Source organism: Chiloscyllium punctatum, chromosome 20 (genome assembly GCF_047496795.1).
Source record: "Chiloscyllium punctatum isolate Juve2018m chromosome 20, sChiPun1.3, whole genome shotgun sequence".
Classification (NCBI taxonomy): domain Eukaryota; kingdom Metazoa; phylum Chordata; class Chondrichthyes; order Orectolobiformes; family Hemiscylliidae; genus Chiloscyllium; species Chiloscyllium punctatum.
In genome coordinates, this window is record NC_092758.1 from 85861074 (window position 1) to 86005252 (window position 144179).

The following is a 144179-nucleotide window of genomic DNA, read 5'->3' on the forward strand; positions in this document are numbered from 1 at the left end:
TCCACTACTATCCTTGATTGACCCTAATCTTTCTTGAGTCATTCTTTTATTCCTGATATATCTATAGAAAGCTTTAGGGTTTTCCTTGATCCTATCTTCCAACAACTTCTCATGTCCCCTCATGGCTCTTCTTAGCTCTCTCCTTAGGTCTTTCCTGACTAACTTTTAACTGTCAAGTGCCCTAACTGAGCCTTCACATCTCATCCTAACATAAGTCTTTCTCTTCCTCTTGACAAGAGATTCAACTTCTTTAGTAACCACGGCTCCCTCGCTCAACCACTTCCTCCCTGCCTGACAGGTACATACTTATCAAGAACATGCAGTAGCTGTTCCTCAAATAAGCTGCACATTTCAATTGTGCCCATCCTCTGCAGTTTCTTTCCCTTTCCTATGCACCATAAATCTTTCCTAATTGCACCATAATTGCTTTTCCCCCAGCAATAAACCTTGCCCTGTGTTATATACCTATCCCTTTCCATCGCTAAAGTAAACGTAACCAAATTGTACAAAGTTAAAAGTCAGACAACACCAGGCTATAGTCCAACAGGTTTATTTGGAAGCACTAGCTTTCGGAGCACTGCTCCTTGATCAAGTGGTTGTCGAGTATGAGATCGTAGGACACAGAGTTTATAGCAAAAGTTTGCATATGATGTAGCTGAAATTATATATTGAAAAAGATCTGGATTGTTTGTTAAGTCACTCATGTTTTAAAATGAGCATCTTGGTTTCAGTTCTTTCATATGTAAATCCCAGAACCTAAAGTTACATTCTCAAGTGAACTTTAACAATAGGTGCTATGTTGACCCAGATAATGCATTGAAGGTGTGAGGTCTGTGTCCTGTGATATTATACTCCACAGCCACCTGATGAAGGAGCAGCGCTATGAAAGCTAGTGCTTCCAAATAAAACTGTTGGACGATAACCTGGTGCTGTGTGAATTTTAACTTTGTACACCCCAGTCCAACACTGGCATCTCCAAATCATAGTGCACAGCTACCTCCAAATCTAACACTTGGCCAGGTTCATTACCCAGCACCAAATCCAATGTGGCCTCGCCCCTTGTTGGCTGGTCTATGTACTGTATCAGGAAACCATCTTACACACTTTGGACAAAAACTGGCCCATGTGAAGTACTCAAGGCATAGTTTCTCTAGTCAATAGTTGGAAAGTTAGAGTCTCCCATAGCAAGTACCCTGTTACTCTTGCTCCTATCCTGAATTGTCCTTGCTATCCTTTCCTCTACATCTCTGGAACTATTCAGAGGCCTAGAGAAAATTCCCAACAGGATGACATCTCCTTTCCTGTTTCTAGCCTCAGCCCATACTACCTCAGTAGATGAGTCCTCAAACGTCCCTACTGCCACTGTAATACTATCCTTGATTAACAATGCCACACTTCCCCCTCTTTTACCATCTTCTCTGTTCTTATCAAAACATCTAAATCCTGGAACCTGCAATAACCATTCGTGTCCCTGCTCGATCCTTGTCTTCAAAATGGCCACAACATCAAAGTCTCAGGTACCAATCAGTTCACCACCTTATTCCGGATGCTGCTGGCACTGAAGTAGACACACTTCAAACAAACTTCCTGCTTGCAATCATGTAGCCCTTCAGGTATTTTCCAACATTCTTGATTTTTCAACTCAACTTCACCTTCGTACACTGTACTCCATCTCCTTTAATTACTTTAATGCACAAGAATCGATCAACTTCTGTCTTAACAACAGTACATTCAACAATTCTGTGGGTCGGAGGATAAAAATGATTCCCAATCATTTGAGTGAAGAATTTTCTCTCCATCTCAGTTCTGAATTGTTGATCCCTTATCCAACAGTGTCCTCATGTTCTAGCTTCTCCAGCCAGGGCCATGCGTTGACTCTTTAAATTCTTTAAATTAAATTAGATCAACTGTCATTCTTGTAAACTCCAAGTCCGAGTCAACTCAACTGCTTCTCAAAGAATAAGCCCCTCATCCTCAGAACCAGCCTAGTATGAATCCATGTTACAACAACTCTATGAAAGTATACCCTTTCTTATGCAACGCTATTTATCAGCCTCACCAATGCTTTGTCTAAATGTAGGGTGAAGTTTTTACATTTGTACTCCAATCATTTTTTATAATAAAAGCTAACGTGCCATTTGTTATTCTATTTGCTGGCTGTAAGTGCATGTCAGCTTTTTTTTAATTCATGTATAAGGCTATCGAACCCTGGCTCAGAAAGTGCAAAGCTATTATCTCTCAAATATTTTCCAATCTTTTCAATTTTTTTTCTGCCAATGTGGATGACTTCAGCTTTTACCGCATTGTATCCCACCTGCCATCTACTTGTTCTATCTCCCAACCTGTCTATTTCTATCGATAGCTTCTTCTCATCCTCCTTGATGCTCACATTCCCAGCTAACTTTGTATTATCAGTAAGCTTGGAAGCATTAAACACAATGCCCTCATCTACGTCATCGTCAATATAGTAGATTGTAATTAACTGAGAGCCAAACACTAATTTTTGCCATACCCACTACAAATGCCAATCTGAAAATATCTGACTTTGTCCCTTTACTCTTTTCTGTCCATGAGCCAATCTTCAATCTATACTAAAATACTATCTCCAATTCTATCAATCCTAGCTTTGTAATATCCTCTTGTATGGCAACTTATAAAATACTTTCTAAACAAAATCCACATAAATCATTGGTTACTCCTTAGCCATCTTATTAGCTATAATCCCCAAAAATCTCACTGATTTTTCAAACACAATTGCACTTTCAAGCCCAAGCTGACTCTGCTGATCACATCCTGGATTTCTGCATGCTCCCTCACCATGTTCCTAATGATAGGTTCCAGCACTTCCCCTGTTATCAACATTATGCTATGGTAAATACTTCCCTCTCTTCTTCCTTCTTTTAATAGCCAGGTTATGTTTAAGAACCGTGCTGGACACTGGTGAATTCTGCATAACAAAGTGAATGTATCCACTGACTCTGCATCTATTTCTATTACAGCTTTAAACTTTTAGTAATTAGGTGCAAGGGATCTAGGTCCCATTCATTTCTGCAATACTATTTCTTTACTTGCAATAAATTCTTTACTTACAATAATTTCTTCAAATGCCACATTCTTGGTCCCCTATTACTCCCTCAATTTTCTTGTATCTTCCTGGAAAACAAACACAACTTATCTATTTTATATCTCTGCCATTTCCTTATTCTCCAATATAATTTCACTTGCCTCTGCCTCTGTGTTCACTTTCACGAAGCTTTTCCCATCCATATATCTATTGGAACATTTGTGATTTATTTTCATGTCTGCTAGTCTACTCTCTTATTCCCTTTTCTCTTTCTTTATCAACTTCCTGGTCCTCCTTTTATGGTGAATTCTAATAATCTCTCATCCCCCTCCCTGAACAGATTGCTTTTTTGGCAATGAATGTCTTCTTTTGATAAAAAATCCTTTTTACTTCTGCTTGCTATGCACATGTGGAGCATTTTATCTTGAGGTTTTTAAACCTTAAAGGAATCCTTATTTGTTGCAAATTATTGAATGACTCTTTAGGAATTAGCGACTGCTTATTTTCCCATCATATCTTTAAATGCATTTGCACAATGTACTTTTGCCAACTCATCCCACATGCCAATATAATTTGCTTTGTTTAAATTTAAAGCTCTTGTTTTTGACTGAACTAAATCAATTTTAAACTCAGTATAAAATTCTGTCACCCTGTGATCACTCTCCCCTGCAGGTTATATTACTGCAAGATCATAAATTGATCCTTTCTTGTTGGCAGTAATAGACATGGTCAGAAGTCATATGACACCAGGTAAATGTTCAACAGGCTTATTTGAAATCACAAGCTTTCGAAGCGCTACTCCTTCTTCAGGTGAAGTGGACAGAAGCACGCAGGCACAGAATTTATAACCAGAGAGATCATTGCAAGATAATTCTAGGTAATTAACAGTGTCAAAAGATAAGCACAAATGGTGTGTGACAGGCTGAACAATAAATCTCTGCAGGTGATCAGAAGTTTCAAGCTGTGTGAGTAAATTGTCAACAGCAAGTGAAATGATGACCTTTGTTCCGATTAATAATTACAAATAGTTAAAGTTAAAAATCACACAGTTTCAGGTCATAGTCCAACAGGTTTAATTGGAAGCACTAGCTTTCGGAGCACTGCTCCTTCATCAGGTGGTTGTGGAGTATACTTGATGTATCAACCACCTAATGAAGGAGCTGCACTTAGTGTCATAGAGTCATAGAGTCATAGAGATGTACAGCATGGAAACAGACCCTTCGGTCTAACCCGTCCATGCCGACCAGATATCCAACCCAATCTAGTCCCACCTGCCAGCACCCGGCCCATATCCCTCCAAACCCTTCCTATTCATATACTCATCCAAATGCCTCTTAAATGTTGCAATTGTACCAGCCTCCACCACATCCTCTGGCAGCTCATTCCATACACCTACCACCCTCTGTGTGAAAAAGTTTCCCCTTAGGTATCTTTTATATCTTTCCCCTTTCACCCTAAACCTATACCCTCTAGTTCTGGACTCCCGATCCCAGGGAAAAGACTTTGCCTATTTACATTATCCATGCCCCTCATAACTTTGTAAACCTCTATAAGGTCACCCCTCAGCCTCTGACGCTCCAGGGAAAACAGCCCCAGCCTGTTCAGCCTCTCCCTATAGCTCAAATCCTCCAACCCTGGCAATATCCTTGTAAATCTTTTCTGAACCCTTTCAAGTTTCACAACATCCTTCCGATCAGAAGGAGACCAGAATTGCACATATTATTCCAGCAGTGGCCTAACCAATGTCCTGTACAGCTGCAACATGACCTCCCAACTCCTGTACTCAATACTCTAACCAATAAAGGAAAGCATACCAAACGCCTTCTTCATTATCCTATCTCCCTGCACCTCCACTTTCAAGGAGCTATGAACCTGCACTCCAGGGTCTCTTTGTTCAGAAACACTCTCTAGGACCTTACCATTAAGTGTATAAATCCTGTTAATTAAACAGCTCCCTCTTTGCCTACACTTGGTCTGCAGCCCTGTAGAAATTTCCTTTCCAATAATATAATCCATATCCATCTGAATAAGCACGTACAATTACATCCCAACCAAAGTGTAAATCTACACTCTACTCTGACCTTTATTAGCTGCATTACAGTAACTCACATGGCTCTTTTACCACCATCTTCCAAAACCAGGAACATCTCCCACCTAGAAGAGCAAATAACACACAGAACATAACCACATGCAAGTTTGCCCTCCAACTTACTCACCATGCTGACCTGGATGGGTTTAAGCTTCTCTACACTACCAGTAGGTCAAAGCTATTCCTCCCTCACAGCACTGTGGGCATTTCACCACCACATATGCTATAATCCCTGCAGTATGGAAGCAGGCCATTCAACCCATCGAGTCCACACCGACCATCCAATGAGCATCCCACCCAGATCTGCTCACAGTCCTAGCTCCACAATCCCACACTTCCCATGGCTAAACCATTTCACCTGTACATCCCTGGGCTCTGGGAGGGAACTCACGCAGATACGGGGAGAATGTGCAAACTCACATAGACAGTCACCCGAGGCAGGTATCGAACCCAGGTCCCCGGTGCTGTGAGGTAGCAGTGCTAACCACTGAGCCATCAGGATGCCCATTGCCTGCAGGAGCTCAAAAAGGCAGCTGATCACCAGCTTCTCAAGGCTATTTTGGCATCAGCATGAAATGCTGACTCAGCCAGTGATACTTACACACCATGAATTAAATAAACCATGATAGAAATCCCCATTACTAAACTTCTGTTCTTCATTATTAGCATTGTGTCATTGTTATTTAGAAACTAAGGTTAAAATCCACTCTTTAAATCTTAAAACATCCCTATTTCTCCTTATTTTTGAATGCTCTTTAAAACGTGTGGTTTGTTCATAAGAACATAAGAACTAGGAGCAGGAGTAGGCCATCTGGACCTTGAGCCTGCTCCACCATTCAATAAGATCATGGCTGATCTTTTCATGGACTCAGTTCCACTTACCCACCCTCGCATCGTAACCCTTAATTCCTTTACTATTCAAAAATCTATCTATGTTAGCCCTAAAAACATTCATTGAGGAAGCCTCAGCTGCTTCACCGGGAAGGGAATTCTAGATTCACAGCCCTTTGAGAGAAGAAGTTCCTCCTCAACTCAATCCTAACTCTGCTCCCCTTTATTTTAAGTTTCTGACCCCTCATTCTTAGCTTCACCCAGTGTTTCTATCTTATCTATTCTCTGCATAATTTTAGATAGTGGGCAGCATAGTGGCTCAGTGGTTAGCACTATTGCCTCACAGCGCCAGAGACCTGGGTCCAATTCCCGCCTTGGGCAACTGTCTGTGCGGAGTTTGTATGTTCTCCGTGTCTGCCTGGGTTTCCTCCGGGTGCTCCGGTTTCCTCCCACTGTCCAAAGATGTGCAAGTTAGTTGAATTGGCAATGCTAAATTGCCGGTAGTGAAGGGATAAATGCAGGGGAATGGGTATGGGTGGACTGCTCTTCAGAGGGTCGGTGTGGACTTGTTGGGCCAAAGGGCCGGTTTCCACACTGTAGGGAATCTAATCTTATTTATATAAGAATCACTCTGCCCCCATTCTTCTAAATTCCAATGAGTACAGTCCCAGTCTACTCAATCCCCCCTCACAAGCCAACCCTCTCAACTCCAGAATCAACAGAGTGAACCTTCTCTGCATCCCCTCCTGTGCCAGTACATCCTTTCTCAAGAAAAGAGACCGAAATTGTACACAGTACTCCAGGTGTGACCTCACCAACACTCTGTACAGCTACAGCATAACCTGCCTGTTTTAAACTACAAGCCTCCAGCAATAAAGGACAATATTCCATTTGCCTTCTTATGTGGCTCAACATCAAATTACATTTGATTATCGGTTCTATCAAGTTGCTTGAGCTATCTTAATATGTTAAAGTAGTGATTTAAAGGCCGGTTATTATTGTATACTTTAAAATGCATTTCAGTTTGTCTTCCAACCTTCTTAGGAATATTCCTTTCAGGGTTGAATGATACCATTGAGTGCAACTATTGGTTCATATTCATTTCTTAGTAGAACTGTGACAGACAATATTAGTGTATCAGTCACAGAGTCATAAAGATGTATACCATTGAAAGAGACCTTCAGTCCAATTTGTCCATGCCAACCAGATATCCTAAATAAGTCTAGTCCCATTTTCCTGCATTTGGCCCATGTCCCTCTAAAGCCTATCTATTCATATCCCCATCCAGATGAATTTTACCAGCCTCCACCATTTCCTCTGGCAGCTCATTCAATACAGGCACCACCCTCTGCATAAAAAAGTTGCTGCTTAAGTTCCTTCTAAATCTTTCCCCTCTCACCTTAAACCAATGCCCTCTAGTTCTGGACTCCCCCACCCCAGGGAAATGACCTTGACTATGTACCCTATCCATGCCCCTTGTGATTTTATAAACCTCCATGAGGTCACCCCTCCAATGGTCTAGGGATAACAGCCCCAGCCTATTCAGCTTCTCCCTATAGCTTAAATTCTCCAACTCTCAAACTTGCTTGTAAATCTTTTCTGTTTCAATAGGAAGGAGATCAGAATTGCATGCAATATTCCAAAAGTGACCTAACTAATGTCCTGTACAGCCACTACATGACCTCCCAACCCCGATACTCAATGCTCTGACCAATAAAGAAAAGCATATGAAACGCCTTTTCACTAGTCATTTGTAACGTAAACTGCGTTTTCAGATCTTGTATATTTTATGGTAGGTCCTTATTGAAATGGCAAAATGTGAAAGGGAAATTGACCCTCCCAGCTTCTAAATGATGCAAGACTGAAATTTATTGCAAACCCAAACTGGTGGGGTGTCAAAAGACTACATAAGAACCATCCGAGCTGAGATGATGATTCCAATGGTGCACTATAGGCAGGACCAGATTTTCATAAACCCACACGGGAAAAGGTGGCTCCAAAGGCTAGAGTTACATTCTGTGGTGCTGGCTTCCCAGGGAGAGTGACCAGATGATCTTCAAGTGAGACCAGAGTGTACTGAAACTGCTTGTGTGCCTCAATGCATCCTCTGCAATGAAGCTTAATTAAAAACATAACAAAACATGAAGCATCACTCCAATCTTCACCACTTCACTTCATGACAGGGACATGCCTAGATACCTATCAACTTAGTGTTAACACGTGCATATTCATGAATGCCACCCCCACTCTGCCTCAGCAGATATGTCAAATTCAACTTACATACACCTTGCAAAGACCCCAGGTAAAAATGACATTGAATAAAGTTCCATGCAATAAAATTTTCCTGCCGACTGAATAAATGTCTGCTGAAGACTTCACTATATTTCATTCAATCCCTTGTAAAACCGAGCATTCAAATTTACTATGTCCTGCTTCAAAGCCCTGATGACTGTTTGCAGCTGTCAATGAAACTGTGAAATAGAAGGCACCCCACTTGAATAACGAGTGGTTTGAAAACAGCATTCATCCAGTAATGGAAACCCTCAAGCTTTATGTAGAGAATGAATTCGCAAGTGGCCATTTTGTTTTAAATCTAGATATTATTTTGCTAAAAATTTTTAAATATCTTGACAGATTCACAACTCCCATTGAGGTTCTGTTGTCAGGCCCCCTTGATGCTATTGACAAGTGCTCTTGACAGTTCCCTTTTTGATAGAACCCATCTGCAGGTTGTCTTGAAACTTTTGACAGATCTTCAAGGCAGCTTATTTAGAGAGGTTCTCTTGACACTTGTCAACCCACCTCAAAAGTCGTCTTGGTATTTTGTCTTGTCATCTTGACAAGTGCTTCAGATGGCTTCGACAGCTGGTTTTGAAAGGTCCATTGACAGAGTCAATGATTTTAACTGTACTGGATTTGTGCAATCTTTATGTGGATTTATGCCTGTGTTTCACAATTCCAAAGGACACTAGATCCAGCCCAAAGAGCATGTGATCTACCAAAGGGCATGTAACCTCCAACAAAGGGCATGTTTAGTTCCCCCAAAGGTGTCCCAGGACCAGATCCAAAGAGGTTCTCTTTCTTCTCCAAACGGGTACCCTACAGCGTGGAAACAGGCCATTCAGCCCATCACACCAACCCTGCAAAGAGCATCCCATCTACACCCACCCCCATACCCTAGCACCTTGCATTGTCCATGGCTAATCCACCTAGCCTGCACAGCCCTGGACAATATGGGCAATTTAGCGCGGCCATCTGCACATTGTTGGACTACGGGAGGAAACCAGGGCACTCGGAGAAAACCCTCGTAGACACGGGGATAATGTGCAAGAGAATAAGCATCCGTGGTACCGTGCAGCAGCAACACAAACCACTGAGCCATTAGGCCGCCCACTCTACTCAGTGTATTCTTCACATATAGTCTAGGAAGTACTTTAACATCATCAGCAGGATACATAGTGCTTAAAATCAACTGAGAACATCATTTATTTTTTATAATGTGAATGATGCTTCATTTCTCACAGTTTTTAGACATAGCTTTGATCCAGCTACTTTGATGCTTTTCCAATGATCGAACTTGGAGACACGAGACTACTTCTTCAATCTGTGTCCAGAGGTTACCAGCAGTCATCAACCAATCATTTGTAACAGCAATATTCAAAACAAAGATCACAAGTTGATAGATTCCAGTATGGGCAACTGACTCACCTGATTTATGTAACATGTGTAACTCGCTGCTTTTAACCCATGTATTGACGTGTGTTTTGATGCAGCAAGACTATGGCTGCATTTCAATTTGAAATGTCAGGATTTTGCTAAATGTTGCCAATTCTATCAGTGCCAAAGTCTAACCTATACCATATCCAATTATATCAATCTGACATTTGCTAAAATGGATCACATCACAGATTGAACTGGGCATTGGCTATGAAAATTCTCAATCAAACATTTGGAAACTAGTCAGACAGAACATCACCAATATCATAATATTTCAATTCCTCGGGTCTTTTTTAATTTTTAAATATGTCTCTCAAGCTAAAACAATCAAAATGGGAGATGGTGGTGTGTTGACAATTTGGCTATTAATCAAGACTAAAGCAAAAGCAGGAATTACTGGGACAGCTCGGCAGGTCTGGCAGTAACGGTGAAGAGAAATCAGCGTTAATATTTCGGGTTGAGTGACCCATCTTCAGAACCATATTAACATTTCAGGTGGATGCACCTGTCTTCTGAAGAGGTTTCTGAAGATGGGTCACTCGATCTGAAACATTTACTCTGATTTCTCTCCACAGATGCTGCCAGACCTGCCGAGCTGTTCCAGCAACTTATGCTTTTGTATCTGATTGACAGCATCTGCAGTTCTTTCGGTTTTTAATCAAGACTATGTCCCTGGGAATGTCAGTTCAAATCCCACCTCGGCAGTTGGAGGAATTTAAATCGAATATCTAAATCAGGAAAACAACGTTCGTCTAAATAAAAGTGACAACTAGCATTGATTGCTGCAAAAGCTGATCATTGATTCTGAACTTTCTGCTGAAATAGCTGAATAAGTCTGTTAATTCAAGAACAGTTAAGGAAGGGAAAAATGCTATCTCTTCAGTACTACCTACCTCTCATAAACAAAAAAAATTACTCCGTGCCATTCAGCTCCTGAATAAATGCCAGAAGTTACATTCCTTTTAAATTCACAAGTTTCACACATATATTACCAATACTGCTATAGAATCCCGACAATGTGGAAACAGGCTCACACCAACTCTCTAAAGAACATCCCACCCCATTCCTGTAATTTCAATGGCCAATCCACCCTAACCTGCACATCTTTGGACTGTGGGAGGAAACTGGAGTACCCAGAGGAAACTCACACAGGCACAGAAAGAACGTGTAAACTCCACACAACACAATCACCCAAGGCTGTAATCAAACCTGGCTCACTGGCATTGTAAGACAGCAGGGCTGACCACTGAGCCACCACACCAAGTAGATAGCATAGTGAAGAAGGCATTTGGTATGCTTTCCTTTATTGGTCATGGCATTGAGTGTAGGAATTGGGAGGTCATGTTGCAGCTGTACAGGACATTGGTTAGGCCACTTTTGGAAAATTGCGTGTAATTCTAGTCTGCCTCCTATCGGAAGGATGTTGTGAAACTTGAAAGGGTTCAGAAAAGATTTGCAACATGTTGCTATGGTTGGAGGGTTTGAGCTACAGGGAGATGCTGAGCAGTTTGGGGCTGTTTTCCCAACACTGTTGGAGCATTGTAGGCTGAGGAGTGACCTTATAGAGGTTTATAAAATCATAAGGGGCATGGATAGGGTAAGTAGACAAGGTCTTTTCTCCCTGTCAGAACTAGAGGGGTTGAGAGGGGAAAAACTTAAAAGGGAACTAAGAGGCAACTTTTTCATGCAGAGGGTGGTGCGTGTACAGAATGAGCTGCCAGAGGAAGTGGTGGAGGCTGATATAATGGCAACAGTTAAAAGGCATCTGGATGGGTATATGAATAGGAAGGATTTGGGCAAAGTGCTGGCAAATGAAACTAGATTAGGGTATTGGATTGGCATGAACTAGTTGGACCAAAAGGTCAGTTTCTGTGCTGTATATCACAATGACTCTATGCTTGGACTGTGGGAGGAAATTGGAGTATCCAGAGGCACAGGCAGAACATGTAAAATCCACAAAGACAGTCACCCAAAGCTGGAATCGGACTTGGTTCACTAGCATTGTATGGCTGCAGCGCTGACTGCTGAGCCACCATACCAGCCTCTGTGACACTGGTACTTTCTTCCCTTCAGTTTGATTTGCTGCTGTTTCATGAACCACATTTGTCCCAATCCAGAAACTGATTTTTCTTCCCCCTTCAACCCCTGACATCTGTTAGCTATTGTCCACCTCAACATCAACAGACAATAGGGCTGACAATAGCTAACCTGCACAGGCATGTGGAGGATCGCAGTGCTGGTTTAGCACACACACCACTTTAAGTTCGCGCTGTGTGATGTTTTGAATGATCTCTGTGCACAGCCAACATTTCTCATGCTGTTTTATTGAATGCAAACAACAGAAGGGGGCTCGATAGGGTAGCTGGCTCAAGGTATTTAAAGGCATTCTGCACCTAGCTCTTAACAATGTATTGTGGCTGAACAAAATAGGTGAATCTTTCTTTTTTTAAACAATGAATCTGGGTTTTCAAGGGTGGCTGAATATATGACAGAATAAGCACCAAGATTTTCTGACAACGTGCTAAAGGATGGTTGTATTCCCATCATAACGTGATGATCCCCAGGCTTTGCTCTTTTTATTTTATGAAGAGAGCTTGAAACAGAAGTGGAGTCTCCAAGCTGATAAAGTAAACTGTTTGTGAGGTCTAGAAGATTTTTTTTGGAAGTTGGAACAATAGAAGCAGCATGAATGGGTGGAGTCAGGCTCCCACAGAACCAGGGTTTTATAGACTCATACAGTCGCAATGTCAAACATCATGGAAGCAGACCCTCTGGCCCAACCAGTACGTGCTGAATATAATCCCAAGCTAAACTAGTCCCAACTGCCTGCTCCTGGACCATAGTCCTCCACACCTTTCTATTCATGTGCCTATTCAAGTGTCTTTTAAACGTTGCAACTGTGCCCATATCCACCACTTTCTTAGTCAGTTCATTCCACATGTGAACCATATATAGATTTGCCCCTCATGACTTTTTTTAAATCTCTCTCCTTCCACCTTAAAAATATGCACCTAGTCTTGAAATCCCTTATCCTGGGGGAAAAAAAAATCTACCATTAACCCTATCTATGCCCCTCATGATTTTATAAGCGTTTATAAGGTCACCTCTCAACCTCCTGCTCTCCAGTGAACATTAATTTAGCTTTCAGTATTTGTTGGGGATTTGAAGCCTCCATACATTTCTCCCTGCTACAGCAGAACACTTGAGTTATTTCTCTCTCTCTCTCTGCCAGAATTTCCTCTTGATGTTCTTTCCTCCTGGACTGCGTGTGAGACAATCTATTTTACAGACTTTGCCTGTGCCAAGTGTGTGTTTATGGGTTGTTACTATATTGGGACAGCCACTGCTTAGTAGTTAAATAAACTATTATTCTGTTGAGTTTTCTAACAGAGTTGAAGTTTGACCAATTCCTCTTTCTTTTGGTTGTATTTTAGCTGTAGAATAAGAATAACATGTTTTGCTAAAAGCCATGTAGTGTCACCAATCAAATTAAACCTGGAACACAACACCTTTAAATAAGAAATTTAGGGACAAGGCTATCCCCTTGATGTATTTGAAGATCGATAACAAGAGCCACTCAATAGTGCTCTGACTCCAGCTACTCCTACTACCAAGATGGTGACAGCAGAATAGGTAATGCCCATGCTCAGCCTACTCTGCATTTTCCATTCACTTCTTCCTTTTTTCCTTTTCTCATTTTCTTTTAACATTTAAATAAAAACCCGATCAGAGAGTGGTAGCATTGGCATCGGAGGGTTACAGCAGCTGAGAGTCCAGTGTGATGGTCAGTGGATCAGGAGTAAAATGCCCAGGGGTCAGGTGACTTGGAGTGGAGCAGGATGATCGCAAAATGAGGGCTGGTGTGGTCAGCCTGTCACAGACAGTGGTCAGCGAGCCCAGTTGGGGTGAGCCCAGTGTGGGCATCAATGTGGACTTCAACAGCTTCCTCATTTCCCCTTCCCCCACCTCATCCTAGTTTCAAACTTCCAGCTCAGCACTGTCTCCTTGACTTGTCCGAACTTGTCCGACCTGCCTATCTCCTTTTCCACCTATCCACTCCACCCTCTCCTCCTTGACCTATCACCTTCATCTCCTCCCCCACTCACCCATTTTACTCTATGCTACTCTCTCCCCACCTCCACCCTCCTCTAGCTTATCTCTCCACGTTTCAGGCTCACTGTCTTTATTCCTGCTGAAGGGTTTTTGCCCGAAACGTCGATTTCGCTGCTCGTTGGATGCTGCCTGAACTGCTGTGCTCTTCCAGCACCACTAATCCAGTATTTGGTTTCCAGCATCTGCAGTTATTGTTTTTACCAGTGTGGGAGAGAGCAAGTCCCAAGTTTGGACCAGTTACAGGCTACAGAAGGACTGTAATACTTATCTTTTAACTTTATTTCCTAATTTATTAAATGAAAACGTGTAATGTAGAACTCCTGGCTTTTTTCTTTATTTCTCTATTTTCATACCTAATCTATTTTAGCAGCAAAGATTTGTAGCTAGGTACATTGTACCCCAGATGGTGCAGTGTGGGGCAACATCATACACTTGTCACAGTGCTCCTGTGCTTTTGAACATGAGTACAGGTAATAATAAAACTTAATTCCAATTCAAATTCTATTCGCTGGCTTAGTTAGATATATGCCTTCTATCATGAGATGGTTTGGAAATGCCAGAGATGGACAAGGTCAAAAATCAAACAACACCAGGTTATAGTCCAACAGGTTGATTTGAAGTTATGATTTGAAGATGCCAGAGTTGGACTGAGGTGGACAAAGTTAAAAATCACACAACACCAGGTTATAGTCCAACAGGTTTATTTGGAAGCACTAGCTTACGGAGCGCTGCTCCTTCATCAAGTGATTGTGGAGCATAACATCACAGGACACAGAATTTATAGCAAACGTTTACAGTGTGATGTAACTGAAATTATATATTGATAAAGACTTGGATTGTTTGTTCAGTCTCTCATCTTTTAGAATGGGCATGTTGGTTTCAGTTCTTTTGTGTGTAAATCCCAGAACATTTTTAAAGTTACATTCTGAAGTGAATTTTAACAATAGGTGCCATGTTGGCCCAGATAATGCCTTGAAGATGTGAGATGCCCTGTGTGAGGATGTCTGTGCCCCAATGTTCAGACTGATTCTAATCAAAAAAAAAGGGATTTACAGAATCTTACATGGATTCATGCAGTTTTCCAGCAAAATAAAATTTAATTCTGCAAGTAAATATTCACCCACAAACTTATGTATGTGTGTAAATGTAAATGTAAAGAGGTATAAGTCTGTGAGAGGGTGCGTGTGAGTGTGGGAGTGTATGTATGAGCATATGACAAGGAGCTTGTGTATGAGAGAGGGTCTGCATGAGTGTATGGGTCTGTAGGAATCTGTGTGTAGGAGTGTCTGTGTGTCTGTGTCTGTCTGTGTGTGTATGTCTGTCTGTGTGTGTGCATCGGTCTGTGTGAGTGTATAGTGCAATCGGGTCACCTGTATTTTGACATGACCCCAAGGTCCCAGTTGAGGCCATCCCTATGGATACTGAACTTGGCTCTCAGCCTCTGCTTGGTCTCTTTGTGTTGTTGCCTGTCCCTAAGTCCATGTTGGAGGATGGTCGCCCGAAGGTCCGAGGTCGAATGTCCTGGACCGCTGAAGTGTTCTCTTGCTGGGAGGGAACACTCCTGTCTGTTGATTGTTATGTGGTGTCCATTCATCTGTTGCCGTACCTCTGTTTGGTCTCGCCAATGTACCATGCCTCAGGGCATCCTTGCCTGCAGCATATGAGATAGACAACATTGGCCGAGTCACATGAGTACCTGCCATGTACATGTTGGGAGGCGTCCTCAGGTGTAATGGTGGTATCTGTGTTGACAACCTGTTCAAATAAACCTGTTGGACTATAACCTGGTGTTGTTTGATTTTCAACCTTATCCCGAGGTGCTGGTGAAACCAGGCTTGAAGTTGCCCTGAAGGTAATTTTCAGTATCCTCTACTGAATAACAACAAGCCATGGTCCACACATTGAAAAAGTGCCAGGTCGGACATTGGCAAAAGCACAAGGAATGTAAACACTGAAAGAATGCAGAATGGTTACATTGGTTTTTAAATGTGCACTTTCTGGTGTTTTATTTTTATTTTTGTGATGCTGGTTGGAGGAAGCCAGTGGTGAAGGAGGTGACAAAAAGTGACCTGGTATCACAGGGTTCCTGAGTCAATAAGGTTATCATTGTGAAGATAAGGGGAAGTGAGTTTGTGGAGTATTTAGAAATGTAAAAGATAAAACTTTGGTGAACTTGCTAAGGAATGAGAAGACAGTGGGGCCAAAGAAAAGATTGCAGTAAGTAGAAAACCAGGCACATTGGTTGGGATATTACCTGCACTGCTCTGGCTTAAGGTCTTTATCTTCACTGTAAAAGAAATTGCATTAATTCCTTATTTTCTCTTTACAGTCATTTTACTGCCCACTTGACAAAACAAGGGAAAATGTAATTTTCAAAGATTTTAATGTGCTTTGCTGCTCTGTGTTCATGAGACTATTATGTTCATCCATGTTGATGTTATGGTCAAAAAAGCACAACCACACCTCTACTTCCTCAGGAGGCTAAGGAAATTTGGCATGTCCACAAGGACTCTTACTAATTTTTATAGGTGCACCTCAGAAAGCATTCTATCCAGATGCATGAAGGCTTGATACGGCAACTGCTCTGCTCAGAACTGTAACTACAGAGAGTTGTGAACTCAGCCCAGAGCATTACACAAACCAACCTTCCACCCGTTGAGTCCATCCACACTTCCCAATGCCTCGGGAAGGCAACCAACATCATCAAAGACCCCTCCCACCCCAGTTATAATCTCTCCCACCCTCTTCCATCAGGCAGAAGTTACAAAAGCTTATCACAAGCACCAACAGATTCAACAATAGCTTCTTCGCCACTGTTATTAGACTTCTGAATAGACCTCTCAAATTTCAAATTTAATGTTGATCTTGATCTCTGTGCACCTTCTCTGCAGCCGTAACATTGTATTCCTCGCTCTGTTCTATTATCCTAAGGCACTTTGTATGGTATGATCTGCCTGTACTGCACACAAAACAAAACTTTTCACTGCACTTAGGTATATGTGACAATAATAAATCAAACATAAAAAATGATGAGCAGAATGGCAGCTATGCCAGCCTTGCCAGGAACATTTGATGTGTTCTCATGGATATTGTAAACCCTGAATTTCTGCGCCATTATAAGTCAGATTTCAACTTGATTTTATCATCATGATTCGGCTAGGTATAGCATTTCTGGCCATTTCCAAAATGCCTTGTGACAACTGCAGCTTTTCTATTTGATGGGCAGTGTGATAAATGGAAATAAAGCCCACAGCTAGACCTGGGTATGTGGTGTCACCTATACAAATGTTCCCGCAATGATGCCAGAAGATGCAAATTAAACTATGGATATGATGACAGATGTGTCAAATACAATTATTCTGTCTCAGAATTCCCTCGCTCCCCCAAGGATACTTTTCCCAAAGTTTTACATGTGACCCAGAGCTACATTTTCTGGCCTCCTTAAACCTTTCTCTCCCCCTTTGTTTAGCCACAGTCCCAGTTTATAGTGCGTATTGTTGTTACTAATAACACCAAGTATGTTAGAGAATCAGTGTTCTTCATTTAGGTACATTTACTTTTTAATCCACCCATTTGGGTGTGTTGTGATGCATCTTCTGGGCAGGTGGTGCTTGAATCTGGACCTTCTGGCCTAGAGGTGAAGACTCTACCGCTGTGCTGTAAGTCTCTCATTTAACTGTGGGAATTGCTGCTACTTTGTGAATGGACAGTTCAATTTATAGCTCATGAACAGACCCATCAGTTTGGAAAATACTTCTCCACTGGCCACATAAACTGTTTAATGTTTCGGTGAGGCAATGACCTCACGGTACTATCACTGGACTGTTATTACAGAGAGCCCCCTTGAACACGCCCCACTCATTCCTGATGAAGAGTTCACGCTCGAAACGTCAGGTCTCCTGCTCCTCGAATGCTACCTGACCGGATGTGTGTTTCCAGCGCCACACCCTTTGACTGTTATTACACAGCCCCCGGCAATATTCTGGGAACCTGGGTTCAAATCTTGCCATGGCAGATAGTGGAGTTTGAATTCAATTGGAAAAAAAATCTAGAATTAAGAGATTAAAGTTGACCATGAATCCAAATGTTGATTGTTGGGTAAAACCCTTTTGGTTTAAGGAAGGAAACTGCCATCCTTACCTGGTCTGGCCTACATGTGACTCGACCCACAACAATAGGGTTGACTCTTAATTGCCCTCTGGGTAATTAAGGATGGGTAACAAATGCTGCTTAGCCAGTGACACCCTCATCCTATGAATGAATAAATAAAGGAATCTTCAGTTCATAGTCAAAAGTGCCTTTAGGAGCAGAACTCTGAATATAGAGCCCATTCAGTCTATGCAATTGTGTTGTCTATGTAAGAGACAGGAAAACCAGAATATTTTTATCCTATTACCTGTGTGTCCAATTTGGATACTTATGAAATACAGTTCTTGAGTTAGTTCTCCATGAGACACTTGGATATACAGTGAGGGCGAACACTGCTACACTTCTCACCTCTCGGCAAGACAGTGCAATATTGTTATTTCCATATGGATTCCATCTGAAGTTTGGAATCCAATATTACCCTCCCACTCCCCCACCCCCAGTGTTCCGGCCATCTTGGAGAAACAGAGTTTCTCAGAAGTCTGTTCTTGCCACATCCTGCGATCTACAGGAGTTTGCACATTGTCCCTGTGTCTGCGTGGTTTTTCTTTGGGTGCTCCGGTTTCCTCACATAATCCAAATATCTGCAGGTTAGGTGAATTGGCCGTACTTAATCGCCCCATAGTGTCCAGTGCTGTGTAGATTAGGTGCACTAGTCCAGGGTAAATGTAGAGTAATAGGGTAGGGGAATGTGTCTGGGTGGGTTACTCGTCAGAGGGTCAGTGTGGACTTGTTGGGCTGAAGGGCCTGTTTCCACACTGTAGGGATTCTATGATTCTCTGATTCTACATTCAGTGCCATGTTCCGCCCAATGCCCACAGACAAACCCACTGTCCCCACAACAGCACTGACTTGCCCTAGCACAGAGCTGTTCCTGTACACCCATTTCATTCCATTCTTCAGTCTCCACTGCTGCCTTATAAAGTCATATTTTTTTCTCTTCCTTTCAGCTTTTCATTCTGATAATACAATGCCAGTATTATTCTCAATCACATCATGTTCGAACATTTCCAGCAATTGCTCGTGGATTTATCACAAAGCAGCTATCGCCTCCTATATTGTTTTCCAATAGCTTTTCTGAATCCTTCAGTCCAATTTTAAAATGTTGCTCATTGGAATTATATCAGCATTTTAAAAGCACTTCAGTTCCAGTCTGTCTTGGATATGGTGTCCCAGTCCAATTAATAACAAGTAGGTGCAGAGAAATTGAGATTAAGGGCAGACGCACATTGGAACAGTTTGAAGAAAATCAACACTTTGAAACACAAGATTACTGAAGCGGACTGAGAGAAAGATTCGTCTCTATTGTGTAATGACACTGTATGTTGGGGCTCACAAATGAATTTCTCATGACTTCAGGTTGCCAATTGAGGAGAGCAGGAAATCGGCCAACTTTTCCAATCATTAAATCTCAGGAGTGAATCGAAAGGAATCGCGACAAGTTATACTTGGACATGGTCAATGGGACTTGTGATATAGATACACCTAAATCTGTATAAATACAAGGCACAGCTCAAGAGTGTTTTGGAATGCTCCCAGCATCCCTGCCTTGATGTGCTTTCTGCGCCTTGCCTTTCAGCTAAAGATACTAAGTTCACAGCATTATTAAATGAAAACCAAAAGAAATACTGATGCTGGATATCAGAAACAAAAATAGAGAACTGCTGGAAAAGCAAATCCTCTTAGGGGTGAGTCTGAGCTGGAGGCAGTTACTGAGGAGAGTGACGTGGCTGTGGAAACGGGTTTTAGCAAATATCTTGTCAACCACCAGGATACCACCACCAGACACATATACCCCTCCCCTCCCCTGTCAGCCTTCTGCAGGGATTGTTCCCAGGTCCACTCCTCCATCACTGGCAGCGGTCCACCACATCCACCCCCTGCCCCCACAGAGCATCTTCTATGGTAATGTTTCACCCTCACTTCCCACAAATTAGTCTGCTGCATTCACTGCTCACCATGTGGGTCTCCTCTACGTTGGGGAAAACAAAGCACAAACTGGGTGACCCCTTCGTAGAAGATCTACGTTCTTCCCACAAGATAGATCCTGAGCTGCCTGCCACTTCAACACCCCACCCTGTCTCCAGGTTAAGTGGATTGATCATGGGAAATGCAGGGTTACAGGGATAGGATAGGGGGGTGGGGGTACTCTGACCGGGATACTGTTCAGAGAGGCAGTGTGGACTCGATGGGGTGAATGACCTGCTTCAGCATTGTAGGGTTTCTATGACCAGCCAGCACATTAGGTGCTAACATTGAAGCTGCAGTTATAATACTCTTGTCTCACTGAGAGGGACATGGTGATATCAGGATAGTAAGAGACACAGTCGACAAAATGTGGCGCTGGAAAAGGCACAACAGGTCAGGCAGAATCTGAGGAGCAGGAGAGTCGATGTTTCGTGCAAGACCCTTCCAGCTCTCTCCTCGGATGCTGCCTGACCTGCTGGGCTGGTTCCAAGAGACACAAGCAAGTAATACTTCATACGTCCTGTGTGCAGCTCACAATGTTTTGAGTTTGGTGTGTCACTCGCAGGCATGCGTACAGGGCTTTGGTACGATATGGATTAAACGGTTGTGTACTTCCAGTAAATGTGAGCCAGCTTTAGAAAATCCATGAGTGTCAATATCACTCTGACAAGCAATGGGAAAGCTTTCAAGAAGAGCAAATGTTTTGAAATAAAAAATAGATCAAGAAAATCTGAGCTCTTCTTTCCCAGGAAGAGGTCACTGTTGGAATATTGTGTGCAATTCTGGTCTCTTTCCTATCGGAAGGATGTTGTAAAACTTGAAAGGGTTCAGAAAAGATTTACAAGGATGTTGCCAGAGTTGAAGGATTTGAGCTAGAGGGAGAGGTTGAATAGGCTGGGGCTGTTTTCCCTGGAGCGTCGGAGGCTGAGGGGTGACTTTATAGAGGTTTATAAAATCATGAGGGACATAGATAACGTAAATGGACAAAGTCTTTTTCCTGGAGTGGAGGAGTCCAGAACCAGAGGGACAGGTTTAGGTTGAGAGGGGAAAGATATAAATGAGACCTAAGGGGCAACATTTTCACATTCAGGGTGGTGCATGTGTGGAATGGGCTGTTAGAGGAAGTAGTGGAGGCTGGTACAATTGCAGCATTTAAAAGGCATTTGGATGGATATATGAATAGGAAGGGATATGGGCTGGGTGCTCGCAGGTGGGACTAGATTGGTTTGGGCTATCTGGTCAGCATGGACAAGTTGGACTGAAGGGACTGTTTCTGTGCTGTACATCTCTATGACTCTATAGGGTGATTAAGGTCTGAGCCTGTAGAACTATGATAAATATTACACGGCAAAAATATTACTTTGTGGTCATTCAGACCCAATTTTAAAAAGGACATAAATTGAAATTGGTGGCAAGAAAATTTAAAGTTAAGTCAAAGCTGCTTCCTGTTCACATTAAATATATCTGTCCAATCCAGACAAACCAATGAGAAACAAATGCTTTAGCTGTATATAAAGAAACCCCAAATCACTGACATTTGTCTTTTCTTTAATAGTCCAAGGTTTAATTTGGTCGTGTTCACATTCCCACCCATCCTACTGCTCAAATTAATTGTTAAATTTGCAGATTTTGTTGGTTGGGTTAATTCACATTTAATTCAGTTAAGAGACCAACAAGACCATGGTAATGAAACTAATAAATGCTTCAGCAAATTTTTTGAAAATCATTATCAGTGACCTTACGTCGGGTCATTTATCGATGGAAAGTTGGACAGAATTAACACAAATGCCCATTGTTTCTGATAAATCTATTTTCAACTATGTTTTTTTAAATTCCTTTGAAGTTTTATTTGGTGGACTAGCAATTCCATATTATTGAACCTAGTCAATGCTTCAGAGGACTTTTTGAACATCATTATCCGTGACCTTACATCAGGTTGTTCACAGTTGGAAGATTATACAGATTCAATAAAAGTGCCCGCTGTTTGTGACAAATCCATTTTCAACGATGCTTTTATTCCTTCACCGTTTTATATGGGGGTTTCTAGAAAAAGCAACAATTGCCCATCCTTCAATGCCCTTGAGAGCAGTGACAGGTGAACGACATTAACATAGTTCCGAAGTCACATGTGGGCCAGACTCGGTAAAGGAAGCAGCCATCTTTCCCTGAGGACATTCATGAACCGGATAGGCTTTCAAGGCCAGATCGATTATCCATAATGTCAAGATGGTCCCTACACATGTATAGGCGTGGCCCATGATGTCATAGAATCCCTACAGTGTGGACACAGGCCATTTGGCCCAACAAGTCCACACCAACCCTCTGAAGAGTATCCCACTCAAAACTATCCCCCTATTGCTGAACTCTCCCCTGACTAATACACCTACCCTACACATCCCCAAACACTATGGGTAATTTAGCATGACCAATTTACCTAATCTGCACATCGTTGGATTGTGGGAGGAAACTGGAGCACCCAGAGGAAAGCCATGAATACATGGTGAGAATGTGCAACCTCCACACAGGCTGTCACCCGAGGCCAGAATCGAGCCTGGGACCCTGACACTGTGAGACAGCAGTGCAAACCACTGAGCTACTGTGCTGCCCCAGTTAGCTGCAGCAAGCTGCAGAAAGTGTTTATAGACACATATAAGGCTGACCTTGTGTACCAGGCGGAGATTAACGGATGCTAAGGATGAGGAGGCCGAGGAGGCTGGAAAGTTCAGGGAAATGGTATCTACAGACAGGTAGAAGTAGAGGCTTGGAGCAAGGGGGCCATGTAGGCTGGGCTTGAGGGAAGTAGAGATTTGGAAGCTTGCACTGATGAGCTTGAACTTCCCATCGCTGGAGCTGTCTGTGACTTCAGTCTCCTGCTGTTCTTTCACCACATTCATTGCAATGCTCCCTCACAGTGGTAAATCATAACCTCATAGAGCATAAGAACAAGTAGGCCATTCAGCCCCTCGAACTTGTTCCACCTTTCAATGAGGTCATGGCTGATCTGGAAGGGAAGACCCTTCAGAACGGAGGTGAGAAGAAAGTTCTTCAGCCAGAGATTGTCGACTCTATGGAATTCACGGCCACAGAAGGCTGTGGAGGACAGGTCATTGAGTTTATTTAAGACTGAGATAGATAGGTTCTTGATTGTTAAGGAGATCAAAGGTTATGAGGAGAAAGCTGGAGAATGGGGTTGAAAAACTTATCAGCCATGATTGAATGGCAGAACAGACTCGATGGGCTGAATGGACTGAATTCCTGCCCTTATCTCTTATGGTCTGATGGAATCACAAAAACTTAGCATGCAGTTACAGTGTGTAATCATGTAGGCTAACTGAATGCCTTTATTATGAGTGGAATTTAACATTAACATTAGAATGTTACGCTTTACTTAGACAGGTCATTAGTGAGGTCACACCTTGAATACTATATGCAGTTTTGGTCTCCTTATTTAAGGAAGGATATACTTCAGCATTGGAGACAATTCAGGAGGGATTCACAAAATTGTTGCTGGTGTGAGTGGATTGTTTTGTGAGGAAATGTTGAACCGGCTGGGTTTGTTTCCATTGGAGTTCAGAACAGTGAAGGGTGATTTGTTTAAGGTAAATAAATGTGAATATTTTTGACAAGGTGGATGTGGCAAAGATGTTTCCTATTGTGGGTGTGGCCAGAGCTCGGGGCTGTATTTAATTGAAAGTCCTGACTATCAAAATCAGATGGTAGAAGTCCTGAAGAAGGGTTACATCCGAAATATTGACTTCTCCACCTCCTGATGCTGCCTGTCTTGCTGTGTTCTTCTAGCCTCCTACGTGTCTACCTTGTGTGCACCATCCAAAGGATGCACTGCAACACTTCACCCAGGCCCTTTGGACTGCACATACTAACCATGACTACTTCTAGCTAAAAACACAAGGACAGCAGATACATGGGAACACGACCACATACAAGTTCACTTCCAAGCCAGACACCTTGCTGACTTGGAGAGTTTGATTTGGACAAATGTGAAGTATTGTATTTTGATAATACAAACAAAGGCAGGACTTATACAATTAACAGTGGGAAGCAGGGCCATGTTATGGAACAGAGAGACCTAGGAGTTCAGATACATAACCCTTTAAAATTTGCATCAGAGGTAAGACAGGATGGTTAAGAAGGTGTTAAGCGCACTTGCCTTCATTGTTCAGAACTTTGAGTACATGAGTTGGGGCGCCATGTTGAGGTTGTACATGACATTGGTGAGGCCTCTTCTGGAGTACTGTGTCCAGTTCTGGTTGCCCTGTTATAGGAAAGATGTTAGTAAACTGGAGAGGTTTCAGAAAAGATTTACCAAGATGCTGCCTGGAGTGGAAGGTTTGAGATATAACAATGAACTAGAAAGGCAGGGATTTTTTTTACTGAAGCATAGGAGGTGGAGGGATGACCATATAGAGAATTGTAAAATCACGAGGGGCGTAGACAAGGTCTTTTCTCTAGGTTGGGGGATTACAAGATTAGGGAGCATATTTTTAAGGTGAGAAGAGAAAATTTTTAAATGGAAATGAGGGGCAACATTTTATACACTGAGAGTGGTTTGTGTGTGGAATGAATTGCCAGAGGAAGTGGTGGATGTGGGTACAGGTACAATGTTTAAAAGACATTTGGATAAGTACATGAACAGGGAAGGTTTGGAGGGATATGAGCCATGTGCGGGCAGATGGGACTGGTTTAGTTTGGGAAATGATTGGCATGGATGAGTTGGACTGAAGTGTCTGTTTCCATCCTGTCTAACTCTATGACTCTAAGTCAAAAATTAATAGTCCATATTTTCTCACTATTGTCACATGTTTTAGTGTGAATATCACTAAACATCAGTGGCAAAGTTCACTGCCTATCACCATCTGTAACAACACTCTGCTGACAAACAAATGGTGATAAATTTGTTGCTGAGATGAATATGCTTCCAGAAGCTCCCCAGTACGAACAGATATCTGTTAGAGGCTGTAACTCTATCCTTATTTTCATCTAATGGTTTTAAATTGTTGTAGTTTGAATCTTTGGCCAATAACATTAGGAAAGTTGCAATTAGATTTTAGCTATAATGTACTCTTTCATATCATTATAACCAATTGAGATTTTTCATTAGTTTCCAGTGTGTAACTCAGTTTCAGGTTTCCATTATCCTATTCTAGGTCTTGCAGGTCTCTCACCTGAAAGATTAGCCCTTACGTGAACCCTATTCTACATTCAATGCGAGGAACCTGTCATAATGATTTCAGGGTCAGTTTGGTATCAGGGAGTACAGTGACATGTTCAAATGTGGTAGGAATGGGTTTGGGCTTTGAGGGACAGTTGGTATTTTGAGAGGTTTGCAGTCCAGCACCTGGGAACATTGGGAGGAAATTGCCGTTATGCTGGGAACACACAGGTTAAAATAAATGGTCAATAAATATCATGATTTTGATCAGGATTCTGGAATCTTGTGGCATTGCAGAGGAAGGTCTCAGAGTCTGGGCTCAGGAGTTTTACAACGGGTGAGGAACAGTGAATAGACTGTCTTACTTTTCAACCTACTTGACTGGTCACAAATAAAATTGGTGCTCTTTTGTTTTACGCACATTCCAATTAAATTGTAGTTCCCCAAAATTTAATGTAAGTTTTAAAATTCATTCAGGGGATGAAGGAGTCACTGGCTAGGCCAGCATTTATTGCCCATGCCTAATTATCCAGAGGGCAGTTAAGACTCAACCACATTGCTGTGGGTCTGGAGTCACATGTAGGCCAGACCAGGTAAAGATGGAAGTTCCCTTCCCTAAAGGGCTTTAGTAAATCAGTTGGGTTTTTTCCTGACAATTGACACATGATCATCAATAGATTCTTAATTCCAGTTTATTTATTCAATTCAAATTCCACCATCTGCTTTGGCAAGATTTGAAGCCAGATCAGTATGGGCTAACGGTCCAGAGATAATGCCACTAGGTCATCGCCTCATCACAAACGAGACTAGTAAGGAACTAATTGCAGAATTACATTTTTTTTAAGCTAGGTCCAAGTTGGTTCAAGTTTTTTGGAGTGATTTTCCCTGTAGAACGGAATGAGAAATCTCAATGATTGTAAGATTTTTCACTGTGTCTTACCAAACTCATCTCATTAACCACTTATTCAATCCCCATGGAGCCACTCCCATGTAATTCCACTCCCATCTTACCATCTGCCATGCCGCAAACAAGATTTCCACACAAGGCCAGCTTCCCTCGCATCTGCTCCAGCTTTAAAGGGCTACTTTTTCACCCATACAAGAGTTGACCATCCAGTGATACCCCCACACTGCCAATGTGATGGTATGACAGCAATAATCCCATGTGGCACATGGCTTGACACTTGGTTGACACTTCCTTGCACATACAACACAATTCCATCTCCTAGTTTCTGTTCAACCACTATGTTACACACTTTACCAGTCCTCAGCCATAGCCGATTTGAACACCCTCTCTAAGTCCACGCTTCTCTTTCCCCAAAGCACCTGCATTTGCCATTCTCTGGTAGGGGAACACCTCAACCAGGCAAGCAGTCAGACAATTACAAACAAGAAATTTCATCGACAGCCAACAAGAAAAGCCAAACGTGTGCAGGTTAGATGGGATTAGCCATGTTACATTGCCCCCTAGTGTGCAGGCAGATTAACCATGGTAAATGTGGAGTTACAGGGAAAGGATCAAAAATAGAAATGGCTGGAAAAGCTCAGCAGATCTGGCAGCATCCGTGGAGAGAAATCCGAGTTAACGTTTCGGGTTGAGTGACCCTTCCTCAGAACTGGAGGTTCAGGTTGTGGGTTTGGGTGGGATGCTCTTCAGAGGGTCTGTACAGAATCAATGGCCTGAATGGCCTCTATCTGCACTGTAGGAATTTTATGACTATCTGACTGTGTTTGCCCCAGATGTCCATTAACAGATCCTATGCACAACTGACCAGTCCCTGACCACAGCCTTCTCAGCTTCCTAACTGATGATACATGAGTCCCTTGACTGCTCTTGCTTGGCCCTATATGACTGGCTGGTACCTACTGACTGGACAGTGCAATTAGCTGGTTGGCTGATTTGTAATCCCACTGAAGTCAATGGCATGGGCTCAATTCTTGCACCTGCCGAGGTTACCATGCAGAACTCTCCTTTCCAGCGGCTGCTCTCTCCTGAGGTGTAATTAAACTCAGCACCTGTCATCGTTCTCTTTTTCATGACAGAGGAGCCCTGTGGTCTGCTAAAGCCTTGCTGCAATCGAACTGATCCTCCAACCATTAGTGTCTCAAGCAGACAAATGACCATGGGCCCCTGCATTTTGCCCGTGACTAAACTGAGCACTACCCTCCACTTATTTTCCGACATGATTTGGTGCATTTGCCATTTAGGCAGCTGGAACATGCTGTCTCGGTTTGCTGTACAACAAGGTGCCCTCCATTACTGGAGTGATTACTGCTGCCAAACATGGTAAGGAGACAGCATGTCAGTACTGATAGCCTTGAGCTGGTGGCTGAAGGGTTAACATGTTAAAGGTATGGTAGGACATGGATGCTGTGAGTATGCAGGTTGGCACAAAGAGTGTATGAATGCCAAGGCAGTGGCCCTGAGAAACAGTCTGGCGCAGTGAGCTGGGAGTCTGTCCTTGTTTACAAAGTGCCCTCACTGTCACCTTTCAAGGCTAGTTGCTTGGTTCTGTCTACAGTGCAAAGGCTGTGGTTCCTAAACGGGCAGCCTGTGGATTGGGGAGATGCCATTACTGATCGTGAGGGGTTGGTCGATGGTAGATCTGTGGGCAAGGGGCGTATGTGCTGCTACTCCCAATGAACGTTGCCTTGCAACAGCGTTTGGTTCTGATTAACATGGAGGCTGGCATCATCTGGCTGCGAGCTGAAATCGCCAGGCACCAGCTCTGACTTCCACATCCAGTTTTCCTGATGTCTTGCTTATTTAGGGCATTTCATGATGACATAAATGTGGCAAATTGCCAGCTGATGGGATAATTGGCTCATTATAAAATACCTCATTGACACTGTGATTCACCACTGCCTTCAGAGATGCACACCTTACTGCTTGGGAAATGTATCCAAACTATCCAGAGGAGATCATAGATTCTTTCCAGTGTAGAAGCAGGCCATTAGGCCCAACAAGTCCACACCAACCCTCTGAAGAGTAACTCATCCAGCCCCATTCCCCTACCTTTACCCCCAACTAATCACTGACACATTGCTGAACACTATGGGCAATTTAGCACAGACAATTCACCTAACCTACACATCTTTGGACTGTGGCAGGATAGTGGAGAACCCGGAGGATGGACGGATGGACGGACACACACACGCACGCACACAGGCCGCTGCCCAAGGCTGGAATTAAACCCAGGTCCCTGGCACTGTGAGGCAACAATGCTAACCACTGAGCCACCAAGACTCGAGATGGAACTCTGACGCAATTTTGTCAGTCAATTCGCCACAGCCCACATTGCTCATCCTATTATTTTTTCTTTCCAGGATTCTCTTGCGTGAAAGAAGGTGTAATTTTATTAAATGCAAAACATGACCAAAGTAATAGAGATGTGACATCACTTATACAGAAAAGTTAAAAGGGATAGCATGGAAGGACAGTGAAAGGAAAGTACAGTTTAAATCCTTCAAGTGTCTGTCATGTATAGATTTTTAACCTGGAATTGTGCTTGTTTAATTGCATATCTTCAACCACAGTGAATATTTCTGATGTCCTTTGAGTTCTCAGTGTTCTTATGTCTCTTTTTAAACTTTTCTGTCACTAAGCATTTAATCCCTTTAGAGAGGCTGCGAGGACACTTTTTCCAGTCAAAACGCAGCTCCTTGAAAGACAGCCTGATATGTGTGTTTCTCCATCTGAGCTCAAGGCTTCTAAGTCTTTCATCTCTCCAATGTGAATCTGACCAAATAAATTGATTAAGCGAATGGGCAGATGGAATATAAAGTGGGAAAATGAGACCTTGTCAGGAGGGTTAAAAGAGCTGAATATTATTAAAATTGAGACAAACTGCAGAAAGCAGGGACTAGAGTGCCTTTGTGCATGAGTCATAAAAAGGTAGCACCCGAGCTCAGCACAGGATGGGGAAGTAAATGTATTGTTAGCCTTCAGTTCAAAGGAAATAAAAATAGAGATGGCTCACTAAATCTATACACGGCACTATTGGACCACAAGGAAAGATATACTTCCTTTGGAGGCAATCCCAGAGAAGGTTCCTGAAGACCCTGAGCTTCCAGCTGCATTCCACTTGAACACCCCACCCTGTTCCCTGACCAACATCTCTGTCTCAGGCTTGCTGCGGTGCTCCAGTGAAGCTCAGTGCAAGCTGGAAGAACAACACCTCATTTTCCACTTGGGGACCCTGCAGCCTTCCAAGCTCAATAACTTTGAGAATTGAGCTGTCTCACATCCTTACCCCAACCCATCCCCCCTTCCCAGGGCTTGTTATCACATTGTCTGCTATTACACACAACCCATTGTTAGCCACTAACAGCCCTCATTAACAGCTCTCACCCTCCTAGCTTGTCTGTTATCCATTCGTTTGTCTGTCCAAATCTTCTCTCTCTTTGGGCTCCATCCCCATCTACCATTGGGTCTCTCCATGGATGCTGCCAAACTTGCTGTCCTTTTCCAGCAATTTCCGTTTTTGTTTCATGAGGTTGATCCCAGTTATGGAAGGATGTTTTTTTTTCAGAGAAATTAAGTAGGTTGGGCCTGTACTCATTGGAGTTCAGGAGACTGAGAGGCAACCTTACAGAAGTATGCAAGAATTCTATGGAGGTTTGACAGTTTGGATGTAGAGAGGTTGTTTCCACTTGTGGGAGAGTCTGGATAGCATTATTTCAGAATAAGGGGCCAATCTTTTAAGACAGAGATGAAATTGAATTTTTTTCCTGTGGATAGTAGTGAGTCTGTGGAATTCTTCACTACAGAGGGCTGTTAACCTTGGGCAATCAAGGCTGAGATAGATTAGTACTGTTGTTCATAAAGCTTCAATGAGAGGGGGTGCACAGTGACCAAGTTGGAGAGACTGGTAGCCCTGTGAGTGTGAGGTTTTTATAGATGCACCACAGAAAGCATCCTATCTTGATGCATCACAGTAGCTGCTCTGCCCAGGACCATAAGAAACTGCAGAGAGTTGACAACACAGCCCAGTCCATCACACAAACCAAATCTTCCATCCACTGACTCCATCTGCACTTCCCACTGCCTCGGGAAGGCAGCCAACATCATCAGAGACCCCTCCCACCCCGGTTATAGTCTCTCCCACCCTCTTTTGTCAGGCAAAAGATGCAAAAGTTTAAACACATGCACCAACAGATTCAAGAACAGCTTCTTCCCCGCTGTTATTAGATTTCAGAATGAACTTCTCTGACTTTAAATATAATGTTGATCTTGCTCTCTCTGCACCTTCTGTGTAACGGTAACATTGTATTCCTTGCTCTGCTCAATTACCCTAATGCACTTTGTATGGTATGATCTGCCTGTACTGCACGCAAAACAAAACTTTTCACTGTACCTAGGTACGTGTGACTGTAATAAATCAAATCAAATCAAAAATGCATCAGACAAAAGATGTTGTAAAGGGTGAAAAGATCATTGACCTTCTTCCTGCCTAGCATTTTAGATTAGATTACATTCCCTTCAGTGTGGAAACAGGCCATTTGGCCCAACAAGTCCACACCAACCCTCCAAAGAGTAACCCACCCAGACTTGTTTCCCTCTGACTAATGCACCTAACACTATGGGCAATTTAGCATGGCCAATTCACCTGACATGTACATCTTTAGCCTGTGGGAGGAAACCCACACACACATGGGGAAAACATGCAAACTCCACACAGACAGTTGCCCGAGGCTGGAATCAATCCTGGGACCCTGGTGCTATGAGACAGTAGTGCTAACCACTGAGCCACCATGCCCCAGAACCCTGCATTGACCCGGTCCATCACGACTAACAGCACTTCCATCACTTCCATCACACTCAATCCCTCCACACTCAATGCACGATAAATGGCCCATTCTCTGGACTCACTGCATTTACATTTTCTTCTTGACCAAACTTGCCTCATGCAGCTTCAAGCTTCTGTCTTCCTGAGAAATGAGACCGTGCCAATTCCTGATATGAGAGAATGGCAAACTGATGGCAACAGCTTGTCGCTTGCTTTCCTGGGCTTTTGCCCAGCTCTGTCTCCACCATGATGTCCTTGCATGGACAGCATTCTCCTTTACGCTTTGCCCATACAAGTGAAGAATGTTAAACCCGCAATGCCATTACATCACCGTACCCACATTCAGACCAACTCACTCAACACTGACAGCTTCAGGACTTCACTTTGGAATTCACAAATGCTTATGGCTTGTGTGATTCTGCCAGCTCCATTTGCACGCAGGAACACAAGCACATCTCCTGCATCTCCACAGGATGCACCTTATGGATCTTAGCTTCATTTCTTAACACCCATTCGCTTTGCCCATAATTGGAGGCTGTTAGCCCGTCTGGCTTGCATAGCTTTTCAGCAGGTAGGGTGAGGCAATAGCTTGTCATGGCCTGGAGAACTGAGCAGTCAAATGAATGGACATGATATTCAAAGTGGGTACCATGTTACATCAACGTTACACTGACAGAACCTGTCTGCTGCTTATGCAGTAAACAATGACACACATGCTTCAAACAGACGCCTATGTGTTAAAGACTAAGGGGATCAATTCTTAGTGAGTCAAGGGCTTTTGTATCAGTCAGGGGTATCACCACATTCCATCAGGGATTCATCTGATTGCAGTCCAGGGCATTGGCAGTAATCAGTTCTGCAGGTCAAGTGCAGCCAGTCATAGAATCATACATCACAGGAAACAGACCCTTTGGTCCAACCAGTCCATACCCAACTGAATCCTGAATTAAACTCGTCCCACTAGCCTGCACCTGGCCTGTATCCCTCCAAACCTTTCCTATTCATGTGCTTATCCAAATGACTTTTAAATGTTGCAACTGAACTGGTATCCACCACTTCCTCAGGAAATTCATTCCACACGTGAGCCACCCTCTCTGTAAATAATTTGCCCCTCATGTATTCTTTAAATCTTTCTCCTCTCACCTTAAAAATGTGCCCCCCTTAGTCTTGAATTCTCCCATCCTCGGGAAAAAAACACCTACCATTGACTCTATCTATAACTCTCATCATTTTATACACTTCTATCAGGTCACCTCACAACTACCCAGGGTCCAGTGAAAAAAGTCCCAGCCTATCCAACCTTTCTGTATAACTGAAAACTTCCGTACCTGGCAACAAACCTCTTCTGAGCCGTCTCCAGCTTAATCATATCCTTCCTATAACAGAACGACCAGAATTGGACACAGTATTCCAGAAGAGGCCTCACCACTGTCCTCAATATGACTTCCCAACTCCTATACTCAAAGGGCTGAGCATTGAAAGCAACTCCCTGGATGACAGGGTGTCAGTCGGAGTGCTGTGGAAACATCACATTGTTATAACACAGGGTAAGCTCTCCTGCTTAATTTAAAAGCCAGCAACACAGAAACGATTTACCCTGTACAGTAATCTGTAAAAATTCGATAGGCCAAGAACTAGTTAAAGTAAAAATTAATAATTTCTTAAAGTATAACAGAGAATAATTAACTAACAACTATTTACAACTCCTTCCTCTAACCTCATCTTTTACCTTCCCCGTCTACAATTCTCATCCGATAAAGTCCCCGTTTATAAAACAAACTGCTCAGCTTTTAGTTTTCTCTGTATTCCTGTATTTTTGGGGATTCTGCTCTACCCCAGGTTACTGATCGATAAAGGTACTTTTAAGTTATTTTTCTGGGCAGTGTGCAGATGTTGTTGGATTGGCAGTTCTCCTCTCAACTGTTCAATTTTCCCCAGTCTTATGCATCCAAAGCATCAGATTGTGTCATTGGCTTTTATGATTGTTAAGATACTAAATTCAAACTGGATTGGAGTTTGGTATTTTTCGGGGTATAATTTAAACTGATTGGCCTAATTCAAATCTGGTTTTGAATCCAGGTAACTAACTACCCTAGGTACCCCAGTAGTTGGAGCACATGTTTACATTGTATCTTATTGATAACACTTAGTGCTGTCACTGCTAATTTTTAACTCTCTTAAAGTTACAGTACACCCACATATTCATAACAATATATAAACACCAGATGCATATAATTTTAGATGTTGCAAGCTCTTCACACTGTGGTCTAGCAGCATTATTGCAAAAGAAGTAACCAAGGGAGGTCGATTAGCTGCCCCATTCACCAACAGGGACCTGGAGGTGATACGAGATGGAATGGTGGAAAGATAGTGAGGTGTTGCCAGTGAGGGAGTAGGAAGGGCAGTAGAGTTTGTTGTTTGGGAAAATGGAACAGGATAGAGCTGTTGAATAATTACAATACATGGAACATGCAAGGACATTGTGGTGGAGGCAGAACTGGATGAAAGCCCAGGAAAGCAAGTGTCAAGCTGTTGCCTTCAGTTTGCCATGTTATTATGTCAGGAATTGGTACCATCGCATTTCTCAGGAAGAGAGAAATTTGGAGCTGCATAGAAATGAGGCAAGTTTGGCTAATAAAAATATGCAATTGCAATAACGTTATTCAAGATCATTAGCAAGATTCTGATCTTACCATTCAAGCCTTAAGGGAAAAATCGGCACTTATTTTCTTGACATCGAGATGCTGATTTTTTTTCTTGTTTTTGTCATATCTTCTCACATTTCTCACCATTGCCCACATTATTCAAGGGAGTGAATAATTCCATTTTGCAGCTCTTTAACATTTAGTCAACATATCTTTTTCTGAATTCTTTGGAAAAAGCAAAATAATCACAGAGCAATTGCAGACACGTCGCCTCTTTTCAACGCACAGACTATTTCTGTAAACGTTTGCAGACTGTTCTTGCACAAAGGTTTGCAGATGTAATTAAAAACTCACACTTCACTCAACTATCATGAAGTATCACCATCCAACGGAGGCCTAATGTTTAGGACAACATGTGTCTTTGAAGCACAAACATCAAACACAGAAATGGCAAATCAGTGGGAACATTTAATCATATTGTAATGAAATATTTATTTTGTTGAGCTTTAGACATAATAAATTTTAACTATGGTGACTTTATTTCAAACAACTTTTGAAAAAAAATGATTGGGGGATATATTATTCATCGAAGCTATAGCAGCCTTTTACTCTAAGAGATTCAATTATAACTCTTTATGCTTGGAATTTAAATCACTACTATAATTTTCCAAAAACGTTACTGAGAGCAGGAAGTGGAATTTGTGAAGACGAATTGTGGGAAAGACATTTTTAACCGGTGACTCCTCAATTTCCTAAGGAAGGTCACATCCACAGTTACAGTGATGTTGGATTAGAGAATTGGGGAAATAATTGCACCAGCAGGCACTGTCATAGTTAAGTTCTTGTTTTATACTGTTACATAAGACCATATTATTCATGGTAGTTAAGTGGCAATGTTTACAGTAATTTGGAAATGAGAAATAGGTAGTTTCTCTGCAGTTCAAGCTGCAGATCTATTAGATAGAAAGCGGAGGCATCCCGGAGTTACCACTGTTGGAGAGTGGACAGCTTGGATGGACAGTTTCCATTATTAATAGGAAAATTGATGCAAGACAGTGACAAAATGTGATAGCAAGAGCTATGTTTTAGAAGATAGGAATTTTCATATATATAGACAGATGCGTCTTGACAATCAATTTTCTTTTAATCAGTAATAACATGTAACAGCTCTGAAGGACATTTCCAGCTTGAATAAGTGGTTCCTGACATCATTTTCCATGATCATTACCATTCCTGTCCACCCACCTCACTGAGACAAACTTTGAGTAATGTACCGAGAACTCCTCCAGTGACTGCTGCCCTGACATTTAGAATCCTAGAATCCTTACAGTCTGGAAGCAGGCCATTCAGCCCTCATATCCACCCCATGCCTCCAAAGAGCATCCCACTCAGGCCCATTCACCTACCCTATCCCTGTAACTCTGCATTTCCCAAGGATAACCCACCTAGTCTGCACATCCCTCAATACTATGGGAAATTTCCCATGGCCAATCCACTTACCCTGCACATCTTTGGACTGTGGGACAAAGCCGGAGCACCTGGAGGAAACCTATGCACACACAGGGAGAATGTGCAAATTGCACACAGTCAGTCGCCTGAGGCTGGAATCGAACCCAGGTCCCTAGCGTTGTGAGGCATGTCAGGAGTCCTCTTCCTTTGATTCCTACAGGAAATGAGACAGAAGCTTAAATTACCAAAAAATGTTCAGTCAACATCTGGACAAGAAGCAAAGTGCTGCAGATGCTGGACATCTGAAATAAAAGCAGAAAGTGCTGGAGAAACTCAGCAAGTCCAGGAGCATCAATCGTAGAACAATCCTATCAGACTTGCAGTGTTAACTCCCTTTCTGTCTTTGCAGATGTTGCCTGATGTTCTCAGGTTCTCCAGCACTTTCTGATTTAGGCCTGAAGGAGAAGGTTTAACTAGTTTAACAACTACCTGATGAAGGAGCAATGCTTCGAAAGCTAGTGCCTCCACATAAACCTGTTGGACTATAACCTGGTGTTGTGCGATTTTTAACTGTGTCCACGCTAGTCCCACACCAGCATCTCCACATCATAACTAGTTGTGGGGAACTTTCACAAGACTGATTGCTATGTCTCACTTTTCCAGCAACTCTAACTCAAAATGAAGAGTTACCACATATCTTGCAGCTGCTCTTTTATTAATAGCCTGGCATAGCTTGGTGCTGATAACTCTTCTATCGTTGCTACATCTTTAGTGTTGCATCTTCAGTTAAGTCAAAACATAAACGTGGCCCAGTACCAAGTCTTGTACAGCGAGACAGTAGCCCTTAATGCAAATTCCTTAAAAGAATCACATCTTGGCTCAATCCCCTCCTCCCACCCTCTTAACACTGATTTGACAATGTCAACATTCCAATCAGTCATGAAGGGCAACATTCCTTCAATGAATAAGTAGAGCCAAAGTTGTAAATGAAAAGAAAATATTAAATGGTGTAAGTCATTCGGCAATCATGGCTGCATATGAAATGATTTTTCAATGAGCTAAGTTGTAAATTAACTATATATCAGTCTATATAGAAACTCATCTTTCTGTATCCATGATGACTTCACACTGGTACCTCTGTTCTTTTCATGGCCCCCCCTCCGACAGGCCAGTAGCAAAAGTTCTATTTGCATGTGAAATGGTGCATCCGCAGGCAATTATTTATACTCTGACACTTAGCAATTGGACTCAATCTGCTGAAAACCCTTGAAATGTCAGCAAGGAGTGTATGCCTTCAACATTTTAAAAAAAGCGATGAAAGAATTTGACAGACCAGGCAGAATCTGCTCACAAAGACCGTAATATAAAGGAGCAGAGTTAGACCACTCAGCCTATCGACACTGTTCCACCATTCGATCATGGCTGATATGTTTCTCAACCCCATCCTCTTGCTTTCTCCCCCTGACCCCTTGCAGGTATGTACAAAGTGCAGTAACACTGGTCCACCAACATGAAACTACCATATATCTTTCTTGTAAAGACACAGTTTCTACAAACAAAGAATTACTCGAAGCTGTTTGGGTCCTGCTCCTTGTGCCATTGCTATTAAGCTATTTTGATGAAATGTTACTCTAACTTGGGTTGTGGACTTGGTTGTCACATCAACATAAGCTGGAGCATCTAGGGACTGCTCTTTTAATATCTACATAACATGCCGGAATACTGAATGTCAAACTTTGCAACTCGATTCAATCATGTTGATCCTCAGTCAGTCCTATTCACAGTAATACATTTGTAACCTTGGCTTTTATATGACAGATCCCATTGGAGCTATTAGTTTCACTTTTGGCAACAGACACTCGGCACACAAAAATACATTTTCGCAGGCAGCTTGCAATTAAATGAAAGCTATTGATTTGGGACCACTTTATCTGTGATCTGGAGAAGACTCAGTACTTGTGAATAATTTAAAAAGGTTTGCAGCCATTATGTCCACAACAAATGGAATTTGCTACAGATTCATGAATTACGCCATTTTTTTTGTTGGCAGAGGAGTTAGGATTTTCTGCAAATAATGGGAAACAGTACTAACAGCAAGAGGTTTTCTTTCAATTAGCAAGTACTGGGAGATTTATTTTTGCACTGCCTCCGCATTCACTCTACTGTTTTAACAATCTTATGTGAAATTCTTTGGGATGCTGTTTCTAATTAAATGGTGCATATAAGGGAAGTTAGATAAACACACGAGAGAGAAAGTAATGAAAGCATCTGTTGATTTGACGGGTTTGTTCTACGCAGCTTCTCGGCAGCTTTGACCTCTTCAAAAATCAACATATCATGGTTCATTATTAAATTATGAGAGGCTACTGAAAAGGGAGCTATCTGCTGTCCTTTATGTGAAAACATGACTGCCTCAGTGATGATATGGAGGTGCTGGTGTTGGACTGGGGTGGACAAAGTTAAAAATCATGCAACATCAGTTTATAGTCCAACAGATTCATTTGGAAGCACTAGCTTTCAAAGTGCTGTTCCTTCATCAGTTGGTTGAGGAAAATACGATCATAAGATAATGAACTTATAGCTAAGGATTACAGTCTCATGGAATTAAAATGGTATATTGAACAAACCTGGATTGCTAAGTCTTTCATCTTTCATCTTTTAGGATTTACATGTTAACAAACCGAAACTTGCAATCCATTCTAAAAGGTGAAAACATAACAATCCAGGTTTGCTTAATATACCATCTCAGTGGCATGACACTGTAACCCTTTTGCTATAAATCTTGTGTCTTATGATCTTATACTCCACAACCACCTGATGAAGGAGCAGCTTCCAAATAAACCTGCTGGACTATAACCTGGTGTTGTGTGATTTGTAACTTTGCCTCAGTGATAGCATTCCCAACCAGAATGAGACAATCATGTATTTCAGCCTTCTCCAGGATCGTGTTCCCAAACACTCTGGTGCAGGACTGTGACAATGCTGCTGTGTGAGAGGTGTTGACTTTCTAACAATGCATTAAATGTGGCTTATATTTGACCTCTCACATAGGTAGAGTCAAACATCATGGAAACAGACCCTTTGGTCCAACAGTCAGACTATGTTTCCAAACTAAACTAGTCCCACCTGCCTGCATTTGGCCCATATCCCTTCAAACCTTTCCTATTCATGAACTTATCCAAATGTCTTTTAAATGTAATAACTATACATGCACCTGCCACTTCCTCTGGCAATTCATTCTATTCACGAACCTCTCTCTGCATAAAAAGGTTGCCCCCATGTCCTTTTTAAAACTTTCTCCTCTCACCTTAAAAAAAATGCCCCTTAGTTTTAAACACCCCACCCTAGAGAAAAGACGCTTGTCATTCATCTTATCTGTGCCCCTCATGATTTTAACCGAGAAATCCCATGGCATAATTACAATCAAAAGCAGCAGAGTCCTTCCATGTCCAGTCAAATACTAATCCCTCAATCAACGTTGCAAAGGGAAAAGCAGCATTGCCTGTCATACCCCTGTCACAGTTTGTGGGATCCTCCTGCATATAAATCCAAAAAGATTGGCAAATTCTGAGTTACTCACTATCACAGAAATGTACGTATTTCCAAACTGCAAGCACTTTGGCAGATCTTGAGGATTTGGAAGGCGCTTTGACCTTAGTTTTGCCCATTCTGTTAGCGATGATAGTGACACATTCTTGAAAGTGGGTGGGGTGTGGTGCTGGAAAAATACAATGGGACATCTCCACAAATCATTTCCCACCTCAGAAGGAATGTTCAGGATGATTAGGATACAGTAGTCAGCTACATGACCAGCCAATTAGGACAATTTTGGCTCCAGTTCAGAATGAGGCTCGGAATACCGCAGCGAGTAACTCACCTCCTGACTCCCCAAAGCCTGCCCACCTTCTACAATTCCCAAGTCAAGAGTGTGATGGAATACTCCCCCCTTGCTCAGGTGAATGCAGCTCCAACAGCACTCAAGAAACTTGTACCATCCAAGACAAAACAGCTTGCTTGATTGACAGCAAATCCACAAACGTTCACTCCTTGCACCACCGACGTTCAACTGCAGCAGTGTGTACTATCTACAAGATGCACTGCAGAAATTCAGCAGAGATGCTCAGACAGCACCTTCCAAGCCCTCAACCACTTCCATGTAGCAGGACAAGGGCAGCAGATATATGGGAACATAACCACTTTCAAGTTCCCCTCCAAGCTACTCACCATCCTGACTTGGAAATATATTCCCGTTCCTTCACTGTCGCTGGGTCAAAATCCTGGAATTCCCTCTCTAATGGGATTGTGGGTCAACCCACAACAGGTGGACTGCAGTGGTTCAAGAAGGCAGCTCACCCTCACCTTCTCAAGGGGCAACTAGGGACGGGCAATAAATGCTGATCCAGCCAACGATGCCCACATCCCACATTTGGATTTTAAAAAACTTACAAAACCAGGGCAGTTCCCTGTCATCACATCAGCAAACCCTCCTCCTTCCTCACCCTTACATCACACTGGCAGTTCCCTGGAGGCAGTGCTGATGAAGCATCGTTGACCAAAAACATGAACTCTCATTTTGTCCACAGATGCTGCCTGACCTACTGACTATTTCCAGTATTTTCTGTTTTCGTTTCGAACAATATACAATGGAAACTGCACCGGTCAGCTTTTGCCAATGCTTGAAACATTTGATCAGTTTAGACCATTTTCCATATTTGTTGAAGTCAAAATCTTGCACCTTAAATTCCTCCAAATTCACTGAATCTTTTAAGATCTAAAACACTCAGCATCCCAGTGTTGTGTTCAGAAGGAAACATTTGATCCTTGCATTTCATTTTCCTCAAAGTATGGAACTCTACACCAGAAAAATATATGAGTGAAATCTATCCCTTTGTGAAATCACAAGTGATTTCATAAGTATTCCCAAGTTGTATCATTTATTCAAATATAAAAGAGTTAATTTAAAATCTGTTACCGAGTGAATATGCAAGAAAAAACAAACAGGAACATGACATGATGGAGCTTTGAAACATACTGCTTGAGAATAATCTCAATAAACACAAATAAGAAGGAAAGGTCAGGTCAGTCGTTTGGAAACTGTAAGGACATTCCCTTCTCTATCATGAGAAAACCATCTTCTCTCACAATAAAATCAAAAAAACTGCTGATGCCAGAGACCAGCGATGACAAAACAGAAAGTGTCAGAAATTCAGCAAGTCTGGCAGCATCTGTGGAGAGGGAGGCAGAGGTAATGTTATGAGTCTGCTATGTTCTATTTCCCTTTTCCTCACAATATCTCAGAATTCATGTCTCCACATTTAGCTTGCACTGCTTCCATGGTGGCTCAGCAGTTAGCACTGTCCCACGGTACCAGGGACTAGTGTTCGATTCCAGCTTTGGGTGACTGTCTGTGTGGAATTTATACATTCTCCCCATGTCTATGTGGGTTTCCTTCCACAGTCCAAGGTTAGGTGGATTGTCCATGCTAAATTGCCAGTGATGTGCAGGCTAGGTGGACTAGCCATGAGAAATGTAGAGGATTGGGGGGTCAGTGAACTTGATGAGCTGAGTGTTCCATTTTCGCACTATAGGGATTCTATTCCTAACATTAAAAAAAACTTCAAAGCCAGATACTGTCGATTATAAAAGACTGTTGCACTATTTTGTTCCCCAGAATCACACATTTTTTTCATGATAATTTAAAGGCATTGTCTACTTCCCAACTGTTCTTCAGCCATCAAAGTGGGGTTTTTAGATTCCCTACAGTGTGGAAACAGACCCTTCAGCCCAACAAGTCCACACCAACCCTCCAAAGAGTAACCCACCCAGACCCATTTCCCTCTTACTCATGCACCTAACACTTTGGGCAATTTAGCATGGCCAATTCACCTGACTTGCACATCTTTGGACTATGGGAGGAAACTAGAGCACCCGGAGGAAATCCATGCAGACTCATGGGGAATGTGCAAACACCACACAGACAGTCACCCAAAGCTGGAATCGAACCTGGGACCCTGGCGTTGGTGAGGCAGCAGGCCACCCTGAGGTGGTGAGCATTTTGAGAATAACTGGCCCATTCAGTTAGCCAGAGGTTCATGTCAATTGCTTCTAAGTTCTCTTTACTTCTTGATCATTATCAACTCCCTGTAAAACCTATGCCTCTCCTTTCACATCCAAACCTACCCCCTTCACTGACATTAACCACTGGTCACCATTGTGTTAGGTACAGTTGTGTCAGATTACTTCTTGCCAACATGTGGGGACCTGTGCCTAAATTGGGAGAGTTGTCCATGGACTCATCAAACAACAGCCAGACATACTCACAGGATGGGATATTAACAATAATTGCCAAGACATCACCATTACCATCCCCTGGCTATGTGTCGTTCCACCAACAGGACGGACCCAGCAGGGGTGATAGTCAGTAGGTATCCTGTCAGGAGGGTGTTGCCCTCAGCATTGGGTCTGATCTCCATGAAGTCTCATGGCGTCAGGTCAAACTGGGAAAGGAAGCCTCCTGCTGATTATCATGTACCATTTCCCTCAGCCGATGAATCAACGTTCTCCCATGCTGAACACCACTTGGAAGAAGTAGTGAAGATGGAACGCATGCACAATGTGCTCTGGGTAGGGTGCGTCAATGTCCATCAGCCAAGACAGGCTCGGCGGCACCTCTACTGACTATAGGTTGAGTCTTGCGGGATATAGCTGCTAGACTGTCTCTGTGACAGATGGTGAGGGAAATATCAAGTGAGGAAACCATACTGCATGTATATCTATCCATGACTGCATTGACTCCATTGATATGAATGCCCAATTCATGGTCATTGTGGAAACAAAGACTCATCTTTGCACTGAAAATATGCAGCATCGTATTGCATGGCACTATTACCTTGCTAAACAGAGCAGAATCTGAGTGTGTTTAAAGATGGGGCATCCTGATGGCACTGTGAGCTCTATCCATTGCTGAGTTCTAAAGGCTGTAAAGTGCCCAGATATAAAGTTCCTCCAGCTCACTCACAGCTTTGTTGGAGTACCATAGCAAACCCAGGACAGAAATGTCAGCAGGAGGAAGTAAGGTGGTTCGCCAAAATGACAAGCAACTGGAAGGTCTCGGTAATTCTTTCAGACGGAGCAGAAGTGAGTTGCAAAGCAATCACTCAGTCTGCATATGACCCTGTCAGTATAAGGAAGACCACAAAAATAGCAACGATTGGTGCTGGGGCATGGGATCCAAGAGGCCAATAGAGTGATGATGAATGTGTCCGATAATGGGAATGTGAGGTCTCTAGAGAGAGAGGAATCAAGGCAATTGTGGGCCAATTGTTCTGAGGGATAATGTGCAAGTCAGAATCTAGTAACCTGTTGGAAGTTTATTTTTGTGCCTTGACATGGGTTTTGAGGCACACAGGGAGCATGGAGAGTGAAGGATGAGTGACTGAGGTCTTAATTGGTGCCAAACGTAGGATCTTCTGGAGAAATGCTGCACATTATTACTGTCCCCTTGTGTTAAATGTTGCAATTGTACCAGCTTCCACCACTTCCTCTGGCAGCTCAATCCATACATGCGCCACCCTCTGGACCTTTTTAAATCTTCCCACTCTCACCTCAAACACATGCACTCTAGTTTTGGACTCCTGTACCCTAGGGAAAAGACCTTGACTCTTCACCCTACCCATGCCCATCATGATTTGATAAACCTCTATAAGATCACCCTTCAGCCTCTGATGCTCAGGAAAAACAGCCCCAGCCTGTTCAGCCTCTCCCTATAGCTCAAACTCTCCAACCCTAACAGCATCCTTGTATCTTTTCAGATTTCACAACATCCTTCCCACAGCAGGCAGACCAGAACTGAATGCAGTATTCCAAAAGTGTCCTAACCAATGTCCTCTGATTGTAGGAACATGCTGGATGTGTGAAAGGAAGAACTTTATCTTTAAGGGCTACAGCAAGGATGGAAAACTCACTTGAACATGGATTTTCAGGAAAGGGAGAGGAGACCGTGGCCATGGATGCTCTTTGTACACATACTCCCCAAGTTGCCTCCTGCACTGACTTCCTTGGCCACTTCCATCCATGCCTGTTTGTAAAATACAATACAATGCAATTCAATACTGCACAGGAATAGGCCTTCCAGCCCACCAGGCCTGTGCCAATTCTTAATTCCTACTTAAACCCACTACTTATTGCATTTATTGTATGGTGGCTCAGTGGTTAACACTGCTGCCTCACAACACCAGGGACCTTGGTTCGATTCCAGCCTTGGGTGACTGTCTGTGTGGAGTTTTCACATTCTTCCTGTGTCTGTGTGGGTTTCCTCCTGGTTCTCTGGTTTCCTCCCACAATCCAAAGATATGCCAGTTATGTGAATTGGCCATGCTAAATTGCCCATGATATTCAGGGATGTGTAGGTTGGGTACATTAGTCAGGGTAGGGGAATGGGTCTAGATGAGTTACACTTCGGAGGGTTGGGCCAAAGAGCCTGTAGGGATTCTATGATTCTTATTGGCATTGCGTGGTTTCTATCCATATATTCACCTCCTGTCCATGTATCTATCAAGATACGTCTTAAACATTGCTAATGGGCTTGTTTCCCCCACCTCCACTGGCAGTGTGTTCTAGGTAGCCACCACCCTCTGTGTGAAGGATTTTCTCTGCACTTCCCTGCAAAACATTCCCCCACTCTCTCTGAGCCTGTGTCCTCTTTCCACTCTGGGAAAAAGCCTCTGACTATCCACCCTATCTATGCCTTTCATAATTTTGTAGACCTCTATCTTTCCAGTGAAAACAATCCGGGTTTATCCAACCTCTCCTCATAACTAAAACCTTTGAGACCTGGCAACATCCTGGTAAACCTTCACTGCATCTTCTCCAAAGAATCCATGTCCTACTGTAGTGTGACGACCAGAACTGCATGGAATATTCCAAATATGGCCTAAGAAAAGTTTTATACAGTTGTAACATGGCTTGTTTGATTGGGGAGGTTACTGCTTTCTCCCATCTTTTGGAAGGATTATGTCTTTGCATACCCTCGGATTCCCAACAGCCAGCTGAAGGTAAAAGGGAATAGCCTACCCACGGTCTCCTCTCCATTTCCTGAAAATCCATGTTCAAGTGAATGTTTTGAAGCCTTGCTATAGTCCTCAAAGGTAGAAGTTCTTCCTTTCACACTTCCTGCATGTTCCCATCTCCAGAGGACATTGGCTAGGCCACTTTTGGAATATTGTGTTAAACTCTGGTCTCCCTGCTATGGGAAGGATGTTATGAAACTTGAAAGGATTCAGAAAAGATTTACAAGGATCTCGCCAGGTTGGAGCGCTTGAGCTACAGGGAGAGGCTGAATAGGCTTGGATGGCTTTCCCTGGAATGTTGGAGGCTGAGGGGTGACCTTATAGAAGTTTACAACATCATGAGGGGCATGGATAGGGTGAATAGACAAGGTCTTTTCCCAAGGTATGGGAGTCCAAAACTAGAGGGCATAGGTTGAGGAGAGAGGGGAAAGATATAAAAGGGACCTAAGGGGCATCTTTTTCACACAGAGAGTGGTGCATGTATGGAATGAGCTGCCAGAGGAAGTAGTGGAGACTGATACAATGCAACATTTACAAGACATGTGGATGGATATATGAATAGAAAGGGTTTAGAGGGATATGGGCCAAGTGCTGGCAAATGGGACTAGAATAATTTAGGATATCTGGTCAGCAAGGACGAGTTGGACTGAAGAATCTATTTCCGTGCTGTACATCCCTATGACTTTATCTGTGTTTCAGAAACCTAAAGAATGACTGTGAATGCCATGATTGTGTTCATGAACTACATGAACACTAACAGAATCAACAGGCTGCTAACCCATCAACAATCCTGACATATTGACAGAAATTAACTGGCTAAAAAAAAGTCTTGTGAGTCATTTGAGAAACTTGGTAGTGAATCGTTAATTCATCCAATCTTTACCAATTCTCATTGTAAATAAGACAAAACCAAACCTACATAAATTTCATGTTTTCATTTCTTTAGGAACCTTGCTGAACATGCCTGGAAATGATCTGAATTTGTTGCATCTGAATGAATGGATTCTGTCTGATCGAGATGAGATTCTGTGATTTTTGAAGCTGCTCCTTTCCAAATTTCCAAAATTTTGCGTGACAAGATCAGGTATCACCAACTAAGCTGGTTTATTTCACAGCCAGCAAGTTGAACATGGGGCACACTGATCAAAAGGGATACCTTTTAATTTAACCGCTTTTACTTTGTAATTGGCAGAACCTTCTAATAGCACACCCTCTCCTTTCCTCAGGCTGAACTGCTCTTTTTTGGGATACCTTTCATTCTCAGTGAATTTTAACCTGAAACCTGAATATTTTTCCCTTTTGGTTTTAGTTTTTGTGCCATGACTGTCTCTCTTCTTCGTGTCTGTAACATTTATTCCTTCCTCTCATGTATTTCTCTTTTCTTCTCTCAATGCTTTCCTACTGGAAGCTAAAAATTCCAGTAGACTGACAACATAACCAGCTAACTTTCTTGTAGAATCCCTGCAGTGTGGAAACAGGCCATTCGGCCCATCAAGTCCACACCAACCCTCTGAAGACTAACCCACCCAGACACATTCCCCCTACCCTATATTTACCCCGGCCAATGCACCTAACCTGCACATCCCTGAACACTACGGGCAATTTAGCACAGCCAATCCATCCTAACCTGCACATCTTTGGATTGTGGGAGGAAACCGAAGCAAACCCATGCAAAACGGGGAGAATGTGCAAACTCCACACAGACAGTCAGCCAGGGCTGTATTCAAACCTGGGTCCCTGGTGCTGTGAGACAGCAGTGCTAACCACTGAGTCACTGTGCTGCCCCTTTTTTAAAGGGTAACCCACCCATAACCATTCCCCCAATTTGTTATCCTATATTTACCCCTAACCAATACACCTAACCTACACATCCCTAAACACAATGGGCAATTTAGCACTGCCAATCCACCGAACCCTGCACATCTTTACATTATGGGAGGAAACCGGAGCACCAGGAGTAAGCCCACATAAGCACAGGGAAACTGTGCAAACTCCACACAGACAGTCTCCTGAGGCTGGAATCAAACCCAGGTCCCCAGTGCTGTGAGGCAACAGTGCTAACCACTGAGCCACCGTGCCACCCGTAATTTAATGTTTAATATTTTAATATTACATTTTAATGCCATGCAATCCAACCAAGAATTTTTTTCCTTCAAGAAAAAAGGTGATCAAATTCCAAAAACAGGATGAGTCCCAATCTCATCTACATCTGAAGCCTTACAAGACAACAATGGCCAAAAGTGCTGTCTCTCTCATGTTAGCATTTAGAAACAATTTGTAATGACCCAATACTGCCTGAGGTGGAGAGGAAATTGACATGCATCATGCTCATTCTGCTATCTGTCATGAATCATAATCATTTTACTTCAAAATACAGAAATGCTGCAATAATGTTTTACAATAATTTATTGAAGAGAGGGGAATTCTGCCCAGAGGTAAAAGCAGCAATGAGTATGGATTGGTAGCAAAGACGGAAGGTTCTATTGATTGATGTGGGAAAGTTCTCCTAGTAATTTCCTTGATTAAATTCTGTTACTTCCTCCTCCTCTTGGGACCATTATACATTATTTCCTCGCATTTGTTAAGACATTTTAGCATTAGGCTGTCTCTGGTGATGTTTGAACTTCCATCTGCAATCAACATCCAGCAAATATTTCAGAATATAATTAAGTTGCAATGTTTTTAAAAGAGTTCTTGGGCTGTACTTGACAGTAGAAGTGTCTAACTTTTAGCACTTAACAAAGTGAGTCTAATAGAGTCATAGAGTCGTCGAGTAATACAGCATGGAAACAGGCCCTTCAGCCCAAACTGGTCCATACTGACCATGGTACCCACTCAGCCAGTTCCAATTAAACGCAGATGAATTGAATTGAATTGAATTTATTGTCACGTGTACCAAGGCACAGTGAAAAGCTTTGTCTTGCAGCTGCCTGAAGAAAAAGAGACGTTGTTGGGCCTCTGTAACCAGTGCGTTCACATGAACAATCCAAGAAAGCTTGTTGTGGATGACCACTCCCATTCTCCACTCATTCCACCTCTATGCTGTTAATGTAATGGGGGGGGGCATGAGTAACATCCCGCCAAAAGTCAGTAATGAGGTCCATATCCCTCTAAATCCTTCCCATCCATGTACCTATCCAAATGTTCTTTAAATGTTGCTTTTGTAACTACCTCAACAACTTTCTCTGGCAGAGATTAAACAAGTGGCAAAAGGTACAATGATTTTAGCATCTAGGATGAGTTGAACCTTTTGCCCTGCTGGGGATCAAGGATTGAATCTCACATTGTCTCCATCTCAAAAGCTATTGATGTCCATCTTGATAATTTTTTTTTATTTGTTCGTGGGATGTGTGTGCATATTGCTGGTATAACCAGTGTGGCCATATTCTTGATCAACTATACTTAGTGCACTTTATGAACTTTAATCATGCTCTAAAATAGAGATTGGCAGAACTTCTGCCCAGCAACAGTGAACGAGCAACAATTCAGTTCCAAGATGATGTGCCACTTTGGAAGGATAGTTTTGGCTGGTTTCGTTCCCTTGGGTGAGCTGTCCCGAGGCCATCAAGATTGTCAATTTAAAGGATGCTATCAAACGAGTAACAGTGCATCATGTTTGTTGAACACACTGGAAGCACTGTGATCAGATGGTGAAGAGGGTGGATATTTGTGGCGGCTATCGATCAACTGGGCTGCTTTACCCTGGATGGAAGTGATGTTTTTGAATGTTGGTGGAAAGGCCCTGACAATTGCCTGTTTCTTTCCCAAACTCCACTCAACTCCTGATGAAAGCATCATTGATACCATGGTCACCTCCACTCTCAACCATTCGAATGCTTTCTCAGCCAGCCAACATCAATGTGTATGAGCCCGAATCTCTTTTCCCATAAACCCTAGCCCCTCACAGCAGCACGGTGGCTCAGTGGTTAGCACTGCTGCCTCACAGCGCCAGGGACCTGGGTTTGATTCCAGCCTCAGGAATTTGCTGTGTGGAGTTTGCGCATTCTGCGTGAGTTTGCTCCAGTTTCTTTCCACAGTCCAAAGATGTGCAGGTCAGGTGAATTGGCCATGCTAAATTGCCTATAGTGTTAGGTGCATTAGTCAGGGGTATAGGTGGGGAATGGATCTGGGTGGGTTACTCTTCGGAGGGTCGGTATGGACTTAGTGGGCCGAAGGGCCTGATCCATACTGTAGGTAATCTAATCTAATTTAATCTTTCAGTCAGTTGATGTTCATTGGCTCCAGTCAACTTGTGCTTCAAATTTAAAATTCTCATATGTATGTTTAAATCCCTTCATTAATAGCCTCATCCATCCATTTCCCTATCTCCATAACGTCCTCTTTCTGAACAACCCTTCAAGAACTCTATTGTTTATATTTCTGTTCTATTGTGTAATCTTCACTTCCTTTACTTGACCATCAGTGCCTTGGCATTAATACCTCGGCATTAAACTCCAGAATTGTCTTTTTAATGCTTCCTGTTCTTCGCAGTCTATTCGATTTTAAGATTCTTCTCGAAATCTGACCAGGAGTAAGGAAATATTCAACAGGACTGGCAGGACTAGGGAGAGAATGAAGAAAAACAGGGTTAGCTTTTCAGGTTGAAGACTTGTCAATGAACACCAAGTATGTTATGGTTTTACCCAATAAAAATTACCCAATAAATTTGTAGAACGGGGTAGTCCAGAAAGAGGCCATTAAGCCTATTGGAGTTAGCTTTCTCGTAGAATCATAGAATCCCTTCAGTGTGGAAACAGGCCATTCGGCCCAACAAGTCCACACCAACCCTTCAAAGTGTTGCCCACCTAGACCCATTCGCCTACCCTATTACCCTACATTTACCCCTGACTGATGCACCTAAACTGCACATCCTTGAATACTACGGCCAATTTAGCATGGCCAATTCACCGGCATGCCTTTGGATTGTGGGAGGAAACTGGAGCACCTGGAGGAAGCCCACACAGACATGGGGACAATGCACAAACTCCACACAGACACACTTCTGATGGAAGTATCAATTAAATGCTACCCTGCTCTCTTCCATATACTTGCAATTAGTTTCTCCTCAAGCATTTATCCAACACTCTTTCAAATGTTACTATTGAATCTGCTCTCGCCAAAGTTTAAAGCGGTGCATTCTAGATTACAACTCCATCAGTTTTGTCAAATCACTGTTATGGACTACGCCAGACCCCTCAAAACATTTTTAAGCATATAGCCCAGACTGTAACTTTGCTATTTGTTTTAGCTTAGTGTAGAGTGGATATTCTTGGAGTAAATTAGCTGGTTCAACTGCCAAGTTTTGAACAAGCAAAATTTATTTACAAAATTATGGAATAAAACTAGGGGCGGCATGGTGGCTCAGTGGTTAGCACTGCTGCCTCATGGTCCCAGGTTCAATTCCAACCTCGGGTGACTGTCTGTGTGGAGTTTGCACATTCTCCCCGTGTCTGCGTGGGTTTCCTCCGGGTGCTCCAGTTTCCTCCCACACTCCAAAGATGTGCGGGTCAGGTCAATTGGCCATGCTAAATTGTCCAAGTGCTAGCTGCATTAGTCAGAGGGAAAGTGGCCCTGGATGGGTTACTCTTTGGAGAGTCGGTGTGGACTGGTTGGGCCGAAGGGCCTGTTTCCACACTGTAGGGAACCTAATCTAATCAAAACACAAAGAACAAAAAACAGAATACTGGATAATTTATCTTATCCAAACCTGACTTAATAATGCTGTTCTGAAAAACACTTGCAACAGTTCCAGTATGCACATCCTGTAGCATAAACAGCAAAAATGAAACAAACTCGAGCTTATAGGCTTGAGGTCAGAGAGCGAGATCAGCAGCCTGTTTCACACATCCCCTGCTGCAACTGAATTGACTAAAGTTCTGAACTGAATTTTAAAAAGCTCTAATCTAAACTAAGGCTAGCTATGCAGCCAGCTGGCCACTCCATTTTGATTATACCTTTTTTTAAAGACACGAAAGCTTTTGGCCTGGAACACTATCTATTAGGGGTTAACAAAGGGCTGCAGTAAAACCTTCAAACCCAGCCTAGTTGGACCCTGGCCACTTACCCCCCTCTCTGGAAAAAAATGACTCAAGAGTATAGTAACATTGCAAAAAGAACTAGCATTGTGACACCACTGAAGTGTCCAGTGAACTGAATGTAACTGAAATAACTCCACAAAGGCTGGTATTCCGTCACCAAGTCACCCTGTATTTACAGGTGTACAGTATACGCCACTGATCCAGCTCACTCAGAGCTGGCTCTGAGAGTGAATAGAATCCCTGACACACCTGTTTGGTTTCTTTTCCCTGTTGACACTCCTATTTCTTTTTTCTCTTTTTTCTTTTCTTTTTTTTTGAATATTCAATTAAATCTACCCAGCCCTCATTCCAATCACTACATTCGTCCTTCTTCCCAGGTCTGGGGGCCTATCCTTTTTCTTGGAGTTTCTCCTGGGACATTTTCACACCAGGTCTATTTCCTCCAACTCTGATTCGGATACAGGCGGTGTGTACCCGTCTCTTGCACCTGGTGCGTTTCAGAAGAAATTCCTCCTCTTCTTCAGGCAGTAATGGTGTCAAGGCTAAGACATCGGCTGCATCCATCTCAGACTCTGATGTTTCTTCAATGCTAGACCAAGGGGGAGGACTCAAGGTTTCTGACAGCCTTTCTGGCTGTTCTAAGGGGCTGGGTATGTTTTGCTCCTGCTCCGGTTGTGAGGTAGCAGCTATCATGTGAGTGAGTAGAATCTCTGAGATTCCTGTTTGTATCTATCAGCCAGGACTCCCTGCTAGACACTGGTTAATAGCCATAATTAAGGAACTCATAGTCAAACTGATCCGCCTGGCCAACCTTGTTCTAATTACTACATTAAGTGAGAGACCTGCTCAGCTTTGAGGTTACTCTTTCTTGGTCTTCCTCAGAGGTGAAGGTGATATTTGCTATAATTCAGGGTGTCGGTAGGGATCTAGTGGGTATCCAGGCGAGTGCTAATGTCTCTCTGTGTCCCTAAGGTTCTGCTGAACAGAAGTTAGGATGCAGATAACGGGGTTTTGGATGGGCTGCTGATGTTTCACTGTCAAGCTCTGTTTAAATTTTTAACAAGATGAGAGGTGACCTTACAGAAGTTTATAAAATCTTGAAGAGCATGGATATGGTGAATGGTCAAGCCCTTTTTCTCAGGGTAGGAGAGTGCAAATCCAGAGGGCATAGGTGCATGGTGAGGGGAAATATTTAAAAGGGAACTAAGAGGCGATGTTTTCATGCAGAGGATGGTGAGTATATGGAATGAGCTGCAAGAGGAATTGGTGGAGGCTGGTGCAATTACAACATTTAAAAGGCACCTGGATAAGTACATGAGGGATGTGGGATAAAATGCTGGAAATAGGAATAGATTAATTTAGGATATCTGGTCAGCATGGACGAGTTGGACTGAAGGGGCTGTTTCCATCTCTATGACTCTATGATTCCGATTACTCAGGGGTGAAATAACTCCACAGAGACCTGTATCCCGTCACCAAGTCACCCTTTATTTACACATGCGCAGTACATTACACTGACCCAGCTAGCTCAGAACCGGCCCTTAGACTGAGTAGAATCCCTGAAACTTCTGTTTATTTCTGTCAGCCAGGGCTCCCTGATTGGACCAGGTTAACAACTCCAGTCAGGGAACTCATATTCCATGAGGTCCACTTGGCTAACTTCATTGCAATCACGACACAAGGCTGAACAATGAACTATACAATACGTATGGGCATGCTGCCCCTCTGAAAGGGTATCCCACCTCTCTAAGTTACTCTGGTATGTTCAGACTTTCTACCAGGTCAAAAGTTCACATGCTGTATTTTGAACAGCACATTCAAGAAAATCATTATACCTCTATAAAATGGAAAAGTTGTCTCTATAAAACACAAATTTACAAAGTGGAAACTGGTATCATTCCCCATTACCCCAGCACGAATCCTGGATTAGGGACTCCACCACCATTCGTACACAGATTGGGAGGCTCACCTTCTATTCAAACATTTGTGTCCTTGTGTTGGTGACATTTTAGTAAATCCCCCTTAACAATTTCATATTTGCTTGTATTTTTTAATTCCCAGATTATGACATTACAGGGATATGTCATCTCATTATTTTGTTTGGAATTAAAGTTCATTGGCCACTCTTTCATTAAGATTGCATCCTTTTAAGGTCCAGAAGCAACATTCAAAAATAGACTGACCATTATCAGTGCAGAAAACTCAGTGTTCTCAATCAGTATGTGAAATTAGTACTGTGAAAGAAATAAGGAACACAAAAGATAAATGCCAATAAATTTCATGCTTAGTGATCTTTCCTCTTCATTCCAAAATGTCTTAGAATGTTAGTTTCTTATATTTGTTATTTTCATGTCCTTTTGGCTTTGTCCATGATTCAACATGATCCTTGTAACAATGTGCTTCATATGAGCATCACTTGCTTTATGAGCATGTTGATTCTTCTCATGGAATCATCGAGATGTACAACACAGAAACAGACCCTTCGGTCCAACTTGTCTATGCCACCAGACATTCTACATTAAACTAGTCCCATTTGCCAACAATTGGCCCATATTCCTCTAAACCCTTCCTAATCACATACCCTTACAGGTGCCACTAAAATGTTGTAATTGTACCAGCCTCCATCACTTCCTCTGGTAGCTCATTCCGTACACACATCACCCTCTGCGTGAAAAAGCTGCCCCCTTTAAATCTTTCCCCTCCTACCTTGAACCTATGCCTTCTAGTTTTGACCACCACCCTGTGAAAAACACTTGTCTATTTACCCTATCCACGCCCTTTGTGATTTTATAATTCTCAGTAAGGTCACCCCTCAGCCTATGATGCTCCAGCCCTAGCCTGGTCAACCTCTCCCTGTAGGTCAAACACTCCAACCCTGGCAATATTCTTTTCTAGAGTCTTTCAAGTTTCTCTTGGCATTGGGAATCGACAAAGGCACTCCTTGAGGCTGTTTCCTATTTGTTAACCTGCTACTCTGAGTCTCCAGCATCCCTCATCAGTCCCTGTCACAGAGTAGGTCTCTCTCACTCTCTTCAGTATTGTAACACATTTTATTTGACATTGTGCTATTACAGATTATTGACTGCAACTCTCTGGATAATGCCTTAGTCTTGGCTTCATCATCACTCTCTGTCCCTTTGCTTTGTTCTTCCGTCATACTCCTCTGATGTCAGAATAACTTCATGATTTACATAAACCTCATGAGCATATTCTAACATCTTGCATCTTTGATACATTTACAGTATTTTTACTGCACTGCCCTGTTCTGCACACAGACTCCACCAACACTTACCTTTATCCAGTGGTTCAAGAAATCCTATTTGGGCATTCAGCTGTTAATCCTACAATTTTTTCCTCTCGAGCCTTCATTTCTCCAATAGAGTCATAGTGCTGTACAGCACGGAGTCAGACCCTTCGATCCAACTCATCCATGCCGACCTGATATCCTAAATTAATCTAGCCCCATTTGCCAGCATTTGGCCCATCTCCCTCTAAACTTTCCTATTCACATGCCCATCCAAATGCCTATTAAATGCAGGAATTGTGCCAGCCTTCACCACTTCCTCTGACAGCCTGTTCCATACGTGCACCACTCTCTGCCTGAAAATGTTGCTCCTTAGGTCCCTTTTAACTCAATCCCCTCTCACCTTAAACCTTTAGTTTTGGAGTCCCCTACCCCAGGGAAAAGACTTTGCCTTTTCACTCTATCTATGATTTTATAAACCTCTATAACGTCACCTCTAAATCTCCAGGGAAAATACCTCCAGCCTGTTCAGCTTCTCCCTATAGCTCATAACCTCCAACCCCAGGGACATTCTCTTCTGAACCCTTTCAAGTTTAACAAAATCTTTTCTCTAGCAGGGAGACCAGAATCAAATGTAGTATTCCAAAGTGGTCAACCAATGTCCTGCACAGCCTCAACATCTATACACAGTGTACTGACTAATTAACTGATTCCTTTCCCTCTTTTCAGTTCTGAATAAGAGCATATACTACAAACATTAACTCACGGTTCTGTTTCATAAAAATTACTGAAGCTGATAGACTTGAAGCAAAATCCCAGAGTACCAGCAACTTCAATATTTGGAAAAAGCAAATTAAAAAATCGTAGTACTGATTCAGGTAGGTTGGCAAGAGTTAACAGCTGATGTAAGGCAATTCTTCAAGACAAGCATGTGATCAAGTTAGTATAAAAATTGGACATGATAAGAAGTGTGTCCACTCGCAATGACATTACAAACACGTTCCTAAAAGAAAGTGAAAGGCCAAATCATTCCATTAGTCAAAATCGTTGTGACATTTCTGGATAGATTTGCTTCACATAACTAGTGCTGGCATTAGTTTCAGTGCCTCAAGCTTCAATTTATTACTTTCCTTCTGGACATCTAATTTTAGGAGCATATTTAAGTCCTCCAATGAATCTTTAATATTGTGAAACCTTCCTTGGATGAAATGGCTTCACCTCATCCCTTTAAATCAGCCACATTCATCTCAAACCAATACATTGTGCGGCACTTTTCAAAGCCTCACTTTGTTGGTGGGGCCTGCATGTCGCAAGGTCATTCATCAGCACACCTTGGCCTGTGGTCCCACTAACATCGCTGAGTGGGAAACTGCAGACTCACTATTTGTGAATCAACACTTGGGATATGTGACTTCAGAAAGGGCTGCCTGTGATACCTAGGCAAAAGTGAGGACTGCAGATGCTGGAAATCAGAGTCTAGATTAGAGTGGTGCTGGAAAAGCACAGCAGGTCAGGCAGCATCCGAGGAGCAGGAAAATTGACGTTTCGGGCAAAAGCCCAAAAGGATTTCCTGATGAAGGGCTTTTGACCGAAACACTGATTTTCCTGCTCCTCGGATGCTGCCTGACCTGCTGTGCTTATCCAGTACCACTCTAATCTAGACTCTGCCTGTGATATCTATCTAATTCACACCCAACAAAATCAATAGGAATCACATCAACACTTCTCAATTATAAACCATCTATGCCGTATGTAACATTTTGTGAAATTAATTTCAATGTCTTCCTCAGAGCTATTCAGATGACTGGCATGGTGGCTTAGTGGCTAGCACTGCTGCCTCACAGCACCAAGGACCCAGGTTCAATTCCACTCTTGTGTGACTATCTCTGTGGAGTTGGTGCATTCTCCCCATGTCAGTGTGAGTTTGCTCCAGTTTCCTCCCATAGTCCAAAGATGTGCAAGTAAGGTGGATTGGCCATGGGAAATTGACCATAATATCTAGGGATGGGTAAGTGAGGTGGGTCAGCTATGGGAAATGCAGGTTTCCAGAGATATGTAAGTCTGAGTGGAATGATCTTCAGAGTGTCAGTAGGGATGCAATGGGTTGAATGGCCTGTTTCCACACTGTAGGGATTCTATTCTATCAAGTTATGTGCAGGTACATATGTATGAGCTCACAGACCCCAAAGATTCAATTGTATTGTAGTGGGATCACTCAAGGTCAGTTTACACTTCCGTAGACGTCATCAAAGAGATCCCATGGTACTGTTGTAACATCCCTGCCTCCAAGTTGAAGACTCATCCCAGAACATGATAGGCAAGGTCAGTCATTTCACAATGCAGTCAAACATCTTGAGTACCAATTTGGAAAGTCTTCAAACATCCAACAATTGCGGTTGCTAAAAGTGGGTGAGGTTTCCGGTCAGTCATCTGGTGGAAAGAAATTGGAGTCTCCACTATCACTATGACTCCAGACTGTGACACATTAAATCACCTATTGTCACAGCAATTCCGACCTCTTGGAGGCTTGGCTGTTTGACTGTACAATTCACATTGATGCTAAAAGCACAAGGTTCATTTCCCCTTTCTGACTGGCATGGATTTGCATTCTGGCCCTAGATTCGAGGGAAATCACCATGCTATAGGTGGGAATTGCCTGAGAGCAGAGATCTCAAGAAAAAAGTAAAGATTTCATGAAAATAACTAATAAAATGTACTTATGAAAGAATATAACAGACAATCTTAAAAAAATACAGAAACCAAAATAGAAATTGCTGGAGAAAATCAGCAGATCTGGCAGCATCTGTGCAGAGAAAGCAGAGCTAGTGTTTCAGGTTGAGTGACCCTTCTTCGGAATTGGATTATGGACTCTAGATGTTAACCCTGTTTTCTCTGCAACAATTTCTATTTTTTATTTCAGACCTCCAGCATTTGCAATCCTTTTTGTCACAAAAAAATACAGAGCCCAGGGAATGAGTCAGAGGTGATAGGATGCATAGAAGCCCTACAGTGTGGAAACAGGCCCTTCGGCCCAACAAGTCCACACCTACCCTCTGGAAAGTAACCTACCGAGACCCATTCCTCTACATTTACCCCTGACTAATGCACCTAACATACACATCCTTGATCACTATGGGGCAATTTAGCACATTGACCTGCACATTTTGCTTTGTGGGAGGAAACCAGAGCACCCAGAGGTGCTAGTGCCTATGAAACTTGGGTGGGTTGAGTAATGCTGTTGGGTTGTGGATTGAAGACTCATTTCCTGAAGAAGAGGAACTAGAATTCCGCCAGAAAAAAGTTCGGAGCTTTGAAGAACTTTGCATTTGAAAGTAGTACCAAACATGCTGCTCAATAAATCTATGACTTCCATCTTTTTCGTGTATGCTATTTAATTGATGTTTTATATTGATCGCAATTTTGTCTGCTAATTCATATGGAATTTATATTGGTTTTGCTTTCAATTTTAAAGTGACATCCTGCCCCTGTGGTAACTTTGGTTATTTTGATATGTCAGTCTCCGTGGTGATCATAGCAGTGCATAGAAATTGTTCTCAAAGTGACAGATTAGCATATGCTCATGGACAGCACATTTCTCCTGAGAGGACTGTATACATCCAGGCCAACATACCTGAGTAAGATTGGCAGATTGGAGCCAAATTCACAGCGTTTGCTGGTTGAACTACACTACCCCCAGCTGAATCGAAACCCACGTGCTCCTCTACGTCAAAAATTCCTCGCTGTCTCCTCTCACCGCAATTGATTGTGAGATACATGACAGACCCTAAATCTTACTATTTTCTGACTCCAAACATAGGGTCACAAAACATTCAGAACACTGAGCAAAAAACACCCCAAGAATCTTACTTTGCTCATGTTTCAGATGCATGTTTTATTGATATGTTTAGAACTTTAAAAACTGATGTAAATTAAGAATTACCAATGCAGGAGATCACTCTTTAAAGCACCTCTATATTAGCTTGCTCCCCTTGATATAACTGATTGTCGTTCTCCATTGCTTGACCTGAATTCTAATGCAAAACTCTTGTCACCATAGATTGTCTGATCGCCCAGCAATGCTGTGAATATTGCTTTTCGCATTATGCTATCACTAGGGTGGCACAGTGGTTAGCACTGCTACCTCACGGCACCAGGGACCCAGGTTCAATTCCAGCCGCAGGCGAGCGTCTACGTGGAGTTTGCATATTCTCCCTGTGTTTGTATGGGGTTGCTCCTGTTTCCTCCCACAGTTCAAAGATGTGCAGGTTAGAGTGGATTGGCCATGGGATATGCATGGAAACAGTAGGGGGTGGATCTGGATGGGATGCTCTTTGGAGAGTCAGTATAGGGCTGATTGGCCTCCTGCTCGCTATAGTGATTCTCCAATTTCATGGACATATTTTATATCTGCAGATTCCTCTTAGCGCGTCTCATGGTAATCTTAAAGGCATGGAACCTCAGGATTTATCTGAACCCCAAATAATTCCCCATAAGGCTGATCTGGTTAATCGTTTCTTTATTGAATTGATTTGAATTAATTATTTCTAAATTGAATTGAATTGTATTTATCGTCATGTGCACCGAGGCACAGTGAAAAGCTTTGTCTGGTGAGCAATAATGGCAGATCACAGAGTTAAGTAGCATAGATAGCAAATAAGCACAGTAAAGCAGCACAGTAATTATTTTCCTTTACGCTTGGATCCAGCCCTTTGTGTTCCTTCAGCCTATCTGACTTGAATCATTGGGTCATGTGAATTTCTGTACTTTTTATCTAGTTTCAACCACTCTCAGTTTCTCTGGACATCAGAAGTTTCTGGCACAATCGTGAAATCTCTAGAAACCTAGACATTCAGTTTCCTTTTCAGTTACGGCTTGAGTCAAAAAAAAGATATATTCTTTAAAAGTGCAGGTTCCATCACAACACTTTTATATTTCATGTCACAGCTGCAAGTCTCCTGGTTTTCTGAAACTCACCATTCAATTCAACCAAACCAAGACCACAGCTCCAGCTGAGGGCCAGATTATCAGCCACACAAATGTCCCAACGTACAGTCAGTAATACGGAAGCTTTCTCACTAGTCAGGCAGCATTGGAAGAGCAGGAGAGTCAATATTTCAAGCATAAACTCTTCCTAATGAAGAGTTTATGCTCAAAAAGTTGACTCTCCTGCCTGACTGGCTGTGCTTTTCCAGCACCGCACTTTTTGACTCTGATCTCCAACATCTACAGTCCTCACTTTCTCCCAGTAGCTTTCTCATCCACATTGCACTTTTCCTCAGGAATAAATTTCTAAACAGTGAATGCTTTCTGAGGAGTGACCCCTTGGCTGCCTTAGACTGGACAGCAGATGAGAAGAAAGATGGCCATCAACAATGGCAACAGGTCCCTCTGGAGAAAAGCCAGAGCTGAACATCCTGGGGAGAAGGTAACAAAGGGGCAAAGCTGGGAGTTGGGACATCATGTTGAGGTTGTACATGGCATTGGTGAGGCCTCTTCTGTGGTACTGTGTCCAGTTCTTGTCTTCCCAGCTATTGGAAGGATATTATTGAGCTGGAGAGGGGTCAGAAGAGATTTACCGGGATGTTGCTAGGTATGGAAGTTTTTTTGTTATAAAGAAAGGCTGGATAGGCTGGGACCTTTTTCACTGGAGCATAGGAGGTGAAGAAGTTTATAAAATAAAGAGGGACAGAGATAGGGTTAATGGTAGTTGTCTTTTCCCTTGAATAGGGGACTTCAAGACTAGGGGACATATTTATAAGGTGAGAGGAGAGAGATTTTAAAAATACGTGAAGGCAAATATCTTACACAGAGAGTGGTTAGTGTGTGGAATGTACTTCCTGTGGAAGTGGTGGATATTGGTACAATTGCAACAGTTAGAAGACATTTGGATAAGTACATGAATAGGAAAGGTTTGGAGGGATATGGGCCAGGAGCAGGCAGGTGGGACTAGTTTAGTTTGCAGTTATGTTCGGTATGGACTGATTGGACTGTGCTGTATGACTCTATGACTATGACATTATGATGTGATCCACGACCTATGACTTAGGATGCAATACCAGAGAGTGGACAACCTTAGCAATTTGGAACGCGATTGCTTATGGAGGCTCAGGCTATCACATCAGGTGGTGACAGAAGTCTGCAGAGTCTTAGAAAAAGGTCTGGCCTCCAGTGGAACTGAGAATCAGAAGTTGTCAATGGCTGTCAAAGTAATTACTGCCCCCAGTTCCTTTGCCGTCAAATCCTTCAAGGCTCTGCCAAGGATATATCCATGATCTCTCTCTGTCAACAGCACATAAACGCAAAGGCAAGTGACAGCTGACATGCTTGTCAGGACTGGGAATTATTTAAACTCCACTTATGCAGAGACTAGTCAGAATTAATTGCACATGTGAGTTATTATCATATGTGCTCCTGTGATCTGTACAACACAGAAAGAAAAACAATGCTCATCAACTATATCAGCTTCCTGCCCACCAAAGTGCAACTGATCTACAAAGACAAAAAAAATTCCTGAGATATGTGCTAGACTCCTGAAAAATTGAATGGTTTTTTTCATCCAGTAAAAATCCAAGCTTAGCAATGTTGTTAGCATCTACAAAAAGACTTCAGCAGTAGCTGCGAGGAGACATATGGTACTCTCATTAAACTTGACAGTGATACTCTTGTGAAAGCCAACTTATCCCAGCTAATAGTGATACAGGATAAGTCAGAGTGCAGAGTGACTTGATCGATCATATATTATATTGTTGCTATTTGTTTATGCTAGTTGATCACTGTTTTAAACAATAAAACATAAGCATTTGTTAGACATAAAAGTAACAGTAGCTATAAAAACAGTAAATACATGATGCAATACATGAATTGAGGACATGATTTGGAGATGCTGGTGTTGGACTGGAGTGGACAAAGTTAAAAATCACATAAAACCAGGTTATAGTCCAACAGGTTTATTTGGAAATTGTAGCTTTTGGAGCGCTGCTACGTCATCGGGTGATTGTGGAGAATAAGATTGTAAGACACAGAATTTATAGCAAATAAATTGCTATAAATTCTGTGTTTGACAATCTTATTCTCCACAATCACATGATGAAGGAGCATCGTTCCAAAAGCTAGTGCTTCCAAATAAACCTGTTGGACTATAACCTTGATGTTATGTGATTTTTAACACCATACATGAACTGTTGAAATGGTCTCATTACAAATATAAGAAATAAAGTATCAGCCTTTTTACCCTTAACACATCCCTTAAAGATACTCAAATCTCAGTGAAGAATAAACCCATCTCCACTTTAAATTTCCTGGTTCAGTTGACATTACTGTAATTTGTTCCTGGAGCTTTTAATCTTCCTGACTTCTAAATACTGATTGTACTGAGGTGGACATTGTAGAATAAGACTCCCCTGATTGGGATTGTTAATCTGGTCTCGTCAGGTAACCCTGGCTGATAGATATAAACAAGAGTGTCAGGAGTCTGTTTGCTCTGATAGCTGGCTCTGAGCAAACCGGGCCAGTGTCATGTACTGCCCACATGTAAATAAAGGGTGACTTGGTGACAGGATACCGGCCTCTGTGGAGTTATTTCAAGCACCTCTGGAGCAAACACATACATTTTTCAAATTCTCATCTTCCAACAGTTTTCTATATCTGGAGTCTTCTTTCAAAACATTCAGAACTTTGTTCTCAGCTTTCAAAGTTTTTGCAATCTCCCAAGCAAACAGCAAATTTTCCCTCTAAATGATCCTATACACACTGCCTTACCTTCTGGATGGTCTGTCTTTCTGTAATACTGGACTCCTGTTACTAAGCAACAGCAGTTTTCTTTTCTTCTACTCTTATTTTCTATTACACCAAATTGTTCACCTTAAGCTCTATTCCAAGGCTGGAAATGTTGATGTGGAAATGCCTATCCACAAACCTCAGATATGATTCATGGAACAAATCTAAAATGAAACAGAAGGCTATATCCTCCGCTCCTTAACATTGTTATAGACCAGAGTTAACCCCATCAAATCTATCATGGAGATAGTCTAGACCCTAAGGTTTTCTTATATAAAGGCAAGTATAAGGTGTTGTGTTCCAGATGTAATTTGATTGATTACACTACTCAGCTTTAAGAAAAACACTTTATTCTTGTTCTACAGTTAAAATATAATCAAAAGAAAGAAGAATTGGTCTAACTTTAATCCTACTTAGTAGAATAATAGATTATTTAACAACTAACCAGCAAATGCACCAATATAGTAGCCTCCCCACATACACACAATTGGCACAGGCACATTCAGTAAAATAGATTGTCTCACGTGCAATGTTTGTCCAATCCAGGGAGAAAAAACATCAAGAGAAAATGCTGTATCAGGGAGTGATGTAAGGCAGTTTCAGAACACCAACAACCACTGAATGCTGAAGTAACATCCTGGTTCTGGTGGGAGCCTGACTCCATCCATTCATGCTGCTAATGCTGCTCCAACTTTACAGAAAAACTCAAGACCTCACGAGCCACTTGCATCATTGGCTTGGAGAGACCACTCACCTCCTCTGTCTCAACCTCTCTTCATAAACAAAAATCAGGACCAAATACAGCCATAGTATCGTCATAACATACAATGCAACAATACACATCAAACCTAACGTCATACAGTGTTCATCAAACTTAGAGCCCAACCAATCATAACTTTATACCATAATGGTCAGAATTAGGGATGTCTGCCAATGATTGCACAATGTACAGCACCATTTCTGACTCCACAGACGCTGAAGCAGTCCATGGTCAAATGCACCAAGACCTGGACAATACCCAGGCATGGGCTGACAACTGGCAAGTAACATTCAAGCTACATAAATAGCAGGGATTGACCATCACCAACAGGAGACAATCAAACCACCACCGCTTGACGTTCAATGGTGTACCATCACTCAACCCCCACTCCCAACATTTGCGGGGTAATCATTGACCAGAAACTCAACTGGACACACCACATAAACATTGTGGCTACAAGAGCTGGTAAGAGGCTAGGAATGCTGTGGCGAGTAACTCACCTCCTGACTTTCCATAGCCTCTCCACCATCTATAAGGCACAAGTCAGGAGTGTGATGGAATATTCCCCAATTGCCTGGATGAGTGCGGCTCCAACAACACTCAAGAAGCTTGACACAATCCAGGATGAAGTAGCCCACTTGATTGGCACCACATCCACTCCCTCCACCACCGATGCTCAGTAGTAGCAGTGTATATTATCTACAAGATGCACTGCAGAAACTCACCAAAGATCCTCAGACAGCACCTTCCAAATCCACGACCACTTCCATCTAGAAGGACACATGTAAGGTGCTGTGTTCCAGATGTAATTTGGTAGCTTTAAGCAAAATACACTTTAGTCTTAGTTCAGTCTTACTCTATGGTTAAAATACAGAAAAAAGCAAAAAGAACTGCAGATACTGGGAACACTACCACCTTCAAGTTCCTCTCCAAACCGCTCCCCATCCTGACTTGGAAATATGTCACTGTTCCTTCATTGTTGCTGGGTCAAAATACTGTAATTCCCTCCCAATGGCATGGTGGGTCAACCCACAGCGGGTGGACTGCAGCAGTTCAAGAAGGCAGCTTACCCCCACCTTCTCAAGGGGCAACTAGAGACAGGTAATAAATACTGACCCAGCCGGCAATGCACACATTCCAGAAATGAATAAATATAAATAAAGAAAGTTCATCACAAAATTCACAATTCAATAACACTGCCGTGCAAGCCAGATGACTGACCAATTTATGACAACGCAACCTCTTCTGGAGCACAGACAGACTTGAAGACAGCATTGAGAACTCACCAACAAAGGCCTCAAAACTGGGTATCATCTACTGCAGCCTACACAACACTGTATAGCAGTGGAGTTTGGAGCTACAGAGGGAACAAGGGGCATGGTAGAGAACACTTGCAAATGTATCTAAGGGGAGGGGAGGGAGAAGCAAGATGAGAATGACAAGAAGCAGGGAGATAGTGACTGTAGTTGACACCAGTTGAGTTGCTTACTCAGCTACCTAGGATGATTTTTCTTTTAATGCAAGATTCACTTAGATATTATCAGTGGGCCAATATTGAATAATATGGTCTGGGCACCCACCTCGCCTCCTCAAACCCCTCCATTACAATGCACAAAACAATTCGGCAAACAACAAATCACCCATTACAAAATCTTCACTTCTCGTGCAACTCCCTTTCCAATTGCAAAGATTTACTATGAAGAGGAAGTCACTGATGCATCTTAGCTGTGCATTCCTTTCATAGTCGGTCTTGTCAGAATCAGAATTGCAGCCTTACTTATCCTTTGAGGTCTTTAACCTGCATTTCAATCAAAGTTCTGCTCCTGTTCTGTGCAGGTTGAGTTAAGAAAAAGCCATTACTGTGGACCATATGTGTTCCAGTTGGTGCTAAAGAAGGATTAGATATGGGAAAGTGCAGTTGGAATTTAAAATGATTGACAAATGTTCAGAGTAAAACAGCTCTTCCAACACATTTGAACAAATTTGTTAATGTTTGTGAGGACTGACATAATTTGTGAAGAGATTATTGAATGATGTGAACAGTCTCATGATGTTCAGTTTGCATGTTGACACCCAGGGCATTGTACATAATAGTTAATATCAATTAATTGATGATTAATTTGCACTTTCAAAAAAATGATTTAAAATTTATTTTATATTAGTAAGTGTTTGCTTTACTGCCATGTGGCTGTAGTTATAATCCCTGGGACTGCTCATTTCTTGTGAGAATATCACAATTAAACAAGCATAAAGAGCAGGTGTGGCAGGGAAAATTGACGCAGATCTGCATTGTGGAACAATTCTCCCGAAAATGCAGTGGTCCCTGATCTTTTCAAGATTAATTGAAATTCCATGAGAGTGATGCTGGAAGGATTGACTGATGATTCATCCTAGGAACTGAGTCCGCACCTTCTCTGGCATTAAGTGGCAAACTGGATGGACATTCTAGCTGCTAAATTCAGAAATCCAAACAGTCGAATATAGAACATAGAACATCACAGCATAGTACAGGCCCTTCGGCCCTCGATGTTGCACCAATCTGGGGAACCAATCTAAAGCCCATCCAACGTACACAATTCTATTTTCATCCATATGTTTTTCCAATGACCATTCAAATACCCTTAAAGTTGGTGAGTCTACTACTGTTGCAGGCAGTGCATTCCATGCCCCTATTACTCACTGAGTAAAGAAACTACCTCTGATATCTGTCCCAAATCCATCACTCCTCAATTTAACGCTATGCTCCCTCGTGCTAGCCATCACCATCAGAGGAAAAGGATCTCACTGTCCACATTATCTAACCCTCTGATTATTTTATATGTCTCAATTAAGTCACATCTCAAATTTCTTCTCTCTACGCAAACAGTCTCAACTCCCTCAGCCTTTCTTTGCAAGATCTTCTCTCTATTTCAGGCAACATCCTTGTTAATCTCCTCTGAATCGTTTCCAAAGCTTCCACATCCTTCATATAATAAGGTGATCAGAACTGTATACAATACTCCAGGTGCGGCCTTACCAGAGTTTTGTACAGCTGCAGCCTGATGTAGGTGTGTCACTGTGTGGTGGAAATTATTTGGCATTCTGCGTAAACTTTTATTCTTGAGAACCTTTAGAGCTTAGAAATAGCTGAATACTCTGTTCCCTGAATATCTATTCCTTCCAGATGAAGGAGTTCAACTTTCTTTGATTATACTCCCAGATCTAAGATGAAATTCAGTTGTATTCACAACAAGCCAGAGAGAACCCATTTGGCACCCAGGTCGAATGGATGAGAGCTGGGCACAGCAGATAGGGTCATAGTGTCACACAGCATGGAAACAGACCCTTTTGTCCAATCAGTCCATCCAAACATAATCCCAAATTAAACACCTGCTGACTCCTGGCCCATATCCCTCCAAACCTTTCCCATTCATGTACTTAACCAAGTGTCTTTTAAATGTTGTAATTGCACCCACATCCACCACTTCCTCAGGAAGTTCATTCCACACGTGTGCCAACCTCTGTGTCAAACATTTACACTCTTGTGCTTTCTAAATCTCCTTCTGGTCATCTTAAAAATGTGCCCTCCATGGTCTTGAAATTCACCCATCGTTGGGAAAAGAAACCTACCATTAGTTCTATCAATACCTCTCATGACTTTGTAAACTTCTATAAGATCGTCTCTCAACCTCTTACGCTCCAATGAAAGAAGTCCCAGCATATCCAGCCTTTCCTTATTACTCAAACCTTCCATACCCAGCAACATTCTGGTAAATCTCCACTGAACCTTCTCTAGCTTAATAATATCTATCTTATAACTGGTTACCAGAACTGGATGCAGTATTCCAGAAGAGGCCTCACCAATATCCTGTACATCTTCAATATGCCTTCCCAACCCCTATACACAAAGGACTGAGCAATGAAGGCAGGTGTGCTAAACACCATTGTAACCACTCTGCCCATATGTGATGCAAGACTCAAAGAATTATGTACCTGAACTCCTAGGTACCTGAACACTACCCAAGGCCCTACTATTAAGTATATAGATAATATACATATAATTATATATACTGTACCTATGTCTTTTATATCAAAATGAAATACCTCGCATTTATCTAGATTGAACTCCATCTGCCATTTTTCAACCCATTGACCCATTTGATCACAGAATACAAAATTAGCATTGATTACATTGTGCGGGTGAACTGCAGTCTCTACTCACCCTGTTTAGTTTGAAAAGGGAATTCTTTGAGGTGATACCATAGCAACGCACCTCTTGACTTGCCATAGACATGTGACTTCTATCTTGTAGCCACCTTCAATACTATTATGCACCAGGCCAGACCCCCTCAAAACATTTCAGGAAAATAGCCCAGTCCCTAACTTTGCCAGTTGTTTTAAGCAAGTGTAATGTGGACATTCCAGAAGCATGGACCTGCTTCTTTGGGTCCAGCAACTTCACAACTGCCTGACTGCCTTCAGTGAACAGCCAGACCAGACCAAACCAAACCAGAGAAAAGCTGACCTGGGAGATCTGGCCACTCCTGTTTTTTTACTTGAAAGCCTGTTAGCTATAATCAAACTGAGCCTAAAACTCTTTAACCCCAGACGTTTTGGAGTCTGTCTCTTTTACAATGTCTCTGAAAAAACAACCAAGGACATCATAACCTCGTTAAAGGAGCACATCATCACAATACAAACATAGTACAGATGACAATAATTTGACAGGCTAATATCCTATTCCTAATGCTTTGATTTTGTCTAAGGGTGGCACAATGGCATACTGGTGAGCACTGCAGCATCTCATTGCCAGGTACCTGAGTTTAATTTAAGCAATGGATGGGGGCTGTGTGAAGTTTGCATGTTCTCCCCGTGTCCATGTGGGTTTCCTCCGGGTGCTCCGGTTTCCTCCCACAGTCCAAAGATGTGCAGGTTAGGTTGGATTGGCCACAGGAAATTACCCATAGTGTCCAGGGATGTGTTGGCTAGGTGGATTAGTCATAGGAAATGAGAGGTTATGGGGATGGGTTCAGGGTTGTTGCAGATTCGATGGGTCCATTGGTTTCTTTCTGCACTGTATGGGTTCCTTACTTTTGTTTTTTGCTCAGAATAAATGATGCTATGCATCTCACCCATCATGCATTTCCCCTCTGAAGGTTTCCTCATGGGGTTCAGCTTCTCCAGCAGCTATTTTAACCTTATATTGTAACTCCTTGAATTTTACCTTTGTGAAATGCAAAATCTGATCTAAGCTGTTCCCTGGGACCTTACGTCCAGACCAGATCTTCAAGTCTTTATTTATTCTGCTATCTCCACCATATAATCTAAGCCCATCACTTTTCAACAAGTTTCCTCATCTGCCTGCAGAAGTCCGTAATGGTATGGACTCAAGGTTATTAAAGGATAAGTTGGAAAAGTGGTAGAAAAGGTTATGGCCACAACGTTTTGGGTCTTCAGTAAATATTTAAGACATGCTATCAATATCACATCTCTGTTCACAAAAAGAATAAACTATAGAGTGGTTACCCTAACTTTAGTGGCAGGTGAATACTTAATATCCATAGATTTTTGATAACATTAATGATCAAGGGTGAACCAGTGGCAGCACTTAGAGTCATAGAGTCAGAGAGCTCTACAGCATGGAAACAGACCCTTCGGTCCAAACAGATTTCGTAAATGAATCGAGTCCCATTTACCAGCACTTGGCCCATGTCTCTCTAAACCCTTCCTATTCATGTCCCCATCCAGATGCCTTTTAAATGCTGTTATTGTACCAGCCTCCATCACTTCCTCTGGCAACTCATTCCAAACATGCACCACCCCTTGCAGGTAAAAGTTGCCCCTGAGGTCACTTTTAAATCTTTCCTCTCTCACCCTAAACCTATGCCCTCTCATTTTGGACTCCCCCACCCAGAGAAAAGACCTTGTCCATTTAACCTATCCAGGCCCCTCATGATTTTATAAACCCCTATACGGTCTGTTGCATTTCAAAAATGTAATAGGATGTTTCGGGGGCATGAATGACCGGACAAAGCAGGAAATATTGCATATGAATTGTTAGCAGAAAATACCTCAAGCGGCTTTGTAGAAATGTGCACATACAATATCTTTGAAATGTCGCTGCATTGATTGAATATTTGTTGATTGATAGGAGAAAAAGTTGGGATAACTAGATATTGCTCGGATTGAAAAGGTATTGGAAATTGTGTCCCTCAGTTTGATTATGGGATCATGTTCTTCTTAATTGATGTATGCAGAGGACTAGAACATAGACATAGCAAGTACATTCCTGATATTCACTGACAATATAACAAAGACTCAACCAACAGTTGGGAGGACCAGAGCATTTCAAGAAAAGATACAGTTCGATAGGTGGCAGATACAATTTGATATGAAAAAGGGTCAGATAATACATTGTTAGCTGGGGTGGCACGGTGGCTCAGTGGTTAGCATTGCTTTCTCACAGCACCAGGGAGCTGATTCCAGCCTCAGGCAACTGTCTGTGTGGAGTTTGCACATTCTCCCAGTGTCTGTGTGGGTTTCCTCTGGGTGCTCCAGTATCCTCTCACAGTCCAAAGATGTGCAGGTTAGGGTGGATTGGTCATGAACAGTGGAGTTGGATCTTGATGTGCTGCACTTCGGAGGGTCACTGTGAACTCAGTAGGTCAACTGGCCTGTTTCCACACTGTACAGACTCTTAAAAAAAAAGAGCTGCTTTTAAAAAACAAAAAATGAGGTGGGAAAAATTCACCTGGACAGGCAGCATTTGCCGACAGAAAGGTCATGCTTTAGGCCAAAGATCTTTCATCAGAAGTAGATAGTTGGAGAAATTAAAGAGTTTGAAGGTCGGAGTGGGCGGGAAGAACAAAGTGGAAGGTCCATAATAGGGTGGTAGTCATTATATATGCAAAAACAAAATCATTATGTAACAGCCAGAAAGAGAGTTCATGGATAAAGTGACGAAACAAAAGGTCGTGTTCTATTGGGACATAAATTATTACATGAAAGTGTTTGAATGCGACATGAAGGGATAAAGAAAGAAACAAGACAAGCAACAATTAAAACAGTAAAACATGCATGAGAGAAAAAGGGAAGAAGCAAAACTGACATGGAACAAGGGAGAGGCAGAGTTTATGAGCTAAAGTTGATTTGATTTGAATTATTATTGTTACATGTATCCAGGTACAGTGAAAACGTTTTGTTTTGTGGGCAGTACAGGCAGATCAGACCATACAGAGTGCATTAGGGTAATAGAACAGAGAGAGGAATACAATGTTACTGCTGTGGAGAAGATGCACAAAGATCGAAGTCAACATCAAACTTTAAGTTTGAGAGGTCCATTCAGAATTCTAATAACAGTAGGGAAGAGGCTGTTCTTGAATCTGTTGCGACATGTGTTTAAGCTTTTGTAACTTCTGCACAGCGGAAGAGTTTGGAAGAGATTATAACTGTTTTAAGGTGAGAGCAGAAAGATTTAAAAGGGAGCTGTGGAGCAAAGATTTTGCACTCAGGGTGGTTCGTATGTGGAATCAACTATCAAAGGTAGTGAGAGATGCAGTTACATTTACAACATTTAAAAGACATTTGGACAGGTACATGAAATAAGAAAGGTTTAGAGGGAAATGGGCTGAATGCAGGCAAATGGGACTAGCTTATTTTGGTAAACTGGTCAGCATAGTTGAGTTGGACCAAATGGTCTGTTTCCTTATTATATGACCCAATGATTCTCCTTCTATCTTTTCCCTGTTCTGCTTCTGTTTCCCTTTAACCTGCTCTATGACATTACACAACAGAGATTAATGTTTACTGCAAACCCACAGACATCCATAGCTGATTCAGTTACACTTCCTCATGCCCTTCCACATCACATCTTTGACCAGGCCTTTCAATGCATCTGATATATTTTAAAGCACCTCTATTCTCATCCTTTGCCCTCCCTCCCAGGACTGTGATAGGGCTTGCATTATCCTTACCATCACCCCCACCATCCTTCTGCCACTTCTGCTATGACCTGTATGATGCAACCACAAAGCACATCCTTCCCTGCTCACACTTACCAGCATCTCCTGGTCACCATGGCAGCCGCAACACCATGGTCCAACGTCAGTCACACTTGACACACCCTGTGTTCTATTCAACAACTTTTTTGTACAAGTATAGGGGATGGATCTCCTATCATTTCACCTTTTGTTTTTTTTATCATGGTCCAAATCCCTAAACATTCCTTCCAAGTGATATAATAATGTCATTCTTCCAAAAATGTAGACAATATTCACTGTTTATGTCTGGTCTCTTCTACATTAGGAAGTTTAAATGTAGACCAGGAGATCACTTTAGGGAATACCCCTATTCTAACCACAAGCCCAACCCCTAGCTTCTGTTACTTAGAGTTATGGAGTCACAGAGATATACAGCACAGAAACAGGCCCTTTGGTCCAACTCATCCATGCTGACCAAATATCCTAAATTAAGCTAGTCCCATTTGCCAGCATTTAGCACATATCCCTCTATACCCTTTCTACTCATGTACCCATCCAGATGCATTTTAAATGTTGTCATTGTGGCAGCCTCTAACACTTGGTCATTCCATACATGCACCACCATCTGTGTGTAAAGTTGCCCCTTAGGTCCTTTTTAAATCTCTCCACTCTTACCTTAAACCCATGCCCTCTAGTTTTGGACTCCCTCACTCCAAAGAAAATACCTTGTCTATTTACCCTATCCGTACCCCTCATGATTTTTTAAATGTCTATAAGGTCAGCACTCAGCCTCTGACACTCCAGGGAAAACCGCTCCAGCCTGTTCAGCCTCTCCCTCTTCCTGCTAGATTGCCATTTCTGTCCATGGCTTTCTGCAGCGTTCCAGTATGAGCTCAGAAAACACCTTATCCTTTCAACTGGCACACTACAGAATGTTGGACTCAACAATTGAGGTCACCAATTTTTGATTGTACAGCTGCCTCTGTTGAGTGTTCAAAATATGTATGGAGGCAGTAGGTGAATTTCCACTTCACATACATAAAATGGCTGGAAACATTTATTAACCATTGAGGCAGTGGGAAGCCAATCAGAGAAAGATAGGTAGAAATGGTAGAATTCTCAGCTGCTACCCTCACCAATCACGGGCTGTTGTTCTCTCAACTTTGCTGATGGTAGACTCACTGATTAACCTATCTATCGCTGAGAATGCTTGACTGTTCTCCATGAGTGAGTTGGTCCCCTGAACAAATGTAGCAGGGGACCAACTCACTACTGGAGAACGGTCAAGCGTTTGGAAGCATTTTGGAACTGCTGTGCTTTGCCAAGGCTTTCCTCTCACCAAAGCTCTGACCTTTGGAAGGGGGCCTGCATTGTGCATGTTTCTGGAGCTTGAAAGCTTGCCTAATGCTTGTTGTGGTTTGAACTGTAATGGAGGATTGGTGAGTATTGAGGGTGAATTATTGTCAACCATCTATACAAAGGTACTGTTACTGCTTCACTAACGCATGAGGTAATGAGAATGAGAGAGGCGCACATGAAAACTAGAAAGGATGCCCCTGAAATCAAAAAATGGTCCTCAAGGAAAGCCTTTGTATTTTGACCTATGCCTCCATCTTGTTCTATCATTTTTGTTTTTTCCCCTTTCCTTTTCCCCTTTTGTTTTGCTGGATTGGTCTTTATCTTGTGTCTTCATCCCTTCAAGTTGCAATTAGATCATTTTTAACTAGCAATTCATGTTGCATTTGTACAATAACCTTTGTTTGCATTACCATTCACTTTGTCTCTTGCATCACAAAACCATTTGTTGTTTCACCTTCCTGTCTACAGTGTGACATGAGGATGGCTCAGCTGTTGACTCACAGAGCTCGGGTCCCAGGTTTGATTCCAGCCTTGGCTAACTGTCTGTGTGTCATTTGAGTGCTTCCCCTGTGTGTGCGTGGGCTTCTGCTAAGTCCAAAGATGTGTAAGCTAGCTGGATTAGCCATGGAAATTGTGGGTTATGGGGATAAACTGGGTGTGCTGGGTTTGGATGGAATGCTCTTCAGAGGGCTGATGCAGATGCAGTGGGCTGAATGGCCTCTCCCTGCACTGTAGGGTTTCTATACCACGATCCTCCCCACTTCCTCACAGATATCTCTGCCTGCACCCTTCCACTGACTTTGAAACCTATACATTTCAGCTCCAATGAAAGCTCATTGATCTGAAACCTTCCCCCTCTTTCTCTCAACAAATGCTGTTTGACCTGTAAGTGGCTTTCCAGCTATCTTTGTACTCATTTCAGATTTCTCATCTCCACAGTGCTTTGCCTTTGTAGCAGCAATGTTACTACCTAGTCATTGAAATGATGTCAAATGTATGAAAGAATGAAGGGGTTCAACTATAAATCCATCCAACTATAAATTAGGGGGGAAAAAAAGGCATAGAACACTAAAAGGTAATGAGAGCTATATATTTACCTTGGTTACTCTACTCTAAAGATCTGATCATCTATTTATTGCTTGGTCTCAAAAACTCAGGGAGAATATTTTCTAGAATCTTGAGCAGGATGTCAGGAATATGGAACTATCATTATGATGAGCAACAAGGGGCATTAGAAAGCTAAGAACAGACCTAGTAGATGGTTTTAAAATGATGAAGGGTAATGTATAGGGAATGACTAATTTCTCTGATTGGAAGGACAAGGGGTCAATTTGACATTATTACTGAAGGTCATAGAGTCATAGACATATATAACATGGAAACAGACTCTTCGGTCCAACTCGTCCATGCTGACCAAATATCCAAAATTAATCCAGTCCCATTTGCCATCACCTGGCCCATGTCCCTAGAAATCCATCCTATCCATATACCCATCCAGATGCCTTTTAAATGCTGCAATTGTACCGGTCGCCACCACTTCCTCTGGCAGCTCATTCCATACACGCACCACCCTCTATGTGAAAATGTTGCTCTTTCTAAATCTTTCCCCTCTCATCCTAAACTTATACCCTCTACTTTTGGATTCCCCTACTCTGGAGAAAAGACCTTGGCTATTCACCCTATCTATGCCCCTCAGGATTTTATAAACCTGGTAAGATCACCCCTCAGCCTCCAACACTCGAGGGAAAATAACTGCAGCCTATTCAGCCTCTCCCTATATCTCAAAACCTCCAACCCCAGCAACATCCTTGTAAATCTTTTCTGAACCCTTTCAAGTTTCACGACATTCTTTCAATTGCAGGTGGGGACAACGTTTGGAAAAACATGTTTTTTAGATCACTGTTGACGGAGAGACTATTCGAACATATAAATGGAGGTTGGATACATATTTGAAGCAAAAAATATAGAAAAGCTTTGCATATAAGGTGCAGAAAAGGAATGAGTTTGTGCTTGCTCTGATAAGGAACAGACGCAAACAAAATGATCTGAATATTTTCTTTCTGTATTATTAACTACTATTGTTTCATGCATTGTATTTTCATTTTATTGTACTGAATATTGGTATCCCTATACATAGCTACCACTCTTTATTATTGTTCTTACTATATTATGCTGTTTCATTTTGTTGAGACAATTGTAGTCTGTGTTGACTTTTATTTCTGATACACTGTATCGCTTTATTTAAATGTTGCTACATTTTGGTATTCCATTATTGGTAACAAAATACTTGTCTTTGATTGTTGATACAATTGTATATAGATATGCACTACTTAATAATTTCCATCGTTGCATTGTTGTGTTTTAGGATTTTAAAGCATTTTTCTACACTGCCACATTTTAAATATTTGTACTTTAAAACAATGTATAAATCAAAGGACTTAGCTGAAAGTTGGTCAGATGATAATGAGCTCGGTGTTCTTCCAAAAATGTCAACAGCAAGAAGCATGATCTCCCTCTGGCAAAGCCATGCTGACTATCTGCAATTCATCCAATCCTTTCCAAGTAGGTATTATTTCCCTCCTTCAGAATTTTCTCTAAGCTTCCCTAAGCAATTGATTAATGCACTGGAGCTAATTTGGTAGCTCCCAAAAATAAACCATGCATAATTAGCCTGTACTTATTCAGCAAAATACAGTAGAACCCCTGTATCCGCAAATTTGGTTTCAGTTATCCGCCGTTTACCGCAGCTCAAAAATATTATGTGGAATACTCCCGAAATAATTCCAGGGGGCTGCCGGGGAGGTAAATTTCCCATTTAAATGATAAGGTTTGCTACTATCCGCGGTTTCAGGCATCTGTTGTAGGTCTTGGAATGTATTGCCCATGGATACGGAGAGGGACAAGGTGTGTGTGTGTGTGTGTGTGTGTGGGGTGGGGTGGAGGGGGCACCTGAGCCAGTAAAATAGCAACTTTGTATTCTCTGTGTTTAAAGTAATTGCAACATGCAGCCCGTGCTAACAGTGGTGTGCATTGGCTGCACCTATAGGAGGGTCAATAACTGGGAGGACAGCACCAATTAAAATTCACCCAAATCACTTAATAGCAGACTGCACTTCTCAAAAAAGAGATGTACTGTGCCTCAGATCATTTCTAGAACTAGTTCAACAATGAGTTTTGGCCATGAAAGTTGGAGAAAATTGAATTGAATTGAACTAGGTTTATTGTCACATGTGCTCCAATGATGACGGTCAGTTCTTCGAGAATGCCATGGATGCATTCTTGTGCAACCTCATATTGTACAGAAGTCATGCTTCCGAAACAGCACTTAAAGTGTTGGTGATGTAATTGCGTTACAGCCAACACACGTTTTAAAAGTTTGCGCTTTAGAAACAGCGTTCCCAATTCATCAATCACGTTGCGGCGAATTCGTGTTAATGTAATGCGTGTTATAACAGAACGACTTGTGCAGTTTCTAAGTCACCACTTACACTGCCACCTGAGGTACAAAGGTACCTCGGTTCAGCTTCTTCCTTCACAGATTAGTTACAGTGTAATAATGTTACCAACACACGGTTCCACCTTCGGTATAATGTACCCAGGTAAAATCCTGAGTTACAGAATAGAGAAATGAAGAAAAGACAGTGACATTACAGCAGAGAGTGTAAAGACAGGTCAGCACAACAAGAAGCAAAGTTAAGAAGACAAAGATCAGAGTCTGCCTCCAAGGGCAGCAGACCAACACAGTTGGGCTTCCATACAGCCTGACTGCTGGTTGCTGCCATGCTCCACACTGGGCTGCTGGTCACTGGTATCCCCACTTCGGATAACTGACTGTCGAGCCTGCTTAAGAGACCAGGAGTTGGAGGCTGGGGCCAGATGCCTGAGGCTGAGAGAAGGGAGAACACGGAGGAAAAGAGGGGGAGCAGACGGGCTCCAGCTCAAGCATCCTACTCTGCTGCCATTTTACCGGAAAGACACAACAGGACATGAAGCATGCTCCAAAATTCTCAGATGCTGCTCGGGAGGACTTGGTGGAGGAAATCCAAAGGAGGAGAGAATATTGATGTCCGCAGGAATAGAAAAATCCCTTGAGACACCTCAGGAGGAGCAGATTGAAATTAATATCAGGGCAATGACCAAGACCATGATACAGTATTGTAATAGGTTCAATGACATCACATGAGTGGTCAAGGCCAGTGAATGCATTTTCAAATTCTCTACCAACTGCACCACAACTCTCCCACACTGCTCAATCTGATATTTCCCCTTCAGTCACTGACCAACAATTTCTGTCAATTTAAATGATTGGCTGACAGTCACATGTCACACAGCGCCTTCCAAACACAGTTGAAGAATGAAAACATCATAACTGTTACTGAGACTGTGGACACTGACTTGCAAATTTTTTGTAGATATTCATACACCAGCCACCCATTGAACAAATGAAGCTCTTTGGATGGTAGTTTACAACAGTGTGATTTGCTATGCGCTCAAGTCAACATAGCTATTGTGATGATCCCAGTTGACATTAATATTGGACAAGTCAGATCCCTGAATAAAACCTGGTTTGACTGATCATATATTCAACTTATGCAATTGGTGAATGTAATGGTTAGTCACTAAAACATATTCACACAAGGTTACAAAAGTTCGTTAACAACAAAATACAACTTTATTACAGAAAAGAAATACAAGTTATATATAGGAGAATAAGAACCGTTTTAATGCAACGAGCAAAACAAATCTTTAAGCTGTTTCACAACACTTATCTTTATACAGGTATTCAACTTTCAAGAGATATCACTACCATAACATCTCTAAATTCTTTAAGAAACTCTAATCCTTTTCTTAAATTCACCAAATTCTCAGGGTATACACTCCAGATCCTAACCAGTCAAAAGATAAACATATTCTGTCTTATGTCATTATTGATTCTTTTCCAACTACTTTAAATTGGTAGCCTCTGTTCCTCAACACTTAGGCCAATTGTAAGTACTCTTTCTACCTGTCTCAAGATTTCAAACACCTCCACTTTCCTCTGAGGAATGCAACACCAGCTTTGATTAAAAAATTCCTCACCCCTCGAACTAATCTTGTGAATTGTTTGTGCATTCCCTCTCCACCCTTCCCATCCTTTCTCAATTATGGTATCCAGAAATGGAACCAACTCTTCAGCTGAGGCCAAACTACGAGACAGTTCTGGTCTCCACATTACCAATAGCATGTGGATGCTTTGGAGAGGGTGCAGGGGAGGTTCACCAGGATATTGCCTAGTATGGGGGGGGCGCTAGCTATGAAGAGACATTGAGTCGATTGGGATTATTTTCATCAGAAAGACAGAGGTTGAGGGGGAACCTGATTGAGGTCTACAAAATCATGAGAGGTATAGACAGGGTGGAGACCAAGACATTTTTCTCAGAGTGGGTGACTCAATTACTAAGGGTCATGGGTTCAAGCTGAAAGGGAAAAAGTTAAAGGGAGATATGCGTGGAAAGTTCTTCATGCAGAGGGTAGTGGGTGCCTGGAATGGTTGCCAGCAGAGGTGGTAGAGGTGGGCACAATGTAGCATTTAAGATGTATCTAGACAAATTCATGAATGGGCAGGGAGCAAACTGACATATCCTTAGAAAATGGATGACAGATTTAGATAGAGCATCTGGATCGGTGCAGATCTGGAGGGTCAAAGGGCCTATTTCTGTGCTGTAATTTTCTTTGCTCTCTTATTCAAGCCAGAGTTTTACAAAAACATACCCAAAATGTCTTTGCCTTGTATTCTGTGCTTCTACTTATAATGTCCAGGTTCATGTTTAAAAATCACACAACACCAGGTTATGGTCCAACAGGTTTAATTGGAAGCACACTAGCTTTCGGAGTGACGCTCCTTCATCAGGTGGTAGTCTCCAAATCAGGTTCTATATTTGCCTTTTGTACCACTTTCACTAGCTGACCTGCCACCTTCATTAGAATATATCACCTCACTGTGTTATTTCATATTTCACATGTCCACTGAATTCATCAGCCTTTACCCTCTTGATGTCTGTCACTTTGCTCCTCACAGTGCAGAATCCTTCCCAACTGCAAGTGGGACTAGCAGAATTTCCCTTGCAGGAGACTAGTACAGATAGAAAGGATTGAATGTCTTCCTTCTATGAGTAGAGTGGTGCTGGAAAAGCACAGCAGTTCAGGCAGCATCCGAGGAGCAGGAAAATCGACGTTTCGGGCAAAAGCCCTTCATCAGGAATATTCCTGAACTGCTTTTCCAGCACCGCTCTACTCCAGAATCTGGTTTCCGGCATCTGCAGTCATTGTTTTTACCTGTCTTCCTTCTATGCCATTACCATCCTAAAATTCAATGATCTTCAGGGAGATTCTTCAGCCAGAAGGTGGTGAATATGTGGGATTCATTGCCACAGAGGGCTATAGAGGCAAACTCATTGAGTGTATTTAAGACAGTGATGGATAGTATACAGATTGGAACCACGTGGATCTTATTGACTATGTGATCCTTAATTGGAGTTGTTAAGCAATCAGGGAGCCCTGGGCAACAGATATAAACAGAGGATGCTACCGCAGTTAGACGGTAGTGTGGGGGTAATATTAATAGAAAGAACAGGAGTGTCAGACACTCTGTTCACTCTGAGAGTTGCCTCTGAGGGGGCTGAATCAGTGTCAAGGACTCTGCACATGAAAATAAAGGATGACTTGGTAACGGGATATTGCCAGCAAAAGAAAAGTACGGTACTGAAGAAATTTGCTCGCAACAGTTGTCTTGAGTTTTTTAATTATTTGTGGGATGTGGGTGTCGCTGGTTGGCCAGCATTTATTGCCCGTCCCTAGTTACCCTTAAAAAAAAATAAACAGAGGATGCATTGCCCTTTGATGTGAAGGGCACTGCTTGCCGCTGGCCACTCCGGTGTTTCCTGTCTTCCTGGTGGTGGAGTATGAATAAAGACTTACACACTAGTTGTTCATCACTGTGTCCGATACCTGCACACACACGACATGGGTGCTGGGGAAAAATAAGCACTGCTGCTGTCGAGCGGTAGAGTTGGAGAGAAAGAAAAAAAAAATATAACCAGGAGATTTGGAATCCCTTACAAAGAAAGAAAGAAAAATAATTTTAAAAAGAGAAAAATCAATAAACAGATGATTTAGAAGCTCCTCAGCATAGAGAAAAAAAATATAAATATATAAATAGCCGCCTGCACATACACAACATGGGTCTGCGGAGAAATATAAGCACTACCACTGTTCGGCGGTCGTGTAAGAAAACAAATACAAACAGGAGTGTCAGACAGGAGCATTTGATAAGGTTCCCCATGGTAGGCTTATGCGGAAAGTCAGGAGGCATGGGATAGAGGGAAATTTGGCCAATTGGATAGAAAACTGGCTAACCGGTCGAAGTCAAACAGTGGTGGTAGATGGTAAATATTCAGCATGGAGTCCAGTTACAAGTGGAGTTCCGCAGGGATCAGTTCTGGGTCCTCTGCTGTTTGTAATTTTTATTAATGACTTAGATGAGGGAGTCGAAGGGTGGGTCAGTAAATTTGCAGATGATACAAAGATAGGTGGAGTTGTGGACAGTGAGGAGGGCTGTTGTCGGCTGCAGAGGGACTTAGATATGATGCAGAGCTGGGCTGAGGAGTGGCAGATGGAGTTCAACCCTGCCAAGTATGAGGTTGTCCATTTTGGAAGAACAAATAAGAATGCCGAATACAGGGTTAATGGTAGGGTTCTTGGTCAGGTGGAGGAACAGAGGGATCTTGGGGTCTATGTACATAGATCTTTGAAGGTTGCCACTCAGGTGGATAGAGTTTGTAAGAAGGCCTATGGAGTATTATCGTTCATTAGCAGAGGGATTGAATTCAAGAGTCGTGAGGTGATGTTGCAGCTGTACAGGACTTTGGTTAGGTCACATTTGGAGTACTGTGTGCAGTTCTGGTCGCCTCACTTTAGGAAAGATGTGGAAGCTTTGGAGAGGGTGCAGAGAAGATTTACCAGGATGTTGCCTGGAATGGAGAGTAGGTCGTACGAGGATAGGTTGAGAGTTCTCGGCCTTTTCTCGTTGGAACGGCGAAGGATGTGGGGTGACTTGATAGAGGTTTATAAGATGATCAGAGGAATAGATAGAGTAGACAGTCAGAAACTTTTTCCCCGGGTACAACAGAGTGTTACAAGGGGACATAAATTTAAGGTCAAGGGTGGAAGGTATAGGGGAGATGTCAGGGGTGGGTTCTTTACCCAGAGAGTGGTGGCGGCATGGAATGCGCTGCCCGTGGGAGTGGTAGAGTCAGATTCATTGGCGACCTTTAAGCGGCATTTGGATAGGTACATGGATGGGTGCTTAATCTAGGATAGAAGTTCGGCACAACATCGTGGGCCGAAGGGCCTGTTCTGTGCTGTATTGTTCTATGTTCTATGTTCTATGTTCTATATCCTGTTCACTCTGAGGGAGCTGGCTCTGAGGGAGCTGGATCAGTGTTTGAAGGACTCTCCATATTTGTGTGTTAAGGAGGGGGGAGCTGACCTCTGAACTGCCTGGACCACACAGTCAGTGTGTTTATTACTGCTGTTAAGAAGAAAAAATAAACAGAGGATGCATTGCCCTTTGATGTGAAGGATATTGCTTGTTACTGGTCACCCTTGTGTTTCCTTTCCTCCTGCTGGTGGAAATTGAATAAAAATTTGTACACCTATTGTCTTTCACTGTGACTCACACCTGCACACACATAACATGGTTGCTGGGGAAATTATAAGCACTACCGCTGTTGGCAGTAGGGTGGGGGAAATAGAGGGAAAAAAAATACACCGACTAGAAAAGTAAAGAAAGTGTCGAGAAGGGCACTGCTTGTCACTGGCCACTTTGGTGGTTCCTTCCTGGTGGTGGAATATAAGTAAAGGTTTACGCACATGTCACTGTGTCCGACACCTGCACACACATGGGTGCCGGGGAAAAATAAGCACTACTGCTGTTAGGTGGTAGTGTGGGGGAAAATAAGTAAAATATTAACAAAGGATTCAGAATCTCCTCACTCCAGGGTCTGACTCCGAGCTGACTGGCCACAGCCACTATACTGTACACATGTAAATAAAGGGTGACTTGGTGACAGGATACCGGCTTCTGTGCAGTTATTTTTGATAGGTTCTTGATTAGTAAGAGGATCAAGGGTTAGAAGGTAAGAGAATGGGGTTGAGAAACAAATCAACTGTGATAAGACGGTGGAGTAGACCTGCCAAATGGCCCAATTCTGCTCCTATATCTTATGGTCTTGAATTCTACTGAATACAAATATGATGTGTTTTGTCATCGTTATTTGGATACAAAACTGGCTCGAAGGTAGCAGACAGAGGGTGATGGTGGAGGGTTGTTTTTCAGACTGGAGCCCTGTCACCAGTGGAGTGGCACAAGGATTGGTGCTGGGTTAGAGCAAATTAGAACAAGACTTATACGCTTAATGGGAATATGCTAGGGATGTTGCCGAACAAAGAAACCTTGGAGTGCAGGTTTATAGTTCCTTGAAAGTAGAGTCGGAGGTAGATAGGATAGTGAAGAAGGCGTTTGGGATGCTTTCCTTTATTCGTCAGAGTATTGAGTACAGGATTGCAAGGTCATGTTGCAGCTGTACAGGACATTGGTTAGGCCACTTTTGGAATATTGCGTGCAATTCTGGTCTCCTTCCTATCGGAAGGATGTTGTGGAACTTGAAAGAGTTCAGAAAAGATTTACAAGGATATTACAAGGGTTGGAGGATTTGAGCTATAGGGAGAGGCTGAATAGGCTGGGGCTGTTTTCCCTGGAGCATCGGAGACTGAGGGACGACCTTATAGATGTTGATAAAATCATGAGGGGCATGGATAGGGTAAATAGACAATATTTTCCCTGGGGTGGGAGAGTCCAAAACTAGACAGCATAGGTATAGGGCAAGAGGGGAAAGATTTAAAAGTGACCTAAGGGGCAACTTTTTCACACAGAGGGTGATACGTGTTTGGAATGAGCTGCCAGAGGAAGTGATTGAGGTGGGTACAATTGTAGCATTTCAAAGGCATCTGGCTGGGCATATGAAAAGGAAGGGTTTAGAGGGCTATAGGCCAACTGCTGGCAAATGGGACTAGATTAAGTTAGGATATCGGGTTGGCATGGACCAGTTGGACTGAAGGGTCTGTTTCTGTGCTGTACATCTCTATGACCCTATGACTCTAGGTATTGAGCAGTCTCCTGAATGTAACGTGTCCAATCTGATAATGGAACTGCCTAACTTTATAGGATCTGAACGACTATTTCTATGCGCGTATATAGTGGAAAGTGATGATTTTAATTCCTTTCACCATTATGCATTGATTAGTTGATTAGGTTTTCGCATGCCTGTAGTTACTGTCTTTCATATCTTTGTGTTTTGCAATTTCATTCCTAGCACTATTGTGTTCATTTCTGTTTCTTTTCAAACTATTGGCATATTACAATGCTGTGTTTACGTATTGATATGATTGTGTCTTGTCATGCGATTTAATATTTGCTGCTATTACAATTTGCCAGCTTTGTTTAATTTTATAACAGCATCCTTGAACCATTGAACTACTTAATTTTATAAACATTTGCTATTTTCAATGAGGAAACAGTTGCATACCTTCTCAATGTTATATTATGCTGAAGAGCCAAGGTGTTGTTTTGACACCAGATCTTTGGTATTCATTAGCAACATTTAAATTTAATTTAGTGGAAAATATTCCAGCATTGTACATGTTTAGGTAACATCAGGTTGCTATCACTTTCATCCAAGGCCTTTGCTTATCTCATTCATCACCAACAACATTTATTTTAGTAGGTACAAGAATAAGGAAATTGTCATGAATGATGAAAAATTTTGGCATGGCACGCCATTCTGGGAGAAATAATGACTAAAACAATCTTGATGGTGCCTGCCAGATGTTAATGTTTTACATTGAACTGAAACATGTACTAGCTGCGTGAGAAATTTATAACGGAGTATAAAATGTGCAGGAACACAACGCAATCACAGTGCAAATGACATCCTGTCAGAGAAAATAAACATCGTGTAAGCATGGATGTTGTAGGGATTAATTGCCCTCTTTATTGTTATAAGTGAAAGGACCATATAATTCCTACAGTTAGAAGCAAGCCATTCAGCACATCAAAACCATATCAATCCTCTGAACAGCATCCCACCCAGACCTAGCCCCTACCCCCTACCACAACTCCAAACCCAACCCCATCTCCACCTCCAACCCCAACCACATCCCCATCCCCAACCCCATCCACATCCCCATCCCCAACCCCATCCACATTCCCATCCCCAACCTCATCCACATTCCCATCCCCAACCCCATCCCTATCCACATCCTCAACCCCATCCCCATACCCATCACCAAAACTAACCACAATACTAACCCCATCCCCATCCCCAACCACATCCCCATCCCCTTCCCCATCCCCAACTCCATCTCCATCTCCATCCCCATCCTCAATTCCAACCTCAACCCCATCCACAACCCCATCCCCAACCCTAACCCCATCCCTATCCCCAAACCCATACTCAACCCCATCGATAAATCCATCCCCAATGCCAACCCATCCCCAAGCCAACCCCATCCCCAACCCCAACTCCATCCCTATCCCCATCCCCATCCCCAAACCCAACCCCAACCCCATCCCCATCCCAACCCCTAACCCCCAACCCCATCCCTAACCCCAGCACCAATTCCAACACCATCCCCAATCCCAACCCCTCCCCATCCCCACCCCTATTTCCAATTTAATCCATTCCCAACACCATTTCCAATCCAAACACCACCCCCAATCCCATCGCCAACACCATCCTCACCCCTATTTCCAACTCAATCCCCAACCTCAACCCATCCCCATTTCCAACCACATCCCCAAGCATATCCCCATTCCCATCCCCATCCCCAACCCCATCCCCATCCCCATCCCCATCCCAAACCCCAACTCCAACCCCATCCCCAACCCAATCTCCAACCTCATCCCCATCCCCCATCCCAACCACATCCCCATCACCAACTCCATTCCCCAATCCACTCCAATTCCTATCCCTATCCCCATCCCCAAATCTAATCTCATCCCAACCCATACCCCTTCCCCAACCCCAGCACCAATCCCAACACCATTTCTAACCCCAACCCCACCACCATCCCTGCCTCATTCCCATTCCCAACCCAAACACCACCTCTAATCCCATCTCCAACAACATCCGCACCCCCATTTCCAAATCAATCCCCAACCCCACCCTATCCCCATTCCTAACCACATCGCAAACCCCATCACCATCCCCATCCCATTCCCACCCTCATCCCCACCCCATTACCATTTCTAACACCATCACCATCCCAATCCCATCCCAACACACTGTCCCCACTCCCATTTCCAACCCAATCCCCAACCCCAAACCCATTCCCACCACAATCCCCAGCCCCATCCCCAACCCCATTCCCACCCCCATCCCCAACCCTATTCCAACCCCCATTCCCAATCACATCCCCAATCCCATCCTCATCTCCAGCCCCATCCCCAACCCCACCCCATTCCCATTCCCAACCCCAACACCATCCCCAACACATTCTCCAACACCATTCCCACCCCCTTTCCAACCCAATACCCAAACTCCAAACCCCATCCCAATCCCCACACCCACACCCACCACGCCATTCCCATCCTCATCCACATCCCAATCCCAATTCCAAATCCCACCCACACCCACACCCCATCCCCAACCGCACTCCCAAACCCAACCCCATCACTACCCACATCCCCATTCTTAATCTCACCCCCATTTCCACATTCATCCAACCCCATCCCTATCACCAACTCCTACCCCACCCCACCTTCATCCTCAATTCCATCCCCAACCCCATCACATCCCAATACTCACTCCCACCCCATTCCCACCCCCACCACCATCACATCCCCATCTGACTCCATCCCCATCCCCAAACCCTTCCCCAACCCCAATCCCACCCCATCCTCAACCCCATCTCCAACCCCACCCCATCCCTAACCCCACCTCCATTCCCAACCCCATCCCCAGCCCCATCCCCATCCCCATCCACATCCCTCACCCTACCCCATCCCCACATCACACCCACCCCCAACCCCATCCCCATTCTCAACCCCTCCTCACCCCAATCCTATCCCCATCCTCAACCCCCTCCCTAACCCCAATCCTATCCCCATTCCCAACCCCCTCCCTAACCCCAATCCTATCCCCATCCTCAACCCCCTCCCTAACCCCAATCCTATCCCCATTCCCAACCCCCTCCCTAACCCCAATCCTATCCCCATCCTCAACCCCCTCCCTAACCCCAATCCTATCCCCATTCCCAACCCCCTCCCTAACCCCAATCCTATCCCCATCCTCAACCCCCTCCCTAACCCCAATCCTATCCCCATTCCCAACCCCCTCCCTAACCCCAATCCTATCCCCATTCCCAACCCCACTACCATACCCAACCCCATCCCTAATTCCACTCCCATCCTCAACCCCATCCCCAACCCACCCTCATCCTCACCCACACCTCTAACCCCAACCCCATCCCCAACCCCAACCCCATCATCAAACCTATCCCCAGCCCCACCCTCATCCCTGTAACCCTACACTGTCTATGGCTAATTCACCTAACCTGCACGTCTTTGGACTGTGGGAGGAAACTGAAGTACCAGAGCAAACACATGCAGACAAAGGGGGAATATGCAAACTCCACACAGACAGTGCCCGAGGCTGGGATCAAACCTGGGACCCTGGTGCAGTGGGCCACCACGCCGCCCCTTGACAAATGCCCTTCTATGTTTGTCATCATCATTAAGAATAGAATGGAAACCCTACAGTGTGAAAAGAGGCCATTTAGTCCATCAAGTCTGCACTATCAACATCACACCTAGATATAACTTAGCTCTGTATTTCCCATGGCTAACCCATCTAGCCTGCATATCCCTGGACACTATGGGCAATTTCCCACAACCAATCCACCCTAAACTGCACACCTAGGTGTGAGCCATGTGAGCTGAATGCATTTGAAGACCTGTTCTGCTGTATAAAGTTCAGTAATAATCATCAGTTTAAGTTACACAGACTCTAAGAATAACACAATAACAAACCCTTCCTCTTGTTCTTTCTCAGGCTCCTGCATTTCCCAGTAGGGATCACTGAATAAAGATGCAACAATGGAACACAGTCAGCTTTCACCTCCTCCCTTCCCCAAGCTCTTCCTTTTAAGAAACCCTGGATCAAAAAAATAATGTCTTTGATGTTTGTTTTCCTTTGTATCAATGTTCAGAATGTTAGAATCTAGCTTGTTATGATAGATGGAGTTTCCAGATATGCCACTGGTTAAAACTGACATTTTAAGCAACATGCGGTGCCAGCTCCATGTTAAACACTCGCTTCAGAAAACGTAAATGTTCAATATTAGAAAGTCAATATAAAAGTTAAATGTTGAAATTTCACATAGAGGTGTTTGTTGTCTTCTTGTGTCAGTGGCAATTAAATCTTCTGACAGGAACTCCCTGATAGCTTACCAGATAGCAAGCTATGTGTTGTTGGAGCCCACACATGCCCGTGTTTTCTGGTGTTGGTTCTATTCTGGTCAGTAGAGCTATCTGTCCCACCATGCGTACTGGCAATTGGTCAGGTCAGCCTGCTCCAATGGGACATTGTCTTTCTGCATAAGTTTGATGGACCAAATAGCCTCTTCCTGTGCTGCAAACGTTGGAGATCTGAAAAGAAAACAGTGCAGGACCTAGTGAACAGGTCCAGCAGCTTGTGTGGAGAGAGGGGAAAAAAATGTTAACATTTCAAATTGAACACCACTTCTTCAGAACTGGAGGAAGGTGGATGATTTCAATCTATCAAACATTGTGTGTGTGTGTGTGTGTGTGTGTGTGTGTGTGTGTGTGTGTGTGTGTGTTTGTGTGAGTGTGTGTGAGTGTGTGTTTGTGTGAGTGAGTGTGTGAGTGTGTGTGTGTGTGTGCGCGTGTGTGTGTGTTATGAAGTTGAAGGCGTGTATTATACCTCTAAGAGAGACTGAAAGCTGGCAAGCATCTGTCGTGTGACTGAATAGCAGTCACAGAGTGAGCTGGAAAATGGAAAGATGTAACATTTGGCTGTAACCTAGATACCTCATTTGTTTGAATTTAGTCAATCAGTTTAAATTATGCCCCAAGATACTAAACCCCAATTGAATTTGAATTTTAATGTCTTGAAAATATCAACCCCAATCGGATTATTGGGGTATAAAGACAGCTGGCATTTTGGACAGTTAGCCAGAAAGAGCACCAACTACCCTTGAAACACTGCTATTCACCACATTCTCTGTCAAAGGTACTTTTTTCACCTGAAACATCTTTGCAGCAGAAGACAGAAGATGACTCTGGGAGATCTACCATCAGGAAGATCGACCCCAGAGATGACAGCAGCTGTCTGGTTTTGAAAATTAAGTTGCTGTAAATTGAATAGGGGCTTTATTGGATCAGTATATTGTTCTAGAGTAGGAGGTAGATAACAAATCTGTAAGAGAAAGGAGGCTTAGAGTTGGGAATAGTTTTTGTTTATTGTTCACTTTTAGCTTTAAAGAATAAAATTGATATTTTTGTTAATTTGGAATTTGGGTAGTTCTCTGTCACTCATACTTTAACAGATGATGAGGCGAGGTGAGTTTTTCTGTGTATTTGGTTAAATTAGTAGAAGGGTTCACTGCTGTATTGTAGCAGTGTCACTCTGACTTCTCCAGCATGTGCAGTCTTCACTTTCTCTCAACCGTTCAGGAACCTTTGGTTATGGTCATGTGTGCAGCTGATGTATTAAAGCTGCTCACTTAGGCCAGGGCAAGGCTTGTACGTGGTTTCCCAATCCACAAAAATGTTAAAAAGGGGAAATCGACCATTTTATTGAAAAGATCAGGGAAATGAAAAACCATCTTGATCAAAGAGGAATATTGCCTACAGGTAGCCAACTAACGACTAAAATGGACATCAAATACCTCTGGGCAGCTGGATCATCTTGGAAGTAGACTATTATAAGGTTGTCTCTGGCCTCTCCAACTCGGTGGACAGTTGCCCCATTTTCTTCTTCTCTTTGACAGTTCTCCTGGTCTATCTCAGGATTTTTGCCCTCACGGCTTGCTCAAGGTTTCTTTATTGCATCTGCATCCTTTCTTTAGCAAACCAGCCTCATATTTGGATGATAGAAATTGCGAGGGTTGAGCACACCAATGTGTTGCTGACTGATGTGCACTGCAACATACCGCATGACCAGCTCAGGTTTTGGAGCCTCATTTTTCAGATACCTGCTTTACATTGCATCTTGGGAAAACATGCCGAGAGTGTGGATGCTGGAAAAGCACAGCAGGTCAGGCAGCATCCGAGGAGCAGGAGAGTCGACATTTTGGGCATAGGCCCTCTATCAGGAATATGTTGCCCTAGTCAAAGTGGTATCCTTCATCTGTATGTAAGGATACTAGTGATTGTTGGTCATGTCTTTTCGTGGCTAATTGGTGCTCTTGTGTCCTGGTGGTTAGTTCGGTGTCCATCCTGGATGAACCTTAGCAGGAAGTGGCTGATGCTGCCTTAGTAATTTTCGACACTGGTGCCTTCAGCCTTAGCAGAGGGCCAGCAGAGTGGTAGAACGGATGTATGCTATTGTCCTTGTGCTTTCAAGTGGTCTGTGAAAACGTTGAGTGAAAGGACACAGTCAGGCTACTGGAACATTTCGAGGAGCAGGAAAATTAACACTTAGGGCATAAGCCTTTCATCAGGATGTTAACAAGGACTGTTATTTGAGAATGCCCTTTCCTTTTACTGGAATTCTCTCCAACTCACCTTAAAATCTGAGCTCATCCTTCTTGTAAAGCAATGCCACTAATAGTCCATCAATTTAACACTCTCTGTAATTTATCCAATGTGAGATCAAGTGAACAATTCAGAGATGACTTTCTGTCTCGAGGGAATGGTGCTGGAAAAGCACAGCAGGTCAGGCAGCATCCGAGGAGCCGGGGAATTGACACTCCTCGTGATGGGTTTATGACCAAAACATCGATTCTCCTGCTCCTCAGATGCTGCCTGACCTGCTGTGCTTTTCCAGCACCGCACTCTTGACTGTAATCTCCAGCATCTGCAGTCCTCCCTTTCTCCCAGAGATGCCCACCTCTTTGTTTTGTCTTGTTCAGACTGCGGTACTTCGTTAGCTGGATTCAGGGCATCAATAGAGCCATTCCACTTGCCTTAAGACCATAAGACCATAAGACATAGGAGTGGAAGTAAGGCCATTCGGCCCATCGAGTCCACTCCGCCATTCAATCATGGCTGATGCGCATTTCAGCTCCACTTGCCAGCGTTCTCCCCGTAGCCCTTAATTCCTCTAGACAACAAGAACCTATCAATCTCGGCCTTGAAGATATTTAGCGTCCCGGCTTCCACTGCACTCCGTGGCAATGAATTCCACAGGCCCACCACTCTCTGGCTGAAGAAATGTCTCCGCATTTCCGTTCTGAAATGACCCCCTCTAATTCTAAGGCTGTGTCCACGGGTCCTAGTCTCCTCGCCTAACAGAAACAATTTTCTAGCATCCACCTTTTCAAAGCCATGTATTATTTTGTACGTCTCTATTAGATCTCCCCTTAATCTTCTAACGAATACAATCCCAGTATCCTCAGCCGTTCCTCGTATGCTAGACCTGTCATTCCAGGGATCATCCGTGTGAATCTCCGCTGGACACGTTCCAGTGCCAGTATGTCCTTCCTGAGGTGTGGGGACCAAAACTGGACACAGTACTCCAAATGGGGCCTAACCAGAGCTTTATAAAGTCTTAGTAGTACATCTCTGCTTTTATATTCCAACCCTCTTGAGATAAGAGACAACATTGCATTCGCTTTCTTAATCATAGACTCAACCTGCATGTTTACCTTTAGAGAATAAAGGTGCAGCCTAGCTTTCGCCTACCTGCAAATAAGGTCAATGTGTGGAAAAAGCATAGCTCTCAAATCTGCAAACAGATGAGGGTTAAAAGTAGAAGCCACATAGCCAAAGGGTGAACCGCTAGTACTTTCGAATCACCGCTTTAAAAGATGTGGGTAAAATGCAGATTTCAAACCCAAACTAGTAATCATCATTCAACATACTTTCAAGTTGCTGCCTTGAAACACTGGACATCCATATTTTTTCCCAGCATTCTCAGCATGAGCCTGGAGAAAATGGAATTTGGAAAATCTGTCCGTCACGCTGAGTTTGCGTTGTAATTGGTGTGTCCTCACATGTTGCCTGGTCATATTTGGGCAGGTACTTCCTGTCTTTATCAGCGCAAGTGTGCCTTCACAGACAGCACTGTGCTTCCAAAACACTCTGTGAGTTAAGCATACATGAGAAAAACTGGGTCGCTCAATCAACAGCGTTTTCCGATCAGCACAACAGCTCCCTGCTCTGCTCAGTAAGGGAATACATGCCAATTATTACAGAAAATTGATTTCATGAACTGCTGTGATATAATTTCACAGGCAATGCCCACTATGCTCTCATCCAGCACTTGGATCAACTAATCAAGAAGTCCTTTGGATTCATGAGTCCTGACTTATTACTTCTGAAGTCCCATTTCTTTCCCTTTGAGGTCTCTCGCAATTTCATGCGAACATTCATAGTCTTGAGGGCATTTTATAGCCACTAATTCGGGTCTGGATTCACATTTGAATTATTTGTCTGATTTTAGGATCACTTCAGTTGAACCCCTTCCCAATCTTCAGGCACAGGAGTTATAAGGATGAGATCTTGAAAATGTTAATTGCAATGTGTGTAATGTGTTTGAGTTGTTATTCCCACGCAATCTGAACAGTTTGTGACAGTAATCTGTGCCTTGAGGAGGAGTCATGCAATTAAGACCAGATTTTTACCAATGTGTGTGTCCTCCAGTTTAAGCCAGAACTCTAAATGTTGTAAAATTCAGAATGAAAATAAGGTGACAAATAGTAAGAAAATGTAATTATTTATTTAAGGTGAAGTTGGCACGGTTGTGGTCAACATCGCAAAATGTGAACAAAAAGCAGCTAGCTGTTTCTGCTTTGAATATACAAACAAGGAGTAGCAGTTGGACAATCAGCCCTTGAGTTCACTCCACTGTTTAATAAGATCATGAATGATCTGATTTTCACCTCAAATCTATATTCACAACTACCCCTGCTAGCTTTTTACACTTTTGGATACCAAGAATCAATCCACGCCTGCCTTAAATATATTCAAGGACTCTCTGCTCACCACCTTTCCAGGAAGAGAGTTCCAAAGATTACAACAATCTCATCTTCACTCGAACACCCCTTATGTTTAAACAATGGCCCTCATTCTAAACTCTCATCCTCAAGAGGAAACATCCTCTCAATATCAGAAGAGCAGGGATATTCAGGGGGCTGGAAGCTGCAGCAGGGATGGTCAAGGGGCTGGAGGCCATAGTGGGGGATGGTCAGGGGGCTGGAGGCCATAGTGGGGGATGGTCAGGGGGCTGGAGGCCATAGTGGGGGATGGTCAGGGGAGTGGAGGCCAGAGTGGGGGATGGTCAGGGGGCTGGAGGCCATAGTGGGGGATGGTCAGGGGAGTGGAGGCCAGAGTGGGGGATGGTCAGGGGGCTGGAGGCTGGGGTGAGGGCAGTCAGAGGGCTGGAGGCTGGAGTGGGCACGGTCAGGTGGCTGGAGGCTGGAGTGGGGGATAGTCAGGGGGCTGGAGGCTGCGGTGAGGGCAGTCAGAGGGCTGGAGGCTGGAGTGGGCACGGTCAGGTGGCTGGAGGCTGGAGTGGGGGATAGTCAGAGGGCTGGAGGCTGGAGTGGGGGCGGTCAAGGGGCTGGAGGCTGGAGTGGGGATGGTCAGGGGACTGGAGACTGGAGTGGGGGATGGTTGGGGGGCTGGAGGCTGGAGTGGGGACAGTCAGGGGGCTGGAGACTGGAGTGGGGGATGGTCAGGGGGTTGAAGGCTGGAGTGGGGGATGGTCAGGGGGCTGGAGGCCAGAGTGGGGGCGGTCAGGGGGCTGGAGGCCAGAGTGAGGGAGGGTCAGGGGGCTGGAATCTGAAGCGGGGATGGTCAGAGGGCTGGAGACTGGAGTGGGGTGGTCAGGGAGCTGGAGTGGGACAGTCAGGAGGCTGGAGGCCAGTGTGGGGGCAGTCAGGGGGCTGGAGGCTGGAGTGGGGGATAGTCAGGGGGCTGGAGACTGGAGTGGGGTGGTCAGGGGGCTGGAGTGGGACAGTCAGGAGGCTGGAGGCTAGAGTGGGGGATAGTCGGGGGCTGGAGGCTGGAGTGGGGGATGGTCAGGGGGCTGGAGGCTGGAGTGGGGGATGGTCAGGGAGCTGGAAGCTGGAGTGGGGGATGGTCAGGGAGCTGGAAGCTGGAGTGGGGGATGGTCAGGGGGCTGAAGGCCGGAGTGGGGGATGGTCAGGGTCTGGAGGCTAGAGCAGGGACCATCAGGGGGATGGAGGATCACACACAGAGGGCATATTTTTGGACTGGGGACAGTTTACTGCAGGCCCTTTATAGAAAGATCTGAATGTTTATCTTTGTAACTTTATTTCTCATCTTTTTAACCCATACTATGTATATGTGTAAGATAATGTAACCTTTTTCCTTTCTTTCTCTACTTTCTATCTAAGATAGGTACCTAGATGCTTTGTACCTAAGATGGTACCATGTGGGGTGACGTTGTAAACTTTACACTGTACTCTTGTACTTGAGTACACAAGGCAATACAACAAATTCTAATTCTGATTCAAATTCATATCAAGATCCTCAGAATGTTGTGTGCATCAATAAGTCACCTCTTACTAATCTAAAACATGGTAAGTAAAACTATAGGCCGTCCAATAATTCCTCATTAGATAAGCTGCCCTTTGCAGGTATTGGTCTGGTAAATGTTTTTTGAAGTGTCCAATGTATTAATAAACCTTGCTTAAAAGAGATTAATACTGCGCAAAGTTATCCTAATGGGATCTCACCAGTGTCAATATCACTGAAGCATAATTTCATGCTTTTATATTGTGGTGACATATAAAGATGACAGGAAAGTCACTCTGAGCTCAGGATGACTGGGTGTCATGAATTCTACTTGACAAAAACACTTCTCCTGAACATGAGGAAAAAAAAAATCCTCCCATTATTTGCTTCTAACCAATCTTTCACTCTCAGATGTTAAAGCCATGGTAATGTCAAATTAAATCAAAAAATAAGCTGTACGCTTGTTTGTCTGTGGGTCTCAAAGCATTATAAATTGAAAAATTATCAACCTCACTGCACATGGACTATTGGATAAGAATAACAATTCATATGTTGCCTCTGGCAACCTCACTGCTTCTCATAGCCTTTCAGAACTAAAGATACTTCTGAAGTGCACTCGCTGTTGTTTTGAGATGAATTGACGGTTTCTTTCCTGTTTGGAGATGATTTTTCGAAGATGAATGATGTTCAGCACAGAGGAGCAATCCTGCTATTTGACAACATGTAAGAAATTACATTTCAGTACGTTACTAATAAAATTTGAACTCAATTGCACAGGATGGAAAGTAATTTGGGATCGGGAGTATAGTTGAAGCTGAACCGTTACCAACAGTCAGGTGGTAGAGATTTGCACAGATTCATACCTCTCAAATTGAAGAAATTCTTCCTTGTCTCAGTAGTAGGGGTGGTCAGGGGGCTGGAGGCCAGAGTGGGGGATGGTCAGGGGGCTGGAGGCCAGAGTGGGGAACAGTCAGGGGGCTGGAGGCCAGAGTGGGGAACAGTCAGGGGGCAGGAGGCCAGAGTGGGGAACATTCAGGGGGCTGGAGGCTGGAGTGGGGATGGTCAGGGGGCCAGAGTGGGGGATGGTCAGGGATCTGAAGGCCGGAGAGGGGGAAGGTCAGGGGGCTGGAGACCAGAGTGAGGGATGGTCAAGGGACGGGGGTCCGGAGTGGGGGATGGTCAGGGAGCTGGAGGCCAGAGTGGGGACAGTCAGGGGGCTGGAGGCCAGAGCGAGGGATGGTCAGGGGGCTGGAGGCCGGAATGGGGGATGGTCAGGGGGCTGGAGACCGGAGTGGGAGATGGTCAGGGGGCTGGAGGCTGGAGTGGGGGATAGTCAGGAGGCTGAAGGCCGGAGTGGGGACAGTCAGAGGGCTGGAGACCAGAGTGGGGACAGTCAGGGGGCTGGAGGCCGGAGTGGGGGATGGTCAGGGGGCTGGGGGCCAGAGTGGGGACAGTCAGGGGGTTGGTGGCGGAGTGGGGATGGTCAGGGGGCTGGTGGCCGGAGTGGGGACAGTCAGGGGGCTGGTGGCCGGAGTGGGGGATGGTCAGGGAGCTGGAGGCCAGCGTGGGGACAGTCAGGGGGCTGGAGGCCAGATTGGGGGAAGGTCAGGGGGCTGGAGACCAGAGTGAGGGATGGTCAGGGGACTGGAGTCCGGAGTGGGGAATGGTCAGGGAGCTGGAGGCCAGAGTGGGGACAGTCAGGGGGCTGGAGGCCAGAGTGAGGGATGGTCAGGGGGCTGGAGGCCAGATTGGGGGATGGTCAGGGGGCTGGAGACCGGAGTGGGAGATGGTCAGAGGGCTGGAGGCCAGAGTGGGGACAGTCAGGGGGCTGGAGGCTGGAGTGGGGGATAGTCAGGAGGCTGGAGGCCGGAGTGGGGACAGTCAGGGGGCTGGAGGCCAGAGTGAGGGATGGTCAGGGGACTGGAGGCCAGAGTGAGGGATGGTCAGGGGGCTGGAGGCCAGAGTGGGGACAGTCAGGGGGATGGAGACCGGAGTGGGGGATGGTCAGAGGGCTGGAGGCCAGAGTGGGGACAGTCAGGGGGCTGGAGGCTGGAGTGGGGGATAGTCAGGAGGCTGGTGGCCGGAGTGGGGACAGTCAGGGGGCTGGTGGCCGGAGTGGGGACAGTCAGGGGGCTGGTGGCCAGAGTGGGGAATGGTCAGGGGCTGGAAGCTGGAGTGGGGACAGTCAGGGGGCTGGAGGCCAGAGTGGCGGATGGTCAGGGGGGTGGAGGTCGGAATGGGGGATGGTCAGGAGGCTGGAGGCCGGAGTGGGACGGTCAGAGGGCTGGAGGCCGGAGTGGGGATGGTCAAGGGGCTGGAGGCCAGAGTGGGGACAGTCAGGGGGCTGGAGGCTGGAGTGGGGGATAGTCAGGAGGCTGGAGGCCAGAGTGGGGACAGTCAGGGGGCTGGAGACCAGAGTGGGGACAGTCAGGGGGCTGGAGGCCAGAGTGAGGGATGGTCAGGGGACTGGAGGCCAGAGTGAGGGATGGTCAGGGGGCTGGAGGCCAGAGTGGGGACAGTCAGGGGGATGGAGACCGGAGTGGGGGATGGTCAGAGGGCTGGAGGCCAGAGTGGGGACAGTCAGGGGGCTGGAGGCTGGAGTGGGGGATAGTCAGGAGGCTGGTGGCCGGAGTGGGGACAGTCAGGGGGCTGGTGGCCGGAGTGGGGACAGTCAGGGGGCTGGTGGCCAGAGTGGGGGATGGTCAGGGGCTGAAAGCTGGAGTGGGGACAGTCAGGGGGCTGGAGGCCAGAGTGGCGGATGGTCAGGGGGGTGGAGGTCGGAATGGGGGATGGTCAGGAGGCTGGAGGCCAGAGTGGGGAACAGTCAGGGGGCAGGAGGCCAGAGTGGGGAACATTCAGGGGGCTGGAGGCTGGAGTGGGGATGGTCAGGGGGCCAGAGTGGGGGATGGTCAGGGATCTGAAGGCCGGAGAGGGGGAAGGTCAGGGGGCTGGAGACCAGAGTGAGGGATGGTCAGGGGGCGGGAGTCCGGAGTGGGGGATGGTCAGGGAGCTGGAGGCCAGAGTGGGGACAGTCAGGGGGCTGGAGGCCAGAGCGAGGGATGGTCAGGGGGCTGGAGGCCGGAATGGGGGATGGTCAGGGGGCTGGAGACCGGAGTGGGAGATGGTCAGGGGGCTGGAGGCTGGAGTGGGGGATAGTCAGGAGGCTGAAGGCCGGAGTGGGGACAGTCAGAGGGCTGGAGACCAGAGTGGGGACAGTCAGGGGGCTGGAGGCCGGAGTGGGGGATGGTCAGGGGGATGGGGGCCGGAGTGGGGACAGTCAGGGGGTTGGTGGCGGAGTGGGGATGGTCAGGGGGCTGGTGGCCGGAGTGGGGACAGTCAGGGGGCTGGTGGCCGGAGTGGGGGATGGTCAGGGAGCTGGAGGCCAGCGTGGGGACAGTCAGGGGGCTGGAGGCCAGATTGGGGGAAGGTCAGGGGGCTGGAGACCAGAGTGAGGGATGGTCAGGGGACTGGAGTCCGGAGTGGGGAATGGTCAGGGAGCTGGAGGCCAGAGTGGGGACAGTCAGGGGGCTGGAGGCCAGAGTGAGGGATGGTCAGGGGGCTGGAGGCCGGAATGGGGGATGGTCAGGGGGCTGGAGACCGGAGTGGGAGATGGTCAGGGGGCTGGAGGCCAGAGTGGGGACAGTCAGGGGGCTGGAGGCTGGAGTGGGGGATAGTCAGGAGGCTGGAGGCCGGAGTGGGGACAGTCAGGGGGCTGGAGACCAGAGTGGGGACAGTCAGGGGGCTGGAGGCCAGAGTGAGGGATGGTCAGGGGACTGGAGGCCAGAGTGAGGGATGGTCAGGGGGCTGGAGGCCAGAGTGGGGACAGTCAGGGGGATGGAGACCGGAGTGGGGGATGGTCAGAGGGCTGGAGGCCAGAGTGGGGACAGTCAGGGGGCTGGAGGCTGGAGTGGGGGATAGTCAGGGGGCTGGTGGCCAGAGTGGGGACAGTCAGGGGGCTGGTGGCCGGAGTGGGGACAGTCAGGGGGCTGGTGGCCAGAGTGGGGAATGGTCAGGGGCTGGAAGCTGGAGTGGGGACAGTCAGGGGGCTGGAGGCCAGAGTGGCGGATGGTCAGGGGGGTGGAGGTCGGAATGGGGACGGTCAAGGGGTCGGAGGTCAGAGTGGGGGACAGTCGGGGGCTGGAGGCCGGAGTGGGACGGTCAGAGGGCTGGAGGCCGGAGTGGGGATGGTCAGGGGGCCAGAGGCCGGAGTGCCGGATGGTCAGGGGGCTGGAGGCCAGCCCCACTTATTCAGGACTTTGATGAGGAAGAATGTCTTCATTCAGAGAGTTGTGAACCTGTGGAATTCTCTCCCACAGGAAACAGTTGGGGCCAGTTCATTAGATAGATTCAAGAGGGTGCTGCATGTAGCCCTTGCAGCTAAAAGGATCAAGGGGTACGTGGAGAGAAACCAGGAATGTGATACTGAGATTACATGGTCAGCTGGGATCATATTGATGAGTGGGGAAAGCTCGAAGGGCTGAATGGCCTACTCCTGCACCTTGTGTCTCTGTTTAAAAGTTAAAATCTACGTAGTTCTTAGAGTCATAGCATCAAAGAGCACAGAAACAGACCCTTCAGTCCAACCAGTTATACCCAAGATAATCCCAAACTAATCTAGTCCCACCTGCCTGCTCCTGGTCCATATCCCTCCAAACCTTTCCTAATCATGTCCTTATCCAAATTTTTTTTAAATATTGTAACTATACCTCAATCCACCACTTCCTCAGGAAGTTCATTTCACAGACAAACCACCCTCTGATTAAAAAATTTGTCCCTCGTGTCTTTTTAAAATCTCTTCATCACACCTTAAAATGTGTACCCTGGTCTTGAAATATCTCATCCTTGCGAAAAAAAACAGCTACCGTTAACTCTATCCATACCCCTCACGATCGTATGAGCTTCTGCAAGGTCGCCTCTCAACAGAACTTAGTTACAGTTATAGGTCATTTAAGACCTGAGTCTGTTTTGCCTTTCAGTGAGATCAGAGCTGAGCTGCAACTTAAATGCACATGATATCTACAGTCAGTCCCCTGTCCACAGCTTTAGTCACCTCCTCAGAAACTTTCATTAGAGTCATCCAGCTTGATCTACCTTTAGCAAATACATGTTTGATGATGGAATTTGTGTTGTATGGTTATGACTCTCTCTGATCAACTGAAATGTTCAAGTTGCTCAGTCCTTAGTGATGGACTCCAGTAAGTTCTTGATGCATTACCATAGAATCCCTGCAGTGTGAAACAGGCCATTTGGCCAACCAGTCCACACTGACCCTCTGAAGAGTAACCCACTCAGACCCATTCCCCTACCTCTCTGCATTTACTCCTGACTAATGGACCTACCCTACACATCCCTGAACACTATGGTCAATTTCCCATGGCCAATTCACCCTAACCTGCACATCTTTGGAGTGTGGGAGGAAACCAGAGCACCCAGAGGGAACCCACGCAGACACGGGGAGAATGTACAACTCACACCGACAGTAACCCGAGGATGGAATCGAATCTGGATCCCTGGTGCTGTGAGGCAGCAGTGCTAACCACTGATCCACCATGCCATTATTTGACCAACTGGTCTGTAATTTTCTCATTTCCATCCCTCACCTTTCTTAAATAGCTAGCTGTCATGGGCAAATTTTCAATTAAAAGAAATAGATTGAGAGAATTTAAAAGATTGTGTGAACATCTTTAATGTTCTCTCCTACTTTCTTTAAAGTCCTGTGATGGTGAACATCTCATTTTGGTGCTCTTTACTGTAACCACTTTCCTCACCAGTGCTATTCTGAATCTGTTGATTTCATAAGTCTCCTTGTTTGATTCAATATCAGTTCCCTTGGAATGTTAATATTACTCTCTATTGTAGGCACTGATCCAAAGATTCAATACGTTTAAGCGTCCATTATTTCTTTATTTTCATTGAAATTATTATCCAGTTTTCAAGGGGCCCAAGTTACTCCCAATCGGTATACATTTCCTAAAATAATTGCAAAGAAAAGTGTTCAAGTAGATTTCCCTTTGAAGTTTCTTTTCTAACTCCCCTTTGTAACCTGACTTTCTCTTCATTCATTCACCAGATGTGGGCATTTATTGCCCATCCCTAATTGCCCTCTGGGCAACTCAATTACATTGCTGTGGGCCTGAAGTAACATGTAGGCCAGACCAGGTAAGGATGGAAATTTCCTTCCCTGAAGGATGTTAGTGAACCAGATGGGCTTTGCCCCCTGATAATTGGCTCATGGTTATAGATAGATTCCCTACAGTGTGAAACAGGCCCTTCAGCCCAACAAGTCCACACCGACCCTCCAAAGAGCAACCCACCCTGTCTAGTGCACCTATCACTACGGGCAATTTAGCATGGCCAATTCACCATAACCTGCACATCTTTGGCTGTGGGAGGAAACTGGAGCACCCGGAAGAAACCCACACAGACACGGGGAGAATGTGCAAACTCCACACAGACAGTTGCCCGAGATGGGAATTGAACCTGGTGCTGTGAGGCAGAAGTGCTAACCACTGAGCCACCGTGCCGCCCAAAAGACATACAGAATTCCTAGAGTGTGGCAGCAGGCAATGCCAACCCGCCAAGTCTCACCCCACCTCTGTAACCCTGCATTTCCCATGGCTATTCTACCTAACCAGCAAATGTTAGAGGAAACCACAGCACCCAGAGGAAACCCACAGACACAGAGAGAACGTGCAAACTTCACAAAGACCATCAGCTAAGGCTGGAATCGAACCCAGATCCCAAGTGCTGTAAAGCAGCAGTGCTAACCACTGAGCCACTGTGCTGCCTCAATAGACTCTGAATTCTAGATTTTCACTGAATTCAAATTCCATCATCTGCTGTGGCGTGATTCAGACCTGGAACCCCAGAATATTGCCTGGGTCTCTGAAGTTACAATCCAGTGATAATTACAGTAAGCCATAGCCTCTGCCCATCCTCTTCACTGCTCTTTGTATCCCTCTTAGTTATCAGGGTCCTTTGTGACAACATGCAATTGCGCTGCTGACTTCTCAATTTGTGCAACCACTCAAGGATAAAAGCTAACATTTCTGGGAGTAATTAGGTAACCTTTGATTGAATCAGGGGCAGCCTTCATAGCAACTGAGTGAAGTCAAACTGTTTGTTTCTGGAAATAATTTGAGGTCTGGTGGTAACCATAGCGATCAACTCAAAAGAGCTAGCAGTGAGACGTCTCAGTTCTGTTGAGGAAACAAATTGGACAGTGATAACATTCCCATATGCATATCACTTCAAAAAGTGAAAGTTGCGTGTATATTTTTAAAAAGCATGTTTTGTTCTCTGCGCAGTTTCGTTGTCTTGTTACTTGGGCAGGGTGCTAAATTGTTTGCCGATCTGCTGAAAGCATGCTTCTAATTCACACAAAATAAAAACCGAAAGAACTGCGGCTGCTGTAAATCAGAAACAAATCTGAAATTGCTGGAAAAGCTCAGCAGGTCTGGCAGCATAGAAACATAGAATAACAGGTAGCCCGGAGTGAGTTATAGAGTCATAGAATCACAGGGACGTACAGCATGGAAACAGACCCATCGGTCCAACCTGTTCATGCCGATCAGATATCCCAACCCAATCTAGTCCTACCTGCCAGCACACAGCACATATCCCATATTTTGGGCGGCACGGTGGCACAGTGGTTAGCACTGCTGCCTCACAGCGCCAGAGACCCGGGTTCAATTCCCGCCTCAGGCGACTGACTGTGTGGAGTTTGCACATTCTCCCAGTGTCTGCGTGGGTTTCCTCCGGGTGCTCTGGTTTCCTCCCACAGTCCAAAAATGTGCAGGTTAGGTGAATTGGCCATGCTAAATTGCCCGTAGTGTTAGATGTAGGGGAAGGGGTATGGGTGGGTGCGCTTCGGCGGGTCGGTGTGGACTTGTTGGGCCGAAGGGCCTGTTTCCACACTGTAAGTAATCTAATCCAATCCCTCCAAACCCTTCCTATTCATATACCCATCCAAATGCCTCTTAAATGTTGCAATTGTACCAGCCTCCACCACTTCCTCTGGCAGCTCACTCCATACACGTACCACTTTCTGCGTGAAAATGTTGTCCCTTAGGTCTCTTCTGAGGAAGGGTCACCGGACCAGAAATGTTAATTTTGATTTCTCTTCACAGATACTGCCAGACCTGCTGAGCTTTTGCAGCAATTCTGGATTTGTTTCTATTTCACACTGTGGGTTTCTCATGAATCCAGTTGGAAGGCAGTGGTAGGATTCTTTTTTAACAGTGATCAGTAAGATTCAGGATTCAGAGATGTTTATATTCTGAGGGGAAATAAATTTGTTTACATCTAGAAAAGGTTTACTATATGGTTATTTCTGAAATAGAACTGTCTTCATATCTTTGTGTATTTTACTGACAAAAACAATAAAGGATGTGTCTTTGTGTTGACACTAAGTTAAAAAGCTATAATCATGAATGCTTTCAAAGGAATAAGAAAAACAAGCTTGCCTATCAGGATATCATAGGTTCAAGTCTATTTAAATTACTGCTACGAAAGAGTACAGTTACAACAAGAGCAGCCGAACCTTCCTAAAGAACAGCCTTAAAGTGCTCTGCCTACACATTGCTTAATGCCTGGGCATTAAAGACACTAATGTATGCTGATGTGCTTGTGGTATTGTTGAATAGTCATTCTAGAGCCACTGGGACAGGTCTCTGGTTACAGTGATCCGGACAAGAGTTTAGCACTATTGGCAATTGCATCAGTAATGCCTTGACTTAAAACCAAAGAATTTCAATATTGGGAAGGGAAGCCAATTACGTGCTGAATCTCACTGCGGCTGACAGACAGATCTTTGCTGTGTTTCTGGCCCATCTTTCCCTTGTAGATTATGGATTAATATGTTGTCAGATGCCATGTCAGGTTATTAGTAGCTAAAGATGTTCGAAATCCTACACATTTAAAGTAGACAAAATGATGAGCTAAGTGTGTCATCAGGATATACTTTAATCTGTAGGTTTTCAAAGCACCCTCCCTTATCATCTAGTCTTTTGAAGCTATGCATCCATACTCTAGACAAGACCAACTTATAACGAGGCATGGAATTTATTTCTGTGTATCTGCTAACTCTGCTCTGTAACTGGTCACCCTTGATGGAAAAAGGGCTGCCTTTTGAGCTCCGTGCCTCTCTCTGGCAAGGTAACTGGAACTGGGAACTAATTGTGTGAAGAATTCTGGGCACAAATCTCTATGGTACTGCAAATGTAACAACTTATAAAATCTTTATAATGAATACATTATCATTTCAAGATCAATATTTATTATAAAACAATATTTTTTAATGGAAGCCCTACAGTGTGGAAACAGGCCATTCGGCCCAACAAATCCATACCAACTTTCTGAAGAGCATCCCATCCCTTACCCTATCCCTGTAACCTCATATTTTCACATGGCTAACCCACCTAGCCTGCACATCCTGGGACACGATGGGCAGATCCTTAGACTGTGGGAGGAAACTGGGGCAAACCCACACAGGCAGTGGCCTAAGGGTGGAATTGAACCTGGGTCCCTAGTGCTGTGAGGCAGTGCACCAACCAATCCACTGAGCCAATGCACCACCATCAAAGCATTGTTAAAAGCCACTAAGTAGATGACAATGCCTTAAGTATTTGTGTGTTGTAAAATCACTAAACTCCGGCCATCCTTATTAAGTTAAAAAACACAATACCAGGTTATAGTCCAAGAAGTTAATTTGGACGTATTTCCAAATAAATCTGTTGGACTATGACCTGGAGTTGTGTGATTTTTAACTTTGTCCACCCCAGTCCAACACCAGCACCTCCACGTCATCCTAATTAAGGGAAGGGAGTGTTAACCTTCTTTCATACAACACTTTATAACATTATACATATCTAATCACCTGTCCAGTTTCACTCTATATTTACCCATTGAAATTCTGACTATTTTGAATTAAATAAATATTTGTATTTATGTAGACTTCAAAATCTCAGGATACCTCAGAAATTATACCGATAGATTCATAGAGATACAATGGGTGGGATCATCCTTTCCTTAAGGTGAGAGGGGGAAAGACTTAAAAGGGACCTAAGTGGCAACTTTTTCACACAGAGGGCAGTGCGTGTATAGAATGAGCTGCCAGAGGGAGTGGTGGAGGTTGGTCCAATTACAGCATTTAAAAGGCATCTGGATAGATATATGAATAGGAAAGGTTTGAAGGAATATGGGTCAGATGCTGGCAAATGGGGCTAGTTTAGGATATCTGGATGGGTTCGACCTAAGGTTCTACACAACTCGATGACTCTAAGAGGCTCAGATTTTAAATAAATTGCAAAAGAAGCCTGTGAGAAAGCAAAAACTCATTTTCACTCAGTGGGTAACTAGTGCACGACCTGGGGAGTGCGGTGAAGGAAGGTTCAATTGATGCAGGCTAGAGGATATTATTTGAATACAGAGGTATGGGGAAAAGAGACAGTATATTGGCACCAGGTAATGAAATTCACTTGATGGGCTGGTGTAGGTAGGAAGACTGAATGGGCTCTTTCTGTGCCTTAAGAATTCTGTGATGTGCACTAAGTTGTGCAAGACTTAGAAGCTGAATCCAGTGTAGGGGTGTGTCCATTGAGACTCATTCCCCATCAAGTAACGTCTAGCTTGGAAACTATGAATTTCATAGCAGTGAAACTACAAAGAAACATCGACCAGCTCTGAAATGTCCATCAACGTCACTTTTATTGCTCGGAGTGTGACTGAGCTGCTCAGGGAATGGAGCAGTCAGAAAGAACGGTGCACCCTCCCACAGTGGGAACATATTAACTCAATCTCGATGACTTGAACAGCAGAATGCAAACCTGTATATCTTGCGAGCAAACAAAGTTCGAGCTGCAATCAGCATTCACACGACATAGTTAATGCAGTGCAGAAACCAATAACGTGAAGCTTTGTAGCCACATTGGTACCACTTGGAAAACATTGCTCCTCATGGACAGTGGAAGTCCTAATGGAGCCTGACTGCGTAGCAAAACATAATGAACAGCGAGAGATATGAACCATCAATTAATTTGTCGAACTCCCGCACCACAACCTTTCACTGGGGTGCTGTGCTCCCACACATTTTGCACAGTTTTTCAACAAAACGCCTTGGGAAATATATATTGCTTTTCATAAAATGATACCACCAGCTGGTGAGCACATGTGTGTACTAATGCTACTAGAGGCACTGGCTGTGGCATTTGAGCCAATTGTACCAGAAAAGGTTGTCTCCAGGCAACCAGATTTTAATTGCGATCAAATCACAGCTGATTCAATATTTCCAAAGGGTTTTCTTTCCTCCAAAATAGAGAACACTGAAACTGGCTGAAGCAAGATTTATTAAGAACTTTCAGGAGTTGGATAAGTCAGTGAAAAGAAACAGTGCAGTCGGTCAGCTGTGGTAGCAAGCAGCCTGACAGGAAGATTGCTTTCAACTTCAAGTTGAACAAGGGCACTTACTGTGAATGTTCAAAGTGTTTATTGTTAATGCTAAAACTGGCAGGAGGCTTGTGTAATCTTTTGTTCTCAAAGTTAGTGATAACTGAACATGTCTGTAAAGTCTTGTATCAATTTTTACAGATGCCCATTCTAACTGAATGCATCACCACTTGCTTTGGCAACTACTCTGACTAGGACTGCAAGGAACTATAGAAGAATTTGAGTAAATGTAGGGGAATGGGTTTGGATGGGTTGCTCTTCGGAGGGTCGGTGTGGACTTGTTGGGCCGAAGGGTCTGTTTGCACATTGTAAGTAATCTAATCTAATCTAATCACACAAATCCAACCTCCCATCCATTGACTCCATCGACATTTCTCGCTGCCTCGGGAAGGCAGCCAACATCATCAAAGAGGAGTCAAAATTAGAGTGGCGCTGGGAAAGCACAGCCAGTCAGGCAGCATCCGAGGAGCAGGAAAATCGACATTTCGGGCAAAAGCCCTTCATCAAAGACCGCTCCCACCCCGGTTAAAATTTCTTCCAACCTCTTCTGTTGGGTAGAAGATACAAAAGCTTAAACACACATACCAGCAGATTCAAGAACAGCTTATTCCCTGCTGTTATTAGATTTCAAAATGGATCTCTATTATTAAATATAATGTTGGTCTTGCTCTCTCTGCACCTTCTCTGCAGCCATAACATTTACCCTGATATATCTTATATGGAATGATCTGTCAGTACTACATGCAAAACAAACCTTTTCACTGTATCTAGATACATGGGACAATAATCAATCAAATCAAATCAAAGATTTTCCTCAAAGAGCCACATGAGCACTAATGTTACAACTAATCTGGCTTAAATACAGGCAGCTTTGTCAATCAGTAAATTTAAGTAAAGTCTTTAATGAAAGGCAATAGCTCAGATATTATTGCTGACTTGGTAGAGGTTCCACATTTCAGATTTGTGAATCTTATTGCCCAACCATAATCCTAAATGATCCTCCACTCCTATATCAGACACAATGTTGTGCAATCAAAAGTGGACCATCTAGCAGCCTATGGTCATAAAAACCGTTCAAAGCTTTAGGCACAGAGTGTTGATCTGGAGTTCCTTTGGGAATGCAGTATAATTCCTGGGTCTTTACTTTTGCGCACTTTGTATTACTTCTCTAACACAAGAGACAATGTGTTTGATATTCACTGAAAGTATATCCTGTTGATGTGTTCCATTATGCCTCAGTGTCATTAATGGAGAAATCTGTGCACTTATTGTTACCTTTGATTTTCCCCTTGATTCTATGTTGAATTGCTGTTGTAAAGCAGTCAACTTATGTGAACCTCTCTCTTCGTGTAACGCTATAACTTTCAATTGCTGTCTCAGCTGATTGCTTATACTCATAAATCACTCAAGTGGCACGTAAATATTTGCACTAAGTCCGCTTCTAATGAACCATTCTAAATTATGACAAGGAATAACTAAGGTATACCATTAGCACTGCAGTTGTCTTTTACAATATGGACAAATTAGTATGATACATTCTGCTTCAAAGATTCAAAATATGCAGCAGAAAATAAAAAGTAATCAGTGTGATAGAGATAAAAAAAAAAGGAATGATGATGTTACACATCCCAACTCAATGGCACAGGTTAAAGCCTGAAATTAAAGTACAGTCATTTTCACAGCATCATGTCCAATGCACATTGCTGACTCACAATTACATAACCAGGAACCATTCTTAGTTAAATGATAATATTAATTAGGAACAACTTCTTCGAACTACTTTCTTACTCAGCACAGCTCATCTAAATATCCTGATGACTATTTCTGCACAAGGATATAATCTTACCTCAAAAAGGTTGATAAAGTGAAAATGAACTTGCTAAGGAAGATCATAATTTTGACTCATCACAAATGCCATTATTCATTGGTGTAAATATATTGTGGAAACTAATAATTACATTTTTACGTTTCTCTCATGTGATTGACTGCACCAGATATTGAGGATTAGGAATTAGAAAGCATTTTGTGCTGGAATCAGAATTTTGTTTCGAGTTAGAGTCATAGAATCATAGAGATGTACATCATGGAAACAGATCCTTTGGTCCAACCTGTCCATGCCGATCAGATAGCCCAACCCAATCTAGTCCCACCTGCCAGCACCCGCCATATCCCTCCAAACCCTTCCTATTCATATACCCATCCAAATGCCTCTTAAATGTTGCTATTGTACCAGCCTCCACTACTTCCTCTGGCAGTTCATTCCATACACGTACCACCCTCTGCATGAAAAAGTTGCCTCTTGGGTCTCTTTTAAATCTTTCTCCTCTCACCCTAAACCTATGCCCTCTAGTTCTGGACTCCCCAACCCCAGGTAAAAGACCTTGTCTATTTATCCTATCCATGCCCCTCATAATTTTATAAATCTCTATAAGGTCACCGCTCAGCCTCCGACGCTCCAGGGAAAACAGCCCCAGCCTGTTCAACCTCTCCCTATAGCTCAAATCCTCCAACCCTGGCAATATCCTTGTAAATCTTTTCTGAACCCTTTCAGGTTTCACAACATCTTTCCGATAGGAAGGAGACCAGAATTGCACGTAATATTCCAACAGTGGCCTAACCAATGTCCTGTACAGCTGCAACACGACCTCCCAACTCCTGTACTCAATACTCTGACCAATAAAGAAAAGCATACCAAACGCTTTCTTCACTATCCTATCCGCCTGCGACTCCACTTTCAAGGAGCTATGAACCTGCACTCCAAAGTCGCTTTGTTCAGCAACACTCTCTAGGACCTTACTATTAAGTGTATAAGTCCTGCTAAGATTTGCTTTCCCAAAATGCAGGACCTTGCATTTATCAGAATTAAACTCCATCTGCCACTTCTCAGCCCATTGGCCCATCTGGTCAAGATCCTGTTGTAATCTGAGGTAACCCTCTTCGCTGTCCACTACACCTCCAATTTTGGTGTCATCTGCAAACTTACTAACTGTACCTCTTATGCTCGCGTCCAAATCATTTATTTAAATGACAAAAAGTAGAGGACCCAGCACCAATCCTTGTGGCACTCCACTGGTCACAGGCCTCCAGTCTGAAAAACAACCCTCCACCACCACCCTCTGTCTTCTACCTTTGAGCCAGTTCTGTATCCAAATGGCTAGTTCTCCCTGTGTTCCATGAGATCGAACCTTACTAATCAGTCTCCCATGGGGAACCTTGTCGAACACCTTACTGAAGTCCATATAGATCACATCTACCGCTCTGCCCTCATCAATCCTCTTTGTCACTTCTTCAAATTATTTGCTTACTTTCAAAATATACTTAAATAAGATCTACCATTAAAATTGACAGATGAATTGATGGAAATGAACTGTTGTCCAAATAAGTACAGGCATGAAAAACTGAGTGAGCAAAGATATACATATGCATTGATTGACAGACAAAGAATGCGGAAACAAAAGATTGCGAAGTAAATGCAGATAGACAGATTGATAGACAGAATGACAAATAGACATGGACAGATGCACTAAAAATGCATTCACATCTTTTCTAACATGTTGGTTAACTTTTACTGAGGTGATTTACCCATTCTATGATGACTGGTGGAAAGCTTAATCCCTTTCGATGGGAATGGGAGAGGCCATCGGGAAATGGAAACCCTTATACATTTCACTTCTGTGCTGTGAGGATAAGAAGGTTTTTTCACAATGACTTTCTCCTAGAGAATGTTCTACTCCATGTCACTGTCAATGATTAATTCCTTCACTATTGATTCATAAACCCACTCTAAATCTGGACTACTGTTGCAAATGCAATTTCACAGCAGTGTTAGAGGAGTGCTTCAAAAATTCCAAAGCTGGTCAACGGTCCAAAACAAATTCAATCTCGTTTCGTGGTTCTTTGATCTCTTCCACCTCAATGATGAATCAAAATTACATTCACTCCCACATTAGCAATATTAGACATACACTTAAAAGCAAGAGTACTGTTTATATAAATTATTCATTATGAATAAGTAGTGAATTATCCCTGATGTTTTTATTTCATCAATTTCCACAAGATATTCTCTACTAGTAGAAAATAAAGAACTCCGGATGCTAGAAATCTGAAAGAAAAATAGAAGTTGATGGAGAAACACAGCAGGGGTCTGACAGCATCTGTGGAGAGAAAACAGAGTTAATGTTTAGGGTCGAGTGACCCTCCTTTACAACTCGTTAACTTTGCTTTCTCTCCAAAGCCACTGCCTGATGTTGCTGGACATTTTCAGGCAGTTTCTATTTTTGTATTCCATATTAGTTCCTGACCTAATTTCATTACATTGGTTTTGATGCAAAAATGCTCATTATTTTACTATAAGTTAACTAGAAATTAATATTTTTGCTCTGTTTCTTTTTGATTCTGGTAATTCAAGTATTCAAAAATGGTAAATTTAGGGAGTTGAGACTAAGCAGCCAGGTCTTTGTGCAGCTAATATTTTTCACTGACAAACTGCTGCCTCATGTCAGTAACATTTGAAACTAAAACACATTTTGTAGATAGCAACTACAGCATGACATGCTAACAACAATTTGTGCAGAATATTATTGTGTGAAAACCTTCATCACTGCGCAGATTTCACGAAATAATTTCACAAGTGTTCTTAAAGAACAAATAAATCTAATGCAATTAGACTGTATGTTTTATTTCACTTATCCATATCTTTTCTCCCTTTGGTGAGTCTCAAAACCAAACATTTGCTGACTCTCAATCCTGTTCATTATCGCTCCCTTTCCTGTTCTTCCCTCTCACCCTACTGCCACAGCCCACCCACCTTCTAACCCCTTGTCCCAACCACTGTACCTCATTCCATGATTCCCGAACCCTGGCACTTACCTCCCTATTTACTATTATTCTGTGGCAATCTGACATCTACACAGAAAACTTAGACAGTTAGCACATGGAAAAACTATCCTTGCCCATACTTTAAAGCTATTCCTCTTTGAAGTTGATGACAAGGAGAAATGTATTTTGGTTCTGCAGGATTAACAGGAGTTTTGGTTTATTGTTAATGAGCTCCTGGGAGAAATACCAGGAGTCGTTTTAAATTCTGTGGGATATTTATGTACATACATTTACATCATATTTTACAACACAACAACATGCCGCTTGGTCAAACTATGCTAGTGTTTATTAGATTAGATTCCCTACAGTGTGGAAACAGGCCCTTCAGCCCAATAAGTCCACACAGACCCTCTGAAGAGCAACCCAGCCAGACCCATTCCCTTACATTTACCCCTGCCTAATGCACCTAATGCTCCTAATGCTATGGGCAATTTAGCATAGCCAATTCACCTAACCTGCACATCTTTGGACTGTGGGAGGAAACCAGAGCGCCCAGAGGAAACCCACGCAGACACAGGGAGAACGTGCAAACTCCATACAGAAAGTTGCCCAAGGCAGGAATTGAACCTGGGTCCCTGGCGCTGTGAGGCAGGAGTGCTAACCACTTTTCCCATTTAACTGTATCAGCATGCCCAGCTATTCCTTTCTATCTCATGTACTTAGCTAGCTTTCCATGAAATACATTGACACTACTTCCTTCAATCATTTCCCACAATAGGACGTTCCACTATCCGATCACTCTTGACGGATTTCGCACCATCACTGAATACTCCAGTGTGTGTTTCTCATATTGTCACTGGATATTCCAGGGCATATTTCTCACACCATCACTGAATATTCCAATGCATATTTCTCACACTGTCATTGGATATTCCAGTGCGTATTTCTCACACTATCACTGGATATTCCAGTGCATTTTTCTCACACAACCACTGGACATTCTAGTGCATATTTCTCACACCATCACTGGATATTCCAATGCATATTGCTCACACAACCACTGGACATTTCAGTGCATATTTCTCACACCATCATCAAATTGTTACATGAACAGGAGGAGAGCATCTGGCCCATCAGGCTCTCACCAGCCCTCCAAAGGAGCAGTGTACCTGATGCCACTCTCTTGCCTTCTCCACGTGACCCTGCATACTGTTCTTTTTCAGGTAATAATCAAATCTCCTCTTGAATGCCTTGAATGAACCTGCCTCCAGCACATTCACTGGGAGAACATTCCACATTTTAACCACTAACTATATAGAAGCATCCTCTGCTCGCCATTTCTATTTTTGACAATGATTTGCAATGTGTGTCCTCTCAATTGTGACTCTTCCACCAATGGGAATATTTTATCCATAGCTACTTTCGATAGATCCCTCGTGGTTCAGAACACCTTGAAATCTCAGCACAACCTTCTCTCCTCCAAGAAAAACAGTCCCAACTTCATCAATCTATTAATATAACAGAAGGTGTTTATATGTGCATCCATTCTTATTCTCTGTACCCCCTCTAATGCCTTCACATTCTTCCTGAGATGAAGATTCCAGACATGAACGCAATGCTTCAGCTGAATATAACAAATTCCTTGCTCCCATACTCTATGACCCTATTGATGAGATCTATTTTGATGGATACACTTATAAACTGCCCTATCAGTCCGACTTGCCACCCACTTTCAATCTATTACGTAAACATGAAACTGAACAATATTTTACTCATCCAAATCAATTCCATGCTGGCCTTGTGCAAGATATTGTACTTAAGTCAAAAGAGTTGTGCAGAAAGATAGACGAAGGGCTTTGAAAAGTGACAGTTGCTTTGTACAGGTCAGGCAGTATTACACTAACATGAGAAAAACAATATTTTTACAGATTAAATGCACTTATATAGTTGGAGCATACTGCGCAACAGAAATATGATTGATCTTGATCAGCAATAGTTTTCTTTTTGATAAAGTTGTAGACCATTTAAACTCATGGTGTACGGGTGCTGGAGGAAGTGTAATAAGCAGCCATAACTGTTCTTGTAATAGTCAGGCAAATCATTTAACTATAAAAACACATTGAAAAAGGTTGCAATCTGAATGCCAATATGTTCTGTGCATTTCAATTGGATAACATTAGGACATATTCACCTTTATAACCCAGGGGATGCTGCTTTATACAGATCATAGCATCCAGGGATGTGCAGGGTAGGTGGATTAGCCATGGGAAATGCAGGGTTACAGGGATAGAGTAGAGGGGTGGATCTGGGTGGGATGCTGTTCGGAGAGACAGTGTGGGTTCGATGGGCCGAGTAGTCTGTTTCCACGCTTTGGGATTCTATGATTCTATTTTAACATTACTTTTAAGGGTTAAAAGCTGCTGATGAGCAGTTCTTCAGCAAGAAAATTTAATTTAAATCATACGTAGAAAATGACAAATGTTCAGGAAAAAATGGTCAACTAATCTGAAAATAAGATAACAATTTGTAGTCTGAAGGCAAGAGATTATGCTGTGCAATATTACTGTGATAGAGTGTTGTGTATTTGTATAAATTATCTTGATTGCATTTAAATAGACAAACTTTGTTTTAAAGGAATGTATTCAGCATTTGCGTAATACTATACAGCATAATTAGATTTCCAACTCTGATGGCCTCACAGTGAAATTATTTATTACATTTTGCTTGAACTGTGCTGTGGAAACTTGCTTTAGTTAATGTACTCTTCCTGACACAAGCATGGAGTCAAATGACTGATACAGATTCGAACCGCTGAGGTTAAATAGATTGTCAGATCTGTATGACAGACACCCAAACATCTGCAAATCCACCTCATCACAAATTAATGTTGACACTAACCGCTATTATTCTGAATTATCTACCAAAAGATACCATAAACAGCATGTTGATTAACTAATGTTGAAAGGTATTATTAATTAGCATCGATGTAATCAATATTACACAGGGTCTCAGTTTGTTTGCTCCTCATACACATGAACATGGCACAATCCTTCAACACCATCACTTCAAAAACGATGCAGACGCTCTTTCCCACAACACATCAAGCTGTTGCTTAAACCCAGCTGAAAGGTACTGGTCCTGCGCTTTTCCACTGGTCTGTCTCACAAGACCATCTCTTTAAAAAGGAACAATTTCTTCAGCTGACTGCCTTTGCAGAGGTGAGAAATCCAATTGAAATATGCTTTTATCTGTCAACATTAGCTAACTTCCTTAACTGTTTAAATATACGTATATATAAACAGAAAACACATCATCGTTAATAGACACTCAGGATGAGGCAGCCGAGTTACCAGTGCAGCTGGCTACAAAGTACGTCTGCGAGTCCTGAAGATGATCTTTTTGAAAGCCTTGCGGAAGTCCCTGTTGAAGATGGTGTAGATGATGGGGTTGAGCGAGCTGTTGCAGTAACCAATCCAAAAGAAGAAGTTGAAGAGGGGCTCGGGGATGGTGCAGCTCTGTCGACAGATGGCCCTCAGGCTGTAGGTGAAGAAGAAGGGGAACCAGCACAGCACAAAGACGCCAATGACTACGGCCAGCACGAAGGTGAAGCGTTTCTCCCGCAGCTGGGCCAGCCGGCTCTTACTGAGCCTGGACACGGGCCGAGCTGCCTTCCTCTTCCTCCTCTGCTCCAGGAAGAGCTGAGAGGCCCTATGGCCAGCCCAGGACAGGCGGCTACAACCCGGACCCGGGAGGGGAGGCAGGGTCGAGGAGGACGGAGGAGGCAGGGCCAAGGGAAGGGGGAGGGGGACCTCCTGACTCCTCCTGAGCTCCACAGGCCGGCTCTGAGCCTCCGAGGAGCAACTCTCCTCCAAGTCAATGTCTTCCAGCTCTTCCTCCTCATCATCCTCCTGGTGTGGGTGGCTCTGGGAGCTGGGTGGGCTGCCACCCGGGGCACCTGCCCGGTCTCGGGGTCGGCGGCGGCGGGAGAAGGCGCTCTCCAAGGGAAGAGTAGGGGCAGGGGCACCGGGCTGCCCATTGCCAGCCACCGAGACCACTGAGGTCCTCTGCTTGGCCACCCGGTAGATTCGGAAGTAGACCAACATCATGATGAGGCAGGGGGCAAAGAAAGAGACAGCACAAGATGACAGGATGTACCAGGTCTCATCGTTGAGTTGGCAGCAGCCTTGCCTGGCACGGTCCACGCTGACCAAGGGCGGGAAGGAGATGACCGCCGAGATGAGCCACACTACCGCGATCATGGCTTTGATGCGGCGCGGGGTCCGTTTCAAGTTGTATTCGACGGCCCTGGTCACAGCCCAGTAGCGATCCAAGCTAATGGCACACAGGTGGACAATGGACGAGGTGCAGAAGAGCACGTCCAGTGCCAGGTAGATGCCGCACCAGACGCTGCCGAAGTACCAGTAGCCCATCAGCTCGTTGGCCAGCGAGAAGGGGATGACCAGAGCGGCCACCAGGATGTCCGCCGATGCCAGCGACACCAGGAAGAGGTTCTGCGGAGGCCGGAGCGCCCGGCTGGTCAGCACGGCCACCACCACCAGTGCGTTGCCCACCATGGTCAGCATGATGACCGTTACCACTGCCAGACTGACCGCTGCCGCTGCTAGCCTGCTGTAAGGTGCTGAGGTCAGCTGACCTCCGGCCACCATCGTGCTGTTCCCTTCCTGGGAGCGGTTAGGGGCGGGCTGCCCACACAACTCCATCTGGGGGCTGGGGAGGGGATGTCCCTCAACTGCCTCTCCCTCACTCCCTCCAGCTCTATCCCCCCGACTATCACCTCTCCCTCACTCCCTCCAGCTTTACCCTCCCTCTACCACATCTCCCTCACTCCCTCCAGCTTTACCCTCCCTCTACCTCTCCCTCACTCCCTCCAGCTCTACCCTCCCTCCACCACCTCTCCCTCACTCCCTCCAGCTCTACCCTTCCTCTCTTGCCTGCTCCTCACTCCCTTCAGCTCTTCCCTCCCTCTCCTGCCCCTTCCTCACTCTCACCAACTCTATCCTCCCTCAATCACCTCCCCCTCACTCCCTCCAGCTCTCCCCTCCCTCTACCTCCTCCCCCTCACTCCCTGCTTCCTGTTACATACCCTCCGGCCGCTCTCTGCCCTCTCCCAGTCCCAGTACAATCACCTCCTCTCCAGTGCCTCTCCTCAGCATTCACTCACTGCCCGATGTATCTCCGAAACTGGATTCAGGATGCTGCTCTCCCTCTCTCTATCTCTCTCTCCCTTTCTCTCCTTAGCAATCCCCCTCTCTCTCTCTCTCTCTCTGAGGAGGGGGGGGGAAGCTCTGAAGGCAGTGTTTGGTTGGTTGGTTATTTCCCAAACGTTCCTGGATAACTCTCCGCACTTCGGATTTCTCTCTCTCTAGCCGCTCAACCTTTACAAAGCTCCCGGAGCCCTGACGTCAAGCCAATCGCAGTCTTCAGGAAAAAAAAGGGACCAGACCTCTCTCTTTGACTGACTCCAACACTTTATTATGGGCAGTTAGGGAGAGAGGGTAACTACTCCTGACTCCTTACCCAAGAGCTGTGTAGCTCATGTTGCAAGTGAAATCCTAAGTCTATCTCACCTCTTAACCTCACTTGGGTCAGGAGTAAATTCTTGTCCCAACTTCATTCGTGAAGACGACCCTCCCAGTTCCCACAGTTGAACTTACTCTAGGTGTTTGGTTTTTTTCTCTCTCTCTCTTATCGATAATCTTGTAAGCGTGTGCATCACTTCAATGTTGGTGTCCTTTGCAAAATGTCCTGGGGCATAGTCAGAAGTGATTACCCTCCCTCTCACCCTCCGCCCTCCTCTCTCTCCCTCTCTCTCTCACGGCCTGTCCACAATTAAAACGTTGGAGTGCAGAGAGAGAGAGAGTCAAGGAGCTGAGGTTCCAAGCACCGAAGTGGAATTTTTGTTTCTTACACGCCCGTTTGTTTTTATTTCACTTCAACGTGAGACTGAGAATTGAACGCTGCATTTAGCCTGCCTAGAAACGCAGGGCGAATGAGGCTGGAAATTCCTGGGACAACTCGGGCACCCGCTTCTCGCCCTGAACTACCCTTCCAGTGAAATGTTTCTGACCCATTTCCGTGCATTTGCTGAACCCAACGTGCGGGGCCAGAGAGGTCACCACTTCCTGATAAGATTTAAAAAGGAACACTCTGTCCGGTACAAAAGTCTTTGTCCGGGGTTCAGGTGAGGGTGAGGTGCGGGGGATAAATACCCCGGTCCGGATTTCCACAGTGACACTTTCCGCTCGGTGACATCTGGGAAACTTGTTTGTAAGTAATCTGCAGCAAAGGGATCACTGTAGCTGGCATTGTTAACCTTGGCTTCGATGCAAGAAATAGCCGAATGCATTCGCCTCAGATAGAGCCAGCTCAGAGAGAAACGGAAGGTGACTGATACCTGAATCCAGACAGGGAGAAGGAGTTGTTGAAGAGACTCCTGAAGGTGGCAGTTGGAATAGCAAGGAAAATATTCAGGTAAAGATGTGCAGGTTGGGGGGGGGGGGGGGGGGGGGATTGGCCGTGCTAAATATCCCTACAGTGTCCAGGGATGTGCAGGTTAGGGTGGGATTGGCCGTGCTAAATGGCCCCATAGTGCCCAGGGATGTGTAGGTTAGGGTGGGTTGGCCATGCTAAATTGCCCCATAGTGCTCAGGGATGTGTAGGTTAGGGTGGATTGGCCATGCTAAATTGCCCCATAGTGCTCAGGGATGTGTAGGTTAGGGTGGATTGACCATATTAACTTGGTAAAAACAATGACTGCAGATGCTGAAAATCAAATACTGGATTAGTGGTGCTGGAAGAGCACAGCAGTTCAGGCAGCATCCAACGAGCAGCGAAATCAACGTTTCGGGCAAAAGCTCTTCATCAGGAACTTGCCCCATATTAACTTGCCCCATAGTGCCCAGGGATGTATAGGTTAGGATGGATTGGGCATGCTAAATTGCCCCATAGTGCCCAGGGATGTGTGGGTTAGGGTGGATTGGCCTTGCTAAATTGTCCCATAGTGTCCAGGGATGCGTGGGTTAGGGTGGATTGGCCATGCTAAATTGTCCCATTGTGCCCAGGGATATGTGGGTTAGGGGGAATTGGCCATGCTAACTTGTCCCATAGTGTCCAGGGACGTATGGGTTAGGGTGGATAGGCCATTCTAAATTGCCTCACAGTGTCCAGGGATGTGTAGGTTAGGGTGAATTGGCCGTGCTAAATGTCCCCATAGTGCCCAGGGATGTGTAGGTTAGGGTGGATTGGCCGTGCTAAATGTCCCCATAGTGCCCAGGGATGTGTAGGTTAGGGTGGATTGGCCGTGCTAAATGTCCCCATAGTGCCCAGGGATGTGTAGGTTAGGGTGGATTGGCCGTGCTAAATGTCCCCATAGTGCCCAGGGATGTACAGGTTAGGGTAGATTGGCCGTGCTACGTTGCCTTGTTGTGTCCAGTGACGTGAGGGTTAGGGTGGATTGAGCATGTTAATTTGCCCCGGAGTGTCCAGGGATGTGCAGACTAAGTCAGTTAGCCATGGGAAATGCAGGGTTCCACGAATACGTTTGGACGTTTGGGGGTGGGGGGGGGGGGATGGCGGGAGATGGGTCTGGATGGGATGCTCTTCGGGGAATGGGGGGGGGGGGGGGCGCGGTCAGTGTGGATCGGAAGGGCCGAAAGGCCTGCTGCCAGGCTTGTGGGGATTCTGTGAGACAGCCTTGGGGACTGAGGGTAAGACTCATTGCGGCGGTTTGGGTGAAAGGCATGAGGAAAATGCCCCAAAATAAACCGAAGGAAGCTCTGCGTTTACCTGACGCCGCTCACCACGCAGTCGGAAACCGGAACATTTATATTGAAGCGTGGTTGGCCGCTGTAATGAACGTCCACTCAGCCAACGGCGTGGTGCGAGAATGAGCAGTGTCTGATATTTTTAAGAGTCTGTGTGAGGCATTACTTACCCCCTCCCCCTTCCCTTCCAGGTAGTGCCAAGGGACCACTGACATCCAACAAAGGGCAGTGATTAACCTTCCTTTGGTTTAATCCTTCCAAAATCCAACCACTATCATCCAATAAGAGGATGGCAGCAGGTTCAGTTCTGCGGAAGGGTCACTGGACCCGAAACATCAATTCTGTGATTTATCTCTCCACAGACGCTGCTGAGCTTTTCCAGCAATTCCTAGTTTTGTAGTAGATCCATTAGGATCACCAACAATTGCATGTTATTTCCCTCCACCCATCATCCTGATTTGGGAACAACCAAAGCAACCTTCATCGTTGCTGGATTAGATTAGATTACTTACAGTGCGGAAACAGGCCCTTCGGCCCAACAAGTCCACACCGACCCGCTAAAGCGCAACCCACCCAGACCCATTCCCCTACATTTAACACTACGGACAATTTAACATGGCCAATTCACCAATTCACCAGACCTGCACATTTTTGGACTGTGGGAGGAAACCCATGCAGAGAATGTGCAAACTCTACCCAGACAGTTGCCTGAGGCGGGAATTGAACCCGGGTCTCTAGCGCTGTGAGGCAGCAGTGCTAACCACTGTGCCACCGTGCCGCCAACAAAGTGGATGAAGAGGATGGAAATCTCTTCTGAACAACTCTAGAGGTGCGCCCCGACCCTAACGCAGCTCACCACCACCTTCTGAACGGCTTTTGAGCATCATTAGTAAATGCTGGTCCACCCAAATACAGGTGGGAGACACGGTATGAAACAAAGTCAGCGCCTCCCCCATCCCTCCAATCCTCTCCCCCTCCCCAATCCTCTCCCCCTTCCCCATACCCCTCAATCCTCTCCCCCGCCCCATCTCCCCTCACCATTCCCCCCTTCCCCATACCTCTCAATCCTCTCCCCTTCCCACCCCCATACCCCCAATCCTCTCCCCCTCCCCATCCCCCTTTCCCTCATTCCCCTTCCCCCATACCCCCAATCCTCTCCCTCTCCCCATCCCCCTTCCCCACCCACAATCCTCTCCCACCTCCCCATAACCTTTCCCCCATACCCCCAATCCTGTCCCCTCCCCATCCCCCTTGCCCCATCTCCCATCGTCTCCCCTCTACCCATCCCTCTTCCCCCTCCCCATACCCCCAATCCTCCCCTTCTCCCATCCCCCATTCTCTCCCCTCGCCCCATCCCTCCTCGCCATCCCCCTTCTCCCATCCTATCCCCTCTCCCCCTTCCCCCATCCTCCCATCCCCCCATCCTCTCCCCTTGCCCCATCCCTCCTCCCCATCCCCCCTTAATCCATCCCCATCCTCTCCCCCTCCCCGATCATTCCTCCCCATCCCCCATTCCCCCTTCCCCAACCCCCAATCCTCTCACCCCTCCCCTTCCCCCATCCTCTCCCCCCTCCCCTTCCCCATCCCCATCCTCTCCCCATCCCCCACTTCCCCAACCCCCCAATCTTCTCTCTCTCCCCATTCCCCCCTCCCATACCCCTCAATCCTCTCCTCTCCCAACCCCCTTGCCCCACCCCCCCCAATCTTCTCTCTCTCCTCATACCCCCTTCCCCCATGACCCAATCCTCCCCCCCATTCCCCATCCCCCGCCCCCAATCACTGATGAGACAGCTTTCATTATTACACGTGAATTTCAGAAATACAAAAAGTGGGAACTGGGTTTTTGGTCTTCAAGACTGGTGCAGACCTAAAGTGCTGTGTACAAGGCGGGTTTGCCTGCATTACTTCGAGAAAGACCTGGTTAGGGAAGATTTCCCAGTCTAGAGAGGAATGGGAGAGCTGATAGGACGTGGGGTGTTTTTGGTTTTATTTTGTGAAGCCCACCAGGATAACTTGTATGTGTCAGCGGCGTTGGAAAAAGCTGACAGGAGGATCTCTGAGGTAACCGGACCGAGATAGAGACAGGCGAATAATATTGGGGAGTTAGTGATTCACATGTAAGGATGGACCTGGGATATCAGTTGAAGCATCCGCCCGCCTGTATACACCCACAGACTATGGTGGAGTTGGGATAGAGAGGAGGGTCCAACTCTTTCTGTATCAGAGCGAAGAGACATTGTAGCTACAATCTGTCTGCCCAAATCTGTACCCCTGTTAATCTACTAATGTGGCCCACCCCCAAACCGAGAACGTTCCAGAAAGGACGAACCAAGAGGTGAAAGGACAGTTCAGGCTTAGCGAGTCGCACACAAACATAGAAAATGCTGGAAAAGCACAGCAGGCCTCGCAGCGTCTGTGGGGAGAACTCGGAGTTAACGTTTCGGGTCCAGTGACCCTGAGAACTCAGTTCTGAGGACGGCTCGCTCCACGGATGCTGCCAGACCTGCTGAGTTTTTCCAGCAATTTCTGTTTTGGTTTCTGATTTCCAGCATCCGCAGTTCTTTCGGGTTTATTTTTAGTAGCTCAGTTCAATACAATTCCGACGAGCAGGAAGATTTGCACGTGTCATGTGTCAGTATTCAGGTCCTGAATGGGAATAATCGAATCGCCTTTGGAATATACACCAGGGTAAATCAAATGCCCTTGTTGGTGATTGCTCCTGGTCGATGTGGCGTGGGGTTTCTCAGTTGTAATCACACCCAGTATCTCTCTCTCTCACACACACACACACACCAGTTCCTCCAAAGCTCCAGTGACCCTCCCTTGTCCACTTGTCTGAATTCACCACGAGATTTCCTCCCCGCTAGAGGTGGGGGGGGGGGGGGGGGAGATGGATTGTTTACCGTGCCCACAATCCACTCTCCAGCGATCACACTCTTCCTAAACTCAGAGTCGATGTAGCGATCGAACGGGAAATTGGTGAGCACTAAAACCCGTTTCATTCGCTGGGGATTTGCCCGATTGTCGCTCACTCAATTTGGAAGCAAGAAAGCCAGCATTAGAAGCCCAAATCAGATATACTATTTAAAGTTTTCACTATAAACGTTATTTTTGATATCCAAAGCATTTATTTATTTCCTGAAACGTTAAATCTCCTGTGTTTTTTTTTCTCCTGGTGACTTTTTATTTTGCCTTCTGGTTTTAACTTTGTTGTTCCAGAACATTTACGAATACAATTTGCTTTAATTCATATTTTAAAAATCACACAACACCAGGTTATAGTCCAACAGGTTTATTTGGAAGCACTAGCTTACGGAGCACTGCTCCTTCATCAGGTGCCAGTGCTCTGAAAGCTAGTGCTTCCAAATAAACCTGTTGGACTATAACCTGGTGTTGTGTGATCTTTAACTTTGTCCACCCCAGTCCAACACCGGCTCCTACACATCATTAATTCATAATGACTGTTAATCATTAGGACTGTGTCCTCTAGTTAATTGGGTTTCAATATATCCCCCGTAGTTTCCATTTTTTTCATCCATCGTTGGTGAGGCTCAATGTTTACCCCAATCTGATTCACTATATGTTCTTTCTCAAAAATAATTGATGTGACACTTTGCCATCCAATCCTGTTTTTGGCACTTCCCCAGATTGTACCCCTCTTCCTCACTGATTTCAATACAATGGAGATAGTGAGCTGCTATGTTCCTCCCAGCAACCCAAGTGAAATGTATTTTAAGTAGAATGGCAGAGGGCAATTAATCCAGGACAATTAGTTAGGACAACTAATCTCGATGAATAGTCGAGAGTGTGGTGCTGGAAAAGCACAACAGGTCAGGCACCATCCGAGGAGCAGGAGAATCAATGTTTCAGGCACGATCCTTTCAACAGGAATGATGAGCCAAGGGGAGGGGGGGGGAGGTGGAGAGATAAATGGGAAGGGAGTGGGGCTGGGGGGAACTAGCTGAGAGGGTGATAGGTGGATGGAGGTGGGGGTGATGGTGATAGGTCAGAGGGGAGGGTGGGGCAGATAGGTGGGAAGGAAGATGGACAGATGGGGCAGGTCATGAGGGCGGTGCTGTGTTGGACGGTTGGAACTGGGATAAGGCTGGGGAGGGGAAATGAGGAAACTGGTGAAGTCCACATTGATGCCGTGGAGTTGGAGGGTCCCGAGGCTGAAGATGAGGCGTTCTTCCTCCAGGCGTCAAGTGGTTAGGATGTGGTGATGGAGGAGGCCCAGGACCTGCATGTCCTTGGTGGAGTGGGAGGGGGAGTTGAAATGTTCGGCCACATTGCAGTGGGGTTAGTTGGTGCTGTTGTCCCAGAGATGTTCTCTGAAGGGCTCTGCAAGTAGGCATCCTGTCTCCCCAGTGTAGAGGAGACCACATCGGGAGTGACCAATCCAGTAAATGACATGTGTGGAAGTGCAGGTGAAACTTTGATGGATATGGAAGTCTCCTTTGGGGCCTTGGACGGAGGTGAGAGGGGAGGTGTAGCACAGGTTTTGCAACTCCTGCGGTGGAAAAAGTACATGCCGGTAGGGGAGAGTGGGTTCGTTGTGAGGTGGTGTGGACCAGACAAGAGAGTCACAGAGGGAATGGTCTTTATGGAAAGCAGACAGGGTTGAGAAAGGAAAAAGTCTCTGGTGGTAGGGTCCGTTTGTAGCTGGATGAATATCCCATCCTCAGTGATGCTGTAGTCCGGTACATAATGTAAAAGACAAGCCTGAAGGATGATGGACCCATTCAGAGAATTCCTACAATGTGGAAACAAGCCACTCAGCCCTTCGAGTCCACACACCCCCCCCCCCCCTCCAAAGAGCTTCCCATCCCATCCCTGTAACCCTGCATTTCCCATGGCTAATCCACCTTGACTGCACACTATTGGCAATTTAGCAAGGCCAATCTACCCTAACCTGCACATCTTTGGACTGTGGGAGGAAACTGGAGCACCCTGAGGGTACTCACACAGATGGGGTAAACGTGCAAACTCCACACAGGCAGTCACCCGAGGGTGGAATCAAACCCGGGTCCCAGTCACTTTGAGGCAGTAGTGCTAACCACTGAGCCACCCTCATTGTCTGAGATCTTCTCAGATCCTGAACAGATTAACACTCATGCCACAAACTGATAACTGAATGGACTAGGTTCAGTAAAGGCTAGAGGTCTCAACAATATCCCAGCTATTGTGTTAAAGGCAAGCCCCAGAATTTGCCCCCTCCTCGCTCTGTTGCTTCAGTACAGCTACAAAACTAACAATGTGGCAACCTTCCCAGATATCCTGACCATCCGCACCACCCCCCATCCTCCAAAAAAAGGTACAAATTCAGCATTGAGATTGATCTGTCTCCTCTCAAAGGGATGGGAAGCAATCGTGAATTGTGCTATTAAATAGCATTTACTGAACAATAAGCTGCTATCAGGCACTCAGTTTGGATTATCCAAAGACCAATCAGGCTTCAGACCCCTTGGCCTAAACATGGACAACACAATTGAATCAAAAAAAGTGAGGTGATGATAAATGTCATAAATATATACAGCAATGGAAACAGAGCCTTCAATCCAACTCGCTTATGCCGTCCAGATATCCTAAATTGATCTAGTCCCATTTGCCAGCATTTGGCCCATATCTCTGTAAACCCTTCCTATTCATATACCCACGTACCAGCCTCTACCACTTCCTCTGGCAGCTCATTCCATACACGCACCCCACTGGCAAAATGTGCTGGCAAGTCCATCAGAACCAGGCGTCTTTCCACTCTGAAGCTGCTTCACAACCTCCTGCACCTCTTGCTCTGATAAGGGGGCATTGAGAAAAAGACACTTGTTTGGGCATCACACCTGGAAGCTCCAGATAATAGAGTCATAGAGATGTACAGCATGGACACAGACCCTTCAGTCCAACTCGTCCATGCCGACCAGATATCCCAACCCAATCTAGTCCCACTTGTCTGCACTTGCACTTGACACTCATTCCATACACGCACCACCCTCTATGTGAAAACATTGCCTCTTAGATCCCTTTTAGGCAGGTTTGGACCAAGCATAGCATGATAAAGCCCCAGTAAAATTAATGTCAATGAAAATTAGGTTGGAGCACTGGGACGAAGGGGTGAATTCTCCACCGACTGGACTGATGACCTGACACATTGTTGGAGGCCAATCATCTCAGTACCCACCCCATCACTACACAGCTTCCTTAGGGTAGTATCCTAGGGCTAAACATCTTCACATGCTATATTAATCTCTTCCTTCATTAAAATCAGAAGTGGGCAGTTTCTTTCTCAGCTCATTTGATTCTGGATTAGGCTGTGTTTACATGCAGTAAGACCTGGACAGCATTCCTGTTTAGCTGATAAAGGGCAAGTAACACTTAAATTCAATAAAATTCTGGAATCAGAAGTTAGTCTTATAACAACCATCTAACAAGTATCATAAAAACCTATCTGGTTTCCTAATGTGCTTTAGCCAAGTAAATCTGCTGCTTATAACCTGCTCTCACCTAAGTGTGACTTCAAACCCATACTGATGGATGGACTCTTAACTACATTTTGAAATGATCTACAAAGCCAATCAGATCAATGGCAACTAGAGAGAAGCAGTAATTGCTGTATCCCATACAAGAATAAAGAGAAAACAAATCCATATTCATTATTTTTAGATATTGCTTATGTAGCACACGTTTACTGTCCTTTGGTACATACTTATTCTAAAAGGTTTCTGACTTCCCTCAACTGAACCCTTCATTTTGCATCCCATCCCAGTTAATTTCTTTCAATGAAATTTTTATGCTGTTGAGGTTCACTTTCTTGGAAATCCCCTAATCCAGTCCAAGTTCCTGCAGCTGTATTTTATAAATTATCTCAACTTCTACTGTATTATGATTGACTAATGCCCAACGTCATATCACTTTTGAATTGTCGAGTCCGATCCTCCTGTCAGCCTGTAGCTGGAGATCTTTGTGGTGAGCTTCTTGAAGATTAGCAAAGAATTTCCAATGCAGATGCAGCTCAACATCTGAAAGGTTAGAAATGGGTTTTATGCTGAGCCAGCTGAGGCATTATTCCAAGATCCATTCATTTATCTTCGTTGTGAATTTCTCCAATCCTTTACTCTTATTTTTAGCTCCAGAGTGATGGCTTAATTTTACTTGAAATCCTAATCAATTCTATCCATGTATATTGAATTTTCTCTCCTGCACTGAACTGTTTCCAGAGTACCTTTAAGTCTCCTTCCCCCCACCTCCCCCTATTCCTGCTACATTTGCATTCAACTCCAGCATTTTATTTGAAATGGTTTCAGCATTTAGTTAAAAGAATTTATTCAGCTTGTATCTCTTCTACAGTCTCCTATTAACATACTTTTCACCATGCTAGTATTAGTTTAGATTTCTATCTCAATATCTTATGACACATTCTCAGCTTGGCATGTAAAGAGATAGCCATATATCCCCATCTCGGACTTGAACCGAGGTCACAAATGTGAAAAGATGTGGCAGTTAATCCACTCCACACTTCCCTGCCACCTCCCCCACCCCGATGCATTATTTTTAATAAGAAAAGAGCTTGCTCTTCAACAGCACTATGACCACAAGATTTGTCAAAGTGATTAATAAGCAAATGATTACTTTCTGAATTACAGTCACTGTTATAATGGAGTCAAATGCAGCAGCTAATTCGTTCTTGGCAATGTGCCAGCAACAAATAAATGATCGTACACTCTGTTTGTGATGGTATTAATTGAAGGAGAAATATTGACCAAGGCAGCAGAACTTGCTGCTTTAAATAGAATCATAGGATTGTTTACAGTTATTTGAGCAGACCTTTTGCTGTAAAGAGTCGTACCTGGGTCAGTGCTAAAACTCAAATAGTGCTCATGAGTTATAAGAAAATCAGGACTGCAGATGCTGGAGGTCAGAGCTGAAAATGTGTTGCTGGAAAAGCGCAGCAGGTCAGGCAGCATCGAAGGAACAGGAGAATCGACGTTTCGGGCATAAGCCTGAAGAAGGGCTTATGCCCGAAACGTCGATTCTCCTGCTCCTTGGATGCTGCCTGACCTGCTGCGCTTTTCCAGCAACACATTTTCAGCTCATGAGTGATAGCCTGGGTGAGGCACTCATGTTTTGATTAGGATGTGAAACTATAACTTTGTAACATAGCCAATGATGCCATTGTAAAGAATAAAGTGAATGTTGTTAGGGTATGGGCACTGCTGCTAGTCGTAAGCATTTCTGATCTATTCTCTCGTTGCTGTTGAGCAGTCACAGATGGCTCAGTGGTTAGCACTGCTGCCTCACAGCGCCAGGGACCAGGAATCGATTCCACCCTTTGGTGATTGTGTGACGTTTGCACATTCTTGCTGTGTCCACGTGGGTTTCCTCCAGGTGCTCCAGTTTCCTCCCACATTTCAAAGATGTGCAGGGTAAGTGGATTGGCAATGGGAAATGGAGGGTTACAGGAATGGGATAGAGGGGTGGATCTGGGTGGGATGCTCTTTGGTGGCTCAGTGTGGACTTGATAGGCTGAACGGTCTGCTTCTACAGTGCAGGGATGCTCTGATTAAATGTGCTGAGGGTTCTACCATTGTGCTGCTAAGTAGGAAGTTCCAGGATTGTGGCCAACAATGATAAAAGTCAAAGCCTGGCAGAATGGATGGACATGTCACAACTGAAATTTAACACAGTGTAATGTGAAGGAATGCCTTTTGGAACTAAGGACACAGAGTAATAATTTAAATAAACTACTCCAGCATTAAGTCGAATGTCAGAATAGAGAGATGCTATCTTGCTAGAAATCATAAAGCCTCTGGGCTAAAAGGGTCACTAATGAATATAATGTGCTCAGCGATAGAAACCAGAGTGTTGTGGTAAATGGCTATTTTTCAGATAAGCGTGAGGTACTCAGTGAAGTTCCTCAAAGTTCAGTACAGGACAAGTGTACCTGTAAAGTTATGCAGTGTACAACAAGCAATCCAGCAGCCTGTGCAGGTCTTATTCTGTGTGACCATACCCTGTAGGTTTGGCAGCACAAGACAATTTAAAAGTACAAAACAGTGATTTTCTTTTATTTGTTCATGGGATGTGGGCTTCATTGACCAGGTAAGAATTTATTGCCCATTCCGAATAGCCGTGACAGTGAGCTGTCAGTCCTTGGGTGTAGATATACCACTGTTGTAGTTAGGAGGGGAGTTCCATCATTTTGTCCCCCAGTGACAGAGAAGGAACAGTTATATACTTCATTGGCAGGCTGGTGTGTGACTTGGGGGAGAATTTGTAAGTGTGCCTATTGTGTCTGCTGTCCTTGTTCTCCTAAGCACTCAGTCATGGCCACTGGTCAGACTCTGAAGGATGATGGTAACGTCTTACATGTAATTCCAAACTTGATTTTAAAAAAACTATACACCTAAAAATAGCAGCAGATGCACGTTAAGTGGCTGTCTGGAGAGGTAGAGACATCCTAGTCCACAGGTAGACAAGTCTAAGGCATTTGGCACTCTTGCTTTCATCAGTGGTGCACTGAGTATAGGAATTGGGATGTTATGTGCAAGATATTGGTGAGGCCACATATGGAGTACTGCGTGCAATTCTGGTCACCCTGCTTTAGGAAGGATACTACAAAACTAGAACGGATGCAGAAAAGATGCTCTCCTGGACTGAAAGGTTTCAATTATAAGAAGAGTTGGGATAGGCTGGGACTTTTTCCCTGGAGCATAGGAGACCTTATAGACATCTGTAAAATGATGTGAGGCACCGATAACAAAATCATTAGAGGCACAGATAAGGTAGATAGCCAACAGCCTTTCCCCATTGTAGGGGAGTCTAAAACTAGAGGGCAAAAGTTTAAGGTGAGAGGGGAGAGATGCAAAAGGGTCCAGAGGGTCAATTTTTTCACACAGAGAGTGGTGAGTGTCTGGAACAGGCTGCAGGAGGTGGTGGTGGAGGTTAGTACAACTTCTTCATTTAAGAAACATTTGGACATTACATGGATGGGATAGGTATGGAGGGATATGAGCAAATGCAGGCAAATGGGGCTAGTTTAAATTGTGAAAACTGGACAACATAGGCAAATTGGACCGAAGGGCCTGTTTCCCTGCTGTAGACCTCTACAACTGTAGTCCCAGAGGACATTGACCAACGCTTCCATAAGAGAGAGACAACTGGTGATGAGATTAACCTGAGCGTCACATCACAGGCAAGAGCCAGCATTGAGATTGTATGGCCTTCATGGGAACGTCAGCCAGTATAGGAATTGAACTGACACTATTGGTGTCATTCTGCGTCACAAACTAGTCATGAAGCTAACCGAGCTAAGCAAGTCACACAGCAGTCCACTTGTTTGGTACTGCATCCACAAGCACCCTATCCCTCCACTACCATCATTCAGTAGCAGCAGTGTGTGCTATCTACAAGATGCACTGCAGGAATTCACAAAAGATCCTCAGACAGCACCTATCAAACCCACAACCATTGCCATCTAGAAGGACAAGAGCAGCAGTTACATGGGAATGCCTCCACCTATAAGTTTCCCCTCCAAGTCACTCACCATCCTGATTTAGAATTAGAATTAGCCTTATTGTCACATGTACTTAAGTACCGGGATATATGGATACAGAGAAAAGTGCACAGTCCCTACTTCTGGCACCATCTCAGTCACAAAGATACCTAGGTACAAATTCTTGGAAAGATATGGTCACTTTGTCAATGGCGTTGGGTGAAGATGCTGGAATTCCTTCTCGAATGGCACATGGACTGCTGTGGTTCAAGAAGACAGCTCACCACCACCTTCTCAAGGGCAAATAGCCCAAGGCAATAAATGCTGACTCAGCCAATCTCACGAGAGAATAAGAAATAAATCCCATTTGATACCACTGTTGATAACCCCTTCCGTAACTTTGTAGCCGATTAGGAATGAATTGATGAGGAAGTAATTGGATGGGTTGAATTTATCCAGCTTTGCGTGAAAAGAAATACCTGGGTGTATTTATAGTGAGCTGAAAATGTGTTGCTGGAAAAGCGCAGCAGGTCAGGCAGCATCCAAGGAACAGGAGAATCGACGTTTCGGGCATCAGCCCTTCTTCAGGAATGGGGAAAGTGTGTGCAGCAGGCTAAGATAAAAGGTAGGGAGGAGGGACTTGGGGGAGGGGCATTGGGAATGCGATAGGTGGAGGGAGGTAAAGGTGAGGGTGATAGGTCGGAGTGGGGTGGGGACGGTGAGGTCAGGAAGAAGATTGCAGGTTAGGAAGGCGGTGCTAAGTTCGAGGGATTTGACTGAGACAAGGTGGGGGGAGGGGAAATGAGGAAATTGGAGAAATCTGAGTTCATCCCTTGTGGTTGGAGGGTTCCCAGGCGGAAGATGAGGCGCTCTTCCTCCATCCGTCGTGTTGCCATGGTCTGGCGATGGAGGAGTCCAAGGACCTGCATGTCCTTGGTGGAGCGGGAGGGGGAGTTGAAGTGTTGGGCTACGGGGTGGTTGGGTTGGTTGGTCCGGGTGTCCAAGAGGTGTTCTGTGAAACGTTCCGCAAGTATTTATAGTGATACCAGAAAAATGTTGGTTTGGGGCATGCCTAGTTCTGGAGGACACATCTTCAAGTTCTGTTCCCAGAATCTTTGTCAGGGCTCCTAGCCTTTGCAGTACCCAATATCTCCACCAGGTTAATCTCATAATCAGTTATCTCTCTAATGAGAAAGCAGCCCTATGCCCTCAGGGACGAGGATATTATGTGAAGTGAATCAAATTTGATTTGAATGCTTCAGCCTTGTCTTTTACACTGATGTGTTGGCTCCCCCATTATGGAGGGTGGGGACGTCTGTGGAGCAAGTCACCTGACACCTCCTCAAAGCTTGAGTAATCTTTAGAAGGTCATGAGGCAGGCAAATCGATGATAAGAAGGTTACTGGAGTTTCCATGGTCAATCGCCTTCAAACCTGCTGGAGGAGGGGCTCCATGATTCAAAAGTGGCAAGAAAAGTTGAGAATATTATTAAAATAAAAGCCTCTCAATCGTTACAGAATGCACTAGCAAGGCTTTCACACACACCTTTCAATCAGCTCAGAGTTTTTCAGCTCAGGAGCTAATCGGTCTAGATTAGATTCAAAAGCAGAGCCAGGCAAGCATGACACTCTGCATGTCCTATGTGTAGGACGGAACATTCCAGGGTCTCTGACGGTCCGAGCACTGTTGGCGGCCAGCTATTTGTATCACTTCAGGCAGGAGACAATCCCATGGTCTTTGCCTGCCTCAGAAACATCTTCAAGATGCACAGAGGGAGTAGCTGGCAAACCGGACCCGAAGGATGAAGAACAGCACCAGGACTATTAGTAAGGTGCTGGCTCTTACATGCCCATGTTTGGGATGGCACAGTGACTCAGTGATTAGCACTGTTACCTTGCAGTGCCAGGGACCCGAGTTCATTTCCTGTCTCAAGTGACTGTCTCTGTGGAGTTTGCACGTTCCCCCTGTGTCTGCGTGGGTTTCCTCTGGGTGCTTGGGTTTCCTCTCATCAGTCTGAAGATGTGCAGTTTAGGTGAATTGGCCATGCTATATTTCCCATAGTGTTCAGGGGTGAGGAGGTTAAATGCATCAGTTTCCTGATGAAGGACTTTTGCCTGAAATGGTGACTTTCCTGCTCCTCAGATGCTGCCTGATCTGCTGTGCTTTTCCAGCATCACACTCTGAACCCTAACCTCCAGCATCTGAAGTCCTCACTTTCGCTTAGGTGCATTAGTCAGGGGTAAATATAGCATTATAGGGGAGGGGAGTGGGATCTGGCTGGGTTACTCTTTTGGAGGGTTAGTGTGGACTTGTTGGGCTGAAGGGCCTGTTTCCACATGGTAGGGATTCTGTGATTCTGGCTGCCATGGACTCCCCACAGACCCCTCACACTCAGTGTCTGTCAGATAATATACACAGTCCATCCCTTCTGGAAAGCTGCTCAGCATCAACAGCAAGGTAAGGGGAGGGGTGGGGGTTCGGAAACGAGGCAACTTCACCTTCACTCAATGCCCCCTTTCCTCTTGGGGAGTCAGGGTAGTTCCAGCATTCACCACAGGGAGGCAGAGCCATACACCATATGCCACAAGCTTCTCAGAACACACCTTGGACACTCAGCCTCACCACCTCCCACCTCTCACTTGCCTGAAGCCAAGGTTAGGCGAGCCTGCAACTGCCCAGGACAGTCTTAGGAGGCCTCAACCAACTAGGCCAAAATGTCCCAGGGGACAAACAGCCAAGACTTCCAGGCAAACAGGGCTAGGTGTAAGCAGGTTCTTTCCACCATAAATGTGGACCCCAGGACTACACTTTGAGGTACTGGGAGAGAAAGGAATAAAATTACCACCTGGGGGGCACTTTAGCAAATACATCTTCACTTAAGCTCATTAAGTGTCTGCTCTAGTGCCTTTGTAGCTGGTGAAGTTGAATCCATTTGAAATATGAGCAGCCTCGGCGCACATCCCAAGGGTTAGAAAAGTTGCAATGGCCAAGTATTGGTCATCTCTCACAAACAACTACCTCCTTGACTGTAGATAGCATCAAACATCAGGGATCCTCGAACCATTGATGTCTGCAGCCAAGGTGTGGTGTTGTATTTTAATGTGGGCAACAGGCAATGATCAGGGATTGCATTGGCGCCTGACCTTGGCACAAATCATCCAGACCAACGCCCACCCTGTAAGTGAGAATATGGGTGGTGAGTTCACCAGGCAAGTTTTCATTCTGTCTTTTAGTTTCTCAAGGGAGCGCACTGCCATTGAAGGCTGGGAGGTGAACAGTAGGAAGGTCTGATCTCCACTCTCCCTCCAGGCCCAATGGCCTCAGGAGAAGCTGCATGAAGCACTGCCTCCCCTCAGATTAAAAACCATCCTGAACATTAGTCAAAGGTTTCAGGACAGTTTAGCAGTAAACATTTTGCCTGAAACATTGAGGACAATTGAAATTGCCTCAGAGCAGTGAATGTTGAAGGGAAATTTAAAAGGAGATAGAATCATAGAGCTGTAACAGCACCAGAACAAACCCTTCGGTCCAACCGTCCATGCTGACCATAGAGTCATTGAGTCATAGAGATGTACAGCATGGAAACAGACCCTTCGGTCCATCCCGTCCATGCCGATCAGATATCCCAACCAAATCTAGTCCCACCTGCTAGCACCCGGCCCATATCCCTCCAAACCCTTCCTATTCATATACCCATCCAGATGCCTCTTAAATGTTGCAATTGTACCAGCCTCCACCACATCCTCTGACAGCGCATTCCATACACGTACCATCCTCTGTGTGAAAACGCTCCTTAGGTCCCCTTTAAATCTTTCCCCTCTCACCCTAAACTATACCCTCTAGTTCTGGACTCTGCTGCTCTGGGGAAAAGACCTTGGCTATTCACCCTACCCGTACCCTTCATGATTTTATGAACTTCTGTAAGGTCATCCCTCATAGTTACAATTTCAGAGTCAGAGAGTTATAGAGATGTACAACATGGAAACAGAGTCTTTGGTCCAACTTGTTCATGGCAATCAGATAGCCTAACCTAATCTTGTCCCATTTGCCAGCACTTGGCCCATATCCTTCTAAACCTTTCCTATTCATATACCCATCCAGATGCCTTTTAAATGTTGCAATTGTACCAGCCTCCACCACATCCTCTGACAGCGCATTCCATATACGCACCACCCTCTGTGTGGAAAAGTTGCCCCTTAGGTCTCTTTTATATCTTTCCCCTCTCACCCTAAACCTATGCCCTTTAGTGCTGGCCTCCCCCATCCCAGAGAAATGACCTTGTATATTTATCCTATTCATGCGCCTCATGATTTTATAAACCCCTATAAGGCCATCCCTCATAGTTACAATTATAAAGTGTTTGGACAGACTGAATAAAAGGAAGCTGTTTCCAGTGGCAGAAGGGTTGATCACTAAAAGAGAGAGATTTAAGATTATTAGAAAAGAACCAGAGTGAAGTGAAGTGTTGTCATGATGAGGGTTGTTATGACTAGTTTGGAAAGAATCAGATTCAAGAACAACTTTTTAAAAATTAATGTGCTGAGAACTTAAAGAGAATATAGCAGGACAATGGGGAAAAAACAAAGCAAGAGACTAATTGGATAGTTGGCTCACTGACACAGATCCAAATGGATCAAATAGCTGCTACTCATAGAATCATGGAGGGGTTGACAGCACAGAAACAGATCCTTTGGTACAATTTGTCCACGCCAACCAGATATCCCAAATCAATCACTCTGTAATTCTCAGGCAGATGTTGTAAGACTTTGAGCAGACCTTGGAAGTGATAGTGTTCCCATTCATCTATTGCCTTGTCCAATCAAGTCAACACACGCTGACCTTTTCTGAATTTAATAAATAAAATTAATGCATTGTCATGACGATGCTTTATGAAGGTAAAGTGCCTTGCGCATCAGCATTGCAACTCACTTGCATCTGTACTGGTGTAAAAGATTAGAACTCATCAAAGTTCATCACTTGCACAATACCTCTACTTGTGAGAGCATTATACCATCAAGAGGCATCATAGTACGTTTTAACTATGGTGCAGAATTTAGAGTCACCCCATGTAATATGCAGGAAATGAAACATTGAGTTAAAGCTGCTCAGAATGCTCAATTCTCAGTTATTGCTGCTCACTAAAACTGACATAAAATATTATTTATGGATATGAATAAAACATATTTTTCAGAGTTCGCTCTCAAGCTTTCCATAGTTGGTTTAAACCTCATAGAAAAGCAGTGGAATTGGAGATGGAGTGAAGATGAAAAGAAAACAATGAATGCTGAAATATAAAGGAACAGCCCAATAGTTAGGTTAGTAATCCTGATAAAATGAAAGTAAAATTAGAGTGACAGTCTTTGTAAAGAAATCTATAACTTTCACATAGCAACTGATCTATGTTGATTCCTGATCGGACAAGAGCATCAAGCAGAGTGCATGTCCTTTCCTAAAGATAGAGATCATTTGCTATTCTCGAACTGAAACATCAATGGGGTTGAGTTTGAGGTTGAGGTTAAGGTTGGGAAATAACTCAAGCAAAAGCACGAATGCTGAAAATCTGAACTATGTACAATAAATGTTGAAAACGCCCAGCAGGCCGTAGGGAACAAGAAACAAGAGTAGGACTAGACCTCTTGGGAAATTGAGCCTACTCTGCCATGATAGATTCATAGAGCTGTAAAGTCTACATGATGCCTGAAACATTGAGCACAACTAAAATTGTCCTCAGAGCAGAGAAGGTTTAAGGGACATTTAAAAAGAGATGGAGTCATGGAGTCATAGAGTCATACAACTTGTCCATGCCGAGCAGATATCCCAAATTAATCTAGCACTTGGCCCATATCCCTCTAAACCCTTCCTATTCATATACCTATCCATTTGCATTTTAAATGTTGGGATTGTACCAGCCTCCACCACTTGCTTTGACAGCTCATTCCATGCATGCACCACCCTCTGCTTGAAAACTTTGCCCTTCGGTCCCTTTTAAATCTTTCCCCTGAAACTTATTCCCTCTAGTTTTGGACTCCCCTCCCGGCTTCAGCTCCACTTTTCCACCCACGCTCTGTATCTCTTTATTCCCGACAATTAATAATCTGATTGTCCCATTTTAAATGAGGGAGCATCCACAACTCTTGGGTAGAGAATTCTAGAGACTCACAGTCTCATCTCAGTCCTAACACTTAATGTCTGTGACCTCTCACCTCTTGAAACATTAACTCTGTGTCTCTCACAGATCTACTGAGTACTTGCAACATTTTCTATTTTTATTAAGGAAAACCTTACCTGTGCATGATATTTGTTGTGAACATTGTTTCACACCAGGAACAGGGGGAAATGTCAAAGAAGAGCAAGATGAAAGAATTTTAAAAATCACAAACTCTGAACATAATGTCTGGGATGATTTCTGGCATCTCCTTCACTTTCTCTTAATTTCATTTTTTTAACTGTCATGTTTTGACATATGAATTCATATCAATTTTCAGAGTAATTTAGAAACAGGCAAGTGTTTATGTCTTTCCATTCTGAACCAGTCCACACATTTTAGGATGTTATAATGGTCAGAACTGACTCAAAGATCATTGATTTGTGTGCTTATGCAGTGTACTTAAAATGAAGCTTAAATTCTGGATCAAGTCCCAAAGTGTAGAATAGGATTTATCTACCTAAAATTAATCGGTTATTTTTGGGAACCATTTTGCACACAATGAATTCAGAATGTTTTGTTTCCTATGTTTATCTTCAAATGCTCTCCTCACAATGGGAACAATTGAAATGCATCTTTATTCTGTTCCAACAATATCCTTCCACACAGTGTGAAGTCTGACACGTTTTGCTTAACCTAACAGCATTATGATTCATCACAGCCTATACTAATAATTGCACTTTTGACAAATTAACTGCTAATTCACTCAATGAGATTTTGCTGGAAGTGAGTCCGTGTTTTCCTGTAGTAAGTGAGAAGGAAAGTTATTCTGATGTGTCCATTTCTGAGGTTTTGAGTAGGCCACAGCATCAAATGGAAGCTATATTATTTCTCAGTCAAAAGCTTGTGAATCCACATTATAGCAATATGATGTAGAGTGGCTCAGTGGTTAGCACTACTGCCTCATAGTACCAGGGATCCAGGTTCAATTCTAGCCTTAGGTGACTGTCTGTGTGGAGCTTGTATGTTCTCCCTAGACAACCTATAGTATGTGGGTGGGATGCCCTTTGGAGGGTTGGTGTAGACTTGATGGGCCGATAACCTGCTTCCATGCTATAGGGGTTCTATGACTTCACCTCCTTCTTTATAACACTGCTTATTTTGATGCAACAAAAACATTTAATTATTTTCCTCAACCTTCAATTAAAATGTAATTCTAGTCCAAAATTAAGGAACCATTCTAAGGTTTATTCATGCTAAAGAAAGAAATTACTTATTAATTCCAAGAGAAAAAGCAAAACATTGCATCAAAAACACAGGGTTTAAAAAGGGGAGAGTGTCTTGTTCAAAAAGAATATCAAGAATGGGTACTTTAGAAAATCCTTACAATTCTCAAGGTGTTTGGTAATAACCTGAGACCACAGTTGATTAATTAGTGCATCCTCAACAGTGGCAAGCTTTCCAAATGACTTTATATTTCAAATGAATGGATGTTTCTCAAATTTGCTTTATCATCAGGAGCTGTTTTTCAAGAGGTTAAGAGAAACAGAGAGATAGAGAGAGAGAGAGAGAGAGAGAGAGAGAAAGAAAGAAAGAAAGAGAGAAAGGCTTCTAGTTCTGTTGTTACAAATCCATATTCTTCTGCACTGCTCCAAAAGCTGTTGCCTGAAATATCATTTCTTTATGTATTTTTGTGTCTGGCTTCATTGTTTTTCCCAAGCATGATAATCTGCAGCCAACTTTCATCCCAAATGCAAAATGTTCAGAAAGGTTTAAATCACATGGGGGATACAGAACACATTGGCTGCTTTCAGTCATTTTAAAGACATGCTAATTTCAGTTCATGTGCAGGATTTCACAAACTGGGGTTTAACTTTGTCAGGTGACCACTACAGCTATCTTCAATCCATGTTTCCCCTTCATTGCAAACTATTTTACTCCATCAAAAATGGTTCAGGTGTTAAAACCAGATGGTGAAAGTCAAAAGTTAATGCTCCATTCTTACACTAACAACAACTTGAGGGACTTCAGGGAATTGTGGACATCATTTAATCTGACATTCTAGTGCAGCACTGAGGCAGTGAACACAAATGATTCCATAGCGCTTTGTTGGAGAAAAGCTCACCCTCCTATTTATCTCTTAGCCTCCCCCCACACTCCCCCCACCCACCCTGAACCTGCCACATTCCGATAAAGGGCTTATGACCAAAACGTCAACTCTCCTGCTCCTCGGATGCTGCCTGACCCACTGTGCTTTTCCAGCATCACACTTTTCAACTCTGATCTCCAGAATCTGAGTCCTCACTTTCTCCTAGTTTTCCCCAGTGCCCTAGCCAAAATTCATTTCTGTGCGAACAATACTAGAACAGATGAAATGGGCATCACAAGTTTGCGGGAGCTCTCTGGCTGCCATCCTTCCCATATTACAATAATAACCGTATTTACAAAAGCGGTGTAAAGCACTGTGACGATTCTGAGGTTGTGAATGGTGCGATGTAGGTGCAAGATCTTGTGAAAACTGTGAGGAAAAGAATATTTGCAACTGAAGAGCACAGGCTGGAGTAGTTCCACATTTCCTCATGGCATGAACGTAACCAAACAATATAGAGCAGTACTTCCCAAACTTCTTCCCACCATGCCCCATTTCAACGCTTGAAAATTGCCATGACCCCTCAGTAAGAACAGGGGAGAGTGGGTGACTGGCTGAATGTGTAGGTGCCTGTTAGGGTTGGAGTACAGCTATTATAACTTGCTTGGACCTCTCCATTAGGGGTCACACATCCAAAATTTCAGTTCACTTGGCATCTTGATTCCCACTTTGGGGTCACTAAATGCAGAGCTGAGACAGAGTCATTGTGTCTTGCTGTGCAGTTATAAGTCATAGAGGTGTACAGCATGGAAACAGACCCTTCAGTGCAACCCGTCCACGCCGACCAGATATCCTAAATTAATCCAGCATTTGACCCATATCCCTCTAATCCCTTTCTATTCACATACCCATCCAAATGTCTTTTAAATGTTGTAACTGTACCAGCTTCCACCACTTTCTTTGGCAGTTCATTCCATACATGCACCACCCTCTGCATGAAAAAGTTGCCCCTTAGGTCCCTTTTATATGTTTCCCCTCTCACCTTAAACCTATGCCCTCTAGTTATGATCTCCCCTGCCCTGGAAGAATTAGGCTATTTACCCTATTCATGCCCTTCATGATTTTATACACCTCTATAAGGTCACCTCTCAGCCTTCGACACTCCAGGGAAAACAGCACCAGCCTATTCAGCGTCTCCCTATAGCTCGAACCCTCTAAACCTGGCAACATTCTTTTGAATCTTTTCTGTGCCCTTTCAAGTTTCACAACATCTTTCCTAAAGCAAGGAGACCAGAAATGCATGCCGTGTTCTAATAGTGGCCCCATCAATGTCCTGTACAGCCACAACATAATCTTCCAACGCCTATACTCAATGCACTGACCAATAAAGTTCGAATGAAAAGAAGCTGAGAGTGGCGTGAGGAGAACCTGGCTGAGGTGTTTCAGAATGAGGAAAGACAAGGAGTGGTAGAGGTAGATAAGTCATCACAAGTTAGAAATTCAGCTTGTCTACAGGTTGATAAACTCACTGCCCATCAAATTAGTTACCAGTCTGTTAACCCCAAACTTGTCATCGCACAGGAACATAGGGCTAAATCCAGCCCAAAGATTGGCCAACTGGTGCTTTTGTTGGGTTCCAAGGATGGTCTCACTCTGCAAGCTGTTGGCCAAAGTTTGCCTCATTAATAGCCTACCACACCCCCTATGGGATCCCACTTGTCCAATGCTAGCCCAAATCTCCAACTTGCCCTGGGCACAAGTACTCAGCACTGCCAGGACATCAGGATTCCTCGCACCCATGCCATCTTTAAAAAAAAACCTTGTCAGTCCAGAGCTGCCCCGCACAGTTGTGAAGTTTATCCTGGGCATGACAGACAGGGCAAGTTGGCACCCAGCCTTGCCGACAGGATACTGGAGGTGGTGCAGAGGCAGAGAGCTCTCTTCCGCCAGGGACTGGCAGCAGATGTCACGACACCAGACCACAGGCTGCATTGCCCAGGCCACTGTCTGGGTCAATTCGGGATCAACCATCCAGAAGAATTCCCATCAGAACAAGTGGGTCAATGATTTTCTCCACTCCATTATTTCCTCTCTGCTACCTCACACTCACTCTATATCTCTTGCTGCTCCAACCAAGTTTCACACTGTACCACTCTCACTATTGCATGCAACATCTTGCCTCTCTCTCTCTCTTACTGCACCCCGCCCCCCCAACAGTAGCCCTGCATGCCCATTAATCTTCCTACTTACTCCTTCACTGTACCTCAGCACTTTTCCCTCACCTGCTACCATCTGTGCCACCCACTTTCACCACACATAATCCCTCCCTTTCAATGCTGGAGTAAATGGCCCATAACTGTTCAAGACAGAGATCAGTAAATATTTACATATTAAAAGACCATAGAGATGTAGGAACTGAATTAGGCTGTTCAGTCCATCTAGCCTGGTTCACTATTCGATCATAGCTAAGAGCCATCCATGTCTGCAAGGGACCGCCAATCTTAATGAGCTTTATTTCTATTCTTACAGAAGTGAGAATATGTTCCATGTCTACTGTCTAAATCTTACATAATTTTTATGCCTTCCATTAGGGAATCCACTAGCCTTCACTCTGTAGAGAAATGAAACCCAGCCTGTTTATTCTTTCCTGCTGGACAAAAATTGCAGTTCTGGTATTATTCCTGTCAGTCATTTTGCATTCTTTCCCAATACCTCTCTCTGCATTTTATCGTGTGGAGATTAGAACTGCATAAGTACACCAAGTCGAATTTAACCAAGGTTTCTTCTCAGATCCAATTGATTGGTTTGCTTCCATTGTGGCCTTATTGATCTGTTCATTATTTTGAGTGATATTTTGCATTTGCATTCCCAGATCACTTTGTTCCTCCATCCCATTTAAAGTCAATTTTCTTTTGTGTACTCTGTGACTTACTTATTTTTAAAACAAAACGTAATACAACATGCTTATCTATGCTGAAATATTTTGTCAATCTTATGTCCATTCTCAAAGTCTCCTCAGTAATGACTCTTCATCTACCTCACCACACCTTCCTTCGATTAGTATAAACTAATTAACTAAGCAGAGATGGCTGGACAGGTGATGTGCTGTAGCTGTATGATGTGGGAGCTGGCTGATCCCATTGTGAGCGGCAGTGACCAGATCTGCAGCAAGTGTTGGTTGCTGGAAGAACTCTGGATCAGAATTGATGATCTGGAATCTGAGCTTCAAACACTGCCGCACATCCAGGAGGGGGTGAGTTACCTGGACACTTTGTTTCAGAAGACAGTCATACCCGGTAGATTGAGTAATTCAAATTCAGTTCGTGATCAGAAACAACAGGGTGTGACTGTAAGTGAGGCAGGTTGGGGGATTCTGAGTTCACGAGTGGAGGAGCCTCTGCCCTTGACCTTATCCAACAGGTATGAGATTTTTGCTCCCTGTATAGTTGAGGAAAAGGGCTGTGGACAGGATGAGCCAACTGACCACGGCACCATGGTGCAGAAGGCCATTCAAGTGGGGGGAGCAAAAAGACAAGTAGTTGTTATGGGGGATTCTATAATTAGGGGGACAGATAGTATCCTTTGTGAGCCGGATCGGGAGTCCCACATGGTGTGTTGTCTGCCCGATGCCAGGGTGCAGGACATCTCTGACTAGTTTGAAAGGATATTGGAGTGGGAGGGAGAGGGTTCAGTTGTTGTGGTCCATGTTGGCACTAACAGCATAGGCAAGGCTAGGAAGGAGGACCTGTTTGGGGATTATCAACCACTAGGAGAGAAATTGAAGAACAGGTCCTCAAGGGTCATAATATCTGGATTACTGCCCGAGGCACATGCTAATTGGCATAGGGATAAGAAAATTAAGGAAGTAAACACGTGGCTAAGAGATTGGTGTGGGAAAGAGGGATTCCATTTCATGGGGCATTGGCATCAGTTTTGGAATCAGGGAGATCTGTACCAATGGGACGGTCTCTACCTGAACCGATTTGGAAACAGTGTTCTGGCAAAAAGGATAAATAGGGCGGTCACCAGCACTTTAAACTTGTGAGTCGGTGGAAGGGAAAGGGAAAGTGACAGGGAGTATGGAGTCAAGTAGAAAGATAAGCAGCAGGTTAGCATATGTGCAGGGTTTAAGTTCAAGGCAGACTAGGAATGAAGAAAAAAGGAAGGATAACTTAGATGGAAATCCTGAGGATAATAAAATTAGCATTAAGGTGCTTTACTGAATGCTCGTAGTATTCGTAACAAAGTAGATGAATTAACAGCACAAATCATTGTGAATGAATATGATGTGGTAGGCATCACAGAGACATGGTTGCAGGGGGTTCAGGACTGGCAGTTAAATATCCAAGGATTTACAATTTATCGGAAAGACAGGGAGGTGGGCAGAGAGGGTGGGGTTGCCTTGTTAGTTAAGAATGAAATTAAGTCTATGGCACGAATGGCATAAGGTCAGTGGATGTGGAGTCTGTGTGGGTGGAGTTGAGGAACCACAAAGGCAAACAAAACCATAATGGAAGTTATGTACAGACCTCCCAGCAGTGGTCAGGACCAGGGGTGCAAGATGTACCAGGAAATAGATTGGGCATGTCAGAAAGGCAAGGTCATGGTGATTATGGGGGATTTCAATGTGCAAATGGACTGGGTGAATAATGTTGCCACTGGATCCAAAGAAAGGGAATTCATGGAATGCTTACAAGATGGCTTTTTGGAACAGCTTGTGATGGAGCCCACAAGGGAGCAGGCTATTCTGGACTTAGTGCTATGTAATGAGCCAGACTTTATAAAAGATTTTAAGGTCAGGGAACACTTAGGAAGCAGCGATCATAACATGGTAGAGTCCAGTCTGCAGTTTGAAAGAGAGAAGGCAAAATTGGATATAATGTTGTTACAGTTAAATAAAGGTAATTACAGGGGCATGAGAAAGGAACTGACAAAAATAGACTGGAAGCAGAGACGAGTGAGCAACAATGGCAGGAGTTTCTGGGTGTAATTGAGGACACAGTTCATCCAAAAGAAAGATTATCCAGTGGGGTAGGGGGAGGTGGGGAGCGATTAGACAGCCATGGCTGACAAAGGAAGTCAGGAAATGGATCATAGAAAAAGAGACAGCCTATAAAGTGGCCAAGAGCACTATGAAATCCGAAGATTGGGAAGACTACAAAAACAAATAGAGGATAACAAAGAGAGAAATAAGGAAGGAGAGGATCAAATGTGAAGGTAAGCTAGCCAATAATATTAGAAATGATAGGAAAAGTTTCTTTCAATACATAAGAAACAAACGAGAGGCAAAAGTAGAAAATGGGTACTCCAAACTGATGCAAGAAAACTAATGATGGGAGATAAGGAAATAGCTGAAGAACTTAATAAATACTTTGTGTCAGTCTTCACAGTGGAAGACATGAGTAATATCCCAACAATTAAGGAGAGTCAAGGGGCAGTGTTGAGTATGGTAGCCATTACAAAAGGGAAAGTGTTAGAAACACTAAAAGGGCTAAAAATTGATAAATCTCCTGGTCCCGATGGGCTACATTCTAGAGCTCTGAGAGAGGTGGCTGAAAAAATAGCGGAAGTGTTGGTTGTAGTCTTTCAAAAATCACTAGAGTCAGGGAAAGTACCAGATGATTGGAAAATTGCTGTTGTAATCCCCTTATTCAAGAAAGGATCAAGACAAAAGATGGAAAATTATAGGCCAATTAGCCTAACCTCAGTTGCAGGTAAAATTCTCGAATCCATCGTTTAGGATCAGATTTCTAAATTCTTGGAAGTGCTTGATCGAATTAGAACAAGTCAGTATGGATTTAGTAAGGGGAGGTCGTGCCTGACAAACCTGTTAGAATTCTTTGAAGAGGTAACAAGTAGGTTAGACCAAGGAAACCTGGTGGACGTTATCTACCTAGACTTCCAAAAGGCCTTTGATAAGGTGCCTCACGGGAGGCTGCTGAGTAAGGTGAGGGCCCATGGTGTTCGAGGTGAGCTACTGGCATGGATTGATGATTGGCTGTCTGACAGAAGACAGAGAGTTGAGATAAAAGGTTCTTGTTTGGAATGGTAGCTGGTGACAAGTGGTGTCCCGCAGGGCTCAGTGTTGGGGCCGCAGCTGTTCACTTTATATATTCATGATCTGGATGAAGGGACTTGGGGGCATTCTGGTGAAGTTCACTGATGATATAAAGTTAGGTTGACAGGCAGGTAGTACTGAGGAGGTGGGGAGGCTGCTGAAAGATTTAGGCAGTTTAGGAGAATGGTCCAAGAAATGGCTGATGAAGTTCAATGTGAGCAAATGCAAGGTCTTGCACTTTGGAAAAAAGAATACAGGCATGGACTATTTTCTAAACAATGAGAAAAGTCATAAAGCCAAAGTACAAAGGGATCTGGGAGTGCTACTCCAGGATTCTCTAAAGGTTGACTTGCAGGTTGAGTCTGTGGTTAAAAAAGCAAATGTAATGTTGTCATTTATCTCAAGAGGGTTGGAATGTAAAAGCAGTGATGTGCTACTGAGACTTTCTCAAGCTCTGGTTAGGCCCTATTTAGAATACTGTGTCCAGTTTTGGGCCCCATACCTCAGGAAGGACATACTGGGACTGGAGCGTGTCCAGCGGAGATTCACACCGATGATCCCGGGAATGGTAGGCCTAACATATGATGAACGGCTGAGGATCCTGGAATTGTATTCATTAGAGTTCAGAAGGTTGAGGGAAGATCTAAGAGAAACTTACAAGATAATGCATGGCTTAGAAAGGGTGGACGCTGGGAGTTTGTTTCCGTCAGGTAGGGATACTAGGACCCATGGGCACAGCCTTAGAATTAGAGTGGGGGGGGGGGTCAATTTAGAATGGAAATGAGGAGACATTTCTTCAGCCAGAGAGTGATGGGCCTGTGGAATTCATTGCCACAGAGTGCAGTGGAGGCTGGGATGTTAAATGTCTTCAAGGCAGAGATTGACAAATTCCTAATCTCGCAGGGAATTAAGGGATACGGGAGAGTGCGGGTATGTAGCATTGAAATGCCCATCAGACATGATTGAATGGCAGAGTGGGCTCAATGGGCTGAATAGCCTTACTTCCATTCCTATGTATTCTGGTTTTATGGTCTTAATTTGCCATCATTTGCAAATTTAGAAATCGTGCTTTTGATTCCAATGTTCGGATGACTAATTTGAATATTAAACAACAGTGGTCTTAGTATTGATGCTTGTGGGACCCAACATTGCACCTGCTGAATTGTAACTCCTTACACTATTCTCTGCTTTCTGCCTTGCAGCCATCTTGCTCTCCATTTTGCTAGTCGCCCCTTGACTCCACATGCATTATCCATCAGTTTGTTTTGTGGTTTCTTATCAAATGCCTTATAGAAAAGTAGTTTTATTCATAAGTGCAATATATTATAATTGTATATACTTTTGTATCTTTTTTTTTCTTTCTCTAAGAATTTAAAGTGTTTTAAAAAAAAAACTTACCAGGAGCAGCTGAGGGCCGAAGCGAAGTGGGCTGGGGTCATGGAGCAGAGTGGGGACAGATGTTGGTCTGGGTCTGATGCAGACAGTCAGCGGCTTGCAAGCCCGGTCAGACCACGTGTGCAAGCCTCCTATGCTATAATATTTATCTGTAATCTGTTTACCTGACTGTAATGCTTATCCTTTTCAAAACCAAAAGAATTGTGGAAGCTGTAAATCAAAAACAAAAACAGAAACTGCTGGAAAAGCTCAGCAGGTCTGGCAGCACATTTGGAGAGAGATCAGAGTTAACGTTTCGGGTCAAGCGACCCTTCCTCACAACTTATACTTTGAACTTTATTTCTTATTTTCTAACTTGTACTGTGAATCACTGCAAAGTAATGCAACTTTTAAATCTTTAGTTTTGCAGTTTGTATATAAGATTTCTACCTAAAATTACACTGTGAGGGGCAACATTGTAAACTTTTCACTGTATCCTGTACTTGAATACACATGGAGAAAGTGAGGACTGCAGATGCTGGAGATCAGAGCTGAAAATGTGTTGCTGGAAAAGCGCAGCAGGTCATGACAAGAAACCTAATGCTAATTCTAACTCCTACAATATCTTTATTTACTCACTCTCCAAAACTTTCAACATGTTTGCTTAAGTAAGTCTTTTCCTTTATAAATCCATTTTGATTTTATGAGTATAATTCTTCGGAGAAAGTAAGCACTGCAGATACTGGAGAGTCGAGACTGTGTTGCTAGAAAAGCATAGCAGGTCAGGCAGCATCCGAGGAGCAGGAGAATCGACGTTTTGGGCATAAGCCCCCACCTGTTCCTCCGTCACATCTGTTTGTCGGAATAGTCCATCTTCCGCAGTTACACCAGCACCAACCCCCACCTGTTCCTCAGTTACATCTCCTCCAAACCAAAAGGCTAGCCATGGGCACCCGCATGGGACCCAGCTATGCCTGTCTGTTTGTCGGATACGTGGAACAGTCCATCTTTCGCAGTTACACCAGCACCACCCCCGTCACCCATCACCTGTTCCTCCGTTACATCAGCCTGACCTGCTGTGCTTTCCCAGCAACACACTCTCGACTCTGACCCCCAGCATCTGCAGTCCTCACTTTCGCTTTGCAGATATTGGAGAGTCCGAGTCAAAAAATGTGGCACTGGAAAAACACAGCGGGTCAGGCAGCATCCGAGGAGCAGGAGAATCAATGATTCCTGACGAAGGGCTTATGCCCGAAACATCGACTCTCCTGCTTCTCTGATGCTGCCTGACCAGCTGTGCTTTTCTCGTGCCATACTTTTCAATTCTGAGTACAATTCTTAGTTCTTTGATATTTTTCTATTTTCTCCTGTGATAGTGGAATGATTACTTCCAACTCCCACCATTAAGCTGGTTGTCTATATTTCTCACAAAATCATATTTTTCTTTATAAGTATAGATAGAATATGAACTATTCACTTGTGCCCTCTGGCTCAACACTTTTGAATGAATTATTAAATGCGTCACTTGGTTGCGCAGATCTGAATACTGCTGAAGAAAAGAGACAAGCTGTCATATCTTTTCATTCTTTGACTGATCAGGACAGACACAAGAATATCAAATTTCCAAGGGACCAGCAACTTATGCTGTATGAATAAAAGGTGTTGATTTGTTGGCAAGTCGATTTTCATCGGATATTATGGAGAATGTACCACAGAACTGTTATGCCAGGCATTGTATCTATTTTTAAATTAAATGGAAGCATAGGATGAGGAGTTCCTTTGGTCCATTCTCCATGGGAACAACTTGAACAATCAAAAGTCAACTTGCCAACCAGCCAATATCTTTTTCCTTTAATAGGAAGACATTGGCCTAGTAGCATTATCACTGGACTGTTAATCCAGAGATTCAGGTAATGATCAGGAGATACAGGTTTGAATTCTGCCATGGCAAATGGTGGAATTTAAGTTCAATTCAAAATATGGAATAAAGAGTCTGAATATGACCTTGAGGCAATTATTGGTGGTGGGGGGG

General features: G+C 44.1%; 1 protein-coding gene and 1 pseudogene across 1 annotated transcript; both read right to left on the minus strand.

Annotated features, from left to right (window-relative positions):
* Window positions 1–33673: 33673 nt before the first annotated feature.
* Window positions 33674–113092, minus strand: LOC140492237 (alpha-2Db adrenergic receptor-like). Its single transcript, XM_072591153.1, has 3 exons — window positions 111562–113092; window positions 35033–35195; window positions 33674–33757 (listed from the first exon to the last, which is right to left on the minus strand). Exon 1 carries the CDS (start codon window positions 112930–112932, stop codon window positions 111574–111576), a length of 1359 nt encoding a protein of 452 aa, XP_072447254.1. The 5' UTR covers window positions 112933–113092; the 3' UTR covers window positions 33674–33757; window positions 35033–35195; window positions 111562–111573.
* Window positions 101526–101628, minus strand: LOC140492341 (U6atac minor spliceosomal RNA; annotated as a pseudogene).
* Window positions 113093–144179: the final 31087 nt, after the last annotated feature.

Excerpts from the sequence above, each read along its gene's own strand:
- LOC140492237 (XM_072591153.1), bottom strand. The coding sequence starts at position 112,932 with ATGGAGTTGTGTGGGCAGCCCGCCCCTAACCGCTCCCAGGAAGGGAAC.